This window comes from Hordeum vulgare, chromosome 2H (assembly GCF_904849725.1).
Source record: "Hordeum vulgare subsp. vulgare chromosome 2H, MorexV3_pseudomolecules_assembly, whole genome shotgun sequence".
In the NCBI taxonomy this organism is placed as follows: Eukaryota; Viridiplantae; Streptophyta; class Magnoliopsida; order Poales; family Poaceae; genus Hordeum; species Hordeum vulgare.
This window is the reverse complement of record NC_058519.1, coordinates 6120175-6264353: the sequence shown is the minus strand read 5'-3', so window position 1 is coordinate 6264353 and position 144179 is coordinate 6120175. Positions and strand designations below refer to the sequence as shown.

Below are 144179 nucleotides of genomic sequence, written 5' to 3'. Positions count from 1 at the left end.
CGCCTAAGTTAAAAACAACTCCGAGTGCGGACATGCTCCACACTTGGAGACTTAGCTGCGACTCCGTATCGCCTAAGTTAAAAACAACTCCGAGTGCGGACATGCTCCACGCTCGGGGGCTTAGCTGCGACTTCGTATCGCCTAAGTTAAAAACAACTCCGAGTGCGGACATGTTCCACACTCGGGGACTTAGCTGCGACTCCGTATCGCCTAAGTTAAAAACAACTCCGAGTGCGGACATGCTCCACGCTCGGGGGCTTAGCTGCGACTCCGTATCGCCTAAGTTAAGAACAACTCCGAGTGCGGACATGCTCCACACTCGGGGGCTTAGCTGCGACTCCGTATCGCCTAAGTTAAAAACAACTCCGAGCGCGGACATGCTCCACACTCGGGGACTTAGCTGCGACTCCGTATCGCCTAAGTTAAAAACAACTCCGAGTGCGGACTCCATGTTCGGGGACTTAGCTGTGACTCCGTATCGCCTAAGTTAAAAACAACTCCGAGTGCGGACATGCTCCACACTCGGGGGCTTAGCTGCGACTCCGTATCGCCTAAGTTAAAAACAACTCCGAGTGTGGACATGCTCCACACTCGGGGACTTAGCTGCGACTTCGTATCGCCTAAGTTAAAAACAACTCCGAGTGCGGACATGCTCCGCACTCGGAGGCTTAGCTGCGACTCTGTATCGCCTAAGTTTTAAAACAACTCTGAGTACGAACACGCTCCACACTCGGGGGCTTAGCTGCGGCTCCATATCGCCTAAGTTAAAAACTACTCCGAGTACAGACACGCTCCACACTCGGGAACTTAGCTGCGACCCCGTACCACCTAAGTTAAAAACAACTCTTAGAGACTTGACTCTAATCTAGAAATCATATAATGCAGATACAACAAACATTCAACATGACGAGCATTGGATGACTTAAACCCTCTGCCGGACTCATCTAGTCCGACAGAGGCTCGGGGACTACACCCAGTGGGTGCACTTAGCGTGCCCCCACTAGAAAAGAAAAACAAAAAAGAAACATTCTGCTTGGTCCACCAACAACATCCAAGTTTAACAGATTCAACAGATTCCAACCGACTACCAGCAGTCAGTCAGGGTCTCAAGATCCTGTTGGTCACTCGGATCTACTTCAATTCTTAAGTTCACTCGGACGTACTACTCAGCGGAATCGATCAGGGCGAATGATGAAGACTTCAATCAACGCATAATTTTGCAAGGCCCTGAAGCACGTTCAAGTTCGGTCTGCTGCTACAAGATTTACATCGACACCTTCACCACTCGGACCCTGATCCATTCGGGGGCTAATGACGGGGATATAGCCCTAGGGTAGGGTCATAGGTCTGACCAATACGTCCTACCCAAGGGCACCTCATTATTAGTTTAAGGGTTACAAGGGAAATTCCTACTGGATCGTGACAACATCTAATCCACTCGGTACGGATCCACTCAGACAAGTACATTCCATCCACTCGGATGACAGTCAACCACTAGGCCGTATGACTCACTCGGTCATGCAAATACCAACAGCCGGCAAGACATCTGTAGTGGGCTGACATTATGGCATCAATGCCCCATCTTGTAACATAAGAGGTGAGGAGGTGGCGCACTCTATATAAGCCACCCCCCTCCACATAGCTAGGGACGTCTTCTTCTTCTCCCCTTGCGGGCTCATTCCTTCCCTGGAGCTCTGGCTCTCTCTATACCATGTAACTCATGTCCATGACAGACAAAACAAAGCCTCTCCGGAGCACGAGACGTAGGGTTGTTATCTCCACTGTGAGAGGCTTGAACTCGCTAAAACCACCGTGTCACCCATGTGCATCTTGATAGATCATGCTCCGTTATCTTACCCCCTTTCTACTGTCAGACTTATACCCACGACAGTGTGGAAAAAGCAAAACACAAATAAAAAAAGAGAAAATAAATTCATTGGGTTGCCTCCCAACAAGCGCTATTGTTTAACGCCCTTAGCTAGGCATTGATTTCAATGATGCTCACGTAAAAGGTAAGGATTGAAACACAACGAGAGCATCATGGAGCATATGGCTAGCATATTTAAGTATAACCCACTTCCTATGCATAGGGATTTTGTGATCAAACAATTTATTGGAGCAAGAATCAACTAGCATAGGAAGGCAAAACAAGCATAGCTTCAAAATTTTCAACACATGGAGAGGAAGCTTGATACTATTGCAATAAGTAGAAGCATATGATCCTCTCTCATAGTAATTTTCAGTAGCATCATGAATGAATTCAACAATATAACCAGCACCTAAGGCTTTCTTTTCATGATCTACAAGCATAGGAATTTTAATACTCTCCACATAAGGAAATCTATTCTCAAGAATAGTAGTGGGAGTATCGTAAAAGACTTGAGCACTACAAATTGTGTCCACAATGAAAAAGCAAGGTTTAGCAAAGGGGTTTTCGAAAGTATGACAAGTTTTATCATCCCTCTTCTTCAAAGCATAAGTATCCTCACAATAATCATCATAGATAGGGGGCATGCTTTCATCAAAATGATTTTGATCATTCAAAGTGGAAGAACTAAAAAGATCATCTTCATCAAATATAGCATCCCCAAGCTTGTGGCTTTGCATACCATTATCATCATGGGTATTCAAAGAACTCGTGCTAACAACATTGAAATCATGCTCATCATTCACATATTCTATGCCAAGCATTCTATGTAATTCTTCTTTCAGCATGAGCACAATTTTCCTTCCCATCATGCTCACGAAGGACATTGAAAAGATGGAGCATATTAGGCATCCTCAATTCCCATTTTTTGTATTTTTCTAGCGAAAGAACAAGAAACAAAAAGATTCGATTGCAAGACCTAAAGATATACCTTCAAGCGCTAACCTCCCGGCAACAGTGCCAGAAAAATGCTTCGTTGACGGGATGTTAGTGCCGCTTACCTAGCCTCCCCGGCAACGGCGCCAGAAAAATGCTTGATGTCTACTATGCAACCTTCTCCTTGTAGACGTTGTTGCGCCTCCAAGTGCAGAGGTTTGTAGGAGAGTAGCAATTTTCCCTCAAGTGGGTGACCTAAGGTTTATCAGTCCGCGGGAGGCGTAGGATGAAGATGGTCTCTCTCAAGCAACACTGCAACCAAATAACAAAGAGTCTCTTGTGTCCCCAACATACCCAATACAATGATAAGTTGTATAGGTGCACTAGTTCGGCGAAGAGATGGTGAAACAAGTGCAAAATGGATGGTAGATATAGGTTTTTGTAATCTGAATTTACCAAATAGCAAGGTAACTAGTAACAAAAGTGAGCACGCACGGTATTGCAATGCGTGGAAACAAGGCCTAGGGATCATACTTTCACTAGTGAAGTTCTCTCAACAAAGATAACATAACTGGATCATATAACTAGCCCTCAACATGCAAAAAAGAGTCACTCCAAAGTCACTAATAGCGGAGAACAAACGAAGAGATTATTGTCGGGTACAAAACCACCACAAAGTTATTCTTTCTGATCGATCTATCATAGAGTTCGTACTAGAATAACATCTTAAGATACATATCACAAGACCCTAATGTCACCTAGATACTCCATTTTCACCTCAAGTATCCATGGGCATGATTATACGATATGCATCACACAATCTCAGAATCATCTATTCAACCAACACATAGAACTTCAAGGAGTGCCCCAAAGTTTCTACCGGAGAGTCAAAACGTGTGCCAACCCCTATGCATAGGTTCCCAATGTCACAAACTCGCAAGTTGATCACCAAAACATACATCGAGTACTCACATGAATCCACGTGTGCCAACCCATATGCATAGGTTCCCAATTGTCACAAACCCGCAAGTTGATCACAACAGATAGACACGTGCAAGACATACATCAAGTGTTCTCAAAGACTCAATCCGATAAGATAACTTCAAAGGGGAAACTCAATTCATTACAAGAAGGGAGAGGGGGAAGAACATCATAGGATCCAACTATAGTAGCAAAGCCCACGGTACATCGAGATCAAGACATCTCAAGAACATGAGAGAGAGAGATCAAATACATAGCTACTGGTACATACCTTTAGCCCCGAGGGAGAACTACTCCCTCCTCATCATGGAGATTGCCGGGATGATGAAGATGGCCACCGGAGATGCATTCCCCCTCCGACAGGGTGCCGGAACGGGCTCCAGATTGGTTTTTGGTGGCTACACAGGCTTGCGGCGGCGGAACTCCCGATCTAGGTTTCTTTTTGGGGGTTTCTGAATTTATAGGAATTTATGGTAGTGGAATTGCGTCAGTTGGGCCCACGAGGAGGTCACAAGCCCGCACGGTGTGACCAGGGGGGTAGGTCGCGCCCCATGGGCTTGTGAGTCCCTCATGGCTCTTCTGGCCTTCTTCCAAAGCTTTGGGAGTCTCTTTTGGTCCAAAAAAAATCATCGTAAAGTTTCATTCCATTTGGACTCCGTGTGAAAAAGGGTCAAAAACACGGAAAAAATAGAAACTGGCACTTGGCACTGAGTTAATAGGTTAGTCCCAAAAAAGATATAAAATAGCATATTCATGCATATAAAACATCCAAAGTTGACAAGATAATAGCATGGAACCATCAAAAATTATAGATACGTTGGAGACGTATCACTCCTCCCTAGGTGGAAGGAGGGTTTCTCCTCTAGTCCATGGCCGCCATGGCACCCGGAGGGCAGAAGCCCCTCCGGGATTGGATCTCTCTTTGTTTCTCTCTTGTTTTCATGACCTGTTTTTTTGTCCCGTCACCGTTTCTTAAATATCTAGAGATCCGTAACTCCGATCAGGCTGAAATTTTGAGGGGATTTTTATCAAAATATTATCTTTCTTGCGGCCAAAGGAGAGCCCCAACCGACTTAAGGGGTGGGAACAAGCCATTAGGGGACGACCCGCCCCCCTCTCGGGGACACACCCTGTTGGCTTATGCCTCCCTCGGGCACCGTGTTGCGTTGATTCCGACTCCCAAAATTCACATATATTCTTAAAAAAATCTTCATAAATTTTTATCGTGTTTGGAGTCCGTTTAATATGAATTTTCTACGAAACAAAACACACAAAAAAATAGGAACTTGCAGTGGGCACTTGGTAAGTAAGTTAGTCCCAAAAAATTATAAAATGTTGCCAAAAAAGTATATGAAAGTTGTAGAATATTGGCATGAGGCAATCAAAAATTATAGATACGACGAAGACGTATCAGCATCCCCATGCTTAATTCCTGCTCGTCCTCGAGTAGGTAAATGATAAAAATATAATTTTTGATGTGGAATGCTACCTATCATAATCTTGAATAAATGTCTAATCATGACATGAATATTAAGATACATGTGATTCAAGGCAATAGTCTATTATTTGACAATAATTCATCCATACTCAGGTTTACTAGCAAACAATCATGTTCTTTAATAATAACAATGCTTGAAGAATGCTATCCCTACAAAATCATATAGCCTGTCATGTTTGGTCTTCCTATCATAAAGTATAAATCATGAGCCCCTCGGTGTCAAACCAAGTAGTTGGATCATACTTTTTAACATGCTTTATATTTTTATTACTCATCCAATACATGAGCGTGAACCATGAATATAGCATAAAGATGGAATAGAATATGGTGGTAGGTTTGAAAGGGGTAAAAGTGGAGAAGAAAGTCTCACATCAACTCGGCGTATCAATGGGCTATGGAGATGCCCATGAACGGATATTAACATGAGGAGTAGGGATTGTGATGCAGCGAATGCACTAGAACTATAAGTGTATGAAAGCTCGACCGAAGAAAATCACGCATCAACTCGGCGTATCAACGGACCGGTGAAGTTTGCACCAATCCTCTAGGTGAGAATGTGCAATGCACGATAGTGAAGAGGCTAGCAAATATGTGGAGGTGAGAGTGTGTATATTCATAGATTCACATTAGTCATAAAGAACTCACATACTTATTGCAAGGTTTTATTAGCACTTGAAGCAAAGTACCTAGGGATAAGGTTGGGATGAGTTAACTATCACGAGACTCCGATTATAACAGCTCAAAGGATTTCAATCAAGGATAAATTATGCTCCAATCTTCACCGCATAACTAGAGACTATGCGTGCATGCTTCGGGAATCACAAACCTTAACATCAATATTCTTACTAACCCACAATCATCGACTAGTGCACCAACATATTACTATCTTAGTTTCACAAAACTATTGCAGGGAATCAAACACATCATATTCAGTGATCGACAAGTTTTATGTAGGATTTTATGACTAACCATGTAAATGACCAATTTCTGTTGACTCTCTAAATAGGTATAAGTGAAGCATGAGAGTTTAATTCTTTCTACACAAGACCTAGACATGCTCTAATAAATATAATTAAAGCAAAACAGTATTCTGCAAATAACGGTTTTCTATATGTAGAGAAACATGCATCCAACTTCAAATGCTATAAGTGAAGAACATGAAGCATTCTATAAATCTACTGAAAAGATATAAGTGAAGTGAAAAGAGCATTCTATAAATCAACCATGGACTTTCCCACATGAGCATGGTGCGTCGATAAAAGTAAAATAAAAGCCACACACCGCTCCAAAAATTTACACAAATCATGTGAACAAAACAAAAACCAAAACATACTGATAATTGTTGAAGAAGAAAGATGGGATGCCTTCTGTGGCATCCCCAAGATTAGACACTTGAGTCTCCTTGAATATTTACTTTGGGTGCCTTGGGAATCCCCAAGAGTGAAATCTTGTCTCTCCTTATTCTTTGCATGTCGATACCTCCTTGATCTTCGAAAACTTCATCCACACAAAACTTAAAAGAACTTTCATTAGAGAGGTTAGTTCATCTAACATCAAATCTCATCATGTACTGCCATAATATTATGGCATAATTATATTCTAACATTACCCACTTTATTCTATCACAATTCTATGGCTCCCAAAGTCAATGGGGTCAACAAGAATTCAAAACATAAGCACGCAAAGCAACTATAACAACAATATGTGAAAAACAGGATAGTCTAGAAATATACAGATGAAACGCATACTTTTGTGACTTCGAAATTCTGAACATTTAGGACGTGGTAACGAAATTGTATAATAGTACTATGTAAAAATTTCAGATTATTTTCATGTTCCAGTAAAATCAGAAAAATGAAACACTACAACCAAAGTTTCTGTTTTTGCACAACACATATCAAACAAGAAATTTAAACATCCTAAAGGTAAATCTTGGCACATCAGTTTATAATACAATGGATTTGCAAAAGGGGATACATATTTTTGTTAAAAAGTTACTGTAATCAAGATTCACAAATTTTCCACGGCCATGAACAAAGTTCAAGGCTAGCCCCCACTTCAACGGTGCTCCTCCTTCACACTTTCACCTTTTTTTAAAAAAAGTTTTAGGTTCCCCGCTTTATTTTTTTTTGTTTTTGATTGTTTTAAAATCACACAACAGAAATAATGACTCTCTAAAATTTCTGGATTTTCTCCCTGGCAGCGCTTTCTTTAAAGCCATCAAGCTAGGCATATAGTGCTCAAGTAATTGATCCACTTGGGTCCCAAGGTGTATCAAAGCCAATTTTAATTAACAATGATTTGTAATTTAGTAGTGAGCAAAAAGTGATACATATCATATGACAACGAAGTCTAACTCACTTCCTATGTATTGGCATGTCATAAAGGAACAATCCGTTCACACAAAGTAAAGGCCAATACATAGCATAAGTAGTTTCTTGCAATTTTATCGTATTGAAAACATTAAGAGGTGAAGATTTGGTTCCTCTCTCATAGTAATTTCAAGTAGTACAAGCAAGCACATGCATATTATATCCATCAAAATCATCATGTGTACTAGTAAAACACAACCCATCAATATAATTCTTCATAAGTGCAAACTTCTGCGATATGGTGTAGTTGGGAGAATTCAAAAAATATAATAGGACTATCATGTGTGGGTGCAACAACAACAATTTCATGCTTAACATAAGGAACTATAGCAACTTCATCTTCATAAGCCTAATTCATATTGGCATCATGGCCACAAGCATAGCAAGCATGAAGTTCATTAAAAAGGGATATTTCAAATGAATCCCAGGGATGATAGCAATCTTCATAGCATTCAACCTTCGGTATGTTCGAAGGCAAATTAAAAAATGTATGAGTTGAAGAGTTACTCTCATTAGAAGGTGGGCGTGTGTCGCTAATCCGATCTTCCTCATTTTGTTCTTCACTCTCCTCCTCATGTTCTTCATCTAATGAGCTCAGAGATTTAGGAATTTCTTCTTCCATAGGTTCCTACAAAATATTAGTGTCTTCCAAGGCAAGTGTCATTCTTTCAATAAATTCATTAATATCGGCATTGTATTCATAATTATCATAGCAATATTAATGAATGGCAAAATTTCCAGATTTGTAAGGAATATCATCATACTTTTCAATCAAAGAAGCAATTTCATATGCACCCTTAGAAGCAACAAATTATTCTATTTGTTCCACATCTTAGTAATCATATATATTATTAGAATAATAAGCCAAGGTATTATTATCATTAAATTCACATTGAAATAGAAGATGTGAAGTCTCCATCTTAGAGCAACAAGAATAATCACATCTCAAGCATAAATTCCAAGCACACCAATGCAACATTTTAATTTGATCCTATAAGTGTTTCCCTTTTTGATTCAAACGATAATCTCTAAAATACTCATGTTGGTCGAACATTTATCCCATTATCAAGTTCAATGGGCAATTCTCACGATTATGAAAGTAGTATTTAATGTTTTCCACATAACCATGATCGAGGGTTTTAGGAGGTTCCCCATCTCCATGAGTAGCAAGTACAACTAATGTTTTTGGTGTTTTGTGTTCAATATCCATAATTAAAGATATAAAACAACTAATAAGAGAAAATAAAAATTACTTAGTGATAAAGCAAAAACTCACACATGAGAATATCAACCACTACACTATTGCTCCTCGACAACGGCGCTAGAAAAAGGCCTTGATAACCCGTAAGTGTAGGGGGTCGTTTGTAGCCTTTTCGGTAAGTAAGAGTCTCGAACCCAACGATGAGATAAAGGTAGAATTAATATTCCTCCAAGTTCAATCGACCACCGATACAATTGTACGCACGCTAACGCTTATTTTACCTAGAACAAGTATGGAACTACTTTGCGAGAAAGAAACTACAAGTACTAATTAGCAGGTGTGATAGATAGTTTTGCTAAAAAATAAAAGTTAGGTGTTGTTTAGATAAAGATTAATAAGTAAGTTGTTTAGTAGAAAGCTTTTTTCTGTAGCGCAAGATAAAGATTGTCCATAGGCAATTGAATATAACATGATAGATACTTATCATATGCAATGAGGGAGAGGCATACGCTAACACACTTTCCGTAGTTGGATCATATGTACTTATGATTGGACCTCTAGGAAGGATCCGCAACTATTATAAATCATTAAGGTAAATTCAACCATAGAATTAAACATCAAGTCCTCTTTACTCCCATACGCACACAACTCCCTTACTCGGGTGTAAGCTTCTGTCACTCTAGCAACCCACTATAAGCAAATCATGAACATATTGCAAACCTTCCAGCGTTAATCCTTCACGTGTGCGCCTCACAGAAGGCGTCTTAGAACAACACCATATCAACACACAACTCATATAAATAACATCATATCACAACTAACCCGTAGGACAAAAGAAATCTGCTCAAAAATCATAGGATAGCCACACATCATTGGATAATAATATATAGCATTAAGCACCATGTTCACGTAGAGATTACACTCGGGAAGAGAGGTTTTACACCGCTTCATAGAGGAGGAGATAGTTGGTGGTGACAGCGGTGAAGTTGTTGGCGTAGATCAACGTCACAATGGTTGCCCCGACGGCGCTCTGGCGCCACCGGGGTAGAGGGGAGAGAGCCCCTCCTCCTTCTTCTTGGCCTCCTTGCTAGGTGGGAGGAGGGTTTCTCCTATGGTCCATGGCCGCCATGGCACCCGGAGGGCAGCAGCCCCTCCGGGATTGGATATCTCTCTCTTTCTCTCCTGTTTTCGCTACCTATTTTCTGGTCCTTTATAGTTTTTTAAATATTGGAAATCCGTAACTCCGACCGGGATGAAATTTTGAGGGGGGTTTTATCGGAAATTTATCTTTCTTGCGGACAAAGGAGAGCTCCAACCGACTTAAGGGGTGGGCACCAGCCATCAGGGTGCGACCCCTCTGGGCCACCATGTTGGCTTGTGCCTCCCTCGGGCACCGTTTTGTGTTGATTCCAACTCCCAAATTCACATATATTCCAAGAAATATCTTCATAATTTTTTATTGCGTTTGGGTCTGTTTGATATGGATTTTTTTGCCAAAAAAGACACAAAAAAACGAACTCGCAGTGAGCACTAGGTAAGTAAGTTAGTCCCAAAAATAATATAATTTTTTGCCAAAAAGTACATGAAAGTTGTAGAATATTGGCATGAGACAATCAAAAATTATAGATATGACGGAGATGTTAATCCATGATGGTCGAGAATCCGTACACGGCGCCGAAGGAGAAGGAAGAAAAGAAGAAGGAGAAGAAGAAGGCCCGGGAGGGTATTTGGTCGAAAGGACATCCGGACACCTGGTCTGAAGACACACTTGATCCCTCTCACGTGAGGGAGAAGAGGAAGAAGGAAGGGAGGAGAGCGGCTCCTTGCTACTGCGACAACAGACCTTCCCTGGTACAGCGCCAGGAATCCTGCTGCTACGGCTACGCCTTTAGGGACTTCTTTGGCAAATATGCAAAGGATTTCCCCGCGGCCTTGGAGCCTTGCGTTGGTGTTCCCTTGAAGAGGAAAGGGTGATGTAGCACAGCGGCGGTAAGTATTTCCCTTAGTTTTGAGAACCAAGGTATCGAACCAATGGAAGATCTCGTCAAGTCACAAGTACCTGCACAAACACAAAGAGCTTGCACCCAACACTATGAAGGGGTTGTCAATCCCTTATAGATTGTTTGCAAAGTGGGAACTGAAAGCAAAGAGTAAACAGAGCAAAGTAAAAGTGAAAGTGGAAACAATAGTTGTGAATAGACCCGGGGGCCGTAGTGTTCACTAGTGGCTTCTCTCATGAAAGCAAGTAGACGGTGGGTGAACGAATTACTGTCGAGCAATTGATAGAACCGCGCAAAGTCGTGACGTTATCTAAGGCAATGATTATATCTATAGGCATCATGTCCAAAACAAGTAGACCGATACTTTCTGCATCTACTACTATTACTCCACACGTCGACCGCTATCCAGCATGCATCACTACTGGAATCCAGTTCTTTGCCGTCAGCCATGTCTTTGCCGTCTGCTGGCTGATGGCAAAGAACCTCTTTGTCGTCAGTTGACACAAGGCGGATGGCAAAGGGCTGACTGATGGCAAAAAATACTATTTGCCATGTGTCGACCCTTTGTCGTCTGCCAGCGGACGGCAAAGGGACCAAGGGCAGACGGCAAAGAGCACGGATGGGTCCCATGCGTGCCGTGTCCGACGGAAGGCTAACTTTGCCGTGTGTCGGCCTTTGCCGTCTGCCGTGGGGGCCTTTGCCGTCGGGGGGCGGACGGCAAAGGGGCCGACCGTGTAACGGCCGTCTTCTCCCCCTCGCGCTCACTGTCTCTCTATCCCCCCCCACGGTACTGTCTCTCTCTCCCCCTCGCGCTCACTGTCACTCGCCCGCGCCGCCGCACCGCCTCGCTCCCACCGGCGACCCCCTCCCCGCGGCCACCCCGGCCCCTCCCCGCAGCCACCCCCTCCCCGCGGCCACACCCCTCCCCGCGGCGACCCCTCCCTGCGGCCACCCCCTCCCCGCGGGCACACCCCTCCCGGCGACCCCTCCCTGCGGCCACCCCCTCCCCGCGGCCACACCCCTCCCTTTGGCCATCCCCTCCCCGCGGCCACACCCCTCCCGCGGCAACTTCCCTGGTGAGTTCATTTTTTTTTCATTTCAGTGCATCTGGCGATGAAGTTTCCTTGTACCTGACTCTAGATAGCTTTCGATGATGAATCCATGAACCATGGGAGTCCATTTGGATCTGAGGTGTAGCCAACACATAAATCGGAACGAGACCTAGTGCCATTTTTGCGCCGTCACAGGCCCTAGAGCCTCTTCGTTTTGTTTTGCAGTTTATGGTTCTTCCACAAGTTGATGTACATTTTCTGATCAGAACAAGAGATGATTCAGTCTCCTAGCTAGGCCTTTTTCTTTCTTCCCAGCAACCTTAATTAAATCATATCAAAGCAAAAGTGATTAATTCAAGACGATGTGTTGTCCATTAATTTAGTAATCTGCTGCAACAGGATACATACATGCCACTCGCTGTGTCGATGACAGGTGGGCCCGGCCCCGCCTTGTCATGGACGCAACATTTGGAAAATAGAAAATTCCGGTGGCACATATAAGAAATGAAAGTTATCCCAAGATATATGCATCGGTTGCTTCTTTTGCTTTTGCAATGGTGGTCTCTTCTTTCAAGGAGGAAAGCAAAAAATCTAAAAAAACACTAGATTCTAGATAGTTTCCATTTCTAGTAACGGGGGTTAACAGAAAGTTAGAGTTATGGAGGCCGAGTGAGGTCACAAGGGATATACAAGAAGAAGAAGAAAAAGAGGAGAGAGGAGAAGAAGAAAGAAAAGGACCCCGACCCCCGACCCCCCGCCCACGACCCCCGAGGCCCGACGCCACCAACCCCCGACCCTCGACCCCCGACCCCCGACGCCCGACACCCGACACCACTGACCCCCGACACCCGACTCCCGACCCCCGACGCCCGACGCCACCAACCCTCGATGCCCGACGCCACCAACCCCCGACCCTCGACCCCCGACCCCCGGCGCCACTGACACCTGACTCCTGACCCCCGACCCCCGGCGCCCGACACCACTAACCCCCGACCCCCAACTCCCGACGCCCGACACCACTGACCCATGATCCCCGACCCCCGACTCCCGACCCCCGACGCCCGACACCACTGACCCCCGACTCCACTGACCCTCGACCCCCGACGCCACTAACCCCCAACCCTGGGCCCCCGACACCTCTTTGGCCTCTTGTTGATCGAGAAGACCCCAACCCCCGACGCTAGTGACCCTCGACCCCCGACGACACTGACCCCCGACCATCGACGCATTTAACCCGACTCCCGACCACCGACCCTCGACGGCACTGACTCGCGACGCCACTAAGCCTCGACCCTCGACACCTCTTCTGCCTTCTCTTGAACGAGAAGGTGCTTTTCGGCCTTCTAGAGGCCCACGGGGTCATAGTTTTGTAAATTATGAGTTAGGTCACATATTTTCCGATTATGTTAATTATAAAAACATCATATTTGTGTTGATCGTGTGAATTTCAATGTGCAGTTGTTTGACGACCTCCACGTGCGTTGGACGAGCTCCGTCCTTGCGTTTGTTGGTGAGCACAAATGACTTCTCCTCCTACCCCCCTTAATTTCCTCTGTCCTGGTCTTCGTGCCGATGGAACTTGCTAGCTATAGGTTTCTTCAATCATGAGTATGTGTGACCAGTATGCGTCTCCCGTTCGAAAGGGCAACATCTATAAATATGCATTTCTTTGCATATTTATAACCGCCATCCTTTCGAATTGTCCAACATTATCCATGGACAGCCCGAGTATGTGTAGATTGGGTTTGTTTTCCCGTATGATGTGCTCCGGATCCGATGCGGAATTTCGTCAGTGCCTCCCGTGTTGTTCCCCGGGTACACATCCTCTCTGCTTATTGCCGAGACGTGTATCAGGAGAACAGCGGTGAGGTGCTGCTGAAATTCTGCGTCGCATCTGGAGCAGAGCATGGGAAAACGAACCCAATCTACACATACTCGGGTGGGATTAGGACCTATCTTTACCTATTAGCGTGTAGGTTGCATGGACGTAATAAAACTGACAAACTTGATTAGCGTATGAATATAGATGATGAATTATATATTTATTTCTTGTGCCCCCATAGGTAGCTAGGCAACATGAGTGATCATGCTTGGATGTACACTGGTCACCCTAGTCAGAAAGACATGACCCATGAATGGTTAACAAAAACCAGGGGGTTTGTGAGAGCCACATTTGCAAATGGCCAGCAAAAAACATGGTGCCCCTGTCCCAACTGCGACAACTGGAAAAAGCAGACAGAGTTTGAAATGGGTAAACACCTGCAGAAGTGGGGTTTTACACCTAATTATACGGTGTGGACTTTTCATGGTGAGTCTGACCAATGTGCCAGAGCTGAGGTGATTCATCGTCGCACCGACGAGCATGGTACCGGGATTGAAGACATGGTGCAAGACTTTGATGATGCTCGGGATTCGGACGATGAGATGGAGGAATCTGCAAAGGCCTTCTATGAAATGTTGGAGTCTTCAAAACGTCCTCTCCACGAGAAGACTGAGCTTTGTCAGCTGGATGCCATCGTGCAAGTAATGGCTCTGAAGGCTCAATTCAACCTAGGCAGAGAATGCTACTACTCGATGATGACGATATTTGGACGCTTTCTACCCAAAGGCCACGTACTGCCTGCAAACCTGTACCAGTCAGAGAAAATCCTCCGTGTACTGAAGATGCCCTATGAGAAGATACATGCCTGTGAGAATGGATGTGCCTTATTTAGGCTTGAGTATGCGACCTTGAACTATTGCCCCATTTGCAATTCTTCCAGGTATATTGTGGTAGACAACGGCATGGGTGAGAAGAATCAGACCAAAATCCCCATTTGTGTTCTTCGGTATTTGCCAATCGTACCAAGACTTCAACGTCTTTTCATGGTCGAAGAGACGGCCAGACAGATGACATGGCACAAATTTGATAAAAGAACCGAACTAGATGCGGATGGGAACAAGATGCTAGTACACACTTCAGATGGTTTTGCGTGGAGGCACTTAGATGCATTACATAAGGATAAATCGGAAGATCCAACGCAACCTAGAGTTGCCATCAGCACGGATGGGTTCAATGTGTATGGTATGACGGCAGCACAATACAGTTGTTGGCCTGTATTTGTCATTCCACTAAATTTGCCACCCGGAGAGATTATGAAAAGAAAGAACATTTTCCTAACATTGATAATTCCAGGGCCCAACTATCCGGGGAAGAATATGAATGTGTACATGCAGCCGCTTAAGGATGAGTTGCAAGAAGCCTGGGATAATGGGATCAAGACCTACGACGCGGCTACCAAAACAAATTTCAAAATGCATGTGTGGTACATGTACTCGACGCATGATTATCCGGCGTTTGCGCTATTCGTTGGCTGGTGTGTGCATGGAAGGTTCCCGTGCACCACATGCAAGGCAGCTCTTCAGCTCGAGAAGTACAGAGATCACGGGAAGGCGAGGAAAGGGGAGGACATTAACCCGAGCGAGGGCCTATTGATCCAGAGCTGGTGATGATAGCTGGCAATGGGAGGCCCCATGGCTTGATCGCCATTGGAGACGGCCTTATACGTTGTCCTAGCACTCTCCGGCAGATAAAGGCACGCCAAACGAGCTCTTCTCCGGAGATAACACGTCGTCCACGGCCAGTCGAGCTCGCCATCGAGGTTAGTTTAATGGACTCAACTATCTTTCTGCATTATGTTGTGTGTTGGAACCAATATGATTACATTGCTAACAATGAGTTGTGTTGCAGGCTGCTATTCAGAAAGAGAGAGAGGCAATGCAGGCGGCTATGGCGGAGAAGGATAAGGAAATTAGGGAGCTGGAGGAGAGGACGACTGCATTGGTGGAGGCGGAGAGGGCACGGAATGATGCGTCTAACAGGGCCATATACGAGCTCTTCGTGGTAAGTTTCTTCTTCATGTTGTTTCAAATCTTGCATTTGAATGTCCGTTTCATTAATAAATAAAAAGTTTGACTTGTCGAAACCAAATGTACAGTCTATGTGCGAGAAGAGCGGCCAAGTCCCTCCGCCGACGCCAGTCATTAACGTGGCGGGGACGGTGAGTTTCATTTCAGTGCAGTGATCTTAAGAGTGTCCTCATGCTAACTACACATTGCAAAAGATGTTTGGTGCAGAATATCTCCCGAAACGCATCGCACGACCCTTCTCCAGGGCAGCCTTCTCCAGGTGAAACAAGCCAGAGCCACCTTGCTTCACCGCTGTGATGACGATAATGCTATGTTATTTCTAGTGTTTTAATAAAAAATAGTTAGACTTCCATCTGAATGACATAATTAGCTTAGTTAGCTCCAAAATGGCTATATTGGCTAATTATCCTATGAAATGACATAATTAGCTTAGTTAGCTCCAAAATGACCTATTTAATAAAAAATGACCTATAGTTAGCTAAGTTCTCTCCTAAATGACATAATAAGACTTACGTACCTGCAAGATGACCTATTCCCCCTAACTTAGGTATTAAATGGCCTATAATTAGCCTAGCTAGATCCAAAATGGCTTAATAAGCATAGTTTGCTCCAGAATGACCTATTTTACCCAAGTTAGCTCCAAAACGACCTATAGTTAGCTAGGGTTCCACCTAAATGACATAATTAGCTTACTTAGCTCCTAAATGGTCTATTTAATAAAACATGACCTATACTTAGCTAATTATCCTCAAAATGACATAATTAGCTCCAAAAAGGCATTCTTAGCCAATTTAGCCCGAATAAGGGGACAAGAGGAGAAGAAAGAGGAAAAATGAAAGGAAGGAAGAAGAAGAAGAAGAGAAGAAGAAGAAGGAGAAGGAGGAGGATAAGAAGAAGGATAATAAGGAGAAGGAGCTCCTCCTTCTCCTTCTTCTTCCTCCTTCTCCTTCTCCTTCTTCTTTTCTTCTTCTTCTCCTCTTCCTTCTCCTTCTCCTCCTCCTCCTCCTCCTCCTCCTCCTTCTTTTACTTCTTCTTCTCTTTCTCTTCTTCTATGTACCTTAGACTCATCCAAGAAAGGCTAAATTGGCTAATTATCCTACGAAATGACATAATTAGCTTAGTTAGCTCCAAAATGACCTATTTAATAAAAAATGGCCTATAGTTAGCTAAGTTCTCTCCTAAATGACATAATAAGGCTTACGTAGGTGCAAGATGACCTATTCCCCTAAATTATATATTAAATGGCCTATAATTAGCCTAGCTAGATCCAAAATGGCTTAATAAGCATAATTTGCTCCGGAATGACCTATTTTACCCAAGTTAGCTCCGAAACGACCTATAGTTAGCTAGGGTTCCACCTAGATGACATAATTAGCTTAGTTAGCTCCTAAATGGTCTATTTAATAAAACATGACCTATACTTAGCTAATTATCCTCGAAATGACATAATTAGCTCCAAAAAGGCATTCTTAGCCAATTTAGCCCGAAGAAGAGGATAAGAGGAGAAGAAAGAGCAAAAATGAAAGGAAGGAAGAAGATGAAGAGGAGAAGAAGAAGAAGGAGAAGGAGGAGGATAAGAAGAAGGAGAAGAAGGAGGAGAAGAAGGAGAAGGAGCTCCTCCTTCTTCCTCCTTCTCCTTCTCCTTCTTCTTTTCTTCTTCTTCTCCTCTTCCTTCTCCTCCTCCTCCTCCTCCTCCTTCTTTTACTTCTTCCTCTCTTTCTCTTCTTCTACGTAGCTTAGACTCATCCAAGAAAGGCTAAATTGGCTAATTATCCTACGAAATGACATAATTAGCTTAGTTAGCTCCAAAATGACCTATTTAATAAAAAATGACCTATAGTTAGCTAAGTTCTCTCCTAAATGACATAATAAGGCTTACGTAGCTGCAAGATGACCTATTCCCCCTAACTTAGGTATTAAATGGCCTATAATTAGCCTAGCTAGATCCAAAATGGCTTAATATGCATAGTTTGCTCCGGAATGACCTATTTTACCCAAGTTAGCTCCGAAACGACCTATAGTTAGCTTGGGATCCACCTAGATGACATAATTAGCTTAGTTAGCTCCTAAATGGTCTATTTAATAAAACATGACCTATACTTAGCTAATTATCCTCGAAATGACATAATTAGCTCCAAAAAGGCACTCTTAGCCAATTTAGCCCGAAGAAGGGGACAAGAGGAGAAGAAAGAGGAAAAGTGAAAGGAAGGAAGAAGAAGAAGAGAAGAAGAAGAAGGAGAAGGAGGAGGAGAAGAAGGAGGAGAAGAAGGAGAAGGAGCTCCTCCTTCTCCTTCTTCTTCCTCCTTCTTCCTCCTTCTCCTTCTCCTTCTTCTTTTCTTCTTCTTCTCCTCTTCCTTCTCCTTCTCCTCCTCCTGCTCCTCCTCCTTTTACTTCTTCTTCTCTTTCTCTTCTTCTTCATAACTTAGACTCATCCAAGAAAGGCTAAATTGGCTAATTATCGTACGAAATGACATAATTAGCTTAGTTAGCTCCAAAATGACCTATAGTTAGCTAAGTTCTCTCCTAAATGACATAATAAGGCTTACGTAGCTGCAAGATGACCTATTCCCCCTAACTTAGGTATTAAATAGCCTATAGTTAGCCTAGCTAGATCCAAAATGGCTTAATAAGCATAGTTTGCTCCGGAATGACCTATTTTATCCAAGTTAGCTCCGAACCGACCTATAGTTAGCTAGGGTTCCACCTAGATGAAATAATTAGCTTAGTTAGCTCCTAAATGGTCTATTTAATAAAACATGACCTATACTTAGCTAATTATCCTCGAAATGACATAATTAGCTCCAAAAAGGCATTCTTAGCCAATTTAGCCCGAAGAAGGGGACAAGAGGAGAAGAAAGAGGAAAATGAAAGGAAGGAAGATGAAGAAGAAGAGAAGAAGAAGAACAGAAGGAGGAGGATAAGAAGAAGGAGAAGAAGGAGGAGAAGAAGGAGAAGGAGCTCCTCCTTCTCCTTCTCCTTTTCTTCTTCTTCTCCTCTTCCTTCTCCTCCTCCTCCTCCTCCTCCCCCTCCTTCTTTTTCTTCTTCTACGTAGCTTAGACTCATCCAAGAAAGGCTAAATTGGCTAATTATCCTACGAAATGACATAATTAGCTTAGTTAGCTCCAAAATGACCTATTTAATAAAAAATGACCTATAGTTAGCTAAGTTCTCTCCTAAATGACATAATAAGGCTTACGTAGCTGCAAGATGACCTATTCCACCTAACTTAGGTATTAAATGGCCTATAATTAGCCTAGCTAGATCCAAAATGGCTTAATATGCATAGTTTGCTCCGGAATGACCTATTTTACCCAAGTTAGCTCCGAAACGACCTATAGTTAGCTTGGGATCCACCTAGATGACATAATTAGCTTAGTTAGCTCCTAAATGGTCTATTTAATAAAACATGACCTATACTTAGCTAATTATCCTCGAAATGACATAATTAGCTCCAAAAAGGCATTCTTAGCCAATTTAGCCCGAAGAAGGGGACAAGAGGAGAAGAAAGAGGAAAAATGAAAGGAAGGAAGAAGAAGAAGAAGGAGAAGGAGGAGGATAAGAAGGAGGAGAAGAAGGAGGAGAAGAAGGAGAAGGAGCTCCTCCTTCTCCTTCTTCTTCCTCCTTCTTCCTCCTTCTCCTTCTCCTTCTTCTTTTCTTCTTCTTCTCCTCTTCCTTCTCCTTCTCCTCCTCCTGCTCCTCCTTCTTTTACTTCTTCTTCTCTTTCTCTTCTTGTGCGTAACTTAGACTCATCCAAGAAAGGCAAAATTGGCTAATTATCGTACGAAATGACATAATTAGCTTAGTTAGCTCCAAAATGACCTATTTAATAAAAAATGACCTATAGTTAGCTAAGTTCTCTCCTAAATGACATAATAAGGCTTACGTAGCTGCAAGATGACCTATTCCCCCTAACTTAGGTATTAAATGGCCTATAATTAGCCTAGCTAGATCCAAAATGGCTTAATAAGCATAGTTTGCTCCGGAATGACCTATTTTACCCAAGTTAGCTCCGAACCGACCTATAGTTAGCTAGGGTTCCACCTAGATGAAATAATTAGCTTAGTTAGCTCCTAAATGGTCTATTTAATAAAACATGACCTATACTTAGCTAATTATCCTCAAAATGACATAATTAGCTCCAAAAAGGCATTCTTAGCCAATTTAGCCCGAAGAAGGGGACAAGAGGAGAAGAAAGAGGAAAATGAAAGGAAGGAAGATGAAGAAGAAGAGAAGAAGAAGAAGAGAAGGAGGAGGATAAGAAGAAGGAGAAGAAGGAGGAGAAGAAGGAGAAGGAGCTCCTCCTTCTCCTTCTCCTTCTTCTTTTCTTCGTCTTCTCCTCTTCCTTCTCCTCCTCCTCCTCCTCCTGCTCCTCCTTCTTTTTCTTCTTCTACGTAGCTTAGACTCATCCAAGAAAGGCTAAATTGGCTAATTATCCTATGAAATGACATAATTAGCTTAGTTAGCTCCAAAATGACCTATTTAATAAAAAATGACCTATAGTTAGCTAAGTTCTCTCCTAAATGACATAATAAGGCTTACGTAGCTGCAAGATGACCTATTTCCCCTAACTTAGGTATTAAATGGCCTATAATTAGCCTAGCTAGATCCAAAATGGCTTAATAAGCATAGTTTGCTCTGGAATGACCTATTTTACCCAAGTTAGCTCCGAAACGACCTATAGTTAGCTAGGGTTCCACCTACATGACATAATTAGCTTAGTTAGCTCCTAAATGGTCTATACTTAGCTAATTTCTCTCCAAAATAACCTATATATACACTTCTTCATCTATTATTATTCTTCTAACTTTCTTATTTGTCATTTTGCAGATTACCTTCACTTCACGGGAAGCTTGGATTATATTGATGGAATGCTTGAAGATGATTTCTTGTACCATGGCTTGTATTGAAACTATTGTAGTATAGGGATATATATGAAACTTTGTATGCATGTGGATGAAACTGGTGTAATATATGGTTTGGTACGGATGCAACTTGCATAATATGTATGCACTATGGATGAGAGTTATTTTAATATGGTTATGAGGACTGAAAGAAATTTATTTATGTCAAATATATATATATATATATATATCTTGATTATTGTTAATAATGCTGGATATAATAAAAAATAAATTAAAAAGGGGCAAGTTCCCCCCTTTGCCGTCTGCCCCCACATGGCAAAGGGGGGATGGCACACGGCAAAGGGGGGAATCTGCCCCCTCTCTCTCCCCTCTTTGCATGGCAAAGGGGGGTAGGCAGATGGCGAAGAGGGGAATCTTCCCCCTCTCCCACTCCTCTTTGCCGTCTGCCCCCACATGGCAAAGGGGGGTGGGCCGACGGCAAAGGGGGGAATCAGCCCCCTCTCTCTCCCCTCTTTGCCGTCTGCCCCCACATGGCAAAGGGGGGATGGCAGACGGCAAAGAGAGGAGGCCTGCCGTTAACACTTAACAGGGCCGTTGCAGTCTGTGCCGTCCCATTTAGTTTGCCGTCTGCCCCCTCATGGCAAAGATTCTTTGCCGTCCGCTTTAAAAAAGCACACGGCAAAGAACCTCTTCACCGGATTTTTTTTACCGTCTAATTTGCTGTCAGCTGACAGACGGAAAGGCTTTGCCGTCCGTGGTTCCCCCCTTTGCCGTCCGCCATGGCAGACGGCAAATTTCTGAATTTCAGTAGTGCATCTAGTGTATTAAGTCCAAAATAATAGAGTAACGCATTAAGCAAGATGACATGATGTAGATGGACAATCTCATATCTACGATAAAAGCCCATCCTGTTACCCTTGATGGCAACAACATGATGCGTGCCTTGCTGCCCCTTCTGTCACTGGTAAAGGTCACCACACGATATGAACCCAAAACCAAGCACTTCTCCCATTGCAAGAATCATAGATCTAGTTGGCCAAACAAAACCCAAGACTCGGAGAGACTTACAAGGACATCAAATCATGCATATAAGAAATCAGCAAAGACTCAAATATAATTCATAGATAATCTGATCACAAATCCACAATTCATCGGATCTCGACAAACATACCGCCAAAGAGGATTACATCGTGTAGATCTCCATGAAGATCATGGAGAACTTTGTATTGAAGATCCAAGACAGAAAAGAAGTCATCTAGCTACTAACTACGGACCCATAGGTCTGAAGTGGACTACTCATGAGTCATTGGAGAGGCGATGATGTTGATGTAGAAGCCCTCCAACTCCAAAGTCCCCTCCGGCAGGGCACCGGGAAGGGTCTCTAGCTGAGATCTCGCGGAAACGGAAGCTTGCGGCGGCGGAAAAGTGTTTTCGTGGATGCCCTCATTTTTTTCTGGATTTTTAGGGAATTTATAGGCCAAAGACCTAGGGCAGGGGAGCGCCAGGGGGGCCACGAGCTTGGTTGCCGCGGCCTCCCCCCTGGCCGCGGCAACAGGGCTTGTGGGCCCCCTGTGGGCCCACTACCTTGGCCCTCAAGCCTCCCGATCTTCTTCCGTTCTGGAAAAATTTATTTCAGGGATTTTATTCCGTTTGGACTCCGTTCCAAAATCACATCTGAAAAGAGTTAAAAACACACAAAAAACAGGAACTGGCACTTGGCACTGAATTAATAAGTTAGTCCCTAAAAAGATATAAAAGGTAAACAAAACATCCAAAGTTGACAAGATAACAGCGTGAAACCATCAAAAATTATAGATACGTTTGAGACGTATCAAGCATCCCCAAGCTTAACTCCTCTTATGCTGCCTAACATAGATGTCCTTTGTAACTCCTCTTATGTGACGTGAATTTTCAGATCCATTAGATTCAAAACAATAGTTTGCTATTGACGTGGAGACAATAATAATTCAAGCAAACTAGCGAGGTAATCATGAACTTTCAAGATAACAAGGCCAAAAGAAAGTTATCCTTACAAAATCATATAGTGTGGCTATGCTCTATCATCATTGCACAACGAATTTAAATCATGCACAACCCCGGTATTGGCCAAGTAATTGTTTTCACACCTTTACTTTCTCAAACTTTTTCAACTCTCACGCAATACATGAGCGTGAGCCATGGTTTTAGCACTATAAGTGGTGTGGAGTGTGGTGGAGGTTGCTAGACAAACAAGGAGAAGATGGTCACATTGGCTAGGCATATCAATGAGCTATGGAGATGCTCATCAATAGATATGAACGTGAATGAGTAGGGATTGCCATACAAATGATGCACTAGAGCTAAGAGTATGTGAAAGATCTTAAAGAAAACTAGTGGGTGTGCATCCAACTTGCTTGCTCACGAAGACCTAAGGCAATTTTGAGGAAGCCTATCATTGGAATATACAAGCCAATTTATATAATGAGAATTTCCCACTAGCTATATGGTGGTGACAAAACGAGAGACTCTCAATCATGAAGATCATGGTGCTTAATATGCACAAGTGTGGAAAGGTGGTAGCATTGTCCCTTCTCTCTTTTCTCTCATATATTTTTTTTGTGGGCTCTTTGGCCTCTTTTTTTGGTGGGCATCTTTGGCCTCTTTTATTTCCTCACATGGGACAATGCTCCATCAATGATGATCATCACACTTACAATGCAAAACTTAGAGCAATGATGACTCTATATGGAATGCCTTCGGTAGTGTACCGTGACAATGATCTAGCATGGCATAGACATCAATGGGAACATCATGCTAGCTATCTTATGATCGTGCAATGGCAATGTAGAAGTGGTGGCACATGTCAAGTTGCATGGAAATATATCTCGGAATGTCTTTGAAAAAAAGCCATAGTAGGTAGGTATGGTGGCTGTTTTGAGGGAGGCTATATGGTGGGTTTTGTGCACCGGCGAAAGTTGCACGGCACTAAAGAAGATAGTGATGGTGGAAGGTGAAGGTGCATCAAAACCATGGACTCAACATTAGTCATGAAGAACTCATATACTTGTTGCAAAAGTTTTAGTAGTAATCGAAACAAAGCATTCAACGCATACTCCTAGGGGAAGGGTCGGTAGGTATAAACCATCGCGCGATCCCGACCGCCACACAAAGGATGACAATCAAAAGATTAATCGTGCTCAGACTTCATCACATAGCGGTTCACTCATACGTCTCCAACGTATCTATAATTTTTTATGGTTCCATGCTATTATGTTGTCAACTTTGGATGTTTTATATGCATGAATATGCTATCTTATATCTTTTTTGGGACTAACCTATTAACTCAGTGCCAAGTGCGAGTTTCTGTTTTTTCCGTATTTTTGACTCTTTTTTAGACGGAGTCCAAATGGAATGAAACTTTTCGATGATTTTTTTGGACCAAAAGAGACCCCCGAAGCTTTGGAAGAAGGCCAGAAGAGCCACGAGGGAGTCACAAGCCCTGAGGCTGCCACCACCCCCCTAGGCGGCGCCTACCACGCTTGTGACCTCCTCGTGGGCCCAACCGACGTAATTCCACCGCCATAAATTCCTATAAATTCAAAAAACCCCAAAATGAAACCTAGACCGGGAGTTCCGTCGTCGCAAGCCTCTGGAGCCACCAAAAACCAATCTGGAGCCCGTTCCAGCACCCTGCCGGAGGGGGAATCCATCTCCAGTGGCCATCTTCATCATCCCGACGATCTCCATGACGAGGAGGGAGTAGTTCTCCCTCGGGGCTGAGGGTATGTACCAGTAGCTATGTGTTTGATCTCTCTCTCTCTCTCTCTCGTGTTCTTGAGATGTATTGATCTCGATGTACCATGAGCTTTGCTACTATAGTTGGATCTTATGATGTTCTTCCCCCTCTACCAGTAGCTATAGGGGTTGGCACACGTTTTTGACTCTCCAGTAGAAACTTTGGGGCACTCTTTGAAGTTCTATGTGTTGGTTGAATAGATGATTCTGAGATTGTGTGATGCATATCGTATAATCATGCCCACGGATACTTGAGGTGACAATGGAGTATCTAGGGGACATTAGGGTCTTGGTTGATATGTATCTTAAGGTGTTATTCTATTACGAACGCTATGATGGATCGAACGTAAAGAATAACTTCGTGTTATTTTACTACGCACTCTTGAATAGATCGATCAGAAAGAATAACTTTGTGGTGGTTTCGTACCCCACAATAATCTCTTCGTTTGTTCTCCGCTATTAGTGACTTTGGAGTGAATATTTGTTGCATGTTGAGGGCTAGTTATTTGATCCAATTATGTTATTATTGTTGAGAGAACTTCACTACTGAAAGTATGAACCCTAGGCCTTGCTTCCATGCATTGCAATACCGTTCGTGCTCACTTTTGTTACTAGTTACCTTGCTGTTTTTGTAATTTCAGATTACAAAAACCTATATCTACCATCCTTATTGCACTTGTATCACCATCTCTTCGCCGAACTAGTGCACCTATACAACTTACCATTGTATTGGGTGTGTTGGGGACACAAGAGACTCTTTGTTATTTGGTTGCAGGGTTGCTTGAGAGAGACCGTCTTCATCCTACGCCTCCCACGGATTGATAAACCTTAGGTCACCCACTTGAGGGAAAACTGCTACTGTCCTACAACCCTCTGCACTTGGAGGCCCAACAACGTCTACAAGGAGAAGGTTGCGTAGTAGACATCAAGCTCTTTTCTGGCGCCGTTGCCGGGGAGGTTAGCGCTTGAAGGTATATCTTTAGATCTTGCAATCGAATCTTTTTATTTCTTGTTCTTTCGCTGAAGACTAAAAAAATGGAACTAAGGATGCCTCATATGCTCCATCTTTGCAATGTCTTTCGTGAGCATGATGGGAAGGAAAATTGTGCTCAAGTGCTGAAAGAAGAATTACATAGAATGCTTGGCATAGAATATGTGAACGATGAGCATGATTGCAATGTCCTTAGCATGAATTCTTTGAATACCCATGATGCTAATGATATGCAAAGCCACAAGCTTGGGGATGCTATATTTGATGAAGATGATCTTTTTAGTTCTTCCACTTTGAATGATCAAAATCATTGTGATGAAAGCATGCCCCCTATCTATGATGATTATTGTGAGGATACTTATGCTATAAAGAAGAGGGATGATAAAACTTGTCATACTCTCGAGAACCCCTTTGCTAAACATTGCTTTTTCATTGTGGACACAATTTGTAGTGCTCAAGTCTTTTACGATACTCCCACTACTATTCTTGAGAATAGATTTCCTTATGTGGAGAGTAGTAAAATTCCTATGCTTGTAGACCATGAAAAGAAAGCCTTAGATGCTGGTTATATTGTTGAATTCATTCATGATGCTACTGAAAATTACTATGAGAGAGGTTCATATGCTTCTACTTATTGCAATAGTATCAAGCTTCCTCTCCATATGTTGAAATTTTTGAAGCTATGCTTGTTTTGCCTTCCTATGCTAGTTGATTCTTGCTCCAATAAATTGTTTGATCACAAAATCCCTATGCATAGGAAGTGGGTTAGACTTAAATGTGCTAGCAATTTGCTCCATGATGTTCTCGTTGTGTGTCAATCCTTACCTTTTATGTGAGCATCATTGAAATCAATGCCTAGCTAAGGGCGTTAAACGACAACGCTTGTTGGGAGGCAACCCAATGAATAAATTTAACTTTGCTTTTAGATTCCTTTTTTGTTTCTCCACACCATCATAATTCTGTTATGATTGTGTCTTTTGTGTTTCTTTTTGTGTTTGTGCCAAGCAAAACCGTTATGATTAGTCTTGGTGATGATTGTTTGATCATGCTGGAAAAAGACAGAAACTTTCTGCTCACGAAAAGAATTTTCATTTTTATTCTGTAAGATCTTTTGAGTTTATTCTTTTTTCTGCTGATTTCTATGCAATTTCTGCAGACTGTCGTAATTTTTCAGATTTTTTGAAGTACCAGAAGTATACGAAGTATACAGATTGCTACAGACTGGTCTGCTGTTAACAGATTCTGTTTTTGTTGAGTTGGTTGCTTATTTTGGTGAAATTATGGATAGTATCGGAGGGTACTAGCCATGGAAAAGTGAAAATACAGCAACCCAACACCAACATAAGTAGAATTTAAGTTTGCTACAGTACCTAAGGAAGTGGTGCTTTGCTTTCTTATACTAATGATATCACGAGTTTCTGTTTTATGTTTTGTGTTGTGAAGTTTTCAAGTTCTGGGTGAAGTTCTTATGGACAAAGAGATAAAGAGTGGCAAGAGCTCAAGCTTGGGGATGCCCAAGGCACCCCAAGTTGATTCAAGGATGTCGAAAAAGCTTAAGCTTGGGGATGCCCTGGGAAGGCATCCCCTCTTTCGTCTTCAATCCATCGGTAATGTTACTTGGAGCTATATTTTTATTCACCGCATGATATGTTTTTTGCTTGGAGCGTCTTGTATCGTAGGAGTCTTTTATTTTTGTTGTGTCAAATTCTTCCTTGCTGCACACCTAGAGAGAGAGACATGCACTCACCGTGATTTTGTCGAGCTTCACTTATATCTTTTAGAGCACAGCGGTGCGTGGCTTGGTAGTTGGTTTATGCTATGAAAGTAGTCCCAAAATTGGTAGTTATCCAAAGGGAAACGAAAACTTCCATATTCATGTGCATTGAGTAGAAAGAGAAGCTTGATTCCTCTCAATTAGTTTTGAGATGTGGTTGTGGTAATATTTAAATTATGTTAGTATGGTGTTGTGAATCTAGAGATACTTGTGTTGAAGTTAGTGATTCCCGTAGCATGCACGTATGGTGAACCGCTGTGTGATGAAGTTTGAGCATGATTAGTTTATTGATTGTCATCCTTTGTGTAGCGGTCGGGATCGCGCGATGGTTTATACCTATCAACCTTCCCCTAGGAGTATGCGTTGAATGCTTTGTTTCGATTACTAATAAAATTTTTGCAACAAGTATATGAGTTCTTCTTGACTAATGTTGAGTACATGGTTTAGATGCACTTTCACCTTCCACCATCACTATCTTCTTTAGTACCGTGCAACTTTCGCCGGTGCATAAACCTACCATATAGCCTCCCTCAAAACAGCCACCATACCTACCTACTATGGCATTTTCAAAGCCATTCCGAGATATATTGCCATGCAAATACCACCATGATATGTGCCACAGCTTCTACATTGCCATTGCATGATCATAAGATTGCTAGCATGATGTTTCCATTGATGTATATGCCATGCTAGATCATTGTCACGATACACTACCGAAGGCATTTCATATAGAGTCATCATTACTCTAAGTTTCGAGTTGTAAGTGTGATGATCATCATTGATGGAGCATTGTCCCATGTGAGGAAATAAAAGAGGCCAGCGAAGCCCATTTACAAAAAGAGGCCAAAGATGCCCACCAAAAAAAAGAGGCCAAAGAGCCCACCAAAAAAATGAGAGAAAAAGAGATAAGGGACAATGCTACTATCTCATTTCCACACTTGTGCTTCATATTAAGCACCATGATCTTCATGATTGAGAGTCTCTCGTTTTGTCACCACCATATAGCTAGTGGGAAATTTTCATTATATAACTTGGCTTGTATATTCCAATGATGGGCTTCCTCAAAATTGTCTTAGGTCTTCGTGAGCAAGCAAGTTGGATGCACACCCACTAGTTTTCTTTAAGAGCTTTCACATACTCTTAGCTCTAGTGCATCATTTGTATGGCAATCCCTACTCATTCACAATGATATGTATTGATGAGCATCTCTATAGCTCATTGATATGCCTAGTCAATGTGACCATCTTCTCCTTTTTTGTCTCACAACCTCCACCACTCCATTCCACCTATAGTGTTATAACCATGGCTCACGCTCATGTATTGCGTGAGAGTTGAAAAGGTTTGAGAAAGTAAAGGTGTGAAAACAATTACTTGGCCAATACCGAGGTTGTGCATGATTTAAATTCGTTGTGCAAGGATGATAGAGCATAGCCAGACTATATAATTTTGTAGGGATAACTTTCTTTTTGGCCTTGTTATTTTGAAAGTTCATGATTACCTTGCTAGTTTGCTTCAAGTATTATTGTCTCCACGTCAATAGCAAACTATTGTTTTGAATCTAACGGATCTAAACATTCATGTCACATAAGAGGAGTTACAAAGGACATCTATGCTAGGTAGCATGAAAGCATCAAAAAATCATTCTTTATCACTTCCCTACTCGAGGACGATCAGGAGTTAAGCTTGGGGATGCTTGATACGTCTCCAACGTATCTATAATTTTTGATGGTTCCATGCTATTATCTTGTCAACTTTGGATGTTTTATATGCATGAATATGCTATTTTATATATTTTTTGGGACTAACCTATTAACTCAGTGCCAAGTGCCAGTTTCTGTTTTTTCCGTGTTTTTGACCCTTTTTCAGACGGAGTCCAAATGGAATGAAACTTTACGATGATTTTTTTTGACCAAAAGAGACCCCCGAAGCTTTGGAAGAAGGCCAGAAGAGCGACGAGGAAGTCACAAGCCCTGAGGCCACCACCACCCCCCTAGGCGGCGCCTACCAGGCTTCTGACCTCCTCGTGGGCCCAACCGACGTAATTCCACCGCCATAAATTCCTATAAATTCAGAAACCCCCAAAAAGAAACCTAGATCGGGAGTTCCGCCTCCGCAAGCCTCTGTAGCCACCAAAAACCAATGTGGAGCCCGTTCCAGCACCCTGCCAGAGGGGGAATCCATCTCCGGTGGTCATCTTCATCATCCCGACGATCTCCATGACGAGGAGGGAGTAGTTCTCCCTCGGGGCTGAGGGTATGTACCAGTAGCTCTGTGTTTGATCTCTCTCTCTCTCTCTCTCTCTCGTGTTCTTGAGATGTCTTGATCTCGATGTACCATGGGCTTTGCTAGTATAGTTGGATCATACGATGTTCTTCCCCTCTCCCTTCTTGTAATGAATTGAGTTTCCCCTTTGAAGTTATCTTATCGGATTGAGTCTTTGAGAACACTTGATGTATGTCTTGCACGTGTCTATCTGCTGTGATCAACTTGCGGGTTTGTGACAATTGGGAACCTATGCATATGGGTTGGCACACGTGGATTCATGTGATTACTCGATGTATGTTTTGGTGATCAACTTGCGGGTTTGTGACATTGGGAACCTATGCATAGGGGTTGGCACACGTTTTGACTCTCCGGTAGAAACTTTGGGGCACTCTTTGAAGTTCTATGTGCTGGTTGAATAGATGATTCTGAGATTGTGTGATGCATATCATATAATTATGCCCATGGATACTTGAGGTGACAATGGAGTATCTAGGTGACATTAGGGTCTTGGTTGATATGTATCTTAAGGTGTTATTCTAGTACAAACTCTATGATGTATCGAACGGAAAGAATAGCTTCGTGTTATTTTACTACGGACTCTTGAATAGATCGATCAGAAAGAATAACTTTGTGGTGGTTTCGTACCCGACAATAATCTCTTCGTTTGTTCTCCGCTATTAGAGACTTTGGAGTGAATCTTTGTTGCTTGCTGAGGGCTAGTTATATGATTCAATTATCTTATTATTGTTGAGAGAATTTCACTAGTGAAAGTATGAACCCTAGGCCTTGTTTCCACGCATTGCAATACCGTTCGTGCTCACTTTTGTTACTAGTTACCTTGCTGTTTTTGTAATTTCAGATTACAAAAACCTATATCTACCATCCTTATTGCACTTGTATCACCATCTCTTCGCCGAACTAGTGCACCTATACAAGTTACCATTGTATTGGGTGTGTTGGGGACACAAGAGACTCTTTGTTATTTGGTTGAAAGGTTGCTTGAGAGAGACCATCTTCATCCTACGCCTCCCGTGGATTGATAAACCTTAGGTCACCCACTTGAGGGAAAATTGCTACTGTCCTACAACCCTCTGCACTTGGAGACCCAACAACGTCTACAAGGACAAGGTTGCGTAGTAGACATCATTCACCATACGTGCATGCTACGGGAATCACTAACTTCAACACAAGTATTTCTAGATCCACAACACCTTACTAATATAACTTCAATATTACCATAACCACAACTCAAAACTTAGTGAGATGAATCAAACTTCTCTAACTTTTCAATGCACATGAATGTGGAAGTTTTCATATCCCTTTGGATAACTACCCCTTTTGAGACTACTATCAAGGCATAGATCAACAACCAAGCCACGCACCACCGTGCTCTTAAAGATATAAGTGAAGCACACAGAGCAAAAGCAACTAGCTCAAAAGATATAAGTGAAGCACATGTGAGCCGAATTGTCTAACCAAAGGATATATGTGAAGCTCGACAAAATCACGGCGAGTGCATGTCTTTGTCTATCTAGGTGTGCAGCAAGGATGATTGTGATACAACAAAAATAAAATACACCTATGATACAAGACGCTCCAAGCAAAACACATAACATGTGGTGAATAAAAATATAGCCCCAAGTAACGTTACTGATGGATTGAAGACGAAAGAGGGGATGCCTTCCCGGGGCATCTCCAAGCTTAGGCTTTAATGGCATCCTTGAATCAACTTGGGGTGCCTTGGGCGTACCCAAGCTTGAGCTCTTGCCACTCATTATCTTTTTGTCCATAAGAACTTCACCCGAAAATTGAAAACTTCACAACACGAAACTTAAACAGAAACTCGTGATAACATTAGTATAAGAAAGCAAACCACCACTTCCTTAGGTACTGTAGAAAACTTAAATTCTACTTATGTTGATGTTGGGTTACTGTATTTTCAATCTTCCATGGCTAATACCCCCTGATACTATCCATAGTTTCATCAAAATAAGCAACCAACTCAACAAAAACATAATCTGTTAACAGGAGACCAGTCTGTAGCAATCTGTATACTTCATATACTTATGGTACTTCAAAAATTCTGAAATCTTACGACAGTCTGAAGAATTTGCGTAGCAATCAGCAGCAAAAAGAATCAACTCAAAAGCTCTTACATAAAAAACATGAGAATTATTTTCGTGAGCAGAAAGTTTCTGTCTTTTCCAGCATGACCAAACGATCATCCCCAAGACTAATCATAACGGTTTTGCTTGGCACAAACGCAAAAAGAAACACAAAAAACACAATCATAACAGAATTATGAAAGTGTGGAAAACACAAAACGGAAAGAAAAAGGATAGATTCGTTGGGTTGCCTCCCAACAAGCGCTATTGTTTAACGCCCTTAGCTAGGCATAAGGTGATGGAATCACGTATAGTCATGTTTGGTGCTTAAACCATAAGTAGCCCTCATCATAGATTCATAAGGAAATATTATTTTATTTCTAGGAAAATGCTCCATGCCCTTCCCTTCTTTAGGGGAAATTGAAATCTAATATTCCCTTCCTTCATATCGATGATAGCACCAATAGTCCTTAGGTAAGGTCTACCAAGAATAATGGGACATGAAGGATTGCAATCTATGTCAAGTACAATGAAATCCACGGGTACATAGTTCTTATTTGCAACAATAAGAACATCATCGATCCTTCCCATGGGTTTCTTGACAGTAGAATCCGCAAGATGCAAATTAAGAGAAGACTCTTCAATCTCATGAAAACCAAGAATATCACATAAAGACTTTGGAATCGCGGAAACACTAGCACCCAAATCACACAAAGCATTGCATTCATAGTTTTTGATTTTGATTTTGATAGTAGGTTCCCACTCATCATGAAGTTTTCTAGGTATAGAGACTTCTAATTCGAGCTTCTCTTCAAGAGATTTCATCATAGCATCTACGATATGTGCGGTAAAGGCTTTGCTTTGGCTATAAGCATGTGGAGAGTTTGCAATGGATTGCATCAAAGAAATGCATTCAAACAAGGAGCAACTATCATAATTGAATTCCTTGAAATCCAAAGTGGGAGTTTCATTACTACCCAAAAAATTGATTTCTTCTACTCCACTCTCCACACCTTTATCATCAAGATAGGTGGGCTCCGAATCATTGGGGTGTTTTTCAACCAAAGTGGATTCATATCCAGCCCCTTCATCAATAGGTTTGACACGCGAAAACAAAGATTCAAGAGGAGTCACACCAAGCACTTTAAGATCTTCGTGATTTACATCACTAGAACGCACCCTTTTAAACCATTCATGCCTAGCGTGAATTTGGGCGGTTCTTTCTTTGCTCTCATTCATGGAGACACGCATAGCTTTCAAAGTTTCATCCAAGTTGACCTTGGGAGGAGCACATCTAACTTTCAAAGCATCAATATCACAAGACATCCTATCAACGCTCTTAGCCAAATCGTCAATTTTGAGTAGTTTTTCCTCTATGGACGCATTGAAAATCTTTTGAGAGTTGATGAACTCTTTGATATTACTCTCTAAATCAGAGGGTAATTTGTTATGATTTCCATACGTGTTGTTGTAGGAATTACCATAATTGTTAGAGGAGTTACTAGGAAAAGGCCTAGGAACATAGTTTCCTCTAAAAGCATTGTTGTTGCCAAAATTGTTCCTACCAACAAAATTAACGTCCAAACTAGCGTTGCTACTCTCAATCAAGGAAGATAGTGGCCTGTCATTAGGATCCAAAGGATCATTTCTACTAGCAACCAAATTCATCAACTCGTCCATCTTAGCACTAAGAGAGTTAATTTCTTCTATAGCGTGTACCTTTTTGCTAGAAGGTGACCTTTCAGTGTGCCACTGAGAGTAGTTGGTCATGATATTGTCTAGGAGTTTTGTAGCATCTCCTAACGTGATTTCCATGATCGTTCCACCTGAGGCGGAGTCCAAGATATTGCGAGAAGCAAAATTCAAGCCAGCGTAAAAGATTTGTATAATCATCCACAAACTCAAGCCATGAGCGGGACAATTTCTAATCATTAACTTCATCCTCTCCCAATATTGTGCAACGTGTTCATGATCAAGTTGCTTGAAATTCATGATATCGTTACGTAAGGAGATAATCTTAGCTGGCGGAAAATACTTGGATATGTAAGCATCTTTGCACTTATCCCAAGAATCGATACTATTTTTAGGCAAAGAAGAAAACCAAGTTTTTGTGCGATCTCGCAACGAGAAAGGAAAAGGCTTCAACTTAATCACGTCATTTTCTACATCTCTCTTCTTTTGCATATCGCAAAGCTCAATGAAGGTATTGAGATGGGATGCGGCATCTTCACTAGGAAGGCCAAAGAATTTCTCTTTCATAACAAGATTCAGCAAAGCTGCGTTGATTTCATACAATTCCGCACTAGTGGCGGGAGCAATCGGAGTACTAATAAAATCATTATTATTGGTACTCGAGAAGTCGCAAAGTTTGGTGTTTTCAGCCATGATGACTTCAACAAACAAACAAGCACACAAGCAAGCAAGAAAACCGGCGAAGGAAAGCGGCAAAGGGCAAAAGAAAGCGGCAAAGGAAAATGGCAAAAAGGCAAAAGGAAATGGCAAAGGAAAACGACAAAAAGGCAAATGAAAACGGCAAATGTGAAGTGGGGGAGAGGAAAACGAGAGGCAACTGGCAAAAAAGGTAAATGCAAGAGATGAGTTTGTGACACCTACTTGGATAGATGACTTGATCTCTCCTCCTTGCGCCAGAAATCAGCACGTTGAAGAGAGACTATTCTTGACTTGATCCTCCCCGGCAACGGCACCAGAAATCCTTCTGCTCCTGCGACAACAGACCTTCCCTGGTACAGCGCCAGGAATCCTGCTGCTACGGCTACGCCTTTAGGGACTTCCTTGGCAAATATGCAAAGGATTTCCCCGCGACCTTGGAGCCTTGCGTTGGTGTTCCCTTGAAGAGGAAAGGGTGATGTAGCACAGCGGCGGTAAGTATTTCTCTCAGTTTTGAGAACCAAGGTATCGGACCAATGGAAGATCTCGTCAAGTCACAAGTACCTGCACAAACACAAAGAGCTTGCACCCAACGCAATGAAGGGGTTGTCAATCCCTTATAGATTGTTTGCAAAGTGAGAACTGAAAGCAAAGAGTAAACAGAGCAAAGTAAAAGTGAAAGTGGAAACGATAGTTGTGAATAGACCCGGGGGCCGTAGTGTTCACTAGTGGCTTCTCTCATGAAAGCAAGTAGACGGTGGGTGAACGAATTATTGTCGAGCAATTGATAGAACCGCGCAAAGTCATGACATTATCTAAGGCGATGATTATATCTATAGGCATCACGTCCAAAACAAGTAGACCGATACTTTTTGCATCTACTACTATTACTCCACACGTCGACCGCTATCCAGCATGCATCTAGTGTATTAAGTCCAAAAGAACAGAGTAACGCCTTAAGCAAGATGACATGATGTAGATGGACAATCTCATATCTACGATAAAATCCCATCTTGTTACCCTTGATGGCAACAACACGATGCGTGCCTTGCTGCCCCTTCTGTCACTGGGAAAGGTCACCACACGGTATGAACCCAAAACCAAGCACTTCTCCCATTGCAAGAATCATAGATCTAGTTGGCCAAACAAAACCCAAGACTCGGAGAGACTTACAAGGATATCAAATCATGCATATAAGAAATCAGCAAAGACTCAAATATAATTCATAGATAATCTGATCACAAATCCACAATTCATCGGATCTCGACAAACACACCGCCAAAGAGGATTACATCGGATAGATCTCCATGAAGATCATGGAGAACTTTGTATTGAAGATCCAAGAGAGAGAAGAAGCCATCTAGCTACTAACTACGGACCCATAGGTCTGAAGTGGACTACTCACGAGTCATTGGAGAGGCGATGATGTTGATGTAGAAGCCCTCCAACTCCAAAGTCCCCTCCGGCAGGGCACCGGGAAGGGTCTCCAGATGAGATCTCACGGAAACGGAAGCTTGCGGCGGCGGAAAAGTGTTTTCGTGGATGCCATGATTTTTTCTGGATTTTTAGAGAATTTATAGGCCAAAGACCTAGGGCAGGGGAGCGCCAGGGGGCCCACAAGCTTGGTTGCCACGACCTCCCCCTGGCCGCGGCAACAAGGCTTGTGGGCCCACTGCCTTGGCCCTCAAGCCTCCCGATCTTCTTCCGTTCTGGAAAAATTTATTTCGGGGATTTTATTCCGTTTGGACTCCGTTCCAAAATCAGATCTGGAAAGAGTCAAAAACACATAAAAACACGAACTGGCACTTGGCACTGAATTAATAAGTTAGTCCCAAAAAAGATATAAAAGGTAAACAAAACATCCAAAGTTGACAAGATAATAGCGTGAAACCATCAAAAATTATGGATACGTTTGAGACGTATCACTCCTCCCATACGAAGAATAGGGCGGCGTCCGAAGATGTCGATGGAGATCTAGCTCCCACTACCCCATAGAGGGAATGTTGGGCCAAAGTGGCCGTGTTTGACCATGTTCCAGACTCTGTTGAGGAATCCGAGGACTCTGAGAGGGTTCCATTAAGTACCCTAAGGGTGAAGCCCCGCGCGAAAAGGTATAAGTCCGAGAACCCGAACACCTTTCCGTCATGGGACCTTCTTATTAATGATAGGCATACTTTCTGTATTCTAGTCGATGTGTGATTTCCCCATCGATCAAGTTTTAGAGGGTGATTCCTTGCCGGCCAAACTGGTGGTGAGCGTGACCGCCTCACACAACACGCCTCCCCCAGTCATCGCAGAGATCGGGGAGGCACTGTTTCGAGAGACCCCCCCCCCCCCCCGAACCGGAAAACAGGCCCGGAGGTGATGACATCATGGCCGAGGCTAACACCTCGACCGTCGAAGACCAGGAGGATGAGTCCCTCCTGGCAAGCAAAGAGGGAGGCCCTGGCCATTTTGAGCATTCTCCGAAGAAAATTTCGGAGATCTCTCAACCTCTGGAATCATCCGCACCAGCTTCTCTGAGAGGAGAAACTACAACGCCGCACCAGAAGCCGTCCACAACAGTGCGGCCCCAAACCAAGTGGTCGGTGATGACCAACAAGTATAGGGGGTCAATCATAATCCTTTCGATAAGTAATAATGTCGAACCCAACGAGGAGCGGAAGGAAATGCAAGCGCTTTTCAGCAAGGTAATTTCTGCAAGCATTGAAATAGTGGTAAGAAGTTGTTTTATAGCAAGATAATTATAACAAGTGACAAGTAGAAATAGTAACAATCGGTGCAGCAAAGTAGCCCAATCCTTTTGTGGCAAACAACATGCCAAAACAAGTTCTTATAATAGGCAAAGCGTTCTTGAGGGCACATGGGAATTTCATCTAGTCACTTTCGTCATGTTGGGTTAATTCACGTTCGGTATTTTGATAATTTGATATGTGGGTGGACCGGTGCTTGGGTGTTGTTCTTACTTGAACAAACCTCCCACTTATGATTAACACTCCCGCGAGCATTTGCAACTATGAGGAAAGTATTAATAATAAATTCTAATCATAGCATTAAACATAGGGATCCAAATCAGCCCCTTACTAAGTACTGCATCGACTCGGGTTTAAGTTTCTGTCACTCTTGCAACCCACCCTCTAATTACTACTCCGCAATGCATTCCCTTAGGCCCAAAATATGGTAAAGTGTTATGTAGTCGACATTCACATAACAACACTAAGGGAATCACAACATTCATATCATCAAAATATCAAACGAATATCAACTTCACATGACTACTTGCAACATTATTTATCCCATGGACTCAAGAACAAAAGTAACTACTGATAAGTGATAAACATGTTCATGATCAGAGAGGTTTTGAATATCATAATGGATCTGAACATATAATATTCCACCAAGTAAACCATAAAGCATCAACTACAAGATGTAATTAACACTAGTAGACACACCCCGGGTACCAATCTGAGGTTCCGGTACAAGATTGAATACAAGAGATGAACCAGGGTTTTGAGAGGAGATGGTTCTGGTGAAGATGTTGATGGAGATTAGCCTCCCCGAGATGAGAGGGTTGTTGGTGATGACGATGACCACGATTTCCCCCTCCTGGAGGGAAGTTCCTCCAATGGAATTGCTCCATGGAGGGCAAAAGTGCTCCTGCCCAGGTTCCACCTCGAGACAGCGGCGCTTCATCCCGAAAGTCCTCTCCTTAATTTTTTTTAGGTCGAAGGAGAATATATACAAGAAGATGGCTGCCAGTGGTGGGCCAGGTGGCCCACTAGACATCGGGTCGCGCCAGGGGTGCTTGGCGTGCCCTAGTGTCTAGTGGTCGCGTGGTGGCCCACCTCAGGCACTTCTTTGTTGCAGTATTTTTTTCTTTATTATAAAATAATTCTCTGTAAATTTTTAGACCAATTGGAGGTGTGTAGAATAGGTATCTATGATGTAGATTTTTCAAGTCGAGAATACCATCTGCCGGTATTCCCCCACTTGATGTAAACCTTGCATATTATGAGAGAAAATGCATTAGCATTACTCCACCAAGTGGCTAAAATCATAAATACAGTATAAATGACTGTAATAAAACATGATGCAAAATGGATGTATCAACTCCCCCAAGCTTATACCTCGCTTGTCGTCAAGCGCAAGCCGATGGCAAAAATCATGACCACATGCTTTGAGAGAGAGGTGTCCATAAAACAAAATACGGACATAGCAACATCATGCTTATTATTACAACAACAAATAAAACTTTATAAAATACTTCCTCACAACATTTTCATCATATAAATTTTATCATAAAGGCTTCTTATAAACAAGTAGCAATTCATCACAACATCGAAGTATGAAGCATAAAGTCTATTGAAAACCAACAAACTATGTTTTCGGTCAACTTTACAACACAATTCATCATATTTTCTGGAAGGGTCACATGTTGGAGCTTTTAAGCAAGTCTACATGCTCAACCATCATTTAGTCTTCCATGATTGCTAACACTCACCGCATTCATATGAGCAAAAGGTTTCAAACGAACAAATAGAAAGATAGGGGCTTATAGTGTTGCCCCCAAACGTATTCACCTCAAGGGTGATGCCAACAATAATAATTCATGCCACCCACATTCAGCTGGATATATATCTTTAGATCTTTCCCCACCAAATGATGCTTTCCAAAGAGAAGATAAAGTGAGTATAGGAAAATACTTTGACTCTTGCACAAAAGTAAATACATAAAGGTAAAAGATAGGCCCTTCGCAGAGGGAAGTAGAGGTTGTCGTGCACCTTTTGGTTGTATGCTAAATTTCTTAGTGCAAGGGAACGTTACGTTATATTGCCCCTTGTGATGGCAACCTTTATTATGCAATCTGTCGCTTTTATTATCACCATCACAAGTTTGTACAACGCTTCATTTCCTGTACCCTAAATGATCAAACATGTTTAGAAGCAATTTTTATTGCTTTGTGCATCGATGACAACTTACTTGAAGGATCTTACTCAATACATAGGTAGGTACGGTGGACTCTTGAAACATAGGTTTGGTTTTAAGGCTTTAGATGCACACCTAGTATCTCTACTTAGTGCGGAGTTTTTGGCTAGCAAAGGTGTTGGTCAAGCACCACATGTTAGAGCATAAATCATTATGTTGTCTTCCTTGTCCAATGTCAACAATTTTGGCATATTATAATTAATGGGGGCTCACAATCATAAAAGATGTCAAGGATAGTGTATTTTCATGTAAATCTTCTCTTCCTTTATTAATTCTTTCATCTGTTGCATCATCGACCAATGCTATGTTTGTCAATCTTCCACAAATTTTACCACTCATACTTTTCCTTATGAGATGCGACTACTTACTATAAGATTAGCATATGATCTTTCTCATTATTTTCTTTATTTTTATTGCGGCAAGAAAGTAGAGAAGCAAAACTTAACTAAACTTTATTATATAACTACCACTCAATTACATAGATAGATAGATAGATCACGAAACTAGCACTCAAAAGAAAAAGATTGGACTAAACTTTTATTTGACTAGATTTCAGAATAGCTAAAGATCAAACTAGGATGGATAAAGAAAAAGAAGGGTGTTGGTGATATGATACCGGGGCGCCTCCCCCAAGCTTGGCACAAGCCAAGGGGATTTCCCATACCCGTGAACTCAAGTCTCCTTCTTTAGTGGTGAAGATGGAGGTGGTGATGTGTTATTCTTCTCAAACTCGCATCTGGGGCGAATATTGTCTTCCCTCAGACCCTCATTCTCCAGCTCTAGTTTTAATATCCTTTCACATAATGCCGCCTTGCTCTCCTACAGGAAACAAGAAGGGATAAATTGTCCTTTAGGTTTGTACTTGTTGGGGAGGCTTGACTTCTTGAATTCCACGTGCATATCTCCAAGTTGAGGCAATGCATATTCCTCTTCCTCAGAGCTATCCCCCTTTGCTTATTTCATATCCTCGTCTTCCTCCTTCGTAGTCCAGCCATAATGATCCACCTCTCCGTAGACCTTAGGGTTCGTGACGAAATCAGCAACGTAGCTCTCTCCCTCCGAGTCTTGAGACGACATATTTACAAATCTGCCAGCAAAAATAGCTCAAAACAAGAACAGAGGATTTCTCCGTGGTACTGAGGTAAAATCCTCGGGAGATATATATATATAGAGAATTTTTATATAAGGTTATACGTGTTCCACAAGAAAAAGGAGTCAGTAAGGTACCCGAGGGGCCCACTAGACATGAAGCCGTGCTAGGGGGGCCTGGCGCACCCTGGTGTCTACTGGACACCTGGGTTGCCTTCCCATGTGTTTCTCAGTTTCCTAAATTTTCAAAAATTCTAAAACTGCCAAACAAATTGTGGATTTTCTTGAGCCCGTTTACTTAACGTATCACATATCTCTTCCTTTTAAGAGTTATGGAGTGTTCTGGAAGGTCTCCCTAACGTGCTCATCCGGTGTCATGGTTTGGATAATATTTGTTTCAACATTAATTGGTGTACCTGAGATATAGTGCTTTACACTTTGTCCATTGACCACTTTCGGGTTAGTCCTTCGGGATTATTGAACTTAATAGCTCTAGACCGATAAACTTCTTCCATAATATATGGTCCTTCCCATTTTTATAGAAGGTTTCCTGCAAAGAATCTAAGACGAGAATTGTACAATAGATTATATTCACCAACTTTGAATTCTCACTTTTGGATTCTTTTGTCATACCATCTTTTAACCTTTTTCTTTGAATAGTTTGGCATTTTCATAAGCTTGGGTTCTCCATTCATCTAATGAGCTAACATCAAATAACCTCTTTTCACAAACAAGTTTGAAATCATAGTTGAGTTCCTTAATTGCCCAATAAGCTTTGTGTTCTAACTCAAGAGGTAAATGACATGCTTTCCCATAAACCATTTTGGAAGGAGACATACCCATAGGATTTTTGTAAGTTGTTATATAAGCCCACAATGCATCATCTAATTTCTTAGACCAAATCTTTCGGGACCTATTTGACAGTCTTTTGCAAAATTAATTTTATTTCTCTATTGGTTAATTCTACTTGACCACTAGACCGAGGATGATAGGGAGATGCAATTCTATAGTTAACATCATATCTAGCACACAGCTTATGGAAAGCACCATGAATAAAATGTGAACCACCATCGGTCATTAAATATCTAGGGAGTCCAAAGCATGGGAAAATAACTTCCTTAAGCATATTAATAGAGGTGTTATGATCAACACTATTGGTTGGAATAGCTTCTACCCGTTTAGTGACATAATCAACAACAACCAAAATATGTGTATACACATTAGAGGAAGGAAAAGGTCCCATATAATGAAATCCCCAAACATCAAATGGTTCAATAACAAGTGAATAATTCATAGGCATTTCATGACATCCACTAATGTTACCAATTCTTTGACATTCATCACAAGAGAGGACAAACTTACGAATATCTTCAAAAAGAGTAGGCCAATAAAATCCAGATTTGTAATACATTGTGTGCAGTTCTATCTCCCGCATGGTGTCCACCATAATCCTCGGAGTGACACTTTGGAAGGATGTGTTCCTGTTCATGCTGAGGTATACAACATCTAATAATACCATCTACTCCCTCTTTATAAAGACGTGGGTCATCCCAAAAGTAATGTCTTAAATCAAAGAAGATTTTTTTTATTTTGTTGGTAGGTGAAACTAGGTGGTATGTATTTAGCAATAATGTAATTAGCATAATCAGCAAACCATGGTGTGTTATGGGAAATATTGACCACAACTAGTTGTTCATCGGGAAAGCTATCATTAGTAGGTAGTGGGTCATCAAGAACATTTTCTAACATAGACAAGTTATCAGCTTCGGGGTTCTCAGCTCCTTTCCTATCAATGATATGCAGATCAAATTCTATTAGCAAGAGAACCCACAAAATAAGTCAAGGCTTAGTATCTTTCTTTTCCATAAGATATCAATAGCAGCATGATCAGTGTGAACAATTACTTTAGAATCAACAATGTAAGATCTGAATTTATCACAAGAAAATACAACTCCTAAGAATTATTTTTCAGTGGTAGCATAATTTCTCTGGGCACTATCTAGAGTTTTATTAGCATAATGAATGACATTTAGTTTCTTATCAACTCTTTGTCCTAGAACATCACCAACAGAATAATCACTAGCATCACACATAATTTTAAAAGGCAAGTTCCAATCAGGTGGTTGAACAATAGGTGCAGAAGTTAAGGCTTTCTTAAGTGTTTCAAAGGTTTCTACACATTCATCATCGAAAACGAAATGAACATCCTTTTGTAATAAATTAGTAAGAGGCCTATAAATTTTAGAGAAGTCTTTAATAAACCTACTATAGAAACCATCATGACCAAGGAAACTACGGATACCTTTGATATGTTTAGGACATCACATCTTCTCAATTGCATCAACTTTAGCATTATCCACCTCAATACCTAGTTCGGAAATTGTATGGCCCAAGACAATACCTTCATTCACCATATAGTGGCACTTCTCCCAATGCAAAACAAGGTTAGTTTGCTCACATCTCTGCAAAACTCGATCAAGGTTGCTTACGCAATCATCAAAAGAAGTTCCGTAAACGGAAAACCCATCCATGAAGACCTCAACAATCTTTTCAAAAAAATCACAGAATATAGCAGTCATACATCTTTGAAAGGTAGCGGGTGCATTGCATAATCCAAAAGGCATGCGCCTATAAGCATAGGTTCCAAAAGGACAAGTAAAGGTGGTTTTCTCTTGATCGGTTGTGACACAGGTTTTTGAGGGAGACCAGAATAGCCATCTAGAAAGCAAAAATGTGTGTGCTTTGATAATGTTTCTAGCATTTGGTGTGCGAACGGCAAAGGATAATGATCTTTTCTAGTAGCTTTGTTTAACGCTCTAAAATCAATTACCATTCTATAACCAGTCACAATTCTTTGTGGAATGAGTTCATTTTTATCACTAGTAACAACAGTCATACCTCCTTTCTTAGGGACACAAAGAACAGGACTTACCCATCTACTATCAACTATGGGATAAATTATTCCTGCTTCTATAAGCTTTAATATTTCATTTCTCACCACTTCTTTCATTTTGGGATTCAGTCTTCATTGGTGAGTGCTACGGTAACAAAAGTCCTACCTTGGCGCTAGGAATTCTTCTTGCTACTTCTCTTGTTCGCGTCGGTTTTTCCCTTGAAGAGGAAAGGGTAATGCAGCACACGAGCAGTAAGTATTTCCCTCAGTTTGAGAACCACGGTATCAATCCATAAGGAGGGTCTCGTCAAGTCCAGAGTACCTGCGCAAACACAAAAAAGCTTGCACCCAACGCTTCAAAGGGTTTGTCAATCCCTTCAAGATTGTTTGCAAAGTGAGATCTGAAGGCGGAAAGTGCAACGAAGTAAAAAGTGTAAGGCTGAAAATATGGTTTGGAGTAGACCCGGGGGCCATAGTGTTCACTAGAGGCTTCTCTCAAAATAGCAAATATCACGCTGGGTGAACAAATTACTGTCGAGCAATTGATAGAACCGCGCAAAGTCATGACGATATCTAAGGCAATGATCATACATTTAAGCATCACGTCCGAGGCAAGTAGACCGATACTTTCTGCATCTACTACTATTACTCCAACATCGACTGCTATCCAGCATGCATCTAGTGTATTGAGTTCATGACGAACAGAGTAACGCCTTAAGCAAGATGACATGATGTAGAGGGATAATCTCAAACCAATTGTGAAAACCCCATCTTTTTACCCTTGATGGCAACAACACGACGCGTGCCTCGCTACCCGTTCTGTCACTGGGTGAGGTCACCGCACGGTATGAACCCAAAACCAAGCACTTATCCCATTGCAAGAATCATAGATCTAGTTGGCCAGACAAAACCCACAACTCGAAGAGAATTACAAGAATATGAAATCATGCATAAGAGAGATCAGAAGAAACTCAAATAAGATTCATAGATAATCTGATCATAAATCCACAATTCATCGGATATCGACAAACACACCGCAAAAGAAGATTACATCGGATAGATCTCCATGAAGATCATGGAGAACTTTGTATTGAAGATCCAAGAGAGAGAAGAAGCCATCTAGTTACTAGCTATGGACCCGTAGGTCTATGGTGAACTACTCACGCATCATCGGAGAGGTTATGGTGTTGATGAAGAAGCCCTCCGTGTCCAAATCCCCCCTCCGGCAGGGCACTAGAACGTGCCCCAGATGGGATCTTGCGGAGACAAAAGCTTGCGGCGGCGGAAAAGTACTTTCGATGATCTCCTGATTTTTTTGGGATTTTTAGGGAATATATAGGCGCAACCCCTAGGGAAGAGGGCGCCCAGGGGGCCACAAGCCTGTGGGCCACGGCCTCCCCCTGGCCGCGGGGTGGGGGCTTGTGGGACCTCTGAGGCTCCCCTCCCTTGGCTCTCAAGCTTCCCGATCTTCTTCCGTTATGAAAAAAATATTTTTTCGGGGATTTTCTTATGTTTGGACTCTATTCAAAATCTCTTATGAAAGGGGTCAAAAACATGGAAAAAAATAGGAACTGGCACTTGGCACTGAGTTAATAAGTTAGTCCCAAAAAATATATAAAAGGCATGAAAAACATCCAAAGTTTGACAAGATAATAGCATGAAACCATCAAAAATTATAGATACGTTGGAGACGTATCAAGCAACCCCAAGCTTAACTCCTGCTCGTCCTCGAGTAGGGAAGTGATAAAGAATGAATTTTTGATGTGGAATGCTACCTAGCATAGTTGTCCTTTGCAACTTCTTTCACGTGACATGAATGTTCAGATCTGTAAGATTCGAAACAATAGTTTGCTATTGACATGAAAACAATAATACTTCAAGCAAACTAGCAAGGAAATCATGAACTTTCAAAATAACAAGGCCAATGAAATTTATCCCTACAAAACCATATAGTTTGGCTATGCTCCATCATCCTCACACAATATAATGTAAATCATGCACAACCCCGGAATTGTCCAAGTAATTGTTTTCGCACTCTTACTTTCTCAAACTTTTTATAACTATCACGCAATACATGAACGTGAGCCATGGATATAGCACTATAGGTGGAATAGAGTGTGGTGGTGGTTGTGAGACAAAATGGAGGATATGGTCACATTGACTCGGCGTATCAAAGGGCTATGGAGATTCCCATTAATAGATATCAATGTGAATGAGTAGGTATTCCCATACAAGAGATGCACTAGAGCTATAAGTATGTGAAAGCTCAAAAGGAAAACTAGTGGGTGTGCATCCAACTTGCTTGCTCACGAATACCTAGGGCAATTTTGAGGAAGCCCATCATTGGAATATACAAGCCAAGTTATATAATGAATATTCCCACTAGAATATGGTAGTGACAAAGCAAGAAGCTCTCAATCATGAAGAACATGGTGCTATTATGAAGCACAAGTGTGGAAAAAGATAGTAGCATTGTCCCTTCTCTCTTTTTTCTTTTTTTTATTTGGGCTCTTAGGCCTCTCTTTTTTTCTCTCTTTTTTTGTTTTTGGGCTCTTTGGCCTCTTTTTTTATTTCCTCACATGGGACAATGCTCTAATAATGATGATCATCACACTTTTATTTACTCACAGATCAAAAACTCACAATGATGACTCCATAGGAAATGCCTCCGGCAGTGTACCGGGATGTGCAACGATCTAGCATGGCGTATGACGTTGAAACATCTCGCTAGCTGTCTTACGATCATGCAATGGTAATATGAGAGTGACAACACAAGTCATGAGAAGGAACGGTTTGAGTTGCATGGCAATATATCTCGGAATGGCTATGAAAATGCCATAGTAGGTAGGTATGGTGGCTGTTTTGAGGAAGGCATATGGTGGGTTTGTGCAATGTCGAGAATTGTGCGGCACTAGAGAGGCTAGCAATGGTGGAAGGTGAAAGTGCATCTATACCATGGACTCACATTAGTCATGAAGAACTCACATACTTGTTGCGAAAGTTTTTATTAGTAATCGAAACAAAGTGCTAAACGCATACTCCGAGGGGAAGGGTTGGTAGGTGTTAACCATCGCGTGATCCCGACCTCAACACAAAGGATGACAATCAATAGATCAATTACGCTCCGACTTCCTGACATAGTGGTTCACCATACGTGCATGCTACGGGGATCACTAACTTCAACACAAGTATTTCTAGATTCACAACACCCTAGTAACATAGCTCTTAATATTACAAAATCCACGTCTCAAAACTAATTGAGAGGAATCAAAACTTCTCTTTCAACTCAATGCACATGAAGATGGAGGTTTTTTGCATCCTCTTTGGGTACCTATCACATTTGGGACTACTTTCATAGCATAAGCCAACTACCAAATCACGCACCGCCGTGCTCTAAAAGATATAAGTGAAGCACTAGAGCAAAAGTATCTAGCTCAAAAGATATAAGTGAAGCACTATGAGCATTCTAGCAAAATCGCGATGAGTGCATGTCTCTCTCTCTCAAAATGGTGTGCAGCAAGGATGATTGTGATACAACGAAAGGAAAAGACTCCTACGATACAAGACACTCCAAGCAAAACACATATCATGTGGTGAATAAAAATATAGCTCCAAGTAATGTTACCGATGGATTGAAGACGAAAGAGGGGATGCCTTCCCGGGGCATCCCCAAGCTTAGGCTTTTTGGTGTCCTTGAATTTGGCTTGGGATGCCTTGGGCATCCCCAAGCTTGAGCTCTTTCCACTCCTTATCTCTTTGTCCATGAGAACATCACCCAAAACTTGAAAACTTCACAACACAAAACTTAAACAGAAACTCGTGATAACATTAGCACAAGAAAACAAACTACCACTTCTTTTGGTACTGTAGCAAACTTGAATTCCATCTATATTGGTGTTGGGATACTGTATTCTCACTTTTCCATGGCTAGTACGCCCCGATACTAACCATAGTTTCATCAAGACAAGCAACCAACTCAACAAAAACAGAATCTGTCAAAAACAGACCAGTCTGTAGCAATCTGTATACTTCGTATACTTCTGGTACCTCAAAAAATCTGAACAATTACGACGGCCTGGGAAAAACGCATATCAATCAGCAGCAAAATGAATCAACTCAAAAGCTCTTTCTGAATAAAAATGAAAAATCATCTCGTTAGCGAAAAGTTTCTGTCTTTTTCCAGCAGGATCAAACAACCATTACCAAGACTAGTCATAAAGGTCTTGTTTGTCTCAAACACAAAAATAAACACAAAAAACACAACCACAACAGAATTATAAAGTGTGGACGCAACAAAACAGAAAGAAAAAGATAAATTCATTGAGTTTTCTCCCAACAAGCGCTATTGTTTAACGCCCTTAGCTAGCCATAAAAGCGATACAATCACGTATCGTCGTCTTTGGTGCTCAAACCATAAGTGGCCCTCATCATGGATTCATAAGGCAATCTTATTTTCTTTCTAGGAAAGTTCTCCATGCTGTTCTTTAAAGGAAATTGAAATCTAATATTCCCTTCCTTCATATCGATGATAGCACCGATAGTCCTTAGGAAAGGTCTACCAAGAATAATAGGGCATGTAGGATTGCAATCAATGTCAAGCACAATGAAATCCATGGGTACATAGTTCCTATTTGCAATAATAAGAACATCATTGATCCTTCCCATGGGTTTCTTGATAGTAGAATCCACAAGATTGAAATTAAGAGAACACTCTTCAATCTCATTAAAACCCAGAACATCACATAAAGACTTTGGAATCGCGGAAACACTAGCACCCAAATCACACAAAGCATTGCGTTCATAGTTTTTGATTTTGATTTTGATAGTAGGTTCCCACTCATCATGAAGCTTTCTAGGGATAGAGACTTCCAATTCAAGTTTCTCTTCAAGAGATTTTATCATAGCTTCGACGATATGATCGGTAAAGGCCTTGTTTTGGCTATAAGCGTGTGGAGAGTTTAAGATGGATTGCATCAAGGAAATGCATTCAATCAAGGAGAAACTATCATACTTGAATTCCTTGAAATCCATGGTAGTAATTTCATTACTACTCAAAATTTTAATATCTTCTACTCCACTTTCAATGCTTTTAGCATCAAGATAGATGGACTCTGAATCATTGGGGCGCTTTTCAACCAAAGTGGATTCATATACAGCCCCACAATCATTAGGTTTGTCACAATAAAACAAAGATTCAATGGGAGTCACACCAAGCATTTTCAGATCTTCGTGATTCTCATCACGAGTTTTGGGTTTAGCAGCCATTTTATTGACTAAAGTAGCCTGCTTATCAGAAATCTGGCCTACCAACTTTTCAAGACGAGCAAACTGAGAATTTAGCGCAAGGAATTCTTTGGCCATATCATCAACTTCTCTACTCATAAAAGCCAGAAAAGTATTTTGCTCCTTCAGCTCTCTACAGAAGTAACTGTTGCATTCAAACTGTGTAGACATGAAGCCTTTAACACTAGTTTCAATATCTTCTAACTTCGCAAAGTGAGCATCGAAACCCCTTGGTGGGGCCATTCGGGTTTTAGCAGGCAAGCAAACGGGAAAAGAGCAAGCGAGAAAAAGGGAAAACGAAAAAGCAAACGAAAAAGGCAAATTGGTGAAGTGGGGGAGAGGAAAACGAGAGGCAACCGGCAAACAAAGTAAATGCAAGAGATGAGTTTGCGACACCTACTTGGATGAGTTCTTGACTTGATCTTCCTCCCCGGCAACGGCGCCAGAAATTCTTCTGCTACGGTAACAAAAGTCCTTCCTTGGCGCTAGGAATTCTTCTTGCTACTTCTCTTGTTCGCGTCTGTTTTTCCCTTGAAGAGGAAAGGGTGATGCAGCATAGGAGCAGCAAGTATCTCCCTCAGTTTGAGAACCAAGGTATCAATCTAGAAGGAGGGTCTCGTCAAGTCCAAAGTACCTGCACAAACACAAACAAGCTTGCACCCAACGCTTCAAAGGGGTAGTCAATCCTTTCAAGATTGTTTGCAAAGTGAGATCTGAAGGCGGAAAGTGCAACGAAGTAAAAAGTGTAAGGCTGAAAATATGGTTTGGAGTAGACCCGGGGGCCATAGTGTTCACTAGAGGCTTCTCTCAAAATAGCAAATATCACGCTGGGTGAACAAATTACTGTCGAGCAATTGATAGAACCGCGCAAAGTCATGACGATATCTAAGGCAATGATCATACATTTAAGCATCACGTCCGAGGCAAGTAGACCGATCCTTTCTGCATCTACTACTATTACTCCACACATCGACCGCTATCCAGCATGCATCTAGTGTATTGAGTTCATGACGAACAGAGTAACGCCTTAAGCAAGATGACATGATGTAGAGGGATAATCTCAAACCAATTGTGAAAACCCCATCTTTTTACCCTTGATGGAAACAACATGATGCGTGCCTCGCTACCCCTTCTGTCACTGGGTGAGGTCACCGCACGGTATGAACCCAAAACCAAGCACTTCTACCATTGCAAGAATAATTGATCTAGTTGGCCAGACAAAACCCACAACTCGAAGAGAATTACAAGAGTATGAAATCATGCATAAGAGAGATCGGAAGAAACTCAAATAAGATTCATAGATAATCTGATCATAAATCCACAATTCATCGGATCTCGACAAACACACCGCAAAAGAAGATTACATCGTATAGATCTCCATGAAGATCATGGAGAACTTTGTATTGAAGATCCAAGAGAGGGAAGAAGCCATATAGTTACTAGCTATGGACCCGTAGGTCTATGGTGAACTACTCACGCATCATCGGAGAGGTCATGGTGTTGATGAACAAGCCCTCCGTGTCCGAATCCCCCCCCCCCCCGAGAGTGCACCAGAACGTGCCCCAGATGGGATCTCGCGGAGACAAAAGCTTGCGGCGGCGGAAAAGTACTTTCGATGATCTCCTGATTTTTTTGGGATTTTTAGGGAATATATAGGCGCAACCCCTAGGGCAGAGGGCGCCCAGGGGGCCCACAAGCATGTGGGCCGCGACCTCCCCCCTGGCCACGGGGTGGGGGCTTGTGGGGCCCCTGAGGCTCCCCTGCCTTGGCTCTCAAGCTTCCCGATCTTCTTCCGTTACGAAAAAAATCTTTTTGGGGATTTTCTTCTGTTTGGACTCCGTTTCAAAATCTCCTATGAAAGGGGTCAAAAACATGGAAAAAAACAAGAACTGCACTTGGCACTGAGTTAATAAGTTAGTCCCAAAAAATATATAAAAGGCATGCAAAACATCCAAAGTTTGACAAGATAATAGCATGAAACCATCAAAAATTATAGATACGTTGGAGACGTATCAGTGATCAACAACGGGTTTAGCATCAGGTTCCATATTAATCTTATGCTCAAAAAGTGTGACTAATGCCCTTAAGATCATCAAAAGTATACCCAATAGCAGCTCGGTGCTTCCTCAAGATTTTTAGTAATTTTTCCTCTTCATGCTTGATACGTCTCCAACGTATCTATAATTTTTTATGGTTCCATGCTATTATCTTGTCAACTTTGGATGTTTTATATGCATGAATATGCTATTTTATATCTTTTTTGGGACTAACCTATTAACTCAGTGCCAAGTGCCAGTTTCTGTTTTTTCCGTGTTTTTGACCCTTTTTCAGACGGAGTCTAAATGGAATAAAACTTTCGCGATGATTTTTTTTGGACCAAAAGAGACCCCCGAAGCTTTGGAAGAAGGCCAGAAGAGCCACAAGGGAGTCACAAGCCCAGGAGGCGCCCCCACCCCTAGGCCGCACCTAGCAGGCTTGTGACCTCCTCGTGGGCCCAACCGACGTAATTCCACCGCCATAAATTCCTGTAAATACAGAAACCCCCAAAAAGAAACCTAGATCGGGTGTTCCGCCGCCGCAAGCCTCTGTATCCACCAAAAAACAATCTGGAGCCCGTTCCGGCACCCTGTCGGAGGGGGAATCCATCTCCGGTGGCCATCTTCATCATCCTGGCGATCTCCATGACGAGGAGGGAGTAGTTCACCCTCGAGGCTGAGGGTATGTACCAGTAGTTATGTGTTTGATCTCTCTCTCTCTCTCGTGTTCTTGAGATGTCACGATCTTGATGTACCTTGGGCTTTCCTTCTATAGGTGGATCTTATGATGTTCTTCCCCCTCTCCCTTCTTGTAATGACTTGAGTTTTCCCTTTGGAGTTATCTTGTCGGATTGAGTCTTAAGAACACTTGATGTATGTCTTGCACATGTCTATCTGTGGTGACAATGGTATATTCATGTGAGTTCTTGATGTATGTTTTGGTGATCAACTTGCGGGTTTCGTGAGATCGGGAACCTATGCATAGGGGTTGGCACACGTTTTGACTCTCCGTTAGAAACTTTGGGGCACTCTTTGAAGTTCTATGTGTTGGTTGAATAGATGATTCTGAGATTGTGCAATGCATATCGTATAATCATGCCCACGGATACTTGAGGTGACAATGGAGTATCTAGTCGACATTAGGGTCTTGGTTGATATGTGTCTTAAGGTGTTATTCTAGTACGAACTCTAGGATAGATTGAACGAAAAGAATAGCTTCGTGTTATTTTACTACGGACTCTTGAATAGATCGATGAGAAAGAATAACTTTGTGGTGGTTTCGTACCCGACAATAATCTCTTCGTTTGTTCTCCGCTATTAGTGACTTTGGAGTGACTCTTTGTTGCATGTTGAGGGCTAGTTATATGATCCAAGTATGTTATCATGGTTGAGAGAACTTCACTAGTGAAAGTATGAACCCTAGGCCTTGTTTCCACACATTGCAATACCGTTCGTGCTCACTTTTACTATTAGTTACCTAGCTGTTTTTGTAGTTTCAGATTACAAAAACCTATATCTACCATCCATATTGCACTTGTATCACCATCTCTTCGCCGAACTAGTGCACCTATACAATTTACCATTGTATTGGGTGTGTTCTGGACACAAAAGACTCTTTTTTATTTGGTTGCAGGGTTGCTTGAGAGAGACCATCTTCATCCTACGCCTCCCACGGATTGATAAACCTTAGGTCACCCACTTGAGGGAAAATTGCTACTGTCCTACAAACCTCTGCACTTGGAGGCCCAACAACGTCTACAAGGAGAAGGTTGTGTAGTAGACATCAATGCTCTATAAGGTTAGCACTGATAACAACAAGATATATCTTCTTTTCATCAAGATAAGCATATTTCAAAGTGTGTGGTAATTGCTTTATTTAATAATAGGTGGAGGAGGACCTCCTAGAGTTTCAACAGGATATATGATTTCAAAGTGACTAACACGGGATCACCCTTGGGTGGAGGAGGACCTCCTAGAGTTTCAAAAGGCAAGTTGTGTTTAATAATAGGTTTTTGCTCAGAGAACAGATTATCAATTTCATTTCTTTCATGCATATGCATAGCATTTTCATGGTCTAGCAAATATTGTTCTAATGGATTTGTGGGAGGAATGGCAATACATGCAATACCAATTACTTCATCTTTACTAGGCAATTCTTTATCATGGGGTTGCTTACTAAACATGGAGAAATGAAACTCATGAGACGTACCACCAAAATTAACACTCACATATTCCTTTTTGCAATATATTTGAGCATTTACAATGTTCAAGAAGGGTCTACCAAATATTATGGGACAAAAGTTATCTTGTGGTGAGCCAAGTACTAGAAAATCAGTAGGGTATTTTACTTTCCCACACAAGACTTCAACATCTCTAACAATCCCAAGAGGTGTGATGGTGTCTCTATTAGCAAGTTTAAGAGTACCATCTATGTCTTCTATCTCAGCGGGTGATATCTCATGCATAATTTCTTGATATAAGGTAAAAGGGATAGCACTAGCACTAGCACCCATATCACATGAGCCATGATAGCAATGATCTCCTATTTTGACTGAAACGACAGGCATGCCTACAACCGGTCTATTATTGTCTTTAGTATCAGGTTTTGCAATTCTACCAGCTTCATTACAGAAATAAATAACATGCCCATCAATAGCATGAATTCTTTGAATACCCATGATGCTAATGATATGCAAAGCCACAAGCTTGGGGATGCTATGTTTGATGAAGATGATCTTTTTAGTTCCCCCACTTTGAATGATCAAAATTATTATGATGAAAGCATGCCCCCTATCTATGATGATTATTGTGATGATACTTATGCTATGAAGAAGAGGGATGATAAAACTTGTCATACTCTTGAGTACCCTCTTACTGAACATTACTCTTTTAATGTGGAAACAATTCGTAGTGTTCAAGTCTTTTACGATACTCCCACTACTATTGATGAGAATAAATTTCCTTATGTGGAGAGTAGTAAAATTTCTATGCTCATAGATCATGAAAAGAATTCTTTAGGTGCTGGTTGACCTGCAGAACCAAAACTGTGAGTATGAGTATAGATTTAAATCAATAAGGTTGGCTGCAGATCTGAGGATTCCGGCGACTCGTTCATCCTGCCATGATGGAGCACCTATGCCTTGGAAGACGATGGATCAGACTACTTCAACAACTCCACGACCTTCACCACCAAAGGAAGACAACTAAGCATTGGTATGGGCAATCCCCTTGGCTTCTGCCAAGCTTGGGGGAGTTGTCATGTATCGTATCACCTTTATATCTTTTGCTTTTACCTTTGTTTTAGTTCTTTCCTTTTCAGTTTTATTTCTTCTCTTAGAGGAATAAGTATTTAGTGTTTAGTTTGAGTCTTTTGCTTTTGTCTCTCCCCAATGTATTCGAGCTTACGAGCTATATAATAAAGAGTATCTTAGTCAAGGGCTTTGCTTTGTGCCATGATCCAAAGTATGAAAAGAAAGATAGCATGAAAGATCATGAGACGATCTTGTGGAAAGTGATAGCTTCACATATGACACGTATGATGATTGAAAACTTGTTGAGAATAAATCAACATAGACCTCAGTCATTGTTGCAATTAATAAGAAGTAATAAGGAAAGAGAGGTTCACATATAAATATATCATCTTAGACACTTTTTACAATTGTGAGCACTCACCAAACTATTACATGCTTAGGAGTAGATGTTGGACAAGGAAGACAGCATAATGAATTGTGTTTGCTTGGTTCCAAACAATGTTATATGATTAGAGATCCCTTAGCATGTGACGATTGCTTCCACCTCATATTAGCCAAAACTCCCGCACCAAGTAGAGATACTACTTGTGCATCCATAAACCTCCAACTCAGTTTTGCCATGAGAGTCCACCATACCTACCTATGGATTGAATAAGATCCCTCAAGTAAGTTGTTATCGGTGCAAGTAATAAAAATTGCTCTCTAATATGTATGATCTATTAGTGTGTGGAAAATAAGCTTTCTACGAACCTGTGATGAGGAAGGCATAAAAGCGACAGACTGCATAATAAAGTTCTTTATCACAGGAGGCAATATAAAGTGACTTTCCTCCACACTAAGAGGACACGCATTCAAATCTCAAAAGCGCATGACAGCCTCTGCTTCCCTCTGCGAAGGGTCTATCTTGTACCTTTACTTTTTGCCCTTGTAACAGTCATGGTGATCTTCACCAATTCCCTATTTTTGCCTTTGTCTTGGCTACCGTCACATGCTTGGGAAAGATCTATATTCATATATCAACTTGGAGTTGAGTACTTATGCTTTATTGTTGTTGACTTTACCCTTGAGGTAAATAGTTAGGAGGCAAAACTATAAGCCCCTATCTTCCTTCGTGTCCAGCTGAAACTTTGACACCATGAGTACCCCGTGAGTTGTAACAATTGTGGAAAACAAAAGAGATGATTGAGTATGTGGGTTTGCCTTACAAGCTCTTATTTGACTCTTTCCGATGTTGTGATAAATTGCAATTGCTTCAATGACTATGGACTGTTGTTGGTTACTTCTCGGTAAGGTTTTTGCTTCATACTTTGCTTTGTGAAGGAATTGTTACTTTCCCATAAGAATCTTTATGATGTATTGCTGTCCTATGTGTGATCATGATGCCCTCATCTCCGTATTATGTTTTATCGACACCTTCGTCCCTAAACATGTGGACATGTTTATGGAACTTGGTTTTCGCTTGAGGACAAGCGAGGTCTAAGCTTGGGGAGTTGATACGTCCATGTTGATATTTATTGCTTTATGGGCTGTTATATTACTTTGTGGTACCATATTTATGCCTTTTCTCTCTTATTTTGCAAGGTTTATTTGAAGAGGGAGAATTCAGGCAGCTGGAATTCTGGACTGGAAAAAGGAGCAAATCTTAGTCCACTATTCTGCACAACTCCAAATGCCCTGAAAATTTACGTGGAATTTTTTGGGATTATATAAAAAATACTGGGCTAAAGAAGTACCACAAGGGAGCTACCAGGGCTCCACAAGCCCTGCCACCGCCACCCCCCCTGGTGGCGGCTGGCAAGCTTGTGGGCTCCCTGACGGCCCACTTGCCCCCCTCTTTTGCTATATGAAGGGTTTCGTTCCAGAAAAAATCAATCGGGAGCTTTTTCATGGTTTCGCCGTCGCCACGAGGCGGAACTTGAGCAGATCCAATCTAGAGCTCCAGCAGGACGATCCTGTCGGGGAAACTTCCCTCCCGGAGGGGGAAATCGTTGCTATCGTCATCACCAACACTCCTCTCGTCGGAGGGGAGGCATCTTCATCAACATCTTCATCAGAACCATCTCCTCTCCAATCCCTAGTTCATCTCTTGTAAGTTGTAACCAATCTTCGTCTCGCGACTCCGATTGGTACTTGTAAGGTTGCTAGTAGTGTTGATTACTCTTTGTAGTTGATGCTAGTTGGATTACTTGGTGGAAGAGTTTATGTTCAGATCCTTGATGCTATTCATTACACCTCTGATCATGATTATGATTATGCTTTGTAAGTAGTTACTTTTGTTCCTAAGGACATGGGATAAGTCATGTTAATAATAGTCATGTGAATTTGGTATTCGTTTGGTATTTTGATATGCTGTATGTTGTCTTTTCCTCTAGTGGTGTTATGTCGACTACACAACACTTCACCATATTTGTGCCTAGAGGAAGACATTGGGGAGTAGTAAGTAGATGATGGGTTGCTGGAGTGACAAAAGCTTAAACCCCGTCTATGCGTTACTTCGTAAGGGGCTGATTTGGATCCACTAGTTTAATGCTATGGTTAGACGTTGTCTTAATTCTTCTTTCGTAGTTGTGGATGCCTGCGAGAGGGGTTAATCATAAGTGGGATGCTTGTCCAAGTAAGGGCAGTACCCAAGCGCCGGTCCACCCACATATCAAACTATCAAAGTAACTAACGCGAATCATATGAACATGATGAAACTAGCATGACAGAAATTCCCGTGTGTCCTCGGGAGCGTTTTTCCTCCTATAAGACTTTGTTCAGGCTTGTCCCTTGCTGCAAAAGGGACTGAGCCACTTGCTGCACCATTTCTACTCCTTGTTACTTGTTACTTTTCGCTTGCTACGTTTCACCTCACTACACCATCACTTGTTACCGCTACTTTCAGTGCTTGCAGTTACTACCTTGCTGAAAACCGTTTATCAGAGCCTTCTGCTCCTCGTTGGGTTCGACACTCTTACTTATCGAAAGGACTACGATTGATCCCCTATACTTTTGGGTCATCATGTCACTCCGAGGCCTACGGAGGACACCATGCGGGAGATAGAACTGCACACAAGGTATTCCAATCAGGTTTCTATTGGCCTACTCTCTTCAAGGATGCCCGAAAGTTTGTCTTGTCTTGTGACAAATGTCAAAGAGTAGGTAATATCGGTAAACGTCAGGAAATGCCTATGAACTATTCACTTGTCATCGAACCATTTGATGTTTGGGGCTTTGATTATATGGGACCTTTTCCAAAATCCAACGGGTATACTCACATCTTAGTTGTTGTTGATTACGTCACTAAGTGGGTAGAAGCTATCCCCACTAGTAGTGTTGATCACAACACTTCTATCAGGATGCTTAAAGAAGTTATCTTCCCTAGATTTGGAGTCCCTAGATATCTAATGACCGACGGTGGTTCACATTTCATTCATGGTGCTTTCCGTAAAACGCTTGCGAACTACGATGTCAACCATAGAATTGCGTCTCCCTATCACCCTCAGTCCAGTGGTCAAGTAGAGCTAAGCAATAGAGAGATTAAACTAATTCTGGAAAAGACTGTCAACAGGTCTAGAAAGAATTGGTCTAAGAAGCTCGATGATGCACTGTGGACTTATAGAACTGCCTATAATAATCCCATGGGCATGTCTCCGTACAAAATGGTGTACGGTAAAGCATGTCATTTACCTCTTGAGCTAGAGCATAAAGCTTATTGGGCAATCAAAGAGCTCAACTTTGATTTCAAACTTTCTCGTGAGAAGAGGCTATTTGACATTAGCTCGCTTGATGAATGGAGAACTCAGATATATGAGAATGCCAAGTTGTTCAAAGAGAAGGTTAAGAGGTGGCATGATAAGATGATACAAAAGCGTGAGTTCAATGTAGGTGATTATGTCTTGATATATAACTCTCGTTTAAGATTCTTTGCAGGCAAGTTTCTATCTAAATGGGAAGGTCCCTATATTGTTGAGGAAGAATATCGTTTCGGTACTATCAAGATCAACAACACGGAAGGTAATTGTCCGAGAGTTGTAAATGGGCAGAGAATCAAGCATTATATCTCAGGTACTCCCATAAATGTTGAAAGCAATATTATCAATACCATAACTCCGGAAGAATACCTAAGGGATATTTATCAGTCTATTTCAGACTTCAAAAATGAAGAGGTATGTGATTCGGTAAGAAATCAGGCTCCAAAACTTTTCCAGTAGGAATTTTTTCTCCGTTTTGAAATATTTTAAAAAATACAAAAATTGGAAGTAGTCCGGAAAGCGCGCGAGGAGGCGACAAGCCTGCCAGGCGCGGGCCCACCCCTTGGTCGCGCCTGGGGGGCTTGTGGCCATCTTGTGTGCCTCCTGGACTCCGTTTTCATGCAGAGTACTCCTTCTGGTCTAGGAAAAATCATTATATATTCTCCTGTTTGGTTTGACCCCTGTATCACGCAGATTTCCTCTGTTTTCGTTTCGAGCCTGTTTTCTGTCGCAGATTTAGGGCAAGATGTCTTCTCAAGATTCAGAGGGCGAGAGCTATGTGGCAGATTACCTTGTTGACCCCAAGGTCTATGGGGACTTGGATCCTTATGGTTGGACCACTGATGAGGAAGAAGATTATGATCCCAAGGGGAAGGAACAAACAAGTTCCGATGAAGAGAAGGCTCCTCTACCTCAACCTGGACACACACATGTGGAGTTCAAGAAGTCGAGCCTCCCTGACTCAAGGAAGAAGCCTAAGACTTTTTTTATCCCTTCTCGTTTCTTGCAGGAGAGTAAGCAGGAATTATGCCAAAGGGCGTTGAAGCTTGAAGAGGAAAATGATGATCTGAGGGAGCAGAATTTTATGCTCAGGTGGAAATTAAACAAGCTCAAGACCTCTGCAGCAACTCCACCACCATCACCACCAAAGCAAGACAACTGAGCATGGGTATGGGCAATCCCCTCTGCTTGTGCCAAGCTTGGGGGAGTTGCCCCAGTATCATATCACCATCACATCTTTTGCCTTTACCTTTGTTTTAGTTTTCCTTTTCAGTTTTCTCTTTCTCTAGTAGATTAAAAGTCCTAGTGTTTAGTCTTGAGTTTTGCTTTGAGTCACCCCGATGTATTCGAGCTCGTGAGCCATATAATAAAGAGTGTCTTAGTTGAAGGGCTTTGCCTCTTGCCATGATCAATAGATTGAGAAAAGAACAAAAGCATGAAAGATCATGTAATGATCTTATGGGAAGTGATGGCTTCACATATAAAAAGAATGATGATTGAGACTTGTTGAGGGTAGACAAACGTAGACCTTGGTCATTGTTGCAATTAATAGGAAGTGATAAAGAAGGATAGGCTCGCATATAAATATATCATCTCCGACACCATCTATGATTGTGAACACTCACTAAACTATTACATGCCTAGAAGTAGATGTTGGACAAGGAAGACAACATAATGAATTGTGTTTGCTTGGTTCCGGACAATGTTATATGATTAGAGATCCCTTAGCATGTGACGATTGCTTCCACCTCATATTAGCCAAAACTCCCGCAGCAAGTAGAGATACTACTTGTGCATCCATAAACCTTCAACCCAACCTTGCCATGAGTGTCCACCATACCTACCTATGGATTGAATAAGATCCCTCAAGTAAGTTGTCATCGGTGCAAGCAATAAAAATTGCTCTCTAATATGTATGATCTATTAGTGTGTGGAAAATAAGCTTTGTACGAACCTGTGATGAGGAAGACATAAAAGCGACAGACTGCATAATAAAGTTCTTTATCACAGGAGGCAATATAAAGTGACATTCCTCCGCACTAAGAGGACACGCATCCAAACCTCAAAAGCGCATGACAACCTCTGCTTCCCTCTGCGAAGGGCCTATCTTGTACCTTTACTTTTTGTCCCTGAAAGAGTCATGGTGATCTTCAGCAATTCCTTGTTTCGCCTTTATCTTGGCTAACGTCATGTGCTAGGGAAAGATCTATATTCATATGTCAACTTGGAGGTAAGTATTCATGAATTATTATTGTTGACATTACCCTTGAGGTAAGCAGTTGGGAGGCGAAACTATAAGCCCCTATCTTTCTCTGTGTCCATCTGAAACTTTGATCTCATGAGTACCACGTGAGTTGTAGCAATTGTAGAGAATGAAAAGATGATTGAGTACGTGGATTTGCTTTACAAGCTCTTATTTGACTCTTTCTGATGTTGTGATAAATTGCAATTGCTTCCATGACTAAAGGCTATCGGTTGTTACTTCTCGGTAAGGTTCTTGATCCATGCTTTACTTTGTGAAGGAATTGTCACTTTAGCATGAGAGACTATATGTTGGTATTGTTGTTCTGATCATGATCATGATGCATGCATGTTCGTATCTTGTTTTGTCGACACCTCTCTCCCTAAACATGTTGACATATTTATTGAGCTAGGCTTTCGCTTGAGGACAAGCGAGGTCTAAGCTTGAGGGAGTTGATACGTCCATTTTGCATCATGTTTTCATGTTGATATTTATCGCTTCTTGGGATGTTATTTCACTTCACGGTACAATACTTATGCCTTTTCTCTCTTATTTTGTAAGGTTTACATGAAGAGGGAGAATGCCGGCAGCTGGAATTCTGGCCTTAAAATGGAGCAAGTTTGAGATCCTATTCTGCGCAACTCCAAACGCCGTAAAAATCAACGAGGATTTTTTTTCCGGATTTATAAAAAATACTGGGCCAAAGAAGCGCCAGAGGGGCACCACCAGGTGGCCACAAGCCTGCTAGACGCGGCCACCCCCTGGCCGTGCCTAGGGGGCTTGTGGGCAGCCTGTTGGCCCACTGGCCCCCCTCTTCTGCTATATGAAGGGTTTCGTCTGGAAAAAACCGAGGAGGAGCTTTTTCGTGGATTCGCCGCCGCCACGAGGCGGAACTTGAGCAGAACCAATCTAGAGCTCCGGTAGGACGATCCTGCCGGGGAAACTTCCCTCCTGGAGGGGGAAATCCTCGCCATCGTCATCACCAACACTCCTCTCACCGGAGGCGACTCATCACCATCAACATCTTCATCAACACCATCTCATCTCCAAACCCTAGTTCATCTCTTGTAACCAATCTCCGTCTCGCGACTCCGATTGGTACTTGTAAGGTTGCTAGTAGTGTTAATTACTCTTTGTAGTTGATGCAAGTTGGATTACTTGGTGGAAGAGTTTATGTTCAGATCCTTGATGCTATCATTACCTCTCTGGTCATGGATATGATTATGCTTTGTGATTAGTTACTTTTGTTCCTGAGGACATGGGATAAGTCATGCTAATAGTAGTCATGTGAATTTGGTATTCGTTTGGTATTTTGATGTGTTGTATGTTGTTTTTCCTCTAGTGGTGTTATGTGAACGTCGACTACATAACACTTCACCATTATTTGGGCCTAGAGGAAGGCATTGGGAAGTAGTAAGTAGATGATGGGTTGTTAGAGTGACAGAAACTTAAACCCTAGTTTATGTGTTGCTTCGTAAGGGGCTGATTTGGATCCACTAGTTTAATGCTATGGCTAGATGTTGTCTTAATTCTTCTTTCGTAGTTGCGGATGCTTGCGAGAGGGGTTAATCATAAGTGGGATTCTTGTCCAAGTAAGGGCAGTACCCAAGTGCCCGTCCACCCACATATCAAACTATCAAAGTAACGAACGTGAATCATATGAACATGATGAAAACTAGCACGACTGAAATTCCCATGTGTCCTCTGGAGCGGTTTTCCTCCTATAAGACTTTGTCCAGGCTTGTCCCTTGCTACAAAAGGGATTGGGCCACTTTGCTGCACCGTTGCTACTTTTGTTACTTGTTGCTTGCTACGAATCATCTCACCACACAATCACTTGTTACCGATAATTTCAGTGCCTGCAGATTTTACCTTGCTAAAAACCACTTGTCAGATCCTTCTGCTCCTCGTTGGGTTCGACACACTTACTTATCGAAAGGACTACGATTGATCCCCTATACTTGTGGGTCATCATTAGTCCAGATATGTGTAAAAAGGTATGAAAGTGTAGCAAAACACATAACAATGTCACCCAAAAGAGCATGGAACAAACAGAAATTATAGATACGTTTGGGACGTATCACCAGGCTAAGAAGCGAGGGCAGAAAAAGAGCCAGGAAGAGAGCGGTGCATGTTATTGGAAGGCAGACGTCGACATATGAAGATCCAGCAGAAGCTACTCAGGAAGAGGAAGTAGAGGTTGTTGCTAATGCACCTCCACCTAAGAAGAAGAAGCTCATGGCAGATTCTATGCCTAGCAGGTTTGCACCTCAACTTTCAGCACCCAAGCCCAAGAAGACAGTAGCTACCAAGAAGACTACAAGGGACATATGAGCAGCATAAAAGAACAAGAGCGCTGCATCCAGAGAGGCTGCTACAGAGGAGGAAGAAGATGCATCTGTACTGAGAAAATTGATATCTCACTTGCCATTGCACAATGCTACCCATCCTATTGTTGTGGATATGAAGAAGAGGAGGGATCAAGGTCTGAGAAGTGGAGGTCTGTTGATCCATATGCTATCAGCAGAAGAACTGTTGTTGATTATCATTTCCACACTAAGGAGCAACAAGACTTTTATGAGAGAGTGATGTTGGACAAGAGTCCTGCAGTCAGTGACATGAGATATGTTGACTGGGATTACATCAAGGAACATGAGAACTACTTCCCTCATGTCATAGAGAACTTCACGCTGATTGACATTGAAGATCTTGTTGGCAGAGAGATGATAGCTTGGAATGATGAGATGCTTATGCAGTTCTATTCAATTGCTCATTTCTATCGAGATGGAAGGATAGTGTGGATGACGGAAGGTCACCGGTATGAGTCTATCGTAGATGAGTAGGCCACTATCATAGGCGCCCGTGAGACCCAAGAGGGTGATTTGGATGTGTACTCAAAGTCCAAGATGAATCATAACACTATGGGAAATACATACAATCTTGTGCCCCATCAGTATCGACACACACAAAAATTTGGCTCTGTCTATTTTCTGCAAGCAGGAATACCAACTACGAACACCATAATGAGATATACCCTGATGCCTAAATCTGGAGATGACAAGATGATCAGAGGGTATTCCATCAACATGCTTCACCAATTAGACAACCACACCAGGATCAGAGTGATGGATCTCATAACAGATACTGCCAGGAGGACTGTTGCAGGTCAAAAGAGATCTTGTGGGTATGCACCATACATTCATATGCTCATCAATGCCAAGATTGCCAAGCATGCATATCAACTTGATCGCCCACACCTGCCGCTACAGCCAGAGTTCAAGGACATTGAAGTTGTGATGGACCCCAGCCATCTCAGCTCAGCTACAACACGTTAGCAGGTAGAGGCAGCGGAGGCAACCTGAGATGCTCCAGCTCCACAGCTCAGAACTAGAGAGGACCAGATGTTGTTTCTTTTGAGCACCATCAACGGATGGAGAAGAGTATTTCATAGATCTTGCTAAATTAGAAGAGCCTTGAGAGGATTGTGGATACTAAATTCCATGACCTTAATGTCAAAGTGAGAGAGTTGCCTACACCTGTTGAGCAACTCCAGCATGAGGTTGATGTAGTGTATATATCTCATTTCAACAGTGATGATGAAGAGTCGCCTCTTCCTACAACTACTCAGTTCAGGACCCAGTCTAGGTGTGAAGCTATGCCACTGACGGAAGCAAAACCAACTTCATCAGCTAAAGTATCAGCGCCTTCAGCTCCAGCTCCATCTCCTGCACCTCTAGTGTCTATGCCTCCACCTCCAGGGACATCCGCAGAAGCCTTCACCGATGCTCTCCTGTCTACTCCATCTACTACTACCGGATGAGATCAAGCTCAGAGCGACGCTTAGTTCTAGACCTTTCAACTTTTTGGTAACCTATTGCCAAAAGGGGAGAAGTGTATAGATCAATTAGGACTTCGAGAGAGAGAGTTTTGCCTTTTATTTGCGCTCGTTTGGTTTTACAAAACATGTGTTCTTTTGGTCCTTTGGATGACTTAAACTTTCGTGTATGATTATACTCTTTTATTGTTGATGCTACTACATTATACCTTTGAGCTATCTACATGATGATCATTCATTCTTTTGCTTGGTGTTATGTGAATTACTATTCATTCATATCATTTATGCGCACCACCAAGATGTATGTGACATGGAAGAGTGACACATGATCCTAATCGACTGTGCATTTGCATTCAAACGCAAATTCAAAATAATGCACAAATTTAGGGGGAGCTCTTGCTTTTCACATACTTCTCAAAGCGATGATTCTAATCATTGATTATATCTTTTGCCGAAGCTTTGATCTATATGTTGTCATCAATTACCAAAAATGGGGAGACTGAAAGCACAATTGCTCCCTAATGTGGTTTTGGTAATTAATAACATATGTATCATTGAACTAATGATGTTATACAAGTATATTTTAGAAAAGTTCAAAGATGCATTTGTACAAGTATATTTTAGAAAAGTTCAAAGATGCATTTGCTAAAGGATTATGAGGAGAAACCCCTTGGTGCAAGCAAAGGAATAGGATTGGCCAAACTTCAAGCAAGAGGACTCTACCTTTTATATTTGTGAGAAGTCACTTCTAAGTCCATAGGAAAGCCAATACTATTAAAAGGGGGTGACTTATTTATGATGAATTGGTTGCTCAAGTGCTTAGACATAGCCACCAAAAATACTCGGCGTTTCTCTCACAAAAATCTCTGTCCAAAGCCTTCACATAAAAATCGGTGCCACCAAGAGTTCCATTTCGGCCCTACCAATTTTCCAGTGACAAAACCTTTGCCAACCCCTAATCTCTCGGTACCACCAACTTTCATATCGGTGCCACCGAAAGTAAGTGACCAACTCTCTAGTATCTCCATTTCAAGAATCGGAATTTCCGAGTTTGAAATTAGTACCACCGAGATTTGGAAACTGCCCTAGGTTATCGAATCGGTACTACCGAGATTTATATATCGGTCTCATCGAGAATTCAAAAGTTCCCACATTTAGTGCAACTCGGTACCACCGAGATTCATTTCAGAGTCACCGAGTTTGGCAGTAATGTTGTAACGGTTGGATTTTGGGAGATGCCTATATATACCCCTCACCACCTCTCATTCGCAGAGGAAGCACTCAGAACACACACACACACACACTTGTCGTATCCATTTTTCTGAGAGAGCCACCTACTCATGTGTTGAGATCAAGAAATTCCAATCCATCCATTTAAAACTTGATCTCTAGCCTCCCCAAGTTGCTTTCCACCAAATCAATCTCTCCTACCCAAACCAAATCTGTGAGAGAGTGATTGAGTGTTGAGGAGACTATCTTTTGAAGCACAAGAGAAAGGAATTCATCGTTCTACCGCATCTATTACCTTTTGGAGGGTGGTGCCTGCTAGATTGGTTAGGTGTAGCTTGGGCGCCTCCTACTTCATGTTATTGAGTTAAACCAAGAAGTTTGTAAGGCAAGGAAATTGCCTCCTTCATGAAGATCTACCCGAGTGAGGCTAGTCATGTATGGACGTAAGCCATGGTGGAATAGACAAGGCCGCTTCTTCGTGGACCCCTTGTGGATCGAGCCCTCCGTGGACCCTCGCGGTCGTTACCCTTCGTGGGTTGAAGTCTCCACTAACGTGGACATATGATAGCACCACCTATCGTAACCACGCCAAAAATTGTCGTGTCAACCTTTGTGTTTGATCTTCCTTCTCTACCCTCTACTTACATTTGCATGTCTTTACTTTTCGCTGCTATAATCTTAGATATGCATATGTAGGGTGATCTTGTCTAGTCACAATTGCTAAAACTGGCCCACAACTGAAATTGGGAAAAGGCTAATTTTTTATTTGGTCAAGTAGTCTAATCACCCCCCTCTAGACATACTTCAGATCTGACATACTAGGGTTACACAATGTCGTTTACACCAAGGAGAAACACATGTCGGTTACCATGTGGCCATGGGGTGCACGCCAAGTTTTGGGAAGAGTCCATCTTGCATATATAAAGAATCATCTTATGTGTCCGGATTCCAGCGATGATTATAGGACGGCCTAGGAGTTCCGCCCACAAAAACAAGTAAGCGGACCGAATACCCCTTAATCCCGGACTCCCTCAATCTTCAAAACTAGATCCCGTATTGATAAGTTTTGACAAACTTTTTTTCATGAAAAAATGGACGAAAAAAACCGTGCCTCTCGCAATAGAAAAAACAAACAACTCATTTTTTTCCCGTGCCTCTCGCGAAGGCAAAATCGTGCCTTTTACGAAAACAAAACCGGGCCTCCCGTGAAAAAAATAGAAAACACATTTTTTTCCCTTTCGGATAGGCATGGTCGTGCCTCTCGCGAAGGCAAAAACGTGCCTCTCGTGTAAGCAAAAAACCGTGCCTCTCATGGAAAAAACAGAAAACGTATTTTTTTCCTTTTCGAGAGCGTGCCTCTCGCGAAGGTAAACCATGCCTCTCACGGAAGCAAAATGTTGCCTCTCTCGAAAAAACAAAAAAACACGTTTTTTCCCTTTTCGAGAGGCACGGCCGTGCCTCTCGCCAAAGCAAAATCGTGCCTTTTGCGGAAGCAAAAACGTGTCTCTCGCGAAAAAAACAGAAAACACGCTTTTTTGCGCAATATTTTTTTTTTGTCAAAAAGCTAAGAAATACCGATAAAAACCGGAACACCAAACAAACGATCTAAAAGGTCGAAAACACGTGCGAAAAAAAAATGAAGAAAACGCTCAAAGCGCGACACTTGACGGCAACTGAGAATGCGTCAAGTGACGGCGCGTGGAAGTGATCGTTGGAAGTGATCCTCAACTAGTTGCTCCCGAGACATGCATATGGCCCCTCGCCTAAATCTAAAGCGAGATTGGGCCGGCCCAGCACGTGGGAGGCCACATGTCTCAAAAGCGCTTGTTTTCTTTTCACTTTTTTTACATTTTGTAATTTCTTTTCACTTTTTTAATACTATCAACTATTCTATATATATATATATTACAAAAGAAAACTTTACATTAATTTTTTTAAATGTTAACAACCCAGGATGGTAGAAAAAATACATCCTACCACCGGGGCTAGTTAACCTCATGTCTCACATATTATCATGGAGTAGTATATATATATATATATATATATATATATATATATATATATATATATATATATATATATATATATATATATATATATATATATATATATATTACTTTATCATTCTAACTATGTTTATGTATAATATCTAAGATATTTCAAAGTAAGTAAACAAAAAATTTACATGTGACCCCATAGTTTTTATATATTTGTGAAGTACGTACATATTTATCCATAAATAATAGTATGCTTGAAATATGATACATACTACCTAAAAAGGAGTATATATTGTACCTAAAAATTCTTAATACTCTCGGTTTTGACAGATACTACATATTGTACTGTATATATAACTCACATGAGGGTAACTATATATATACAGAAATTCAATTTGGCTCATAGTTCTATAAGCATCCATTGTCTAAATGAAAATTTCAAAATGTTGATTTTTTTTTGGGAAAGCCCTGTGTGTAAATCCAGAAATTGTATGTGCGTGCACCAAGTTTCCAAGAAAAATGTCATTTTTTGTTACTTGTGTAAAAAAGAACAATTTTCGATGCTTAATTACATCTATTCACGAGGCATTTTTAAAATCTTTTTTATACACACAAAAAAAATCATTTTTCACCAAAATTTTGTGTGCCAACATAAGATGTCCGGATGTACATACGGGGTTATTTTCTGAATTTTTTTAACATTTTAAAATGTGTTTTTATACATATTTCATAATAGGTGTATATACAACTAGGAGCCAAAACATCACTCTATAGGCACGGATATTCATGCTGCTGCCGCGAAATTCATTTTAGCTCATAGGAAAGGAAAAAGTAGACATCAAAACATATATGTCTTAAAAATGTTAATCATGTATTTGGAGAATTTGAAATATATATATATATATATATATATATATATATATATATATATATATATATATATATATATATATATATATATATATATATATATATATATATATCCCCAATGAATACAAAAAAACACTATATTTATGGAAGAAGTAAACATAAAAATATACTGAAAAAACATTAATCATATATTTTAAAAATGTTAAAGGAGTATGGAAAAAATATCCCTGGTTATACAAAAAGTGTACAATGTGAATGAAAAAAATTGACATAAAAATATAAGATTTCAAAAATGTTAATGGTGTATTTGAAAAAAAATAAACCTGTATATGAAATATGTTCCTGATATATATGGAAAATGTACAAGGAAAAATAAAGAAAACCAATAAGAAAAGATGACAAAATGAAGGCAGAGCAATAGTGAAAACCAAAATAGAAGCAAAATGAAATGAAGAAAGAAAAGAAAAACAGGTAAAACTTGTGAGAAATGAAGAAAACGAGTAAAAACAAAAGAAAACCTGAAGAAAACTGTGAAGAAGCAAATAAAACAAAAACAAAATTAAAAAAATAAATAAAACATAAAAAGCTTAGAGGAAACTAATACAGTGAACCAAAAGAAACTACATCCAGATCGAAAACCCATCAACCAAAAAAATGAACTGACGAAAATGGGTTGGCCCAGTAACTACACGTTGGGGGGGGGGGGGAAGCTTCAGGCGAGGGCAACATGTATCTTGCTATAAGCATGATACACAAAATCACTACTTAAGAGTTACCCTTTGACAAAGTTCACGCCCCATCTTATCTGGAGCTGACAAGCGGCGGACTACATGTGCATCACCTATCACAATGATTTATCTGTTCAACCGAGCATCCAAATTTCATACAGTTTTTACCGTCTGATTTTGGCATGTCGAGATTTTTTGAATAGATCTCATGTTAATAGGTTTCAATAAATAAAGTAAAAAAGATAAATATCGACAACCAAAACAACACAAAGACAGAAAATCGAAAACCCGGAGCCCAAAAGAACAATTGTATTTCATCTTTTTCTTTGAAGTGCACGTTGTGCTTTTCTTTTTATCAGAAAAGCATAGCTTGTGCTTCTAGCACAAAGGTGTGCTTGTCGCGGGAGCATAAGTCATGTTTTTTTCCTTTTTGGAAGCACATGCTATGCTTCCCACGGAAATATAGATTGTGCTTAGCGCGAAAGCGGAACTATACTTCTCATGAAAACACAAGCTGTGTTGTTCCCTTTCAAAAAGCACAACTTATTTTTTTGTGGAAGCATAAGTTTTTTTTTTAGAAAGCACGTGTTGTGCTTCTTGCGGAAAAGTCTTTGTTTCCTAGAAAATAAAAATATATCATTGAAACCTAGGAATACAAAGGAAAACTGAAAAGCCAAAGCCGAAAAAAACGCATGCAACAACAGAAATGACGACAGTGCGCCTATACGCTACACGTGACGATGACTAAACGCACAACTTGGCACACTATCAAGCCAAAAAGGTAAGCATTGTGGGAGCCCTTGATTATTTGCTCTCTGAGATGTAGCTCTCGCGCAAAATATGCTCTGGATACACGGTCCCTTCATTATACTTAGTGGTGTTAGAAGGCCCTGATTTGGAGCATGACCTCAGTGAGTCCATTCCTATTTGTTACTCTATGCGGCAAACTGACACCCAAACCATCAATGCTATTTAGCGCCTTAAGCGCCGGTTATAGCCTATTTCGCCAACCGGTGCACACCCCCTCTCCTACCTAGGCCTGGCCCATTTTTTTCAGTTAAACCTTCAAAAAGAATATCTGTCCAAGGATTAGTACAACCAACGGTAACCGACTGGAACGCCTAGGATTAGTACAACCAACGGTAACCGACTGGAACGCCTTGCCTATTGTGCCTAGTTTGCTTCTTTCTACTTCTTCAAATATAACACTAGAAAAATGTAGTGGTTTCCCTGTTTGTTTGTTTTTTACGGTTTTGTCTGGCCGGTTCTTCTTCTATTTATTTTCTTTTTTCCTTTCTCTTTCCCTTTTCATTTTAATTCCCACTTTTGCAAATTCTTGAACTTTTCGAATTCGTAAGTAACCTCGTAAATTCACAAACATTTTTTAGAATCCGTGAATATTTTTCTAAATCCATGAACCTTTTTTCAATTGCATAAATGTTTTTTGAATTCACAAACTCTTCCCAATTTCGATGAACTACTTTCATGACCAGGATTTTTTTTCCAAATTCGTGAACTTTTTTGTTCAAAATTGATGGTGTTTTTTCAAATCGACGAACATTTTTCATATTCCCGAACATTATTTTCAAAACCGTGAACTATCCTATCTCAAGTTCGCAAACCTTTTTTCAATTTTTATCTAAAACAATTACTCAAATTCTTGAACTTTCTTAAAAATTCTTGAAAATTTATGTTGGTTTCAGAACATTTATCCAAAATTTGTCAACTTTTCAAATTTATGAACTTTTTTCTCTCAAATACATGAAGTTTGTTTTACAAATTCATCTATTTTTTAGTCGTGTATTGTTTTTCAAACTCGTGGCCTTTTCAAAAAAATTATTTATTTTTAAAATTTACGAGCCTTTTCAAATATGTGAATTATTTTAGCTGTAAACTTTATTATTTTAATGCATGAACTTTTAGGATGCACACTTTTTTTCAAAGTTCCTAGACTTTGTAAAATTTCAAGAACTTTTTTTTATAAATTTGGCAACTATTGTCAAATTTGAGAACTTTTAAAATTTGTGTGAATACTTTCATATTCATGAACTTTTTTCATATTGTATGACCATTTTTGAACTTTTGTGAATTGTTTTCAAATTCGTTGTTTGTTTAGTTATATGTTGATTCGTTTTGAAAACAAACATACAGGGGTATATAATAGTATATGTTAAATGTTGTACTCACTCTGATCCCTGTTAATTGAAGCTTTTTAGTAGTTACTTCAATTTTTTACTAAACTTGGGTAGAATAGTCTTATCATATGTTTTCTCTTATTGTGATCTTGCCGGTACATTTAATGTACTAATCTACACGGCTGCAACGTATCATGTTGCACGATTTTTTGCGACGAGTAAGAGTTACAATTTAGGGTTATATTGTACACTCAACTTGTCGTTGGCGTTGATGGGACTCCTCTCCCGTTTGATTGTTTTCGCTAAGACTCATGAGGTATATAACAGTTCTACGTTATTTACATGTGATTGCACTTTAATATATACATTGACATACTGTGTGTACTAGCATACCGATCCAGGGATAGCACGGATACACATAGGATTGACTCATTTTGAGTCGGGTCGCTACACTAATATTGTTGTAGTTAAAGATCTCTTGGTTACAAATTTACTTCTCTGATGAAGCTGCTAGAATTGCAAAGTCCGTTAGAAATGAGCATGACAAGTTAGATAAAAACAAACCAGTTGTTGGCATGCATGTTGTTTCTGTTAAGATTGGAGATCATTGCTATCATGGTTTATGTGACGTGGATGCTAGTATTAGTGTTATACCTTTTACTTTATATAAAGCAATTATGAATCATATAGCATCCTCTGAGATTGAAGATATCGATATCACTATTAAACTTGCAAATCGAGATACTATCTCGCCGCTTTGGGATTGTTAGAGATGTTGAAGTCTTGTGTGGAGAAGTCAAAATACCCCACTCACTTCCTAGTACTTGGTTCTCAACAAGATAACTTTTGTCCCATTATATTTGGTAGACCTTTCTTGAATATTATTAATGCTGAAATTAATTGTGTCACGGAGAAGGTTAAAGTAAGCTTTGGCAATGAGTCTCATGAATTTAATTTCTCAAAATTTGGTAAACAACCACATGAGAAAGAGTTATCTAGTAAAGATGAAATAATTGGCCTTGCTTCTATTGTTGTGCCTTATATAGATTCCTTGGAACAATATTTGCTAGATCATGAGAATGATATGCATATGAATGAAATAAATGAGTTAGATGATATATTCCTTAGGCAAACACCCATTCTCAAACACAACTTTCCTATTGATATCTTAGGGGATCCTCCTCCACCAAAAGGAGATCCCGTGTTTGCGTTAAAGACATAGACTCATACTTTAAAATATGTTTATCTTGATGAAAAGAAGATATATCATGTTATTATTAGTGCTAACCTTTCAGAGCATGAAGAAAAGAGATTACTCAAAACTCTGAAGAAGCACATGGCTGCTATTGGATATACTCTTGATGATCTTAAGGGCATAAGCCCCACTCTATGTCACCACAAAATTAATATGGAACCGGATGCTAAAGTGATACATCTCCAACGTATCGATAATTTATGAAGTATTCATGCCATATTCACCTATGTTTACAATATTTTTATGGCTTTGGTGCACTTTTTGCGATTTATTTAGAACTAACCCGGACTGACGCTATTTTCAGCAGAATTACTGTGGTGTTGTTTTTTGTGCAGAAAATTAAAGTTATTGAAATCGGCCGAAACTTTTTGACGATTTTTGTTGGAACATATGAGCAATATTAGAGCGAAGAACCACCAAAGGGGAGCCATCTACGGGCCACAATCTAACAGGGCGCGCCCATCCCCCTTGGCGTGCCCTCATGGTTTGTCGGGCCCATGTGGCTCCGTTTAGCGTGATTCCAATTCAAAAAATCCCAACATATACAGAAACCCTCTGAAATAAACAGAGACTTTCCGCTCCGCCATTGGAACTCTCAATATCGATGAAAAACTATATGGAGCCTTTCTAGTACCCTGTCGGAGGGGGGATCATCTTCGGTGGCCATCTTCATCGTCCCGGCGGAGGCCATGACGAGGAGGGAGTAGTTCACCCTCGGGGCTGAGGGTATGTACCAGTAGCTATGCGTTCAATCTCTCTCTCTCTCTCTCTCTTGTTCTTGAGATGTCCCGATCTTGATGTATCACAGACTTTGCTAATATAGTTGGATCATACGGTGTTCTTCCCTTGCTGTCTTGTTGTGATGAATTAAATATTTCCCTTTGAGATCTCGTTATGTTGCATTTAATATTGGATTTTAGAACACTTGATGTATGTATTGCATGTGGATACCCATGGAGACAATGGTTTATTCTATTGATTCACTTGATATATGTTATGTCATCAACTTGCGGATTCCCGTGACCTTGGGGATCTATGCATATGGGTTGAGTACACGTTTTCATACTACGTTCTCCGATAGAAATCTTGGGTTACTCTTTGAAGTTCTTTGTGTTGGATTGAATATGATGAATCTGAAATATTTTGATGCATGTCATATAATTAACCCACAGATATTCAAGGTGACATTGGGGTATCTAGGTGACATTAGGGTTGATTAATATGTATCATGGGTGTTATTCTAGTATGAACTTTAGGGTTGTTTGTGACACTTATAGGAATAGCTGAAAAGATTGAGTGGAAATTATAACTTTGAGGTGGTTCTACTACCTACACCAATTTCATCTTATGTTCTCCGCGACTTATGAACTTTGGAGTGATTCTTTGTTGCATGTTGAGGGATGATCATATGATTCTACTATGTTAGCATTATTGAGAGATTGCACTAGTGAATGTATGAAACCTTGGCCCTGTTACCAACCATTTATATAACGTTTTGCTCGTTGTTTTCAATTTGCTACCTTGTTGTTTTTATATTTTTACATTACAAAAACCTATTGATATGTCTCCAACGTATCAATAATTTTTGATTGTTCAATGCTGTTATATTATCCTTCTTGGATGTTTTATGATCATTTTATTGCAAGTTTATATCGTTTTTGGACTGACATAGTGCCTAGTGCTAGTTGCTGTTTTTTGCTGCTTTTTTCTTTGCAGAAAATCAATACCAGATGAAGTCCAAATGCCACGAAACGTTTTAGAGATATTTTTCGACCATAAGGAAACTTGGGGACCAAGGATGATCACCACAGGAGGCCTAGGCGACCCACTAGGCACCAGGGTGCGGCCTGGTGGCTAGTGGGGGCCTCGGGCACCTCCTCCACCGCGTCTGAGCTCTATAAATACCCCAATATTCCAAAAACCCTAGAGGAGTCGTCGGAAAATCGTTTTAGTTGTCGTAAGTTCCATAAGTCATGAAATCCAATCTAGAGCCCGTTTCGGAGAGGAACACGATCATAGAGGGTTTCATCATCCTCATTGGTTCTCCATCGATGATGTGTGAGTAGTTCATATCAGACCTACGGGTCCGTAGGCAGTAGCTAGATGGCTCTCTCCCTTTGATTTGCTTCTCAATACAATGGTCTCTTGGAGATCTATTTGATGTAACTCATTCTTTTGCGGTGTGTTTGTTGGGATCCGATGAATTGTGAGTTTATGATCAGATCTATGAAATTATATCCATTCTTGATTATTATAGCCTCGTATTTCTTCTCTGATATTTGGTTTTTGTTGGCCAACTTGATATTTTATCTTGCAATGGGAAGAGGTGCTTTGTGATTGGTTCGATCTTGCGATGCTCAATCTCAGTGACAGAAGGAGACATGGCACACATGTATTGTTGCTATTAAGGATAAAACGATGGGGTCTATTCCTACATGAATATATCTTGTCTACATCATGTCATCATTCTTAAGGCATTACACCGTTTCTCCATGAACTCAATACACTAGATGCATGTTGGATAGTGGTCGCAGAAGTCGGTCTAGTTGTCTTGGACGTGATACCTATATACATGACCATTGACTTGGACATCGTCATAATTATTTGCTTTTCTATCAATTGCCCAATAGTAATTTGTCTACCCACCGTTTGCTATTTTATCGAGAGAAGCCACTAGTGAAATCTACGGCCCCGGAATCTATTTCACATCATATATTTGCAATATCTACTTTGATATTCGCATTTCCATTTTATTTGCTCTTTTATTTTCAGATCTATATTATAAAAAAAAACCTTGTTGTGTTTTATTTGCCAACACTTTATTTGCATCTATCAATCTATCCTTTTACTTTACCCACGAGGGATTGACAACCCCTACGCACATTGGGTTGCGAGGATTTGTTATTTGTGTGCAGGTACCACTTACATAGTCTTGTGGATCTTCATACTGAATTGATACCTTAATTTCATAACTGAGGGAAATACTTGTCGTCGATGTGCTACATCACCCTTTAAGCTTGGAGGGAAACCAACACAATCAGTGTGGAGTCACCTATATCTACTATACATACTATACTTGTATCACCATCTCTTCGCCAAACTAGTGCACGTATGGAATTTGCCATTGTACTGGGTCTGTTGGGGACACAAGAGATTTCTTGTATTTGATTGCAGGGTTGTTTGAGAGAGACCATCTTCATCCTACACCTCCCAAGGATTGATAAACCTTAGATCATCTACCTGAGCGAAATTTGTCGTTGTCCTACAAAACTCTGTACTTGGAGGCTCAACAACGTCTATAAGAATAAAGATGTGTAGCAGACATCAAGATCTTTTCTGACGCCGTTGCCGGGGAGGTGAGTGCTTGAAGGTATATCTTTAGATCTTGCAACTAAATCTTTTAGTTTCTTCTTTTTCACTAGTTTGGTTTTATAAAAGAAAACTATAAAAAATGGAATTTAGGTTGCCTCATTTGCTTCGTCTTTATGATGTCTTTCATGAAAATGATGGTTCGGAAAATTGTGTTCAATTGTTAGAGGAAGAACTTATAAAAAATGCTTAATGTGAATTTCCGGAATGATGAGCGTGATAGTGATGTTGTTAGGTTGAATTCTATGAATATCCATGACGCTAATGATATGCAAAGCCACAAGCTTCAGGATGTTATATTTGATGAAGATGGTATTTTTAGTTCCCCAAGTATTGATGAGCAAATTTATTATGAAGAAAGCAAGCCTCCTATTTATGATTATTATATTGATGAAAGTGGGTTTGGAAAAGTGTCTACTCTAGGAATTAGTGATCCCACTATTTTGGAGGGTGTTGAATATTTTCATAATGATAAAAGTAGATTTGGATAGGTCATGGCTTTATTTAGTGACGAATCCACTATTTTGGAAGAGGTTTCAATTGACTATGACAACAAAATTGCTTCTATGATGATTATTGTGATGACATGTATGCTATAAAGAATAATTATAACCATGAAATTGTCATCATGATTTTAATTTCCATTTGGATTATCAAGTACCTCATGATATTTATTTTGTTGAGTTTGCTCCCACTATTTTGAATGCGAAGAATTTTGCTTATGTGGAGAGTGATAAATTTTCTATGCTTATGGATCATGAACGGAATGATTTATGTGATAGTTATATTGTTGAATTCTTTCATGATTCTACTTAAAATTATTATGAGAAAGGAACATATGCTTGTAGGTATATTTAAAGTTTCCTCTCTACGTGTTCAAAGTTTTGAAGTTATGCTTGTTTTACCTTCCTATGCAAATTGATTATTGCTACAATAAATTGTTTTCTTGCCAAATCCATAGAATAGGAAGTGGTTAGACTTAGATGTCCCTGTCGTGTGATTCATGACGCTCTCTTTCATGTTTCAACTATTATTCCTATACGAGCATCATCGAAATCATCATGCCTAGGTAAAAGGCATTAAAGAAAAGCGCTCGTTGGGATACAACCCAACACTTTTTTGTTTCTATGTGTTAAAATGATTACACTACTGTAGTAATCATGTTTTATGTCTTTTATTTCAATAAAGTAAAGCCTTTGGGATAGTGTGGATACTAGCTAGTTTGATTATGTGCAAAAACAAAAACTTTTATGTCCAACGTAGAATTTCTGTGATTTCACTAGAGATTTAAAAAAATATGAAAATTTTACAAAGTTTTTATATGCAATTTTTCTACATTTTCCTATTTTTTCAGAATTTTAAGAGTCGGGTAAGTATGGTGTTCATTCAGATCTTCATACACCGTTTTGTTTTTGACAAATTATACTTTGCATGCATTGTTTGTTTGTTTTAAGTGTTTCTATAGCTTATATTGAGTGATATAAATTATGAGAATGTTGTAATGCATTAGGTATTACGTGAGAAAAAATAATAATCTTGTCTTGAGAGTACCTAAGTGAATGATCTATCTTTATTACACTAACACATCTCACAAAGTTCCGTTAAGTTTTGTGTGATTGAAGTTCTCAAGCTTTGGGTGAGATATCGACATGAGGAGAAAAAGGAGCAGCAAGAAACTAATCTTGGGGATTCCCAAGGAACCCACAAGGTAATATCCAAGTAAGACTTAAGCGCCTAATTTTGGGGGTGCCCGTGAAGGCATCCCCTCTTTCGTCTCCAACATTATCAGTATATCTTACTTGGAGCTATATTTTTATTCATCACATGATATGTGTTTTGCTTGGAGCGTAATTTTATTTTTTTGGTATCTTATAAATATTAATTATAATCTTGTTTATTAATTAAAAGTTCAAAGAATTGCCTTTGAAATGCTTGAATTGCATGTGTGATGTGTGTTGTACAAAAATAAAAACTTTTGTTGTAGTATTTGAATTACCATATTTTACTGAATCGTGGAAAGTTTCTCAAATGTTTACATAATTCTTCCATACAGATTATTTTCTTTATATAAGAGTACTTTCAAGCCCGCCCTTTGCTAAAAAAAGGATTGGTTTACCTTGCTGCATACTTTCTACTATTGTTACTTGTCACTTGTTATGAATTATCTTGCTATAAAACTATCTATCACTGTTACTTATGGCACTTGCACAGAATACCTTGCTGAAAACTGCTTATCACTTTCTTCCGCTCCTTGTTGGGTTCTAGACTCTTACTTATCGAAAGGACTATGACTGATACCTATACTTGTGGATCATCAAACCACGGATGTAAATACAAAGAAGATACCAACAACACACATCCCTCTCTTCCACATATATTAAACTAGCACATTTAACCACTTACCAAAGCACAAAATGGCATGAACCACGATTCTTTTAAATTATTCAAGAAAAGAGAAGACAACATCCGTCCACTTCACACCGTAGCCCGGCCGGCCCGACCCAACCCAACCCGCAGCTCCAACACCACGCCAGACCCTCTAAAAAAAGAGAACACCACACCACACAACATCAGACTGGGTCAGACCGGGCAGCCCGCACGAGGGGTCCAAATCCAGCCAACATCCACCAGAGGAACCGAAAGCGAGCGAGTCACCCGCATTAATTGATTGCCAGTTTTAAATCACCCACGTCCCTAGCGCTGCCCCAGGGTTTCCCTATTTCGATACTCACACACACACACACGCGCGCCCGTCCACAAACCCTACCCTTCGATCCGCTTGATCGGACGGTCGCGATGCCGCCTTGGCCCATGGGCCCGACTCGCTTTCCCCCACCCCACCCACCCCGCCCCCCTAAAAAACGTCGCAACCCAACCCGACCCACCCATCATCGTCGCCCCTCCCACTCTCTCGCTTTCCACCAAACTTGGCCAACTTTGTGACTAGGAGTGGCCTTGTTGAAGGCATTGTTGTGGGAACACGATATTTCTCGAGGGTGAGAACCTATGATCTTTGATCGGGCAACAACAATGCTTGTGCTTTGTTTCCTTCATAGAGATGTTACTTTTGGAGAACCTTATTTGTAGTTCGGGTGCTGTCTTTGTTGGTGGCTAGAGTTCTGCTACTATGGGTGATTGATCACTGTGACATGATCTTTTTCTCATTTATTCTTCTCTTTCTATTTTCTTTTTTGTCCACATGCATCCTAGATGTTTATAAGCATTTTGTTGTTGCAGAGGCCGGGTGTAATTGATATCTTCTTAATATTAATATATCCCCCTTTCCATTTTTTAAATTGAGTACGTTATCTGTGTAGAAATGGACAACTTCAGTTAGAGTCACAAAGCTAATAAAGAGATACCAAAGAAAAAATGGTTATCAAACATGAAAATGCATACATAATCATAATTCTCCTCAGTAAATGTGTCGACTCTCGAAACCAACTTGCTCAACAAGACATGATCATGCACAATCAATATATGCGTGTGAAAGGTGAATCTTAATGAAATGCATTGTTGCTACCTGTCGGTATCCATCAAGACACAAGTTGGGATCGATACCTCGAATATAGAGAGAAATAATGATAGGTACAGTTATGACATAAATACAAAGAAAATTCCAACAATTCCCATCCTACTTTCATTATATTTAAACTAGCGCACTCAGCCACTTCTCAAAACATAAAATGGCACAAACCACTTGTCCCTTATTCAAACAAGGCTTCATAAGCCCCCCAACCCAACCCAACCTAATCGAGGCCAATATCCTAACAACTCCAACACCACAACAAGCCACAAGCGGGTCACCCTTACCTCACGCAACCCATACAAAGGGTCCAAAATATAACCAACACACACTAGTAAGTCATGATTCTCCTCATTAAAGGTGTCAGTCTTAGGAATAACATGCTTGATGATACATGATATGCATAATCAATACATGCACCCCAAAGGCAAAAACTTACCAAAGCGCATTGATTTTACGTCCTCGATATTCATTACAGTCATGTCAGAATGCACAACTTTTGTTATGTCATAGAGAAAATATGGAACAAACACCAACGATATTCTTTCTGCTTTCTCTAAACTTAAAATAGTGCATTGAATCACTTCCCAAAAAAATGTTGCGAAATACATTTTTCTCTTTATTCAAAAAGAAGAAGACAAGCGCCCTCATTGCATACCTTAACCCGGGGCGACCCAACCCAACATCCTCACAACTTGCCATGCCCAACTAGGGATCCAAATATAACCATCATTCATCATTCTAGTTGCAAACAAAAAAATACTTTCAATTATTCCAAAAACACCAATTTTGGAGTCATATTGTCCTCCCTTAGTGCGGGCAACCAACATGCTTGCCAATACATGTCCATGCATAATCAATACATGCATACCAAAAGCGAAAACTAATCTCTGATGAACATGCATTAGCTTTACCTTGATGATATTCATCACAATAAAAACTGAATCACCTCGGATATAGAACTGATTAATGAACACGAACATGCATATCTAGTCATGATTGTCCCAATGAAAAGTGTCCACCTCGGGAATCATCATACCGTGGTTTCGACCTGAAATATGTACCCCAAAAATAATGTGTTTAAAGAGACCAGAAGAACTCTTCCTCGATGTGTGTATCCAAAGATACATGGTCATTCACAATCAATACATGCACGTCAAAGGCGAAAACCAACCCAAATGCGTGGTCCTTGCCTTGTTGGTATCCATCAAAATGCAAGTCGAGATACCTTAAACATAGAAACGGATACCTGCCAGTTACGACCGCAGATGTAAATACAAAGAAGATACTCAACCAACAACACACATCCCTCTCTTCCACATGTATTTAAACTGACGCATTCAACCACTTTCGAAAACACAAAATGACGCGGACACGATTCTCTTACATTATATATCCAAAAAAAGAGAAGATAACATCGGTCCACTTCACAGCCTAGCCCGACCGGCCCGGCCCGGCCCAACCCGACCCGCGGCTCCAACACCACAGCGGGCCGGGCAGCCCGCGGGAGGGGTCCAAATCCAGCCAGCATCCACCAGAAGATCCGAAAGCGAGCCCGTCGCCCGCATTAATTGATGGCCAGTTTTAAATCACCCACGTCCCCAGCGCTGCCCCCAGGGCTGGCTTCCCCGTTCCGACACACACACACACATACACATACACTTACAGCCGTCGATCATCTCGATCGGACGGCCGAGACGCCGCCTTGGCCCGTGGGCCCGGCTCGCTTTCCCCCACCCCACCCCAGCCCGGCCCCCTGAAAAACGCCGCAACCCAACCCACCCATCATCGTCGCCCCTCCCCTCCCCTCCCCTCCCCTATTTTCCTCCTCGAGCCCCGAGACGCGCAGGCCAGAGGCGACAGCGCAGCAGGCAGGCCGAGGCAGAGGCAGAGGCAGCCGCGGGCGGGAGGAACCAACCAGGGCTCCCCCCCTCCCCTCCGCTCCGCCCCGCTCGCCCTCCCTCCCTCCCTCCCTCCCACGCCGCCGATCGGCGCCGATCGGGAGGCGGACGGTGCTCCGGGTCCGTACGTTTCTTGATTTCTTTATATTCCCCCTCGCTCCCCCCCGCTTTGGTCTCCGGCGTCGTCGCGGTGGGGGGAGGGAGCGGCGCGGGTTGGCGTGCGGCGGGGAGGGGCCGGTTCTTGGAGGGAGGGAGGGAGGGAGGAGCGGGACGGCGGGGCTGTGTTGGGGCCGATTTGGGGGCCGGGGCGTGCGGGGTGCTGAGATCTGCGCCGGGCGGATCTGGGGGCGTCCGTTCCTCGGTGTCTCGCGGGCGGATTGCTCGGAATTTCGCCGATTCGGGGCCTGTTTTCTCGTACGGGCGGGTCCGGGGGAGGGTTCCGCGGTGAAAAAGTGAATCTTTGCCCGGGGTAGACCGGATAAGGTGCTCGAACTGCGCTTATTCACGGCCGTGTGTCCCTAGAAGAAGAGCATCGATGCGCTGCTGCCTAGCCTAGCCCGTATCTGTATGTAATCCTGTCCCGAATGCAACCCTGTCATGGGGAGCACGGAATTTTGGTACAAGCCCATCCATTTACAGGGTCGCAACCAATCAGAGCTGTCCCAAATTATCACGATTGTCGATTTCCAGTTGTTACTTCTAACCATGTCTTGTTACGTGCTTACGCGATTCATTCCGGACAGAGACAGGGACTAATTAACCTGTGATGCTCTTCTCCAGGCTGAAGCTAGGGGGACAGTTTCGTAGCATTACCCAATTGGCTGCCGGAGGCTGCAAGGGCTTCCATCATTTGCCTCGGTCATTCGTTGCTGCTCTTGGGCTTGAGGTATGTATGCCACCTGCATCCCACATTGCTCCTTCTGGTTATAAATGGTGATGTATTTGGATGGGTGTTTATTTGTAGTGTTTCCTGTAGTGTAATGGCTGTACTTGATCTTGATGTATAGAAACATGGTAATTTGTATGACTTTGATGTACATGAACATGCCCTTTTCGTATTTGCCGTGCCGAGGCCAAACGTTTACCGCCATTTGACCAGTAGAAGAGATTAGTTATGTGCATCCTGTATTAATTTTTTTTTTTTTTTACTTTTTATCTGTATTGAACATACAATAAACGATGGGCCCGGTCCTATTTGATTCAGTATTTTATTTTTCATACTTGTCTCTCAGCATTCTAAGCAAATGTAGTTGCGTCGTTGCTCCTCTGTTTAATAGGCTGTAAAACTATTCTTGGTAATGTGGGGTCTGTCTTGCACATGCATATTAGTTAATGGATATGCTTCAAGAAACCTCAACAAAGTAGGTGCACATTCTAACCATAGTTTATTGCTGTTTCTGTTATTTCTGCACCTGCTATATGTTGTGACTGTTGCTTACTATTTTCCATCTGTCCTATTTGCCAGGATTATCTACTTCCAAGTTTCAACTGTTGCTCATTAGCGGGTGATTGCTTATTCTACTGAAATCATTTGAGCTCCTCATCAAGTCACCAAGGAACACAGGTTTTGATGCAACATAATAGGGTCACTATGCTGTCTTCCTCGGAAACATGCCACCTTGGTTCTAGTTCCAACAACCAGGCTATCGATCAGCAGGGTTTACTTCCCAGCAACCCTGCTGTTGATGAGCATAATCTACTTCCTGATACCCTGGAAAGTGAGAACTACCCACACTATGTTCTCAATAGTCACGAGGTAGGAATGCCGAGTGGAAGCATGATTGGCCAGCAAAATACAAGCTTGAGTTTGTGGGATTCACCTGGGTCTAGCTCTGCGGGCTTCCTAGCCGACCATGATAGCCTTTTACAGGCAAAAAGGGAACATTTTGCGCCTGCTTTGTCTATAGGCGGCCCTTTAATCATCGAAGGGAGAAGACGAGAAAGCAGTAGTTCATTGCCTTCACACAACTTAAACATAGACCTAAACATTAATCAGGCTGATCAATTTGAGACCGGGAATGTTGATATGGTTCAGAGTAATGGGCACTCTGGAATGAATACTTATCCTCTGAACAGAGGTCTTTCCAACACTGAAAATGTTCTTCGCCGTGAAATTTCTCCTGGCGCTATAAGAAGTTCGTTGCATTCTGCAAACCTTTTTGATGGTACAGTAGGCCAAGAAACCGGTGGAAGTGCTTCGCATACTGTGAACCATTTTCGGTCATCTATCAAGAGAAAGGATGTTGCTGGAAGTATCGGAGAGTCTTCTTCCAATGGGAGTTCACGCAATCATCGCCAAAACAATAATATGCCGCTACCTTTGCTGTCCAGTCATGAAAGTACTGCTAATTTAAATATGGCCTCTGTAAACTATGGTTTTTCATACCCTCCCATGGAGCAGTTGGACCGGAATACTGATACCTCAGCAGATGACATTTTTTCTGACCCTTATACACTATCTGGTTATCTGCATGAAAGTGAAAGATTCCTGAGAAATACCCGGATGAGAATAAGCGCAAATGAGTATGAGCAATCACTTACTAATCTGCTGCCTGAGGAAAGTTTCAGGTGTTCAGCTCATCAGCCTGCACATCAACAGTCTTCCTTTACGCCAGTGCAACCTAGAGGAGTGAGTTCTTCAGCAAGTTCTCAAAATCGTCCTCATGTGCCTGCTGTTGCTCAATTCTCGCAAGGACTGCAGCGACATCCATCAAATGGTAATTTTGGTTCAAGGGTAGGGAATTCTGCTGATACAATAAATCCGAGATCTGCTTCACTAGATCCTGGTAGGAGCCTGGCAAGAAGCAATCTCCCTGAGCCCTTTATGCTAGGCCAGTCGTTGTTTACTACTGATTCAACAAACTTGCTATCTGCGCCCGGAAGCAGAAGTAACCAGCAAAATTCCAGCTCCAGCTCCACACTTCGAGCTGCTGCAAATGCAGGACCCCAACAGGTTCCTGGGTCAAATTCATCTCAGCCAAGTTCAGCTGCACGAGGTTCAGCTGATGTACCCAGGAGATCCTCTCTTGCTGTTAGTGTTTCTCATTCCAGAAGTTCAAGCATTGCATTGCAGCACCGGGGGCATTCATCTTCATCACACGAGATTCGGAACCATCAACCAGGGTCGAGCGCTCGTGCAAGTCTGCAACACTACTCCAGGGCAGTTCCTCCCTCTATTGATAGGCAAAACCCAGGTTACTTGGATCTTCAGTCTTTCATGCAGAGCATAGCTGCTTCAAGAGAAGGAAGTAGGACGGTCTCAGAGGTATGCTTTCCTGTAGTAGTTTAATCTAATTATTCTGATCTGACTAAGCACAGCTGTGGACATAAATAGTTTCATATTTATCTTAAAATGATGCTGTCTTGCAAGGTAAGTTCCCTTTGTCTCTCTGGTTCTTTGCCTTCTTTACTACTCCCTCCGTTCCTAAATATAAGTCTTTTTAGAGATTTCACTAGGGGACTACATACAGAGCAAAATGAGTGAATCTACACTCTAAAGTATGTCTACATACATCCGTATGTAGTCTCCTAGTGAAACCTCTAAAAAGACTTATATTTAGGAACGGAGGGAGTATGTTTCTCAAAGGGGATATTATTTGTATCTTCTGAATAATAACTTGCACTCAAAATCCATTATTCATGTGAAATTTATTTCCATGTGAGCTACTCCCTCCGTTCCTCCGTTCCTAAATATAAGTCTTTCTAGAGATTCCACTAGTAGACTACATACGGATGTATGTAGACATACTTTAGAGTGTAGATTCACTCATTTTGCTCCGTATGTAGACTCCTAGTGAAATCTCTTAAAAGACTTATATTTAGGAACGAAGGGAGTATGTCATTTTCGTGCCTTACAATTTGCACTTGAATTATGAGTTATTGCTTATCTTGGCAATAGCCCCTACCATTTGTATCAACAATAAAGTTACTCAGCCTTTCCTTTGTTGGTTTGCCAATCTAAATTTAATGCTACTTTCTCTACAATGTACTGTATTAATTATTCCCTACCGTAGATGTGTTTCGTGCTGCAAATGGCATTTTTTTTCTTACCTGATCTGTAAGGTAGTTGCTAGTCAGATGTACCTTGGGTACCTTTGAGCTGATGCCTAGATGACTTCAGAATTTTCTGAATTCAGCATTTTCCAGTAATGTAATAAATTTATTACTTACTTTTTCTGCATGTAAATTTTTGCCCATATTTTGCTTTTTCTTGTACAGCTTCGTAATGTGGTTGAGCAAATTCGTCAGGGGAGAAGTGCTGCTAGACTGGAGGTGAGAATGTCTTCTTTAATACACGCTGTTATATTTCAAATAGTTTCTGGATCGGGGGGTGAATGGAACTTAACCCTCAATTTGGTGAAGTTTTCATCTTTAATTGTGTCTTGTGCGACAACCTTAGTTTGTTGAACATACTGGTCTAGATTTTTTTTTGAAGTTTTACTGTATACTTAACCGTAAATGTGCTAGCTTTGCTAAGCAACCAATTTTGGAAGTCCTAAGTTCTAACTACTAGTGCCACAAATTTTACTTGTCCAAGTATCAATTATTACCAGATAGTTCATGTTCCTACGTATTGTTTGCTGCTTAACAATATTGACGTTAAAAGGCAAATATTAAATTTTCAGTGCCAGCTGTTATGTGGTACAAGTGCCTTTAAGTACAGTCTGAAAAGCTGCTAACAATCATACCTCTTACATTCCAAATAATGAAGGTGCCTTTCCCCCCTGAATTCAATATTTGGTGAACGAAGGCTGAGTATTGACAGAACTTATTCATTTGCAATTTTATGCCATGTACTACGAACCACAATGGTTTCACCACAAGTATCCTATTTTACGCTGTATATTTGTATCTTTCAACCAGGAATATATTTTAAAAAAGGTGAAAGACTGATGGGCTATCATTAAGATTTGATTCTTTGTATAATGTTCTTACTTTTGAGTACACTAAGATTCTTCAACGGCGAATGATGTATATTTGTTAATGCTAATATTTATGCCTTTACTGGAATAGCTATATAATAATGACATTGATGTTTGGGCAGGATTTTCTTGTTGATCGTCAACTTATCAGGAGAGCCAATTTGGTCGATAGGCATCGTGAAATGCGGCTTGATGTGGATAATATGTCATATGAGGTAATAAGCTAGTAGCAGCACCCTCACCCCATTTCTGGATCACAAATCTGTTATCTCTCAGCCAGAAATCCTATCACACTGCTCTGATTACTATTTTTTTCTTCTTCTTAACTATGTCCATGTCAAGCTTATTGTTTTCCTTTCCGTGAAAGTGACACCCTGTGACATGGCTTTAAATAAGTTCGAGGATACAATATAAACTTAGGACGAGACGGGCCTTTGGATGAGACGGGCCTTTGGCCCTTGGAACTAGTGATAGGGACAAAAGTTAACAATTTGGAAAGCTTTGTGTTTATTTTATTCCTTGACAACTTGAATCGAGGACAATAATTCCAGGTGGGGACCTTTCATGCTTAGCAGGATCTAACTAGATTTAAGTTTGCTGTTTCAATTTTGGTAACCAGTGCTACATTGGCTATGGTCCTGAGATTTTCTTGTTTTCTGTAACCAATTCCTTTATACTGCATGCTTGGAGCTGGCATGAGTGGTCCATTGTAGCTAGTCTGTGACCCGAAAGTGTGGTTTAAGTGGTACCATTTGTATGACATTGTTGAATTTGTGTTTAATCACTGCAATTTGCTGTGGTTTTCCCAGGAACTGTTGGCACTTGGTGAACGTATTGGGCATGTAAGTACTGGACTTACTGAGGAGAAAATAATGAGTGGCTTGAAGCAGTGGAAGTATCTCCACATAGCATTGGAGGAACCTGCGACAGCTATTGAACCATGCTGTATTTGCCAGGTAATTAAAAAGCTTGTATTTTCTTTACTTGCTGCTGTGAAGTGCACAATTTCAACTCATGTTGAGATAACATCGCCATTGTGTTATCTGAACTGGCTGTCCTTGTAAGACTCAGTGGCGTGTGGTTTAGTGAATGACAGTCGCTCTGCTGCTTTTTTTCCGTGTACCATGAAAAGAACTCTGCTTGGTGTAGCTTTGCTCCCTTACTGACCGAGTATATCTTGGTTCGTTGTTTGCAGGAAGACTACACTGATGGCGAGGACATGGGCAGGGTGGAGTGCGGGCACTACTTCCACACGGAATGCATCAAGCAGTGGCTGGTGATCAAGAACACCTGCCCCATCTGTAAAAAGGCAGCGCTGGCCACCTAAACTCCTGCCCGCAAGGCCGCTAGCGGCGCTCCTGCGGAAATCCGCAGGGATGCCTCCCTCCCCTGTTCCCCCCTTTACTAAGACCAAGTGGGTTATAAGCGGCAAAACAAGCATGCAACACCTCTTTTCCTCCTCCCAAGACGCAACGTCGTCAAGGGCGTGATGGGCAGGTGGAATTATACCTATAGGCGGCGGGGTACCACATGGTACCCCTCTTACTGAATGGAAAAGCCGACATTGGCTGTAGTAGACCTGGATGGAGTTGGTTTCTGCTTCTGTTCGAACCTAGATTTGATGATATTCAAAATTTATTGAAATGACATTGTTCCATTTTAACCGGGTGGTGTTAATCTCCTTTCTCCCCTCTTGTGGCTGGCTGTGCTTTGGGCTGTGCTACGTAAGTGGCTTGCAAATGGGGATGGAGTTAAGCTGTAAGAACTTGTGGAAACAAATTGGATGATCCCTTGGCTGTCTATATCAAGGAAACAAATGGGTTTTAGAAGTGAGAATAATGACGATAATTCAAAACAGTGCCAGGGACCAGGGTTCATCTGCACCTGAAAATTGTGGAAAAATGTATGAAATACAACATATTTCAACGTCCTCTTGTCTCTATAACAACTGGTATCTAAGTTGAGATTGCGTCGAAAAGCTTCTTGCTGCCTGATTATCAAGGGATTTGTAAATCACCACACATATCATGGGGGAGAGCTTCTACCACCTTTGGACAAGAGCTTGTGACAATAATAAATCAACATGAATAGCTTCGGAGAGAATTTTGTTTACATGAGTTTGATTTTGTTGTGATCTAGAAATGGCTCCTAAGGAAACTATGCATCGTATCTCATATTTACACAAACATAACCAAAGATTACAACACCTCTCTCATATTTACACAAACATAACCAAAGATTACAACACCTCTAGCGCCTACACGTAAGGAATACAACATATTTCAACACGGAAGTACCATAGTTCATTTTTCATTTACTTGTTGCTTGTGAACTAACTGGGGCTTCGGTCAATCGCTCGGGCTAGCTTCCTTCTTTGTGGAAGTTCATTTAGTATGAACCAGTTTCTGCACAATAAAGCAAAAGTATTAGTAGTAGAAATCCATAAATTAGCTCACCACGTCTTCCTCTGGTCTCTTCGCTTCAACCACGTTTCTTCCTTGCCTGTTGAGTCTTCATCACCATCTAGAGAACAACCGTCTTCCCTCGAGGAGACCTTTGGCGTTGGCTGCTTCCTCCCCATCTTGGCGGGCTTCCATTCATCTTGCTCACCATCCGTCCTACTCCTTGTGATGATCATCCGTACGAGTATTTACCGACTCTCTTTGATGCCCATTGGATCCTCGCTTGCTTTGTTGGTTCATCATCCTACTCCTCTTCATCGACAACCATCTTCTGTGTTACCTTCTTGTGAAGTCCTCTAACCTTTCTCGGATGGTGTTTTCACCGTGTACATGAGACAAGCACACACATTAAAGAAACCACTTTGCCAATGGCGCCTAAACAAATGTTCATCACCAGAATTAGCAGTATCGAGCAACATGATGTCCCGCAAGTGCACATGGTTGATTTGTAGCCTTTAAGTAAGATTATCGACCCCACGAATAGCTTAGGAAATGATATAGATATTTATCGAAGTAATAGTGACGCCATGGCTCGGGTAAGGGAGCCATGTTCCCACCATAAGGCAAGGCATATTGCACGCAAATACAAACTCATTCGATATCGTGTTGAAGAGGATCTTGTAAGAGTGCGCAAAGTTCACACAGATTTGAACGTGTCAGACCCGATGATGAAGCCTCAAACATGAGCAGCACCGGAACGCCGTTGGTGTTAAGGAAGGTATCCACACTAGATTATTGGCTCTAGTGCAAGTGGAAGTCTTTAGGAGATATGTCATAGAAGCAATAATAATTGTTATTATTTATCTCCAGGTTTGTAATTAGTATTTATGTTCTATGCTAAACTGCAATGGTCCTTGAGCCCATATATCCATAAAGGATCAAAGTAAAACCCATGTGCTTGTGTGGAATAATAAACAGTAAAATATATTCCTAGTCATGCCTCAAGACTAGAGCATTGCATGCTGGTCACGTTTTCCTGATCATGGGCATACCGACAATTTTGAGGACATAATGTTATAAGAACACCTGTGTTGAAATGACACATGTTGATGTTACGCTATGAGATGCATTCGCCACGAGTTAATGGTTTTATGACACAAATAAAGTTAGCGTTTGCGAAATTCCTTAGACCATGAGAGTACCGAGTTCCTACATACTTGCTTCATGAAATTTAGGGTTAGTTAAACGCCATCTGTAATAGGGTGGCTATTACGGCGGCTTTCAGGTTCATGAAAAAGTATGACAAGGGGCTAGATAGCTCATGATTAGGATTTGTCCCTCCGACAATGGAGAGATGTTCTTTGGACCCTCTTGGTGTGACGGTATCCATCATCGTGTGGCCAGAAACAACGTGATTGAATAACGGGGATGCTGGAACACATGAGCAAGAAAAGAGAATACAATCGGTAACGAGGAAACTGACATAGTGAACAAATTGTTGATTCATGGGGATGCTATTAAATCTCACCTCGGGTATTTGTAATATATCGCGAAGCAACAGGTACACCATCCGATACTTACAGATTCGCTCGAATATTCATCCGTGTGGGTATATGGATTAATATGAATGTCCATGGTTCCTCTATTGATCATTGGTTAGAAAATTTTTCGGTCATGTATATATTTCAGCGAACCTAAAGGGTCACACACTTAAGGGTCATCTATTCGCTAAGTAACACACAGATAGTCCGAAAAATTGTTTCCAAAAAAGTTTCAGAGACGATAAAAAAGTTTCAGAGAGAAAATTAGAAATGTTTTGGAGACAAACTACATATCGGAAATGTTTTGGTAGGCATCCAGAATTATTTTAGGGGGTACCAGAAATGTTCTGGACCAACCTGAAGTTTTTCGGATTAAACAAACACTGATTTTTTTCATGAATAATGGAGTGAATAATAATAACATTATTAGACTACATCCCATTTTGGTGGCTTTTTGGAAACCCGCCTTTTGGGATATTCTCAAGGCCAATGGGGATGACATGGGGTGGTGGAACCTCCTTTGGTGGGCCCCGCGCATGTGGTCGGCCATGGAAGGAGCTCCTCCATGGAGTTCCACTTGCCAGCCCATTTTGCCTTGATGAAGGATATATCTCATGGGCCTTTTGGTATCTTCATGTGACCTCTACCCCTTGTCTCTCACTATAAATAGAAGCGGAGGAGCTCCATTTCACTCAAATTCTCTCATGCAATGATCTAGCTTTCTATCTTCCTCTGCATAAAATAGTTTCGCACACCAAAACGTTGCCTAGTCTTCGGTAGGGCCTAGTTCTAGATGGCAAAACCCTGACGGATAGTTTACACCAGATGTGTACAATCAGATAGAGAGGTCGTAGTTTTGATCTTAGTTCGAGAGATATGCCGAGGCCGTCGAGGTTCTGTTAGAGGATCTGACCGTGATCCTCCTGAAGAACTCTTCGAGGGACTGGTCGAGTTTCTATCCAACGGTCTCCCGAAGTACCGTCCGAGGGAGAACATCCTCGTGGTTGGGAGGTTTGAAAATCCTAACTGCGAGGATGTGCACCAACGATCTCCACTCACTCTCCTTCCGCTGCACTTTGAGTCGGTAATGATCAGATCAAACCTTCGATGCATCTTCATAGTGGTCCTGGGCGTGCTCGTAATACGTTTTTTTTTCTGTTGTGATCCCCTACAATTGCATATCATGGAAATTATTATAAAGACATAAACATCAAACATGTATTTCAAATTTACAAACAAAGTCTTAATACGACATGTATATGCGATTGTAGGATACAAATAATGATTATAGAACACATGTACTGAAACTTAAATTTATTTTGACTAAATACAACATGATGAAGTTTTTGTGTGTGTGTGTGTGTGTGTGTGTGGTGGGGGGGGGGGGGGGGGGGATGCCCCCATCAAACCATTCATTCGTGTTGAGTCCCAAACCAAGTAGGTTTATGTTATTGGGTCGGTGGCTCCTTGCGCATAAAGAAAAAGGAAAAGAGGAATCTATATCTATACCTAATAATTATTATTGGTGCTTCCTATGGTGCCCTGCGTGTTGGGAGAAGACACAACACACCTGTTTGGTTTTGCAATGTTCGGGCGGCAAGTTTTCTAAATTTTGTTTTTAAGTTTTTTGTTTCCTTTTCCGTCTTTGTTTTTTCTGCTTTAAATACTTTGGGATCTAAAAAATGTTCCGAAAATTGCAAAAAAGAAAATTTGAAATAAAATGTTTAATAATTCTTAATATTTATCGATTCACAGCTTTGAAAACAAATGTTCAGAAATACAAAAACGTTCATGATTTAAAAAAAGTTTGTATATTAAAAATTTAATACATTGAACAAAATGTTGCGAATTCATTCATGAATTGAAAATTATCCTAAAAATTCCAAAATTATTCGTGACTTAAAATAGCTTTTTGATTCAAAAAATGTTCATGAATTTTAAAAAATATTCATTCAATCAAAAAATGATATTGAATTTCAGAAATTGTCCCACCAATTTGTTTTAAATGTTTCTGGATTCTAGAAATGTTTACCGATTCAAGAAAAATGATTAGTTTGTTTCGTAATTTGAAAAAATGCTTTGCAAATAGTATAAAATGTTCAAGATTTTAGAAAATCTGTAAAAATGTTCATGATTTCAAATATGTTCACGAGTTTACAAAAAATATCAGGATTTTTAAAAATTATCCATGATTTCATGAAAATAAGAGTGATAGTGTATCTCGGTGATGCAGCAAAATATGGTCATGATCATTAAAGATTATGATTTTTTTTCTCGTTGCAACACACGGACCATTTTGCTAGTAAAGAAAGAAAAAGGGCACGACAAGGACCCTTTGACGAAGGATACTGTTTGTACCCAATCGACCGGCTGAGTCTTCTGTCGTTCGTGTCCACGCGCGCATGCTCCCAACCATTCAAGCTGTGACACGTAAGGATGAGGGGCCGCCTTATGTTCTATCCTCTGTCTCAAGCGGCCACCTCTCTTTCTTTGTACCTTTTCTCTCCCACCACACACATGGGCGACAAGGTGTTGTCCTCGCCGGCGGTCTCTCACCGAGCGCCTCCATCAGCCCCCCCTCCCCCGATCAGCCCTGCCCGAGCATGATGGAGCTGACCGGCGACGCAAACGAGCCCTACCGAAAAAAGCTACAACCTCGATGTGAGATGCTGGAAAGCTGGAGAAGACGCGCCCCCCGGACTCCCACGGCGCTACAATCGGCACCCACCGTTGCTGGAACGGTGTTCTCCATTTGCTGCAAACGCCAAAAAAGCTGTAACCGTTGCGAATGGGAGCTGCAACCATGCTGATTTTTGCTGTATCCATCAGGACGGTGTTGGTCGTGACGGCGGTGATGTTTTTTTTTATTGCAACTGTGTTTGAATTTTGTTGGAACCAGAAACAACTTTTGCTACATCCACCACGGCGGCGTTGGTCATGGCCATCATGGATGACATACACAGAACTCGCTCTGAAGCTTTGTTGAGCGGGAGGATTCGTCGTCGAACCGTGATGATTTCGAAAGGGGAAGTTAAACCTTCAGCAACCCCCAAAAGGAAGTCAACATGGGCCCACAGCCCAGTCTTGCATCGCCACACCTGTTAGAGGCTTCAACAAATCTGCGCTTACAACAACTAAATGGCCAGGCTCTGACAAACCCAAGTTTCCTTCACAGGGTGGAATTTCATCTACTAGTACCAGTTTCTACACTGCAAAGCAAAAGCACCAGACAAAGTGCAAGTCCCTCCCTAGATCGGCTCACCGCTTCTTCCTCTGCGGCCTCTTTGCCGCAACCACGGGCTCTTCATCGTCTTCACCGCCATAGCCGCCAGCATCTGGAGAACGACCATCCTTCTTCGCTGGTCGCTTCGTTCCCCTCTTGGCGGGCTTCGACTCCTCAACTTCGTCTTCTTCTTCCTGCTTCTGTGCTGCCTTGCCACCTTCTTTTGAAGCCTTCTTCTGGCCTTTCTTGGATGTTTTGCCCACATTTTCCTCTACCTTGTTGTCTCTGCCTTTCTTTGACCTGTTTGCTGCCGCAGCATCAGCCCCATCCAGCATCTGCAGCTCCGGAACGTACGCTGACGTCTGAACAAACAGCAGCATGAGTAAGAGTAGAACACAGCAAGTCCCAAAAAAAAAAAACAGCGCACAAAAGGAACGGCATAGTACGGTGCGCTCAGTCTGAAGCTTACCCTGCCGCCTACTGTAACAAAGTCGATTTTCTTCCCTGCATGCGGCAAATGCAACGTTCAACACTGATAGACAACACAGACGTGCTGTATGCACCAGAAAAGAAAAGAAAGAGGAAGAGTAGATTGTCAGACCATCCACAAAGGCCTTGCCGGGTTTCTTCTCCCTAGAATGAAATATCCAGTTCTCTGGAAATTCGTTGCTGTCAGCACCAACTTCAACGGATTTTTCAATCACCTATCGAGAATTGCCAGAGGCAGGCAAAAGCATGATTACCATATAGTACAAATTATCACCATAATATCATGCGAAAGGAGGGACAAAGATAACTGGAGCCATGCTAGAAATGTCACTAGTTTTATTGCACGGGGATCAGGTATTGTACAGGTAAATCAGGCTCCTAGAGCTGTAATTCAACTCAAGCCTCTGTGCAAGCACATGCACAAGCACAACAAAGCAAGTTGCAGAAACTAATATCAGACATTCGAATTTTCTGAAATTTGTTCAATATCAGTATGTGGTTAGTATATATAGTACATAAAAGGATTACTTTTGCCTGCTAACTGCTTTACAGGACAACCGACAAACATCCAAATTTTAACAGATTGATGTCTTTCACTATTTTGCAGCTGAAATCTTTTTCCAGCAAAGGTCAAAGGTCAACACTGCAGGTCAATCACAGTTCACGGGCTAACCTCTTTGATGCACCGATGGAGTGCCTTGCACTTCTCCTTGGATATCTTCGATGAAGTTTGCATAGGATGGATCCTTGCCTATATCCAGATCAAGCAAAAAGTGAAACTTCAAGATTTACACAACAATGGTACCACAGTAATAGCAAGTCAGTTTTGCAAAGCTGCAGATGCCCAAACTTATGAGCACAGGTGCACGGGATAGGTGGATGAAGATAGCAATGGGAATCAGTGTTAAGGCGAAGGGGATAACAAGGCTTGACCTTGTCCCTGGCTGTGTTACTAGAGGGCTTGTTCAAGTTTGGGTCAATTTTCTATAGTACTTCTTGATGATCCCTAATACAAATTAGCCTTTCTTTACAGAGTAGAGTCCATGTGACTTGATGAATAGGACGAACTTGCTCATGATGAGGTGTATTAACAGTCTAACACATGTGTGAACAGTAGCTATGACATATGGCTATTTTGCCCAAGACATACGTGATACCTATCATTAGACAAATACAATAGGTCTTTAAAACAAACCACCTCACTAGTGTAGAACTACGATACATTCTATGCAATAGGCATTGATATAGAGGATAGAAAAACTAAGAACCTAATGCCTCTTATAATTTTATCTAGCAAACCAGCTTTAGCAATGTCAGGAAAACAGACCTGATAAAGCACCTCATCTGCCATCCAGTTGCCGATTCCCGACATAAAGCTCTGCAAAGATGATTCAACAAAAGGGGGTGTAAGAATTGGCATAATTAAAAGGCTTTTGTGCTAAACATTATTTTGACAATAAGAATGAAAGGGATGGCTGTGTGCTACTGAGGCAACTACATGATCATCTTAAACCATAATCTCTAAAATAACTGGTAAAAAATGTTAACCAGCGCTTGAGGTTTACAAATATATGGAAATGAAGCCAAGAAATTTCTTTAATTGTTTAACAACACTTTGCTATAAGCTCATAATTGAGTTCTGAATTTATATGATATCTGAATATAATATGGATAGCTCCTTTTGATTCAGACAAGCAGTTTGAGCGGAGTGTGGAGCTTAAGATTATACCTGATCAAGCAAAAGGGATTTTATTGGCGCATTCTTTCTACCAAAAGATTGTACAAACTCATCAAGCTGCATTGGTTCGCATAGGGCATCTGGTCCAAGTTCAGAAATTGGAGGGACAGCTTCTGGCTATTAAACAGAGACAGAATAACAGAAACAAATTACAAAATGTTACCACATATTGAGAGAACAAATTTTGTTTACAAGGAATCACAAGAATATTACGTTGTCAAGCAGTCGTATTTTTGCAAAACGCCTCTTATCAGTGAAGGAGAACTCCAAGCCATCATCCAACTGTAGTAAGTTGAGAAGAGCAAGATGAAATAAGGCAAAGATTTTCCAAAAAGTAAATAATTAGCACAGACAAAAGGAGTAGTAGTTAACAAGAAAGGTGAAGACTACTAAGGTACACATTTCATCACATTACTGTTTCCAGAATCTGTAAGCATTAGCATGATTTTTTTTCTTTGCTTGCTTCAACTTCCGCTATTCTACTGCCGTTCATTTAAGCATTAGCATGATCCCAGGAGATAGAACATGGAGTCGGTTGCTTCCAAGGTCTTAAACGTCATTAAATCAGATTTAGGATAAATATTGAAGCCTCACAGCCCAAATAGGCATATATAGATAACTATCCAAATCGTATCACTGATCGCCATAAGTTATTGCAGATTCATATATGGGATGGGTGGATGCCAGCACGTAAGACAAACATAACTATAAGCATCCATGTGTGAAATGAGCCAGACAAGATGGGATTGCGATCGAGAAACAAATTACCCACAAATGATGACGAAGAAAATAAAAGAAATAGCCATAAGGAAGGTCACCGGATTATATTCCATACTTCAACAAACAGTTTGGAGTACTTTGAAGGCCATTCCTCAGTTGGGCTCACTGCAGACCTAAATTAAATGCCACAGAACGAAGGATCCAAATTATTTCAGTTTCACTGAAGCCCCTGGGTCAAATTTTAGCAAGACTAGAATGATCAGCAAAAGAGACAGAACATGTTTATGCAAAGAGTAGTAGTCTAGTCCTGAATGCCTGATCACACCTTTAAATTCTAAATGGCTTTGCTGTACCTATGTTAACACTTAACACACAAGACCCAAAGTCATTTTGCTTCTTGTTTAACATAGTTTTTTCTTTCTTCACATAAATTACCAAAATGCATAACACATTGGAATCAGAATCTGGTTTGATGAACCCAAACTATGTGTTTCTACTTTAACTGCACTATGCAATTATGTTAAAAACAATTTTCCAAAGTCCTCAAACGTCTGAAATTGGAAGTAACACCTATTCCCGTCAGTATTAGAACATCTAACAAACTATCAGAATTTCTATAACAGACGCGAACAGTCGGCAATCATATAGCCTAAGGTTCTACTGGTAGTGTCTAGATTTTCTGGTGTGCAGAGCATCAGGTGGTAATGGCATCAAACATTACAATGCTAACTGAATATACCTGATAATGTAACAGTGCATGGAAAAAACACCTAGTTAAGTACACTGTCGATATGCTAGAATGGCAATAACGATGCTATTTCGAACCTACATAGCTGTCTCTCATTTTTGAGAGATGGTAGCAGCTTTTAACAGCAGGTAAGACTAAAACAAGCACCATGTAACAGTTTATGGAAAAAACACCTAGTTAAGTACACTGTCGATATGCTAGAATGGCAATAACGATGCTATTTCAAACCTACATAGCTGTCTCTCATTTTTGAGAGATGGTAGCAGCTTTTAACAGCAGGTAAGACTAAAACAAGCACCATGTAACAGTTTATGGAAAAAACACCTAGTTAAGTACACTGTCGATATGCTAGAATGGCAATAACGATGCTATTTCGAACCTACATAGCTGTCTCTCATTTTTGAGAGATGGTAGCAGCTTTTAACAGCAGGTAAGACTAAAACAAGCACCAACAAAACAAAAAACGATGAAAAAGATGGAACCTTTTATATTTGCTCAGCTCCACACCCTTGATGTAAATAGCTCCAGCCATTCCTGTGACAAAGAATAACATTTAAGTGCTTTCTGTATAACTGGAGCTTTAGAAAAAGACCGCACTAGAGGCCTCTCTAGAGTTTTATCCCATTAAGCCACATTCTACGACTTTTATACTCCCTCCGTCCCAAAATAAGTGTCTTAAGCTTAGTACAATTTTGTACTAGAGCTAGTACAAAGTTGAGACAGTTATTTTGGGACGGATGGAGTATAACCAAGGCCAGTCATTCATGTTTGCCAAGTTCAACCTCTGAAGTCTGCAACTTAAATTATTTTGCAATAAAGTCTCCCTACAACTCCTATATCAATTGATCTAAGTAAAAGCAAAACAATAATCACTGGAATAGGGGCATCTGAAAAATCTTTGTGATCGAATGAGCTAAAGCAAGTCAACATAATTCCTACAACTAGCATACCACATTTTCAGGAGGGGCCTACATTGCAACACTGACGAGTTAAGAAAAGCCATTGTGATGTTTAGACTGTCCATTTACCACAACAGAGATGCATATATACTTTATTCAGTAAAATAGATGCCAATTTTGTAGTACTCCATATATGCCATATTTCACTGAATAAAGGGTTATACTTTACTCAGTAGTACTAGTATAAAACAAAAGGTGCATACATATATTCCTCCACCACCGTTCATGGAATCGAATAGCTGACTCCATCGTTCATGAATCTGAAATCATATATATATATACTCCCTCCGTTTCTAAATATAAGTCTTTTAAGAGGTTCCACTAGAGAGATTACATACGGATGTATATAGACATACTTTAGAGTATAGATTCTCTCATTCTGCTTCGTATGTAGGCCTCTAGTAAAATCTTTAAAAAGACTTATATTTAGGAACGGAGGGAGTATATATATATAACCCTAGACACGCGCAAGACCCAAACGAAAAGCTTGGTGACAACCATCCAGGAACAGAACATGGCACGGCAAACAAAATGCTGAGATCCGAACACGCGGTGCCGTTCCTGAGACCACTGCGGAAGGGGAGGACATAGAAACAGAATGGGGGCAGACTGGATGTGGTGGGGTGGGGGAGCGGAGACGGACCGAACTGGAAGGAGGGGTACGGCGGCGAATCCAGGACGAGCCATAGGTTCTTGCCCTTGCGGCGCGCGGCGGCGATGGTCCGCCCGACCAGCGCCGCCTCGAGGCGCGACGGGGCGACGCCGTCGATGACCTTGGTGTCCTCCGCGGCGGAGCAGCGCAGGATGCGCTTCCCGACGCAGTGCTCCTCCAGCGCCAGCCGCGCCGCCTCCACCTCCGGCAGCTCCGGCATCTCCCTCTCTGGGCTCTGGCTCTCCCCCAAACTTCCACTCCAGCAATTTCTGTTTCCCTTTTTCTTTTACACGACTCCTTTTCTGGTACAGTTTTTGTACAGCGATGCTACACATACATAATTTACAGGGAAAGGAACGCTAGCTACCCGTCCGCCGGATGATTTTTAAAAATTATCCATCATCTAGCTAGCCGTCGGGTGTCGATCTAATGCCCCGCATCCTCGTCGCATGGTCAGTAGTTATTTCCTGAAACGACGCTCGAGTTGCAGAGACTTTCGCTTTGTTGCAAGAAATAAACTTTGGATCCGTTAATTCCTGAAACAACGGTCGAGTTTCAGAAACAATTTGCTTGTTGTAGAATTTTTTTTCTTCGTTTTTCTCTAACATAGGTATTTTTACGGAAGAACTTTTTGCAACAACGGTCGAGTTTCAGGAATTTTTACAACGAAAGTCACGTTGCAACCGGGATCCATGCTCAACGGAAAGTCGGGCGCGCGAGCAGGGACGCATCTCCAGCGAGGCAGAGAAGCTCCCCGGCAGCGGGAGCTCGCCGGCGTCCGCGCCGCACACCTCCTCGTTCGCCGCGCGAGGTGGGGATCCGTCGATCTGGCGAGGTGGGATCCGGCGAGGGGCTGGATCTCGTCGTCGAGGTGGGGATCCAGCGAGCTGGCGAGGACCGACGGCGACGGCGGTTCACCGGAATCCGACAGGCTCGTCCTCGGTAGTAGAGGAGCCACGACGAGGAACCTGTAGTGCTCCAGCTTCAGCCCCCGTTCGTGAAACAACGGTCCATTTTCTGAAACAACGAGCCAGTCTCGAGAAATGATTCGTGATCGAGGCGAGATCTATGAATCAACCGGATCTTTTCGTATAGAATATACCTGCAAACTCTTCATTATGGTTTGGAACGAATATCCATGCCGTGGGGGGCGTAAAGCGGTAACTAAAGCTTGTACTCCCTCCGTCCGGAAATACTTGTCTTAGAAATGAATATAATGGATGTATCTATAACTAAAATAAGTCTAGATATATTCATCTTTAGGACAAGTATTTTCAGACGAGGGAGTATAAAACAAATATAATAAATATCGGTACGCCAATGACAAGTAATAGTATCGGTAAACACTGCTTGGCTCCTACCAATCATCATCCAAATCTTAGATTATTGTTCGTCATGCATAAGACCATGCTTGCCTACCGGCAGTATACGACAACGTTGTGGCAGCTATATATCGTACCCACTTGCAAAAATAAATGCTGGATATGGTACTCTACGTGGAAACGGAAATTGCCACGATGGTGCATCTCAGTTGGCCGCCGCCAGCTTAAATTAAGCACACCATATTAAGTAAACTCTCCATCATCACCATGTGATTTCCTTAGAGATATATCCATTTGTTTGGCGAAGTCCAGGTTCATGCTTTCGGTCTATGCATGGTCTGCTTGTGAACTAATTTAATGACATGTTTGGAGCTACTTTCCCTGAATTATGGCCTTGTCTGTTTTGGCACTTTACTTTCTAATTCCTTGAGTGATGCCAACATATAGAGTAGTATCATTTTTCTATATATATAGGACGATCGTTTGGGGCACCCAGGTGTCTAGGCTCCTTGTCTTTCCATCACTAGATTGCATTTAGATGCGTACTGTCATAACAGGTATATTTGTTAATGAATTATTTATTTAGTAACCATTAATAAAAAAATATGACATAATCACTAATTGAATGTCATAATAATGGCCCTGCATACCATGTATGGCAACGTTCCATGATGAGACATAATAAGACAAAATAATCAATAATTAAGGTTCCATGTTTCATGTATGGAAGGTACGTGATATTTGTTAATACTAGAGAAAACTATTTATAATTATATGCGTGCGTATTTTTATTGAAGTACCAGCACGTACACATGGGTATCTTTAGTATATGTATATTTTAATTAGATACACTGCCCTGAGTCTCTGTATATTTTAATTAGGTATATATGCATTCGCTGGATACCTACAAGATAGTATTTAGTCTACATTTACTTTAGGTATATATTTAACTAGGTATAATACTCGGATATGTGTATATTTTCATTTGGTATAGTACGTTGGGTATGTTAATATGTTCAATAAATATAATACATATGCTATGTGTATATTTTTAATAGATAAAATTATATGTGTATTTTTAATAGGTACAAACAATATGTCAATATTTTTAGTAGGTATAACACCTGTGGTATGTGTATTTTTTTATTAGGTATAACACCTCCGGTATGTGTATTTTTTTCATTAGCACTAGTGGGACGGGACCTTTAGCCCCGGCCCGTAAGGGGCTTTAGTCCCGGTTCACCAACCGGGACTAAAGGGGCGGCACTAAAGGCCGAACCTTTAGTCCCGACCCTGTTCCAAGCCGGGACTAACTGTGCTCCACGTCTGCGCCTCGTAGCGCCCCAGGGGCACGCCCTTTAGTCCCGGTTCGTTACACGGACCGGGACTAAAGAGTTTCAGATTTTGTTTTTTTTTGTTTTTTTTGAATGAAATTATTTTTGGGTTTTAGGGTTTAGGTGTTCGGGAGATTAACGTGATGCCTCATTTGGTGTTCGAGAATTAGTTTTCATATAATTTAAATAGAAATAATTATGCATATATATATAAGATTAACTTATCTTACAAGCGAGCATATATATACAATTATATGGAGATCTGAATTATCGGGACTAGAGCCTGTCTATTCGATTACATGGACGAACATCAGTAATGGCCCCTAGCTACACTAAATTGTCCTTTGTCATCTATAGCTTCCGTCCTCAGAAAGGTCGCAGGCTCCTCTGCAACAGCAATCGCGCGTTGCTCTGGTAGGACCTTCGTCCTCATGGCCGTGTACTATATAAGAAGAGGAGATGAATATGAATATCAATCATGATAACAAAGAATGACGGGTACAAATAGAGGTGTGAATGTTCATTGCTTACGTCAAATATGTGATCCTTGTGCTCAAAGGTAAACGTGCGAATGGTCTCGCAAACATAGTATCCGCATAGATGCGTTCCCCGTGGCTGCTGGTCGCACTTTACGAGAATAGAATATATATAATCAAAATAATAATCTAGCATCATAAATGTATTGAAAATAGAAGTATATCATACTACTACTTACCTGAGCCGCTCTAAAGGTCAGCTTCTCAGGAAAGATACCGGGAGTCACGCACTTGAACCGCTTCCAAACCCTGCCCGACAAGGATAATGATTTGCTAAGTTTTTCATTAATTGATATATCAAAAAATCATCGAAAGAGACCGATAGAGCACAAGAATGATTGAAATTACCCTTGGAGCATGTCCTGCAGGCTTTGAACTGTTCCAAGGGTCTCGATAATGGGTCGAAGGCATCAACTCTTCCCTTATCAATTTGAATGTCCAACAGAATCCAATGAAAGATGCACGTGTGTGTGTGTGTGTGTATATATATGTCAGTAACTTATCAATTACACTTATAAGTGAATGGACACAACAGAGTAAAGACCCTCACCTGAAGTTGTATGGAAACAGTATGTGGTCACAGAAATTTTGATCTGTTAGAAACCTTAGAAGGTTTTCCTCCGTCTCCTTGGGTTTATCAGCAAAATCAAATCGTAAAATAAAGTAGTATTCAAATTAGCATGCATTCAATTATAAGCAAATACATCATCTCTTTTGTCCGTACATCGTCGAATATTATCACTAATACTCCTCGAATACTATCATACATATAGCATCACTGATACATCTAGAACCGTAGTGTTAAACTATTAACACTTAAACGTATACAATAGCAAAATTAAGCAATAACCTAAGAAACACTATTAACACTTAAGCATATACACTATACAATAGCAAAATTAAATGACAAAAAAAATATTTCTTCTTCTTGTAACCCTAAACTAATTTTTCCTCTTCTTCTATTTCTCCTCTTCTTCTACTTCTTCTTCTACTTCTACTTCTCCTCTTCTACTTCTTCTCTTCTTCTATTTTTCCTCTTCTTCTCCTCTCCTCCTCTTCTTATTCTCCTTTTTCTTCTTTTCTTCTCCTCCTCTTCTTATTTTGCTTTTTCCTAATTCTAAATATTACTAACCCTAATAATCTAGCACAAACCTAATAACAATAGGAATTAAATGACAAAAAAAATCTTTTTCTTCCTTTTTCCCTTTTTCTTCCTTTCTTCTCCTTTTTCTTCCTTTCTTCTCCTTTTTCTTCTTTTCTTCTCCTTTTTCTTCCTTTCTTCTCCTTTTTCTTCCTTTCTTCTACTGGCCGGAGTGTTGGGGAGGAGGGGCGGGGGGCTTACCGGCCGGAGGTGTCGACGGCGCGCGGCGAGGAGGATGGCGGCGCGCGGCGAGGAGGGCGGCGCGCGGTGAGGAGGACGGCAGCGACGAGGAGGACGACAGGCGGCGGCGAGCAGGATGGCGGACAGCCTGACGGCGTCGTCGAGTTCGTCGCTGTGCCGCGCCGGGCAGGAGAACGAGGAAGAAGGAGAGAAGGAAATGCGATTTGGGTTGGAAATTTTCTAACTCCCGCTTATATAGGTGGATCTTTAGTCCCGGTTCGGGGCTCGATCCGGGACTAAAGCCCCCCTTTAGTCCCGGGTGGAGCCACGACCCGGGACTAAAGGCCCTTTTCCGGCAGACCAGAAGGCGGGAAGCAGGGGCCTTTAGTCCCGGTTGGAGCTCCGCACCGGGACTAAAGGGGGTCTTTAGTCCCGGGGCGTGGCTCCACCCGGGACTAAAGCCCCTCCTCGGCTGCACGATAAGTTTAGTCCCACCTCGCCCAGCGAGGGGGACTAACACTTGTTTATAAGCCCCGTCGTAGCTTCTCCATCGAGCTCCTCTCTAAATCAGGCTTACGAGCCTAAACTCTGTGAAAATTGAAACTATATTCGAAATTATGGAGAAAATTCAACCTGAATTCAAAGTGAGTTCACTTTGAATTTAGATTGAATTTTCTCTATAAATTCTCATATAGTTTCAATTTTTTTCTATTTTCATAATTAATAATTTTGACTATCCAAACTATTATCTATTTTGTTATTTTCAATTAAAAACTATGTTTTTTTTTGCATATTTGAGAATTTGACAAAACTATGATAATGAAAAGTGTTTGAAATTGAATAAATAATGCAAAACTATTTTCTATTTTCAAAAGTAATTATTTTGACTATCCAAACTATTAACTATTTTGTTATTTTCAATTAAAAACTATGTTTATTAAAATTCTTTTTGCATATTTGAGAATTTGACAAAACTATGATAATGAAAAGTGTTTGAAATTGAATAAATAATGCAAAACTATTTTCTATTTTCAAAAGTAATTATTTTGACTATCCAAACTATTAACTTATTTGTTTTTGAGCTAGTTGACCCTGAAATTGAAAAGCACTATAAATGAACTCTGAAAATGTTGAAAGTTGGCATGCTATCATCATTTCACCCACATAGCATGTGTTAAAAAGTTGAGAGGGCTACGACAAAAACTGGATGCACTTCGTGTACAAAACGGACAATCTCTCTCGAAGTATCAGCGTTTCGAACGAGAACTCATCTCTTACAAAGGGATTTCATTTTTTTGAACTTATTTGAACTCCATACTTTTTGTGTGTTTAAAATGCACCATTCAAAGACACATCACAAAATTTCAACAATTTCTGACTTCATTTGGTATTCTTCGTGCATTTACTTTTTTTTTTGAGCTAGTTGACCCTGAAATTGAAAAGCCCTATAAATGAACTCTGAAAATGTTGAAAGTTGGCATGCTATCATCATTTCACCCACATAGCATGTGTTAAAAAGTTGAGAGGGCTACGACAAAAACTGGATGCACTTCGTGTACAAAACGGACAATCTCTCTCGAAGTATGAGCGTTTCGAACGAGAACTCATCTCTTACAAAGGGATTTCATTTTTTTGAACTTATTTGAACTCCATACTTTTTGTGTGTTCAAAATGCACCATTCAAAGGCACATCATAAAATTTCAACAATTTCTGACTTCATTTGGTATTCTTCGTGCATTTACTTATTTTTTTTGAGCTAGTTGACCCTTGAAATTGAAAAGCACTACAAATGAACTCTGAAATTGTTGAAAGTTGGCATGCTATCATCATTTCACCCACATAGCATGTGTTAAAAAGTTGAGAGGGCTACGACAAAAACTGGATGCACTTTGTGTACAAAACGGACAATCTCTCTCGAAGTATCAGCGTTTCGAACGAGAACTCATCTCTTACAAAGGGATTTTATTTTTTTGAACTTATTTGAACTCCATACTTTTTGTGTGTTCAAAATGCACCATTCAAAGGCACACCACAAAATTTCAACAATTTCTGACTTCATTTCGTATTCTTCGTGCATTTACTTTTTTTTTTTGAGCTAGTTGACCCTGAAATTAAAAAGCACTACAAATGAACTCTGAAAATGTTGAAAGTTGGCATGCTATCATCATTTCACCCACATAGCATGTGTTAAAAAGTTGAGAGGGCTACGACAAAGATGGGATGCAGTTCGTGTACAAAACTGACAATCTCTTTGGAAGTAGAAGCGACCCCCACAATAAGAGACGACATTCTTCTTCTCTCATATATGGTGGACACTAGCTCACCTGATTTTTCAACCGTCGATGATGGTCGCTACTCCTACTTCCCCTAGTGCATAACCAATATCTAGCACAAGGAGAAGAAGGAGAAACGACCCCCCACAGCAACAGTCGACATTCTTCTTCTCTCATGTATGGTGGACACCCCTCACCTGATTTTTCGACCGTCGATGATGGTCGCTACTCCTTCTTCCCCTAGTGCATAACAAATATATAGCACAAAGAGAAGAAGGAGAAGCAACCCCCACAACAACAATCGGCATTCTTCTTCTCTCATGTATGGTGGACACTCCCTCACCTGATTTTTCGACCGTGGTTCCGCGACACGCCACGTGGTTCCGCTGCACGCCACGTGGTTCCGCTGCACGCCATGTGGGACTAACGGTCTTTCATTTTTAAATGACTGTTTTAATCAAAAACAGATCTGTTACAAAAGGGATTTCATTTTTTGAACTTATTTGAACCGAAGACTTTTTGTATATATATGTGGTCGAAATGCATGATACCATGAAGTTAGAAAGGGCTAAACCATTCAAAAGTAGCAAATGAAGTTAGAAAGGGCTAAACCATTCAAATTTGGAAACTATAATGGCACAAACAGAAACTAGACATATATAAATTGGTCCAAGCAGTACATGATACTAGTCCAAACAGTACATAATAATAGTTATCATAGATATATATATTCGAGGTGACGCTGCCCATAGTTGACGACTCGAATCAAAATGTCCACCTTATTTGAGGTGACGCTGGCCATAGTTGACGACTCGAATCTTGCGGTACAACTCGTATGAAACGTATGCATCTTTTGCTGCATACTCAATGTTGATACGATCAAGTGGGGCCTTCTCCCAAAGTTTGTGCTGAGACTTTGGGAAATTGGTCTTCATATTACCATATTCCTCGTCGATCAAGGCAACTGCCATATGAGCCATCGAAGTCCTGACATGTCGAAGCCTGAATACCGTTTGGAGATCAATGAGGCAACCAGTTGGTATCTCAATACCGAAGCTGTACCTCATCTTCAGCTTGTCGTTCGTTATGTCAACGGTAGCAAAAGTGATGCCGCTGCGAAGGAAGTCCATGAGTTCTGGACAATGCTTGTCACTACTACAACAGAAACAAATTAAAATGAAACAAATGTTACATACTGCTGCAATAAGGAAACATGTTTCACTACAACTAAAGAGAAAATTATCTTTAGGATTCAAATAGAACATATTGCTATCCTATGCAATTTTCATATCCTACGAATTGATCAAGAAATCGTAAATTAACTATGACATATATATATATATATATATATATATATATATATATATATATATATATGTATATATATATATATACCCACGGTTTTGCAAATATTCAATAAGCTAGACATGTTGCATATTGCTATCCAATGGAACCTAGAGAGATCACTATAGCTATCCAATGGAACCTAGAGAGATCACTAGCTATATGCAATTTTCATGACTATGACATATCATATTGATATCCAATGGAACCTAGAGAGATCACTAGCTATATGCAATTTTCATAACCTTGGATCAAAGAACACCGCATAAAATTGTATCACTACAACTATGATTTCAATGGAACATATTGAACCAATCAGATTTTTCAGATTGTGGAACACTATTCCAATCAGATTGTGTTCCCTTCAACTAATCAAAATTGTTTCACTACAACTATTTGAAGCGAACCAACTATGATTCCAATGGAACATATTAAACACTAGTTGATTCTAATACGATTTTTCAGATTATGGAACACTATTCCAATCAGATTGTGTTCCCCTTCAACTAATCAAAATTGTTTCACTACAACTATTTGAAGGGAACCAACTATGATTGATACAAATAAACGTACAATGTCATTACCTTGGATCAAAGAAAGCCTCAAAACTTACCTCGCCCATTGGAAGATCAAGACATGGTGTGCGAAAAATAGTTGGATGACGGCAACACCGCGTTGATCGGTCGTGTACTCCAGATCAAGCCCCAAGAACTTCTCATGATCCACTGCGGCGTCAAGCCATCGTTCCTTCAACTGTCTAAGAAAATGCGGCACCTCCCTGCTCTCGTTCGTGTACACGACATCGAGCTTGCTCTTGCCATGTGTGAGCACCTCTCCAAAGCGAGTTGGCATGGTGGAATAAGAGAAGGGAAGAAGAGAGGAGAAGAACAGAGCGAGAGCGAGAGAGGAAGAAGAACAGAGAAAGAAGGGCGACGCGACACACACTCTGCTTCGGTTGTGGTTTTGTGAAGCGGGATGCAAACCGTTTGGGCCTTTAGTCCCGGGTTGAGCCACCAACCGGGACTAAAGAGGTATACCAACGGTTGCCACCACCATGGCAGGCCACGTGTTAGGCTTTTAGTCCCGGGTTGAGCCACCAACCGGGACTAAAGGGGGATACGAACGGTTGCCACCACCACTGCCCACCGCGTAGCCCTTTAGTCCCGGTTTGGGACACGAACCGGGACTAAAGGCTCCTTACGGGCCGGGACTAAAGCCTTGAGGGAGGCATTGAGAATTGAGGCGACGTGGCCGGGCCTTTAGTCCCGGCCCAGAGGCAGACCGGGACTAAAGGTTCCCGGCCAAAGGCCCGTTTTCCACTAGTGTAGGCATAACACCACGGGTTTGTTTATATTCATTAAATATAATGCCCTAGGTACATGTTTATTTTTCATTACGTATAACACCCGAGGTATGTGTGTGTGTATTTATTAGGTATAATACTTCATGTGTGTGTATATTTTTGTTAGGCATATCATCAACGCATATATTTGTATTAAGTATAATACCTAACAACTAGTGTCGTGGTCTAATTTCATGTACAAGTGTATATTGTAATAACTAGTGTCGCCGTCTAATAATATGTACGTGTGTGTATGATGAACTTCGATTTTGCATGTGTGGGAGTCTCCTCCAAATAGAGCAGGTACATAAATTTGGAAATAAATTGTAGATGCTCCAAGGCAAATGTATCAGAAAACACTAATGCATTATGTTTCCAATTAAATGCATTAGCGGGTTGGACCCGAACAAGGTGCTCAGGCACCTAGGTGCCCCAAACATTTTACCTAGGTGCCTGGGCACCTTACCTAGAAACCGTTGGATGACATTAAGATTTGTGCACATGTAACTAGAATTAGCACTAATAGATAAATCCTTTAGATTTTTATTAGAAAAGAATTATTGCTAGTTATTGCTTAACATGAACACTTAATGGCAAGATTAAATATGATATATAGAGAAAATCAGTATTAATGGCCTTTCCATGTTTTAATGCCATGCATGTCTCATTTTTTTTTTGCGGGAAACTATGAGCTTTATTCAACAACAATGGCACCAACACGATCAGCCATCACATTGGTCATGAGGAAGCCTGGCGGGGAGTCCATCCAACAGTCGGTAACCCCAAGTGTGCTTGCATGTTTCGCACACAAGTGGGCCGGCAGGTTGGCACTTCTTATTACATGTTGAATATCAAAGGAAAGAAATGATAAGGCTAGCTCATCAATTTCTAAAAGTAACGGCGCTACAATAGAGCGCGAAAAGCGTCGCGAGTGCCATAGCTGTACCATCTTCAAACAATCTGTTTCCATAACCACTCGCGAGAACCCCCGGAGCTTTGCAAATATCACCCCATCTCGCAAAGCCAACGCTTCTGCAATAAGAGGATCTGTGACATCAGGGTAAGGCTTACTCCAGGCAGCAACAAATGAGGCAGGAGATCTAGCTAAACCTCCTATTCCACTCTTGTTTTCAATCACTGAAACACTAGCATCCGTGTTGATTTTGACCCAATCAACTTCAGGCGGTCTCCATCCATACCCAGGCAGTGTCTTGATCTGCTCCAATGGGAGTTCCAAAAGAGCCAGTGTTTCTCTAATACGCTTCATGGACTGGACCGGGTCCATACTCACTCTATCATGTGTTATGCTGTTACGTGATGTCCAGATCGCCCACATGACAGTAACTATTTTAGCCCTGTCCGCCTCAGTAAAATGTGGATCACAGAGGATATCCTTGCACCACGTACCAGGGTGTAGATCCGGCAGCTTGAGGTGAAGCCAGCTTCTCGCTTCTGCCCAAAAGCTTTGCGCATGAGAGCACTTAATCAATGCATGAAGCATATCTTCATCCATACCTTTGCAGACCTTGCATCGCGCTAAGGTTGCTATATGCCTGTGCTGTAGTGTCATTTCCACCGGTAGTATACCTCGAAGGACTCGCCACCAGAACACACGGACCTTGGGCAGCACTTTTAGTTTCCATAGTCGCGTCCACACCTGCTTATTATTCTCTGAAGATTCTGTAATCGTCCCTTCCTCTAGAGCTAACTGCTCGTTACGAGTCATTAGAGCACGATACGCGGATTTTACAGTGTAGGAGCCCGACCTCTCATGAGCCCAAGCCCAGAAATCATCACCACCACCATGTCTGAGCGGAATATTAAGAATTGCATCCCCGTCTGGGGGTATGAAGTTATTCCTGACTAGATCAGCTCTCCAGGACCAGCTCTCATTGTCAATCAAATCTGCAACTGTGTAGAGCATAGCAGAACCAACCTGCTCTGTAGGTCGAAGTGATAATCTCTCTGGCAGCCATCTATCTTCCCAGATTCTTACGGAGGAACCGTCCCCAATCCTCCTTAACAGCCCAGCCTCCAAGGCTCCTCTCCCTGCAACTATCGCCCGCCAAGTAGCCGAGGCATTGCGCGGAACAGTAGCATGCATAAAATCAGTCGTCGGGAAATAGCGTCCTTTTAGCACTCTCGAACATAGGCCATGCATGTCTCATTGTACGTGCACTTTTTGCATATGATAGAAGTAGTAGTAGATATTCTGATACGTTATGGTTAGCCCTTCTTTATTTCTTCTACGTGTTATTTTTCTATTTTTCATAGTTTACATAATACCTTGAATAAGTCACTAGGTATACACATACATAACCCAAAATATTACATGTAACAAAATATATTGGGTATATATTAGATATTCGTATTAGATACCTCATGTAGTCGGGTATATACGTAGTCATAATTTACTTTGTGTACGTCGATTTGGTATGTACACTATTTTCTAAGCTTTTTTCATATAGCGACGTATATAAGTGCACATACACATGGGGTATATTTCCACTTGAGGTATATTATTGTATGTAGAAAAAAAATCTCTATTTTTCGCATACCCGGTTATATGGGTCAACCAAGTATGTATAATATTTTTTTACCTTTTTCACATGGACGAGTATATACGTCGGCCGAGTATATAAAATGTTTTCATACTTTTTTCACATAGTCGAGTATATACGTCAACAGGGTATTTACATACATACTCATGATATTTTCAAGGTATCTACATACTCATGATATATACTAGACTTACGTACATACTTATGATATTTTCAAGGTATCTACATACGTATGACATTTTTGAGTATATTAATTATGTCTTGTTAGTAGGTATTTGAGATATCCGAGGTATATCTATAATATTTGTTTTGTATAATACCTGGTGCATGTGTACATATAATATCATGGGTATATGTATATTTTTCATTAAGTATAATACTAATGCTATGTGTATATTTTCATTAGATATAATAGCCTGCATATGTATATATTTTCATTAGGTACAATACATCAACCTAATATTTGGAATGGAATTATTGTTAGGATGCTAGTACATGCAAACGAAAAATGGAAATAAATCATTGACAATTAAGGATATTAGTGCATGCAAGCGAAAAATGGAAAGCTACTATTTCATTTATTACACGCCATGCACTAATAAAAATGGCTTACCATAACACGTGCCTAGGTGCCCGGGCTCCTAGGTGCCACAAACAATTTACCTATCGTAACAATGGTTAGCAATGAATGTATCTAAAACTAAAAATATGTCTAGATACATCCATTTGTACGACAAGTAATTTCAGACGGAGGGAGTAGTATTTAGAAAGGGTCGGGGTCACCATTGGCAGGTTAGTGTTTTATTTTTTGGTCCGAAGTTAGGTGTTTTATTCTTTGGCCCGAAGTAATTCCAGACCGAGGGAGTAGTATTTAGAAAGGGTCGGGATTACCATTGGCAGGTTAGGTGTTGACATATTGAACATAAGTCAATTCCCTGATCTAAATCTCGATCGTTGGATCAATATCCAATGGCCACCATCCATCTTCCTCCTCGAACCAATCGTCGGTGTTCATCTTCCTCCTTCGGGCACGCATGTCTTCCTCCCTCCCCCACGTACCACCATCTGAACCGCCTGCTCGCCCCTCTACCGTGTTCCATGGCCGGTGGTGCTCTCACGCGTGCCTCGCCAGCCCACTCTCCCCTCGCTGATGCCCATGGCCATCCCTCTAAAATCTTGATGGACCAGATTTTCTCTTGCGAGGCCGCACCCCACCCGAACTATCAACCCTCGGACTCCCCTCTGTCTGGGACATTGCTGGAACGTCGTCCGTAGTTCCAGGTCGTTCCCACCCGCGCCATCGCTGTCGTCCCCACACCTCACCGTGCTTGCTGCGGAGCCAACAGCTTCGGCCTCGACGCTAACACCCAATTTTACTGGGATGAAATTTGTTTTCAGGCACCAGAAAAATAGCAAGCACCTACTAACTTATATCGAATCCATACTTCTTGGCATAGTAAATTCTGAAGGTACTACTAGAGACTTTGAGCGCGTTGACGTTGTTCCTTCATCACATGGCCTATCGTTGTCACCCTCCCAGTCAATAAGTAGGTCATTCCCTGGTTAACATGCATGCATGCACGCGTCTCCTGATCTTGCTTCATGCATGCATGAACGAATGGTTGCACGAATGGTAAGCTAGTCTTAGAGGGTGTTTGTTTTCACGGAGTTATTGATTTTGGGACTTAAAAAAGTCCCTATAAGTCCCACCTAAACCAAACACAAGGGATTTATTGGGACTTATTATGGTGATTTGGGACTTATTATGGTGATTTGGGACTTATCAAATAAGACTCTTGGGAGGAGCTTATTGGGACTTATTGCTCGTTAGCCCGTGAAAAAAGTCCCGCATCGATCCAGTGGCCGCCGTCGCACCGCCCTACCTCGCGTCGCTCGCAGGCCCCAATCGCCGCCGCCCCACCGCCCCATCGCCGCCCGCCCCGTCGCCGCCCCGCCCCGTCGTCCCGTTTTCTGCCTCGGTTCGTCCCCCCGCCGCCCCGTTTCTGCGTTGGTTCTTCCCCCGTCGCCCCGTTTCTGCATCGCTGGAGTTTTCTGGCCCGCATGGTTCTCTGCTACTCCAACAGTCCGCATGGTTCGTGCATGTTGCTGGTTCCTTCGGTAGTGGTGGCTTCAGAATTCAGCAGTAGTATTGTTGGGCGTGTGCTGCGTGCCAAGTTTGCTGCGTTTCCTGTATAATAACTGAAAAAGATGGAACTGATGACATTTTGGCTGTTGAACTGAAAAATGTCCAGTTTCCTGTTGACATTTTGGTTGACTGCAGGTTACCGCGCCATGGCTGATGACGATCCCCGCGTCCCAGGTCACCGTACCATGGCTGATGATGAGGAGGAGCAGATGCCTTTTTTCTCCCAGTTCTCATCCGCCGGTGTAAATCTCAGGAGGGGAATGGGTTTCGGGCATTTCTTGGATCGCAACAGCAACGTCGACGACTTCCCGGAGTTGGGCTCGTACCAGCAACTCCTCTTCGACCAGTCGGCCGGTCATGGCCTTCCTCCGATCGGACCTGGTCGTGGTAGGCCCGTGCCCCAGGGTGGAGGAGGTCGCAGCCGGTCTCTGAACATCGGAGGTCGAGCCGGCTCTCACCTGCGTCCGTTCGTCGCCCCGGGCGCAACTGCTGTTGAGGGAGGCGTCATAGGCCGTGGGAGGACCGTGTCCCAGGTCACCGGACGCGGCGTAGGTCGAGCCAATCGGTCCTCATCGATCGGCAGTAGAGGAAAAACTGCGGGGAAGCAACGTGTGTCGTCAACTGCTGCGTCTTCAGAAGATGTCGACGAGAATGAAGGCTTTGAAGATGAAGATGACAACAATGGTTTTGGAGAGGTAAAATTTTAAATTGTGTATATAGTTCTTTTTTTGTATCAGCGTTCAAATTCATCTTCTTTTTGTGCTAGCTAATTGTGTGAACTTGTTATTTTTTGTTTGAAATGTCTAGTTGTTATTTTTGTTTGAATTGTGTACTTGTTATTTTTGTTTAGAAAACCATTGCAAAGGCCGATTGGACAGGCGCGCATATTACTATATTTTGTAACATCGCCTGTGAGGAAGCTAGGGATGGGCACTGTGTGAATGGTGTTTGGACAAGTAGAGCATACAATAACATGAAGAAAAAAATTTATCAGCGTGCGGGCCTCTTGCATAGTACCAAGCAATTCAAAAATTGCATTGCTAGACTCAAGAGCTACTATACTGCTTGGGTGTGGTTGGGGCAGCAAACTGGTTGTGGCCGAACTGAAGATGGAGCTATAACCGCATCAAATGAGTGGTGGAAAAAAATAATTAAGGTACATACATTATTCTTCAAATTACATCTGAATTGCTCACACTTGTTTACATTATTCAGCCTTGTCCTAATTATCTAACTAATGATGCAGGAGAGACCAGATGTCAGAAAATTCAAGGGTGGCAATCCTGAGTATTTTGATATGCTAATAGAGCTATTTCAAGGTGTGGCAGTTGATGGATCATCAGCTTATGTGCCCTTAGATGAAGATGAAGAAGAAGAATAGGATGTTGCCGATGATGGAAATGAGCAGAGTCCAATGAGCACCACCAGCAAGAAGAGGGGGAGCATCGGCGGTGAACGGTCAGCTTCAAGCCCAGGAAAGAAACACAAGAGCCCAATGGTGAAACTAATGACACGGCTCATCAATACTATTAACAGTGATAACACTTCTGACATGATCACTGAATATGCAAACAAAAGGCAGGAAGCAAAGGACAAGGCAAGAGAGAAGAAATCAAACAACAGTAAGGAATCCATTACTCATTGTCAACTGTTGGCAGTTCAATGTGGTGCAGAAGAAACAAGTGTTGAGTACTTCATGGCGACTCAAGTTTTTGCAGATGGTACACACATATGTATGCACCGTTTATGGATAATTGCATTGGTGCAATAGATGGTACACACATATAAGTTGTGGTACCAGTTGCCACTGCTACCCAACATATGAATAGACATAAGGAGAAGAGTCAGAATGTGATGTGTGTGTGTGACTTTGATATGAGATTCACATTTGTCCTAGCTGGTTGGCCAGGATCAGTGCATGACATGAGGGTCTTCAATGATGCCCGATCCAGATTTGGTGACAAGTTTCCAAAACCTCCACCTAATAAGTTCTATCTTGTGGACTCAGGGTACCCAAATAGACTGGGTTATCTTTCACCATACAAGGGTTTAACCTATCATTTTCAGGAGTACCGTGATGGCACAATGCCTAGAGGAAAAAAGGAACACTTCAATTTCACCCATTCTTCACTTAGAAATGTCATCAAGAGGTGTTTTGGAGTCCTGAAGAACAAGTGGAGGATTTTGTTTCACTTGCCTAGTTATCCACAATAGAAACAAAGCAAAATAATTGTGGCTTGCATTGCACTGCACAATTTTATTAGACAAAGTCAACTCGCCGATATAGATTTCGACTTGTGTGATCAAGATGAAAATTATGTACCATTGTCTATGCCAACGACTACAACAAATGATTCAACAAATGAGATGGACAGTGCTGCTATGAATCAATTCAGAGCTTGGGTCGCTGATGGGTTGTGGTCCTTGAAACAACAACGATATGAAGAAGTGTTCTTCGCTTATGTAATTTCTGTTATCTCGGTTGTTATGTACTCTCTTTTATTTTGGTTCTTATGAACAAGTGTTAATTCGTTTGTATGAACAAGTGTTATGAATAATTGTTATTTCGGTTGCCACTATTCTGCAATTCATTTGTATGAACAAGGGTTATGTGAACAAATGTATTTTATTAGGTGCAACATAGACTTATAAGTCCCTGTAAACAAATAGGAAGGGACTCGGGACTTATTAGTCCCTGTAAACAAATAGAAAGGGACTCGGGACTTATAAGTCTCTGTAAACAAACAGATAGGGACTTATGACTTATAAGTTGAGACTTAAAAAAGTCTTAGGACTTATGAAACAAACAGGGCCTTAATCTGTTGTTTCCTTTTTGAGCAGTGAGACCGAGATAGCACGAGGAGCTGAGACTTTTGACCGGGCCGGGGTTGTTGCGCCCTGGGTCCATCATCAAATATATCATATGCACCCATTTCCCCTGTACAGATCCCCTGTAAAGTTGGAGAAATTAATTAGTAGAGGCAACATATATAAGGTTGCTGCGTGCAGCTTAACTCAACAGTCTAGTAGTACACATTAGATTCAGTACACGAGCAGACTGCATATTCTTCATGGATAACAAGATGACCAGCAGCAGCCTGACAGTCGTCCATGGTGGCTCGGAGATGGACGCGTTGCTTAGGCGGCAGCAGGAGCTCGTGATTCAGCTCCGAGCGCTCATCCTTCCCGCACTTCGCGACGCCGACAGCAGGTCAGCCGACCTCGCCGTCGACCTCTTCGATGGTGTGATCGGCTGCATCACCGGGTTCATATCCAAGCTCCAGAGTATCACTACCGCAGGCCGTGAACCAGCGGCCATCCTCGGCGACGTTATCTCCAACGGCGCCGGCGAGAAGAAGCCCGTCATCAGCAACGCTGGTCAGAAGAGAAGGTTCTTGATTTCCCAATAAGACTCTTGATTATATCATTTCAGAAAGACTCTTGATGACTTTATTTCTAGTCCAAGTTCATTTGTTTTGCGACATGATTTAGCTGGGTTTCAAATTGCATCATCAGTTCATCACTAATACGTACTATACCTTTTTTTCGAACCGGGCTCCTCTCCTTTCCATTACTTTCATAACGAAAATACAATGCCTACTATACCTACTATATAGTGTGGATCCTAGTGTGGCTCCTCCCCTAAACATACTATATAGTGTGGCTCCTCCCCTCTCCTGGATATTTTAATATGGACTATATACGGAATGAAATGAGCGAATAAACATAGTAAAACATGTCTACATACAACCGATTTAGGAAAAATAAATAGAACATCTTACAATTCGGAAATGTGAGGGAGTATGTACTTCTGCCTTTCTTCAATATGTTGCTACTCTTTCATCGGAAATTGCTTTTGGTGGCCGAGCTCCATGGAGGCCTTTAAATTTGAAATTCAAATTTCATGAAAATTCATATTTTTACATTTCAAAAAATTCTGAAAAAAAACACAGGGATAAGTGAAGGGGTAACACACATGTGTGTAAATTTTCAGAAAAAAATACATTGAAATGAGGGCTGTGCAAAAAAGACAAATCTGAGGCTTTTTTACACATGACACTATTCATCATTTCAGGTCATGAATTTGTCTTTTTTGTGCAGATCGTATTTCAAAGTATTTCATCCTAAATTTTTGCACACATACGCATAACATCCTTCTTTACTTCCATATTTTTTTTTCAGATTTTTTTGAAACCAAAAAGTTTGAATTTTGAATTATTCAAAAATTTCGGCCTCCATGGAGGCCGAGCTCCAAACGTCCGCTCTCCTCTTTCATGTATCTCGCTAATAGTAAGCATATAGTATATCACAGGGGCGACTACAGGGGCGACTACAGGTGGCCACCCCGATGGCCACCACCGGTGGCACTCTCGCTGGGCAACGCCGGGTGGGTGGGAGATTCTGGGCACTGGCCGAGGACGAAGACCCTGACGACGATCCTGGTCTGCAGCTACCGGAGGTGTCATCGCCATCTCCATCAGATCTGGTATGTGAATCGTTACAACTTGGTTATACAGAGGAAGAAGTGGCACAGACTATCGACGTCGTGGTGCCTCCTTCCGATCGCGCATGGTCTGGGCTTGGAGAACTCGCCGAGGACAGGGTCGAAGTACTACGACGGATTGTTCACCGGAGAACATCGGCTTCTGCGATAAGACCGTGGAAAGGACCAATCCCGAAGGTACAATTACCAGCTCTAACTCTTGCGGACTTCATCGATTCATGGAAGGAAGTTCCAGCCAGAAAGAAGAAACATTCAGTGTCCACGGTGCGGCCGCCGGCGACGTCGCCGGTTGGACTGGATCTCGGGATCCGCGAAAGACGGAAATCACGTTTGAAAAAACTGGTTGGTCAAGATGGGCCATCAGGATTCATGAACGGGCCAGTGTCACCTGGGTATTCGGCCCAGCTTGACACGGAGGTTAGCCCTGATAACAAGTTGGATTCCCGATCGGACTCGTTGGTTTCCTATCGCGGTTCACCTCTTCCTGACGAACCGAGAGCTAGGGTTCTTGCCGTATCGGATCGTAAGACACAACTCCGTCCTGCCTCGCCAGGTTTTCCGTCGATATTGGGGCGAGCACGTCGTGTGCCGGCACTTCGTCCGGTTGCGGCGAACATGGCGGCGCAAGGCTCTGGCCAGCCGCCGGATTCATACACTAATGCAAAGCAGGCTACTGCAGCGCCACCGGTTTCAACGGAGACGAAGCACCCAACTTTACAGCCAGATAAGCAGGGTGCTGTCCACGTGGACCGTCATGTGCATGCTGGAGCACGGGACTGTTGGGGAACGTCGCATGGGAAACAAAAAATTTCCTACGCGCACGAAGACCTATCATGGTGATGTCCATCTACGAGAGGGGATGAGTAATCTACGTACCCTTGTAGATCGTACAGCAGAAGCGTTAGAGAACGCGGTTGATGTAGTGGAACGTCCTCACGTCCCTCGATCCGCCCCGCGAACAATCCCGCGATCAGTCCCACGATCTAGTACCGAACGGACGGCACCTCCGCGTTCAGCACACGTACAGCTCGACGATGATCTCGGCCTTCTTGATCCAGCAAGAGAGACGGAGAGGTAGAAGAGTTCTCCGGCAGCGTGACGACGCTCCGGAGGTTGGTGATGACCTCGTCTCAGCAGGGCTCCGCCCGAGCTCCGCAGAAACGCGATCTAGAGGAAAAACTATGGAGGTATGTGGTCGGGCTGCCGTGGCAAAAGTTGTCTCAAATCAGCCCTAATACCTTAGTATATATAGGAGGGAGGGGGAGGGAAGAGGCAGCCTCAAACCCTCAAGGTTTGGCCGAAATTGGAGGTGGAGGAGTCCTACTCCAATCCTACTTGGAGTAGGATTCCACCTTCCCACTTGGAAACTCTTTCCACCTTGTGTTTTTTCCTTCTCAAACCTTATGGGCCTTAGTGGGAACTTATTCCAGCCCACTAGGGGCTGGTTTATCTCTTCCCATAGCCCATGAGACCCCTTGGGGCGTGACACCCCTCCCGATGGTCCCCGGCACCCCTCCCGGCACTCCCGGTACACTACCGATGAGCCCGAAACTTTTCCGGTAATGCACGAAAACCTTCCGGTAACCAAATGGGGTCATCCTATATATCAATCTTCGTTTCCGGACCATTCCGGAAACCCTCTTGACGTCCGTGATCTCATCCGGGACTCCGAACAACATTCGGTAACCAACCATATAACTCAAATACGCATAAAACAACGTCGAACCTTAAGTGTGCAGACCCTGCGGGTTCGAGAACTATGTAGACATGACCCGAGAGACTCCTCGGTCAATATCCAATAGCGGGACCTGGATGCCCATATTGGATCCTACATATTCTACGAAGATCTTATCGTTTGAACCTCAGTGCCAAGGATTCGTATAATCCCGTATGTCATTCCCTTTGTCCTTCGGTATGTTACTTGCCCGAGATTCGATCGTCAGTATCCGCATACCTATTTCAATCTCGTTTACCGGCAAGTCTCTTTACTCGTTCCGTAATACAAGATCCCGCAACTTACACTAAGTTACATTGCTTGCAAGGCTTGTGTGTGATGTTGTATTACCGAGTGGGCCCCGAGATACCTCTCCGTCACACGGAGTGACAAATCCCAGTCTTGATCCATACTAACTCAACTAACACCTTCGGAGATACCTGTAGAGCATCTTTATAGTCACCCAGTTACGTTGCAACGTTTGATACACACAAAGCATTCCTCCGGTGTCAGTGAGTTATATGATCTCATGGTCATAGGAATAAATACTTGACACACAGAAAACAGTAGCAACAAAATGACACGATCAACATGCTACGTCTATTAGTTTGGGTCTAGTCCATCACGTGATTCTCCCAATGACGTGATCCAGTTATCAAGCAACAACACCTTGTTCATAATCAGAAGACACTGACTATCATCGATCAACTGGCTAGCCAACTAGAGGCATGCTAGGGATGGTGTTTTGTCTATGTATCCACACATGTAAATGAGTCTTCATTCAATACAATTATAGCATGGATAATAAACTATTATCTTGATACAGGAATTATAATAATAACTATACATTTATTATTGCCTCTAGGGCATAATTCCAACAGTCTCCCACTTGCACTAGAGTCAATAATCTAGCCCTCACATCACCATGTGAATTACATTGTAATAAATCTAACACCCATACAGTTCTGGTGTCGATCATGTTTTGGCCGTGGAAGAGGTTTAGTCAGCGGGTCTGCTACATTCAGATCCGTGTGCACCTTGCATATATTTACGTCCTCCTCCTCGACGTAGTCGCGGATGAGGTTGAAGCGTCGTTTGATGTGTCTGGTCTTCTTGTGAAACCTTGGTTCCTTTGCTAAGGCAATGGCACCAGTGTTGTCACAGAACAAGGTTATTGGATCCAGTGCACTTGGCACCACTCCAAGATCCGTCATGAACTGCTTCATCCAGACACCTTCCTTAGCCGCCTCCGAGGCAGCCATGTACTCTGCTTCACATGTAGAATCTGCTACGACGCTTTGCTTGGAACTGCACCAGCTTACTGCACCCCCATTAAGAATAAATACGTATCCGGTTTGTGACTTAGAGTCATCCGGATCTGTGTCAAAGCTTGCATCGACGTAACCTTTTACGGCGAGCTCTTCGTCACCTCCATACACGAGAAACATCTCCTTAGTCCTTTTCAGGTACTTCAGGATATTCTTGACCGCCGTCCAGTGATCCACTCCTGGATTACTCTGGAACCTGCCTGCCATACTTATGGCCAGGCTAACATCCGGTCTAGTGCACAACATCGCATACATGATAGAACCTATGGCTGAAGCATAGGGGACGGAGCGCATATGCTCTCTATCTTCATCAGTTGCTGGGCACTGAGTCTTACTCAATCTCGTACCTTGTAACACCGGCAAGAACCCTTTCTTGGACTGTTCCATTTTGAACCTCTTCAAAACTTTATCAAGGTATGTGCTTTGTGAAAGTCCTATCAGGCGTTTTGATCTATCCCTATAGATCTTAATGCCTAGAATGTAAGCAGCTTCTCCTAGGTCCTTCATAGAGAAACTTTTATTCAAGTAACCTTTTATGCTCTCCAAAAGCTCTACGTTGTTTCCAATCAGTAATATGTCATCCACATATAATATTAGAAACGCCACAGAGCTCCCACTCACTTTCTTGTAAATACAAGATTCTCCAACCACTTGTATAAACCCAAATGCTTTGATCACCTCATCAAAGCGTTTGTTCCAACTCCGAGATGCTTGCACCAGTCCATAAATGGATCGCTGGAGTTTGCACACTTTGTCAGCATTTTTAGGATCGACAAAACCTTCGGGTTGCATCATATACAACTCTTCCTTAAGGAAACCGTTAAGGAACGCCGTTTTGACATCCATCTGCCAGATTTCATAATCGAAAAATGCAGCTATTGCTAACATGATTCTGACGGACTTAAGCATCGCTACAGGAGAGAAAGTCTCATCGTAGTCAATTCCTGGAACTTGTGAAAAACCCTTTGCCACAAGTCGAGCTTTATAAACGGTCACATTACCGTCAGCGTCCGTCTTCTTCTTAAAGATCCATTTGTTCTGAATAGCCTTGCGGCCCTCAGGCAGTATCTCCAAAGTCCATACTTTGTTCTCATACATGGATCCTATCTCGGATTTCATGGCTTCTAGCCATTTGTTGGAATCTGGGCCCACCATCGCTTCTTCATAATTTGCAGGTTCATTGTTGTCTAACAACATGATTGATAAGACGGGATTACCGTACCACTCTGGAGCAGCGCGTGATCTCGTCGACCTGCGTGGTTCAACAGAAACTTGAACTGGAGTTTCATGATCATCATCATTAACTTCCTCCTCAACCGGCGTCGCAACGACAGAGGTTTCCCCTTGCCCTGCGCCACCATCCAGAGGGATGAGAGGTTCGACAACCTCGTCAAGTTCTATCTTCCTCCCACTCAATTCTCTCGAGAGAAACTCCTTCTCGAGAAAAGTTCCGTTCTTAGCAACAAACACTTTGCCCTCGGATTTGAGATAGAAGGTGTACCCAACTGTCTCTTTTGGGTAACCTATGAAGACGCACCTTTCCGCTTTGGGTTCCAGCTTTTCAGGCTGAAGCTTTTTGACATAAGCATCACATCCCCAAACTTTAAGAAACGACAACTTTGGCCTTTTGCCATACCACAGTTCGTATGGTGTCGTCTCAACGGATTTCGATGATGCCCTATTTAAAGTGAATGCAGCTGTTTCTAATGCATAACCCCAAAATGATAACGGCAAATCAGTAAGAGACATCATAGATCGCACCATTTCTAATAAAGTACGATTACGACGTTCGGACACACCATTACGCTGTGGTGTTCCGGGCGGTGTTAACTGCGAAACAATTCCACATTGTCTTAAGTGAGTACCAAACTCGAAACTCAGATATTCACCCCCACGATCAGACCGTAGGAACTTGATCTTCTTGTTACGATGATTTTCCACTTCACTCTGAAATTGCTTGAACTTTTCAAATGTTTCAGACTTGTGCTTCATCAAGTAGACATAACCATATCTACTTAGATCGTCAGTGAAGGTGAGAAAATAACGATATCCGCCGCGTGCCTCCACGCTCATTGGACCACACACATCGGTATGTATGATTTCCAACAAGTCACTTGCACGCTCCATTGTTCCGGAGAACGGAGTCTTAGTCATCTTGCCCATGAGGCATGGTTCGCACGTGTCAAGTGAATCAAAGTCAAGTGACTCCAAAAGTCCATCAGCATGGAGTTTCTTCATGCGCTTTACACCAATATGACCCAAGCGGCAGTGCCACAAAAATATGGCGCTATCATTGTTTACTCTAACTCTTTTGGTCTCAATGTTATGTATATGCGTATCTCTATCAAGATTCAATATGAACAATCCTCTCACATTCGGTGCATGACCATAAAAGATGTTACTCATAGTAATAGAACAACCATTATTCTCAGACTTAAAAGAGTAACCGTCTCGCAATAAACAAGATCCAGATATAATGTTCATGCTCAACGCAGGCACTAAATAACAATGATTTAAGTTCATCACTAATCCCGATGGTAGTTGAAGTGACACTGTGCCGACGGCGATTGCATCAACCTTGGAACCGTTTCCTACGCGCATCGTCACTTCGTCTTTCGCCATCCTTCGTCTATTCCGCAGTTCCTGCTTCGAGTTGCAAATGTGAGCAACAGAACCGGTATCGAATACCCAGGCACTACTACGAGAGCTGGTTAAGTACACATCAATAACATGTATATCAAATATACCTGATTTTTCTTTGCCCGCCTTCTTATCTGCCAGATACTTGGGGAAATTGCGCTTCCAGTGACCCATACCCTTGCAATAGAAGCACTCTGTTTCAGGCTTAGGTCCAGCCTTGGGTTTCTTCGGCGGATTGGCAACAGGCTTGCCGCTCTTCTTCGAATTGCCCTTCTTGCCTTTGCCGTTTCTCTTGAAACTAGTGATCTTGCTCACCATCAACACTTGATGTTCTTTACGGAGTTCAGACTCTGCGACTTTCAGCATCGCAAACAACTCGCCGGGAGACTTGTTCATCCCTTGCATGTTGTAGTTCAACACAAAGCCTTTATAGCTTGGCGGCAGTGATTGAAGGATTCTGTCAGTGATAGCTTCTTGCGGGAGTTCAATCCCCAGTTCAGCTAGACGGTTTGAGTACCCAGACATTTTGAGCACATGTTCACTGACAGACGAGTTTTCCTCCATCTTGCAAGCATAGAATTTATCGGAGGTCTCATACCTCTCGATCCGGGCGTTCTTCTGAAAGATGAACTTCAACTCCTGGAACATCTCAAATGCTCCATGACGCTCAAAGCGACGTTGAAGTCCCGGTTCTAAGCCATACAAGACTGCACATTGAACTATTGAGTAGTCCTCCTTACGCGCTAACCAAGCGTTCTTAACATCCTGATCAGCCGTAGCGGGTGGTTCATCTCCTAGCGCAGCATTAAGGACATAATCCTTCTTTCCAGCTTGTAAGATTAGCTTAAGATTACGAGCCCAGTCTACAAAGTTGCTTCCATCATCTTTCAACTTAGCTTTCTCTAGGAACGTATTAAAATTGAGGATGACACTTGCGTGAGCCATGATCTACAACACAAATATATTCAAAGTGGACTTAGACTATGTTCAAGATAATTAGAGTTCAACTTAATCAAATTAGATGCTAAACTCCCACTCAAAAAGTACATCTCTCTAGTCATTTGAGTGGTTCATGATCCACCTACACTATCCCAAGTCCGATCATCACGTGAGTCGGGAGTAGTTTCAGTGGTAAGCATCCCTATGCTAATCATATCATCTATATGATTCATGATCGACCTTTCGGTCTCATGTGTTCCGAGGCCATGTCTGCACATGCTAGGCTCGTCAAGCTTAACCCGAGTGTTCCGCGTGGGCAACTGTTTTGCACCCGTTGTATGTGAACGTTGAGTCTATCACACCCGATCATCACGTGGTGTCTCGAAACGACGAACTGTAGCAACGGTGCACAGTCGGGGAGAACACAATTTCGTCTTGAAATTTTAGTGAGAGATCACCTCATAATGCTACCGTCGTTCTAAGCAAAATAAGGTGCATAAAAGGATTAACATCACATGCAATTCATAAGTGACATGATATGGCCATCATCACGTGCTTCTTGATCTCCATCACCAAAGCACCGGCACGATCTTCTTGTCACCGGCGCCACACCATGATCATCCATCAACGTGTCGCCATCGGGGTTGTCGTGCTACTTATGCTATCACTACTAAAGCTACATCCTAGCAAAATAGTAAACGCATCTGCAAGCACATATGTTAGTATAAAGACAACCCTATGGCTCCTGCCGGTTGCCGTACCATCGACGTGCAAGTCGATATTTCTATTACAACATGATCATCTCATACATCCAATATATCACATCACATCATTGGCCATATCACATCACAATCATACCCTGCAAAAACAAGTTAGACGTCCTCTAATTTTGTTGTTGCAAGTTTTACGTGGTGACCAAGGGTATCTAGTAGGATCGCATCTTACTTACGCAAACACCACAACGGAGATGTATGAGTTGCTATTTAACCTCATCCAAGGACCTCCTCGGTCAAATCCGATTCAACTAAAGTTGGAGAAACCGTCACTTGCCAGTCATCTTTGAGCAAAGGGGGTTACTCGTAACGATGAAACCAGTCTCTCGTAAGCGTACGAGTAATGTCGGTCCAAGCCGCTTCAATCCAACAATGCCGCGGAATCAAGAAAAGACTAAGGAGGGCAGCAAAACGCACATCACCGCCCACAAAACCTTTTGTGTTCTACTCGAGAAGACATCTACGCATGAACCTAGCTCATGATGCCACTGTTGGGAAACGTCGCATGGGAAACAAAAAATTTCCTACGCGCACGAAGACCTATCATGGTGATGTCCATCTACGAGAGGGGATGAGTAATCTACGTACCCTTGTAGATCGTACAGCAGAAGCGTTAGAGAACGCGGTTGATGTAGTGGAACGTCCTCACGTCCCTCGATCCGCCCCGCGAACAATCCCGCGATCAGTCCCACGATCTAGTACCGAACGGACGGCACCTCCGCGTTCAGCACACGTACAGCTCGACGATGATCTCGGCCTTCTTGATCCAGCAAGAGAGACGGAGAGGTAGAAGAGTTCTCCGGCAGCGTGACGACGCTCCGGAGGTTGGTGATGACCTCGTCTCAGCAGGGCTCCGCCCGAGCTCCGCAGAAACGCGATCTAGAGGAAAAACTATGGAGGTATGTGGTCGGGCTGCCGTGGCAAAAGTTGTCTCAAATCAGCCCTAATACCTTAGTATATATAGGAGGGAGGGGGAGGGAAGAGGCAGCCTCAAACCCTCAAGGTTTGGCCGAAATTGGAGGTGGAGGAGTCCTACTCCAATCCTACTTGGAGTAGGATTCCACCTTCCCACTTGGAAACTCTTTCCACCTTGTGTTTTTTCCTTCTCAAACCTTATGGGCCTTAGTGGGAACTTATTCCAGCCCACTAGGGGCTGGTTTATCTCTTCCCATAGCCCATGAGACCCCTTGGGGCGTGACACCCCTCCCGATGGTCCCCGGCACCCCTCCCGGCACTCCCGGTACACTACCGATGAGCCCGAAACTTTTCCGGTAATGCACGAAAACCTTCCGGTAACCAAATGGGGTCATCCTATATATCAATCTTCGTTTCCGGACCATTCCGGAAACCCTCTTGACGTCCGTGATCTCATCCGGGACTCCGAACAACATTCGGTAACCAACCATATAACTCAAATACGCATAAAACAACGTCGAACCTTAAGTGTGCAGACCCTGCGGGTTCGAGAACTATGTAGACATGACCCGAGAGACTCCTCGGTCAATATCCAATAGCGGGACCTGGATGCCCATATTGGATCCTACATATTCTACGAAGATCTTATCGTTTGAACCTCAGTGCCAAGGATTCGTATAATCCCGTATGTCATTCCCTTTGTCCTTCGGTATGTTACTTGCCCGAGATTCGATCGTCAGTATCCGCATACCTATTTCAATCTCGTTTACCGGCAAGTCTCTTTACTCGTTCCGTAATACAAGATCCCGCAACTTACACTAAGTTACATTGCTTGCAAGGCTTGTGTGTGATGTTGTATTACCGAGTGGGCCCCGAGATACCTCTCCGTCACACGGAGTGACAAATCCCAGTCTTGATCCATACTAACTCAACTAACACCTTCGGAGATACCTGTAGAGCATCTTTATAGTCACCCAGTTACGTTGCAACGTTTGATACACACAAAGCATTCCTCCGGTGTCAGTGAGTTATATGATCTCATGGTCATAGGAATAAATACTTGACACGCAGAAAACAGTAGCAACAAAATGACACGATCAACATGCTACGTCTATTAGTTTGGGTCTAGTCCATCACGTGATTCTCCCAATGACGTGATCCAGTTATCAAGCAACAACACCTTGTTCATAATCAGAAGACACTGACTATCATCGATCAACTGGCTAGCCAACTAGAGGCATGCTAGGGATGGTGTTTTGTCTATGTATCCACACATGTAAATGAGTCTTCATTCAATACAATTATAGCATGGATAATAAACTATTATCTTGATACAGGAATTATAATAATAACTATACATTTATTATTGCCTCTAGGGCATAATTCCAACAGGGACAACCAGGGGCCTGCTGTAGGGGCTGCTAAGACTGGACAAGGTTTAGGTCCGCATCGAGGAGGAGGCGGGTACCAGGGTCACAAGAGCTTCGGACAGCACTGGAACGATAACTACACCGGTAAAGGAGGTGGTCGCGGGCTGTGGAACACCGGAGGAGGTCCAGGGGGAGGTAATCAGTGGCACCGACCCTTTCAACCTCCGGATGGTAACTTTGTCGAAGGTGCTAGGGGATCAAACTATAGGCAGCGTGGGGGTGGCGGAGTGCGCACCTTTGGGCGGAATAACTTGGTGCCTAAGTGGAAGGAAGTTCCACAAACGACAAATGAGGTGGCTCTAGGTAACACCTCCAGTTCTGCTGCTGCTGAGGACGTTCCACCTAAGACGGCTGAGGACACAGACACAACGCGACCCAATAAGGCAGCTCGCAAGAAGGAAAAATTGACGTGTTACAGATGTGGGGTGCCTGGTCATTTTGTAGTTGACTGCACCACTGCTATTTGCGATATTTGTCAAAAACCTGGGCATGATGCAGCTGCATGTCCACTTCTTTTAGCTCCCAAGCCGGTGATCAATATTTATGGTGTCTGTCAGAGCAGACTTATGTTTTTTGAGACACCAACATCTTCATCTGTTCTCGCTCCGCCTCGCCTTGAGAGTTCAAGAACGGGACTGGTAAAGGTAACAAATGGGACGCTAACAGCAGAACAAGTTTCTCAACAGATGAGAAGACTTGTGTCCGAGACATACCAGTGGGCACCACATAAGATAGATGAGCAATGCTTTCAAGTTGAGTTTCCAAGAAGAGAGGATCTTCAACGGTTGCTCGCATTCGGGGTCAGCAAGGTTAGTGGAAGCAAATGCTTACTTGAGTTTGAGGAATGTAAAAAACCAGAACCACAGGGTACACGGTTACAGAAGGTCTGGATCAGATTTTCAGGCATTCCTGAGATCCTACTTAATGACTTCCTCATCGTATGGAGTCTTAGATCCTTGATTGGTAAAACGGAGAGAGTAGATATGCCATTTACTCGCAAAAGAGGGATAGCCAGAGTGCGTGTGATGGTCCTAGATGTTGAGTGCATTCCTGACTATGCTCCGTGGTCTTATGATGGAGTGCACTATGATCTAGAACTAGAGGTGGAGAAGGAGACCCAACAACAATCACAAGATGGTGATGTTCACATGGCGGATGGTGAGGATCGGGATAGGGATCACGGACAAGCGAAGCAGGATGAGCAATCCGATGGACCCAACGCAAAAACAAATCCTCCATCTTCTTCCACTAATGATAAGCCGATAAATAGCGGTGCACCTTCTTCCTTTACTTCACACATGGCTACAATACGGTTTGGATCATTTGATGTGATGCCTATACCGGCTAGCCTTTGCGCAGCAGCATGCGTCGACAAGGGTAAAAACCAAGCAGCTGAGGAGGATATAATTCAGGAACAATACGGCACTATAACGCCAACGCCGGGGGTACAACAAGAGGTGTTGAACACAACAGATATGACATACATGCAGGGCACGGGGGATATACAACCGATTGGCATGCATGGGCATGCAGACTCGGTTGCATGTGAGGATACGTCCACAGTACAGGATGACATGCATGATCTTGGTTCAGGAAGAAAGTGCATTACCGTCTCTACTGCACAAATGGATGATTCTGCAAATAAATATGGCATGCAGGGTATGAAGGGATACCAACCAACGGGCATGCATGGCCGCGCAGCATCAGCTGCAGGGGACACTTCGTCCACGGCACAGGAAGTAAGACTGGACTATGGCTCGGGCAGCAACGGTAGTAACAGTATCGACAGAGGTCGATCTCCTAATATACACCCGAATGCACAAAATGATGATCAACAAGGTACTAAATCTGTAACGACTGGCCAGGTTCAGTATACTTCCGAGATTGAGGCGACAGGCCACAGAAACACAGGAGTATCTGCAGATGATGTGATCGCATTTGACAGAATTTCAGATCCTTCTACCGGAAATCAACGTCTCAGTCAACGTATCCAGAAGCAGCCGGATGCGGATGATATGTCGCTAGGGCGTGCCATGAGGGCAGCGAAGCTTAGAGACATTGAGACATCTACAGGTATGCATATTGATCATTCTGCTTCAATACTTCACTTTACTGATTCAGAGATTTTGCATAATGCTAGCGACATAGGAATTTCCTTGGGTACTTCTAGCAAACAATTAGCTAAATCCATTAATGATATTCTTGACTTAGAAGCAGATAGAACCATAGAGTTTATTCAAAATCTAGCAGCGGTGAAACCAATGAATGAAACAGATTTTAATGACTTAGGTGGTGCAGAATTACAAAATCCATGTCATAACTTAGTACACTTAGAGGGAGAGGAAGAGGAGGTGGAGGATACGGAATTAGAGGGGTATACGGCCTCTTTGATTGATGGTTCTCTTCCACCAATAATTAACCAAGATTGTAACACGCAAATGATTCAGGAAAAACCAAAGAGACCTTGGAAAAGGAAGGTTTTTCCTGAATCAGCGGTAAGAAGAAGTGCTAGAGTGAAGCAAAAGAAAAAATTTCATGATGAAATATGAAAGGACTTTTCTGGAATAGCAGAGGTCTAGCGGACTTGGCTAAAAGGAGGTTCCTTAGAGATACATCGATAGAAAATAAGCTTGATTTTATGGCTCTGCAAAAAACTGGCAGGGATAATTTCACACCTCAATTTTTAAATACCTTATCGGGAGGGGTTGATTTTGATTGGCACTGTTTGCCACCAAGGGGTAGATCCGGTGGTATCTTACTTGGTGTCAAATGTGAGACTTTAGAGGTGATGAGTGTGGTTTACTGCGAGTTTACTGTCAAGTTTCGTGTGAGGTCGAAGCTCGATGGCTTCAAGTGGGCTTTGGTAGCTGTATATGGAGCGGCGCAACCAGAACTAAAACCTGACTTTCTTGCTGATCTAGTAAGAATTTGTGGAGAAGAAAGACTTCCAATTATGGTGGGGGGAGACTTTAATATCATTAGAAGACAGGAGGAAAAGAATAATGATAACTTTGACGAACGATGGTCACTTATGTTTAATATGGTTATTGAAAGTCTTGATCAACGGGAGATCGAGCTCACTGGTAGACAATTCACATGGGCGAACTCACTACCGGTCCCAACATATGAGAAGTTGGATCGTGTACTCACGAGTGTCCAGTGGGAGCAAAAATATCCCTTGGTCACAATACGGGCTCTACAGAGAGCCATCTCCGATCACACACCTCTCATGGTCGACTCAGGGGCGGCCAACCATGTGGGGAATAAAAATGTCTTCTCATTTGAGCTAAGTTGGTTTGAACAAGAATGTTTCATAGATCTCATAGCTACAGAGTGGGCTAGGGATTTAGGTGGATATACGAACATAGAAAGATGGCAAAATAAAATAAGACATTTGCGCCAATTTCTGAGAGGATGGGCGAAAAATCAGAGGGGTATATATAAAATAGAAAAAGAAAGACTGACTCGTCTGATTGAAGAATTATACGTGAAAGCCGAGTCAACGCAGCTGAATTTATCAGATAGAATTAATAAAATTAATGCTGAAAAGGATTTGCAAAAATTGTTGAGAGAAGAGGAAATTAAATGGGCACAAAGAGCTAAGGTTACAAAGGTGGTTCATGGGGATGATAATACTAAATTCTTTCATATGATTGCAAATGGCAAACATCGAAAGAAATTAATTACACAACTTGAGCAAGATGAGGGAACAATAGTAGGTCATGAGAACTTAAAAATATACATATCTGAATATTACAAGAAATTATTTGGTCCGACAAAAGAGACGATGGTCTCTTTGGATGAAGCCTTAACTCAAGATATACCTCAACTCAAAGCAGAGGAGAATGAGGTGTTATCAGCTCCATTTACAGAGAGAGAGAGGTTCTTGATTCAATCACACAAATGAAACAGAATAAGGCACCGGGGCCAGATGGGTTTCCGGCAGAATTTTATAAAAAGTGTTGGCATATCATCAAAAGAGACCTCATGCCTATGTTCCAGGATTTATTTGATGGCCAGCTGCACCTATTCCACCTAAACTTTGGAACAATTACATTATTGCCAAAAAAGGTGGAAGCTATACGCATTGAGCAGTTCAGACCGATTTGTCTGCTTAATGTGAGTTTGATTTTTTTTACAAAGGTTGGTACACATAGATTAACGAAGATAGCTCACTCAGTTGTCCAACCGACGCAGACTGCGTTTATGCCAGGGAGACATATCTTAGAGGGTGTTGTGGTCCTTCATGAAACGGTACACGAAATCCATACAAAGAAATTGGATGGGATTATTTTCAAAGTAGATTTCGAGAAAGCCGACGATAAAGTAAAATGGCCATTTCTTCAACAGGCTTTACGTATGAAAGGATCCAACCAAAGATGGAGAGATCAGGTTGATACTTTCATTCAGAAAGGAAGTGTAGGAATTAGAGTTAACGATGACATAGGTCATTATTTTCAAACACATAAAGGATTAAGGCAGGGTGACTCAATGTCTCCAGTGTTGTTCAACATAGTTGCAGACATGTTGACAATACTCATTAATCGAGCCAAAGATAAGGGCCAAGTTGGAGGACTAGTTCCGCATCTCGTAGATGGGGGTGTATCTATTTTACAATATGCGGATGATACAATTCTTTTTATGGAACATGATATGGCTAAAGCGAGGAATATGAAATTATTATTGTGCTTATTTGAACAACTATCGGGACTGAAAATTAATTTCCATAAAAGCGAACTCTTATGTTTTGGGAAGGCAAAAGAGGAGCAACACGCTTATAGGCAGTTATTTGGATGTGAACTAGGTTCACTACCATTTAATTACCTCAGGATCCCTATCCATCATAGAAGACTGACAAATAAAGAATGGAAATGTATTGAAGATAGATTTGAAAAAAAATTAAGTTGCTGGAAGGGCAAACTTATGTCATATGGAGGGAGGCTAATATTAATCAACTCAGTATTAACAAGCCTACCCATGTTTTTATTGTCTTTTTTTTAAATACCAGTAGGGGTGCGAAAAAGACTAGATTTCTATCGATCTCGTTTCTTCTGGCAAAGTGATGAAGCTAAGAAGAAATATAGATTGGCACGTTGGGATATGTTATGTCGACCCAAAGACCAGGGGGGTTTGGGCATTGAAAATTTGGAAGTGAAAAACATATGTTTGATTAGCAAATGGCTATATAAGCTATCCACAGAATCTGAAGGAATGTGGATTCAAATATTGAAGAATAAATACCTTCATTCTAAAACTTTAGCTCAGGTTACATCTAGACCTAATGACTCACTTTTTGGAAAGGGTTAATGAAGATAAAGATGACCTTTTTCCAGAAAGTGAAATTTATAGTTGGTAATGGTACCTCAACAAGGTTTTGGGAAGATACTTGGCTTGGAGATACACCTCTTGCACTTCAATACCCCCTGTTATATAATATTGCACAACGTAAAGAGGACTATATATCTATGGTATTACAATCGGTCCCTTTTAATATGCAGTTCAGGCGTGCTTTAGTGGGAGCACGCTGGGATGCATGGTTGCATCTGGTTAGGAGACTGATGCAGGTGCAATTATCAAACCGCACGGATAATGTTCGGTGGATTTTAGCTGCGAATGGGGTATTCTCAGTAAAGTCCATGTACTTGGATCTGATTAATACAGGAACATTATCCAGATCATTAAAAATTTGGAACATCAAAGTGCCGCTCAAGATTAAAGTTTTCATGTGGTTTATACACAAAGGTGTGATATTAACCAAAGATAACTTAATTAAACGTAGATGGAGAGGTAGATCCAATTGTTGCTATTGTGAGCAAAATGAAACAATAAGACACCTTCTCTTACAATGCCCGCTTGCAAAACTATTATGGAGAACTATTCAAATAGCTTTCAATATCGTCCCACCTACATGTATTAGCTCAATATTTACAACGTGGCTCAACGGAGTTGACATTAAAATATCTAAACTTATTGGGATTGGGATATGTGCTTTGTTTTGGGCTATATGGAATACCAGAAATGATATAACTTTTAATGGCAAGAACTTCAATAATTTTTTGCAGATTATCTTCAGAGCAACATCTTGGATCCGTACGTGGTCGTTACTCAGTCATGTGGACTCCAGGGGACGTATGGATATTGGGTGCAACCGATGGGAGATGGTCTCACGGATTATCTTCAACCGATTTGGATGGCGTGCTGATAATAGGCTAGGTGTATAGGCATCGTAGTCTACTTTTACGCACGCCGGATGTGGCAGTTTTTTTTTTCAATTTCATTTTCGTTTTATTTCATACCTCGAGCTGTCGAGCGTGGAGCTACGTGAACATCACACGTTGTTTATTTTATCTTTAATAAGATGGTTGCATGCATCAATTGATGCAGAGGCCGGGGGCTCGTTTCCTCCTTATAAAAAAATGTATCTCGCTAATTAATTATTTGCCACTTATATATATATGAACCCATGCTATGTAGGAGGAACAACGAAAAGCGGTCAAGATCACTTGTAACAATTGTTCCACATTACGATGGCCATCATTGGAGAAAATATGGGCAGAAGAACATCAACGGGAGGCAACATGCTAGGTACATATACTACTCCTAAATAGTTCATTCAAGCTTATATATCGTCACATTACTACTACATCAACCTACATTTCTACTGCCCTTATCTGAGATGATTGAGACTTAACGGTTCTGTTATGAAGAACAATTGGAGGGAATCGCCAGGGATATATATGTACGTCGAACAACAAAGATATATTATGAACCAGCATAATGCCGTAATCGTACATAGTTTTGAGGGGAAGGGGAGCCGTCGCGATTAGCTACACTACTCGAACATGCCTAGTACACATCCCAATAGATCTCTTGCTACCATCTCTCTCCCTTCTTCACTCTTGGGGAATCCTCGCCGCATATCCTCTGTCTCCTCCCTCGATATTCTATTTTGTTCACAATTTCTCCAAGTATATTTGGATCTATGGAGAGTGGATGGCGAGGAGGATGAAGGGCAAGACTAGGCTTAGGCCATCGCAGTAAAGTTAGGCATGTCATGTCCATGTCGCGCTCTTTCACGTTCCTAGCTTTCTCGCATGATGACCTAGTCAGTCGTTTGGATATCTTTTCTTTCAACCATTTCGGATTGTTGACTTTCGCTAATGAAAGTAGTTGTTATATTTACATGTTATGAAGCAACTAATTATTCATTGTAATGCATAACTAATCAAACTTGCAATTAAACAGGAGCTACTACAGATGCGCCTACACGGAACGGAACTGCTCAACAACCAAGACAATCCAACAACAGGATCATAATGGAACTCTTAATTGTGAAGATGAAACTGCAAAGTACATTGTTGTGTACTATGGTCATCATAGTTGCAGGGCTGACATCACAAGAAATGCCGCAAACATTGACCCTAGTGTGGATCTAATTCAAAGTGGCAAAATGGCTGGAGCAGTAACCGACTTTGAAAAGTTTGACCAGCAGGACTTGGACGTGTCGTCTCTGAGAGAGGTGTTCGACAACCCTGAGCTGAATTGGGACATCATTTGCTAGCCAGACAGGAGATGTGGACATTCATTAGAAAAGGGAAGTATATATCTCTATATGGAAATTTTGGTTGAATTTGGATGAGTTGATAATCATGTCTAGTTTATAAAAGTCTTGTAGATAGGCAGAGATCCTTTTTGTGTTCAAATGTATGTGCTTGTTTGTTTGATTGATGCATTTTGCTTATTTGAGATGTATATTGCTTGTAACACCAATAATAGATTTTGTTCGATCTAGTGTTAAAAAATGTCTTACGCCGGAGGGAGTAGTTGCTGCACATCCACATATTGTACAAGTAAGGGTGCTGGTGATAGTTGCACATGCGCTCGTGGTGTGGGACTAAGTTGTTTCTTGTTTTGTTTTTCGGTTTTTCTAAAATACATCTAGACGTGAGATAAATATTGCACATCTAGGTCATATTTTCTTTTTCTTTTTTCCTTTTTATTCTTGATTTAATTAGTCAGTTAGTTGTGTAATAACTATGTCATATCTGGGTGTATCTTAGTGACACCCATTATTTTTTCCGAGAAAAATATGACTCTAGTTGCACAACCATCGGTAGGTTGTCGAATTATGATTAAAATTTGTATAAACTTGATATATGAGAATACATGATACACCAACAGTACATAACTCAAGACCTTAAATACACCATTCATGTATAAGAAAGAAAAACACCCAAAAGTCATTTCTTTTGACCCGAGCAAGGAGCTTGTAAATAGGGTGTCATTATTGCACTTATACTGGAGCATGCTTAAGCTTAACCATTACCCTTGATCTTTTGTTTCACCTGGCCTGGATGCATGTAGATTATCATCATCCGCGCGCTAGATGAAGTTGTGAAAAACACAACTGCAAGGAGCTGTTATTGCTGATGATGCGAACCTCATGTTGGTGCTGTTTGGCCTGATAACATGCCCCAGGACTGACCCATAGCTTGTTTTGGATGCTCTTCGTCCATGTCCAATGTGTAAGCAGCTAGTACGTGTCGCCGCATCTCTGGCTTTCATGGCCGTCCCGTAGCCATGTACGTCCATATACGGCCTGGTTGGCACGCGTAGAACAGGCTGGACGGCCCTGTGCATCTTACCTTGGCATGCAAGTAGCTCTTGAACTTGTGGCAGTTGCAGCGGCAAGGGCGCCGTGCGCTGGTTGATGAACCGCACTATGCTCTCCATGAGAATCTTGCTGGTGGCACGCAGCGGGTTGTACAGGTGAAAGCCATGGTCTTCCCCCTCCGACTCCACCAATGTCACCGCGTTTTCATCATCGGCCCATGAGCAGCAGTCACGCATGCGGGATGCCAGACGACGCCCGCGGTCACGCAAGGTGTCCTTGTCGGCGACGGCGACCAGCACACGGCGGCATCTCAGCGAGGCGATATCCTCGTCGAGTGGGTTGACCCGGCGATCGTCGTTGCCCAGACGGCCGGCCGTAGCGAACGGCCAGAGCCTGTCGATGGCCTCAGGAGCAAACATTGCGATGCCGTCCCATACTGCCTCAGAGCTGGACAGCCGGTCGGTCCCCCAGAAGTATGGATGCACGATGACCAGCCCCTCGATGTAGATGCGGCTGCCACCACCGCTGGCCGCACGCACCGCCGTGTTGTAGACGATGTTCCCGCCGGCGCTGTCGCCGGCAAGGAACGTCCGCCCGAGGTCGGCGTAGTTGGAAATCCATGGATCGGAGAGGGTGGCCACCCACTGTAGCGCCGCCCATGCATCGTCGTAGGCCGCAGGAACAGGATGCTCCGGCGCGAGATTGTACTCCACGGACACGACGAGCGCCCCGGCGCGCGCCGCCAGAGACCTGATGTAGTTGTGGTAAGTCCGAGAGAAGGCGCTCTCCGTGCAGAAGGATCCTCCATGGACGTACATGACGACGGGGATCCTCTCGCCGGCAGAGGCAGCTGCAACGGAGGGAAGGAACAGGCGTGCGGACACATCGGTGGATTTGTCGACGACGACGTCCCTCGTTGCCACTCCACGGTTATCTGCCGGGTCCTCGGACGCTGCCACGAATGGGCTGTGCAGTAAGCGCTCGACACTGCCGCCCTTGTATTCCCGTATGAATGGATACAGGTCGACGGTGATGTCCTCCTCGCCGTCATCCTTCTTCCTTAGTACCGGCGGAGAACTTTTGCTTGCTTGCATCGTACGTGCTTGATGGAGCTTGCTAGTGCCTAGTAGTGGTGTGTCGATTACTTTAGTGGCAAAGAGAGCCTTGCATGCATCACGTGTCAAATCGAAATTAACAAGCATCTATATTTTGGGTTGTCTACCTTGTGGTGGCTCTGAATTAAGTTCCTTATTGGTTTTTATAGATGAAATTTGATCCCACTCCAACATGACCATGTATGCCTGCACAACTGCTAACGAATGATGGAATCGTTCGACCACTGAGTGTTGCTTCTGCAATGAAGATGAAACAGTACATTCACTGTTCATCTTTTGACCTGATATGGACATGCTGTTGGAGCCCGACGCGGTTTACGCGGACTTAAAATCAACCAACAGATTTAAAACGTTTTCCAATATTTGATGTCTTACAATTCATTTATGTCACCTTATTATATTTGGTCAGTTGACACTGTTTGAAGATGGTCAGCAATTGTCCAAGCAGTGCTGACAACATGTGAGTGACATGCTCGGTATTAAATAGGGTTTGGGGTACTGGGAGAAAAATCTGGACTACCCGCATTTCTTAGAGCATATCTAGTAGAGCCCTCAAACTCTTAAATCCTTAAACATAACCGCTTTTTTATAGTTTTTATAAAAAAACGGTGTAGACTAGAACCCTTAAATCCTTAAACCCGTAAAAAAAATTAGAAGTCCAACCCTCAAACCCCTTCCCAGCATGTAGAAGTGAGGATTGGAAGGGAAAACTGCCCCCAACCCACACTCCACTTCCCACCTCGCGCGGGAGGCATTTGGTTCCCCGCGCGCGCGAGGAAGTCGCCTCGGCCGCCGCCGCCCCGCCTCCCCCCCCCCCCCGCGCTCCGGCCGCCGCCCTGCGCTCCCTCTGCGCCCCGGCCGTCGCCCCGGCCGCCGCCCTCCGGCCGCCGCCCCGCCTCCCCCCGCGCTCCGGCCGCCGCCCCGCGCTCGCTCCGCGCCTCGGCCGTCGCCCCGCCGCCCCTCCGTGCCCCGGCCGTCACCCTCCTTGCCCCGCCGCCCTCCGCATCTCGGTCGCCGCCCACCGCGCTCCGGCTGCCGCCCCCGCGCCCCGGCCGTCGCCCCGCCGCCCCTCCGCGCCCCGGCCGTTGCCCTCCTTGCCCCGCCGCCCTCCGCATCTCGGTCGCCGCCCACCGCGCTCCGGCTGCCGCCCCCGCGCCCCGGCCGCCGCCCCGCCTCCCCTCTGCTCCCCGGCCCCGTCCCCGCCCCGCCCTGGACGCCGCCCGCCCGCGCCCCGCCTCGGCCGGCCGTCCCCGCCCCGCCCCGGTGAGTTTTTTTACTTTATAAGGGTTCTAGTCTTTGCCTCTGTTTTTCAACCCTTAAAAGTATCAAAAATAGCCAATTCTCAACCCTTAAAACTGGTTTTAGATTTAAGGGTTTGAGGGTTCTACTAGAGATGCTCTTACCACCCCACGAGATTTGCATATGCTGGCAAAAAATCTTTTTTATTTATTTAAACTGATAACGTCTAGTCTTTATACTACATAAATACTCCCTCCGTTCCAAAATATAAGACCTTTTAGAGATTTTACTAAAAGACTACATACGAAACAAAATGAGTGAATCTATATTTTAAAATATGTCTATGTGCATACGTATGTAGTTTATAATACAATCTCTAAAAGGTATTATATTTAGGAACGGAGGGAGTAGAACATAATGTCCCATCTTTCGCTCAGTTTTCTCTCCACCACCCATTCATACAACCTCCCACGCACGACCTTCACCCTTCCACCGATTGTTTTTCAGCCATTCTCTATCCCAGATCTATTTAAACCGACTTTTACCCCGTAGATCTATTTAAACTGATTTGTATCTGCTAATCAGATCAGTCTTTGGAATATTTCATAACGACTTTATGGAAAGTAACCAATCATGCTCAATCTGTAATTAATCTCTACAAAATATTTGTTAATGCCAAATATTTTGAAAAGGAATATCATGCACAAACATTACAGCTAACCAAGTACTGTTACAGATTTTGGTAAGGCCACATATCAGACAAAGATATTATATGTGTCCATGTATGTTCTCTGAGAGTTCCTATTTTACTTAACTAGGTGAATTTTCTGTGGTATTTGCTCGGAATTTTGCATTGAACATTGTATCCATCTTTCTCGTACACCCCACCCCCTTCACTTTCTCTTGTTATTCAATAGGCAAAACCATGGGAAGGGGTGACCAGGGCATCACGCCTTCGAGGTGCCCAAGTACTTGTAGTCGTCACTAGGTAGTCTATAGACCAGGTTCTAATTTTTTTTGTTTCCTATATCAAATGGTATCCATATTAAATTTATTTTGTTAGTAGATATTATTATTTTGTATATAACTTAACACAAATTAAAATTGACATATTAAGTAAATACATTTTTGTAGTACCTTTTGAAAAAAGTCGAGAGTGACTCTATACAACAAATAATCATATAATGATTACATTTAGAGAAGAACTAATTTCGGTTTTACTCCTACTAGAGTTTCTCCACAATGTCTTCCAAAAAAAAGTTTGACCACTAACAAAAAGTAGTAGGACTTTTATCAAATTTTCCATTAGTTGTGTCACACTACTAATTTTTCCAATATGAGTTCCAACAACTCATTCTTCCCTTAAGAGTGCGCTCAATTACGCCACTCGACACCGGTATCGCTCTGTCAAACACCATTGATAGGGGGTGCAATGACCTGAATTGCGTTGGACATCACTTGCTAACGCTCCATATAACAAGGGGGTCCTAATTGTCAGCACACCGATAATTAAATTAGAATAAAACATAACAACACATTACGATTCGATCACCCACGCGCAAATCTATGTTTTGTCATGATTTGATTCACTATGTGCTAAATACTAGAGTTGTAGTGGGAACACTCACAAGGGGGATTAGGAGATTTTTGTCACTTCACCGTAGTTAATGACCTTTGTTGAGACTGTAATTGTATCGAGTGGTATTTTTGAGCACACGCTTAAGAGCAAGTACAATAAGGTACAGTCAGCAGGCTGTAAGGATTAAAATACTATATTTTTGCTGAGTTGGATGAGAGAGAAGGGAAGCGGACTCTTCGTGAAGAGCGAGCTCTAGCACGTGCTCCTAAGTGCTTTGTGAGAATGAAAGGTGGACCATATATGATAAAAGCACACTGGTAGAAAAAGAGGCTTCCGTCCAGCCCCATAAGTCGCGAAACTGTAGGAACCGCGACTAATGAATTCTTTAGTCGCGGTTCGGAAGACGAACCGCGACCAAAGTCCTGGGCCCAGGGCGCTCGGTGGCCAGCTGGTGAACGTGAGGGGCTTTAGTCGCGGTTGGCCAGGCCAACCGCGACTAAAGGTCTTTAGTCGCCGGTCGCCTGGCCAACCGCGACTAAAGGTCGTTGCGCGCGGGAACGAAAAACCCGTCAAAAACCCTTTAGTCGCGGTTGGTAAAGGTCGTTGCGCGCGGGAACGAAAAACCCGCCAAAAACCCTTTAGTCGCGGTTGGGGAGGCGACCCGCGACTAAAGGGTAGCCTTTAGTCGCGGGTCGCCTCCCCAACCGCGACTAAAGGTGGGGGGCTATAAATACAACGCCCGAACCGTCGACTCCATCTCGTCTTCTCCGATCTCTGCCGCGCCGAAGGCCTGCCGCCGTCGCCCTCGCCCTCGACGCCGCCCGCCGTCGCCCTCGCCCTCGACGCCGCCCTCGCCGCCCGCCCTCGCCCTCGCCCTCGACGCCGCCCGCCGTCGCCCGCCGTCGCCCCTCGCCCTCGACGCCGCCCCGTCTCGCCCACGTACGGCGCCGCCGGCCGCTATCACCGGCCTCCCTCGCCCGCCCTCAACGCCGCCGGCCGTCTCTTGTCCGATTCACATGCATGCCCCGGGAGCCCATCATCCGTTGTCAATATAAGTTAGAATTATGCCCCGTAGAATATGTGAAACTCCTTCAAAATTAAAATAAAGCACAAAATAAATAAAACAATACAAATTAAACAGAAAACAGGTTTGGGGGGGGGGCTAAAACCCTAAACCTGCGGCGGCCTTTAGTCGCGGTTGTCCATAAGAACCGCGACTAAAGGTCCTCCGCCCCGACGGCCGCCTGGCGCCCACGTGGACGGGCCTTTAGTTGCGGTTCTTAAGCAACCGCGACTACAGGGGGGGCCTTTAGTCGCGCCTATTTGGTCGCGGTTGCGCAACCGCGACTAATGGCAGTTGCGAACCGCGACCAAAGGCCCTTTTTCCACCAGTGGCAGTACTCTTTTACAGTTAACTATTGTACAAGCTAGCTATAAAATGAGCTATAAAAATGCTTATAGCCAGCAGTTGGCTATACTATTAACCATGCTCTAATGAAAGGATGTTATTTTTTAGTAGTTGAAGCTTCAAGTGGAAATATTTAGTAGTGTGGTACTACTGATGGCAACACCGATAAAAAACCATAATTGTAAATCTCAAATGTAGCAGGTCCCTCTTTATGGTAGATGCATGATAAATTATATATACTGAGTACGTAGATAATTGCTCTGAATGAAAAGTGAGGTGATGCACACATAGATCATTAGTGTGTCATTTCCAATAAAAGTGAGTAGTTGCACTTCTCATCAACTTAAATCGGTAGTGTTCTGTCATGTTGATGTGGCCGCTAGTGTTGGTGTCAAATAAATGTGAGTAGTTGCACTTCTCGTTAGCCGCGAGTGTTAGTGACCCTAGCCGTCTACCCGTGCATTCGCATGAGTTAGTAAGAAATGGAGGAAAAATTTATAAATATGTCTTCGAAGTATGGATTATACTTATAGGTCTTGTTGGGAATATTTCCAAAAATAGTTACTTGATTGAATGATATATGTATGCATTGAAAGTATGTTTTGTATTCTTATTATATCGCTATTGTCTTCTTTTTTTAAGCATTATTATTACTTCATTACGCCATTTGAGTTGTCAGAATATTTTCGGGATTGATACATATAACATTAAAATGCAAATTTTTCTTCTTAGTAATTTCACAAATGTGATTTTATTATTATTGCATAGAAGTGTTAATAGTAGAATTGATGCAGACATCTCATGTTGTAGCACATAGGACTTCCAGTTCTATGTAGACCGCCGAAATATTATTTGGTCTTAGTTACACTAGTAGAAAAAGGGCCTTTTGTCCCGGTTCATAAGGACCTTCTGTCCCGGTTTCGGAACCGGGAAAAAAGGTCGTTACTAATGCCCTTTGCTTTTAGTCCCGGTTCTTACACGAACCGGGACAGATGGGCCTCCACGTGGCCGCTGCGGCCAGGCCAGGCACGTGGGCCTTTAGTCCCGGTTGATGACACCAATCGGGACCAAAAGACATCCACGCGTCAGCACCTGGCTGGAGCTGAGGTTTTTTTTAAAGGGGCTGGTTTAGGGGTTAATTTAGGTTGTTATTAGCTAGCTAATAGAGAAAAGTGTCCTCTCTTATATATATCCGTGCTTGGTCATCCGTCGTGCTTTGTCGAACATATTTACAAAATGTAGACACGAGTTACATGCACACATATGCATCTTTTTTACACTATATCATTTCATATTATTTTCGTCGAATGACAATAGTATTATAATCGATCATCTAACAACTCATCATCAACTTAATCATATACCAAGTTATCATATGATACACATAAAATAAAACAGAGAAACATCATAATATATATAGTCATCATATGCATCATGCATCCTAATTAATCGATCATGCCAAGTAATAATATAAACTAGAATAACTTGTATCTCATAAGATCTAGTCCTCGCTCTTAGATATAATATCATAAAACAGAATAAGTGTTGGAAATATGGCCTAGAGGCAATAATAATTAGTTATTATTATATTTCTTTGTTCATGATAATCGTTTATTATCCGTGCTATAATTGTATTGATTGGAAACACAATACTTGTGTGGATACATAGACAAAACACTGTCCCTAGTAAGCCTCTAGTTGACTAGCTCGTTGATCAAAGATGGTCAAGGTTTCCTGGCCATAGGCAAGTGTTGTTACTTGATAACGGGATCACATCATTAGGAGAATCATGTGACGGACTAGACCCAAACTAATAGACGTAGCATGTTGATCGTGTCATTTTGTTGCTACTGTTTTCTGCGTGTCAAGTATTTGTTCCTATGACCATGAGATAATATAACTCACTGACACCGGAGGAATGCTTTGTGTGTATCAAACGTTGCAACGTAACTGGTTGACTATAAAGATGCTCTACAGGTATCTCCGAAGGTGTTCGTTGAGTTAGTATGGATCAAGACTGGGATTTGTCACTCCGTATGACGGAGAGGTATCTCGGGGCCCACTCGGTAATACAACATCACACACAAGCCTTGCAAGCAATGTGACTTAGTGTAAGTTGCGGGATCTTGTATTACGGAACGAGTAAAGAGACTTGCCGGTAAACGAGATTGAAATACGTATGCGGATACTGACGATCGAATCTCAGGCAAGTAACATACCGAAGGACAAAGGGAATGACATACGGGATTATATGAATCCTTGACACTGAGGTTCAAACGATAAGATCTTCGTAGAATATGTAGGATCCAATATGGGCATCCAGGTCCCGCTATTGGATATTGACCGACGAGTCTCTCGGGTCATGTCTACATAGTTCTCGAACCCGCAGGGTCTGCACACTTAAGGTTCGACGTTGTTTTATGCGTATTTGAGTTATATGGTTGGTTACCGAATGTTGTTCGGAGTCCCGGATGAGATCACGGACGCCACGAGGGTTTCCGGAATGGTCCGCAAACGAAGATTGATATATAGGATGACCTCTTTGGTTACCGGAAGGTTTTCGTGCATTACCGGAAAAGTTTCGGGCTCATTGGTAGTGTACTGGGAGTGCCGGGAGGGGTGCCGGGGACCATCAGGAGGGGTGTTACGCCCCAAGGGGTCTCATGGGCTATGGGAAGATATAAACCAGCCCCTAGTGGGCTGGAATAAGTTCCCACTAAGGCCCATAAGGTTTGACAATGAAAAAACACAAGGTGGAAAGAGTTTCCAAGTGGGAAGGTGGAATCCTACTCCAAGTAGGATTGGAGGACTCCTCCACCTCCAATTTCGGCCAAACCTTTAGGTTTTGAGGCTGCCTTCTCCCCTCCCTCCCTCCTATATATAGTGGGGTTTTAGGGCTGATTTGAGACAACTTTTGCCACGGCAGCCCGACCACATACCTCCACGGTTTTACCTCTAGATCGTGTTTCTGCGGAGCCCGGGCGGAGCCCTGCTGAGATTAGATCACCACCAACCTCCAGAGCGTCGTCACGCTGCCGGAGAACTCATCTACCTCTCCGTCTCTCTTGCTGGATCAAGAAGGCCGAGATCATCGTCGAGCTGTACGTGTGCTGAACGCGGAGGTGCCGTCCGTTCGGCACTAGATCGGAGCGGATCGTGGGACGGATCGCGGGACGGTTCGTGGGACGGTTCGCAGGGCGGATCGAGGTACGTGAGGACGTTCCACTACATCTACCGCGTTTCTTAGCGCTTCTATTGTGCGATCTACAAGGGTACGTAGATCGGAAATCCCCTCTCGTAGATGGACATCACCATGATAGGTCTTCGTGCACGTAGGAAATTTTTTGTTTCCCATGCGACGTTCCCCAACAGTGGCATCATGAGCTAGGTTCATGCGTAGGTGTAATCTCGAGTAGAACACAAAAGTTTTTGTGGGCGGTGATGTGCGTTTTGCTGCCCTGCTTAGTCTTTTCTTGATTCCACGGTATTGTTTGATCGAAGCGGCTCGGACCGACATTACTCGTACGCTTACGAGAGACTGGTTCCATCGCTATGTGTAACTCCGTTGCTCAAAGATGACTGGCGAGTGTCGGTTTCTCCAACTTTAGTTGAATCGGATTTGACCGAGGAGGTCCTTGGATGAGGTTAAATAGCAATTCATATATCTCCGTTGTGGTGTTTGCGTAAGTAAGATGCGATCCTACTAGATACCCATGGTCACCACGTAAAACATGCAACAACAATTAGAGGACGTCTAACTTGTTTTTGCAGGGTATGCTTGTGATGTGATATGGCCAACGATGTGATGTGATATATTGGATGTATGAGATGATCATGTTGTAATAGTTAATATCGACTTGCACGTCGATGGTACGGCAACCGGCAGGAGCCATAGGGTTGTCTTTAAACTAACGTTTGTGCTTGCAGATGTGTTTACTATATTGCTAGGACGTAGCTTTAGTAGTAATAGCATGAGTAGCACGATAACCACGATGGCGACAAGATGATGGAGATCATGGTGTGACGCCGGTGACAAGAAGATCGTGCCGGTGCTTTGGTGATGGAGATCAAG

At 42.2% G+C, this 144179-nt stretch overlaps 4 protein-coding genes across 5 annotated transcripts; 2 read left to right on the top strand and 2 right to left on the bottom strand.

The window, feature by feature from the left end:
- The first annotated feature begins 80226 nt into the window (after positions 1–80226).
- LOC123424348 (probable E3 ubiquitin-protein ligase HIP1) lies at positions 80227–86920 on the top strand. 2 transcript variants are annotated; one of them, XM_045107952.1, is made up of 7 exons: positions 80227–80455; positions 81116–81221; positions 81801–83600; positions 84554–84607; positions 85380–85472; positions 86067–86213; positions 86453–86920. In XM_045107952.1, the coding sequence occupies exons 3-7, from the start codon at positions 81906–81908 to the stop codon at positions 86582–86584; spliced, it is 2121 nt and encodes a 706-aa protein (XP_044963887.1). In that variant the 5' UTR covers positions 80227–80455; positions 81116–81221; positions 81801–81905; the 3' UTR covers positions 86585–86920. The 2 variants fall into 2 exon arrangements, with proteins under 2 accessions (XP_044963887.1, XP_044963888.1); XM_045107953.1 differs by having other exon boundaries at positions 80230–80459.
- Positions 86921–92195: 5275 nt separating this feature from the next.
- On the bottom strand, positions 92196–98033 carry LOC123424347 (formamidopyrimidine-DNA glycosylase-like). Its single transcript, XM_045107951.1, has 10 exons — positions 97721–98033; positions 96601–96652; positions 95486–95543; positions 94864–94932; positions 94642–94767; positions 94240–94290; positions 93586–93663; positions 93025–93127; positions 92893–92927; positions 92196–92785 (listed from the first exon to the last, which is right to left on the bottom strand). The coding sequence occupies exons 1-10, from the start codon at positions 97947–97949 to the stop codon at positions 92459–92461; spliced, it is 1128 nt and encodes a 375-aa protein (XP_044963886.1). The 5' UTR covers positions 97950–98033; the 3' UTR covers positions 92196–92458.
- A 16959-nt stretch (positions 98034–114992) lies between these two features.
- Positions 114993–133713, top strand: LOC123429096 (probable WRKY transcription factor 54). The gene is made up of 3 exons (XM_045113162.1): positions 114993–115300; positions 132627–132737; positions 133398–133713. The coding sequence occupies exons 1-3, from the start codon at positions 114993–114995 to the stop codon at positions 133711–133713; spliced, it is 735 nt and encodes a 244-aa protein (XP_044969097.1).
- Positions 133714–134278: 565 nt separating this feature from the next.
- LOC123429095 (probable carboxylesterase 5) lies at positions 134279–135984 on the bottom strand. Its single transcript, XM_045113161.1, has one exon. It carries the CDS (start codon positions 135966–135968, stop codon positions 134535–134537), a length of 1434 nt encoding a protein of 477 aa, XP_044969096.1. The 5' UTR covers positions 135969–135984; the 3' UTR covers positions 134279–134534.
- Between the last annotated feature and the right edge of the window lie 8195 nt (positions 135985–144179).

Excerpts from the sequence above, each read along its gene's own strand:
- LOC123429095 (XM_045113161.1), bottom strand. The coding sequence starts at position 135,968 with ATGCTTGTTAATTTCGATTTGACACGTGATGCATGCAAGGCTCTCTTT.
- LOC123429096 (XM_045113162.1), top strand. The coding sequence starts at position 114,993 with ATGACCAGCAGCAGCCTGACAGTCGTCCATGGTGGCTCGGAGATGGAC. Across the intron at positions 115,301-132,626 it reads AACGCTGGTCAGAAGAGAAG|GAGGAACAACGAAAAGCGGT; the intron begins GTTCTTGATTTC and ends CATGCTATGTAG. Across the intron at positions 132,738-133,397 it reads AACGGGAGGCAACATGCTAG|GAGCTACTACAGATGCGCCT; the intron begins GTACATATACTA and ends GCAATTAAACAG.
- LOC123424348 (XM_045107952.1), top strand. The coding sequence starts at position 81,906 with ATGCAACATAATAGGGTCACTATGCTGTCTTCCTCGGAAACATGCCAC. Across the intron at positions 84,608-85,379 it reads GAAGTGCTGCTAGACTGGAG|GATTTTCTTGTTGATCGTCA; the intron begins GTGAGAATGTCT and ends ATGTTTGGGCAG. Across the intron at positions 85,473-86,066 it reads TGGATAATATGTCATATGAG|GAACTGTTGGCACTTGGTGA; the intron begins GTAATAAGCTAG and ends TGGTTTTCCCAG.
- LOC123424347 (XM_045107951.1), bottom strand. The coding sequence starts at position 97,949 with ATGCCGGAGCTGCCGGAGGTGGAGGCGGCGCGGCTGGCGCTGGAGGAG. Across the intron at positions 96,653-97,720 it reads GTACCCCTCCTTCCAGTTCG|GAATGGCTGGAGCTATTTAC; the intron begins GTCCGTCTCCGC and ends TCTTTGTCACAG. Across the intron at positions 94,768-94,863 it reads AAATACGACTGCTTGACAAC|CCAGAAGCTGTCCCTCCAAT; the intron begins GTAATATTCTTG and ends TCTGTTTAATAG.